Here is a 144,179-nt window from a genome sequence, read left to right on the forward strand (position 1 = left end):
AAATGAGTCTCACACGGTGCGAACAAAGACAATTATGGTAATTCCATTGAAAGTAGAAATAGACACCCCCCCTAAAGAAAGTTGGGTTAGATCAATAACTGTAAATAAAGATGGATGACGCGTCTCTACTTCTTTCTTCTTCCTCCTGTTGTACAAAGCTAAAACTACCCTGGATACAGATGCTGCCATCTTGTGCTTTGATGATCTAACATCTGCACAGTAATGCAGATGTTAGATCATCTGTTAGACAGACTAACATCGTCAAATAACTAATTAAAACCGAATGGATCAACATCAGTGTGATGACAACTAACTTAAATGACAGAAAACATCTCTATGTTCTGTTGTTTGGCTTCAGCATCTTTATTCACAGTCTGTGGGTCAGATACAGAACTTTTAAAAGGTTTAGACTCAAATAACCCACAGTTTAGCTGTGATCTTTAGAATTACAGGGTCTCAGCAGTGAGTGTGTGTTTGTGTGTGTGTGTGTGTACCTTGTACAAACGCGCAGACAAAGTCGATGAAACCACACTGGAGCTTCGGCAGGTCCTCTGATTTGTTTCTGTCCATCATCGGCTGGAGAGGAGAGAGAAAAGTGTTTGAATGAAAAACAATCACTCGTCTGATCATCAGCTCCACAGCCAGACCCTTCACTTTCAATATCTTTATCTTGTATTGTCCAGTTTAATGAAAATCCTGTTTGAGCTCAGGTAAACTTCATAAACTTACTACAGGACTCAGATACGTGATAGAAGTGCAGTAACGTAGCTGTTATACATTCCTGTCGTCCTGTAATGTGTCAGATACTTGATCAGTACATCTTTGTTGTGAAAATATCAAGTTTAAATTAAATACCAATATATCGGCAGACATATGTAAATAAAGAAATTGTCACTAACGTTGATATTTTTAACTTTATTATAAATAACTATGAATAGAAAACACCAATACGATCATAATATATAGAAACTGAATTAAGGGAATGAACAATATTCATGATCAATAATATAAACTGTATTTTGTTCAGGAGCTAGCATGTGTGTGATAAATATTTTCAAGTTATTTTGTGTTATTTGTCCTTCCTGGATATATCAAAGTAATTTAATTGTGATATTTTTCCTTTTATTTTGTAAGTTAGTGCCAGTAAACTCAAGTTTGACAGTGGGTGGGCACTGGAGTCGTGGGAATTATGGGAATCAAGACAAGACGGGGTTTTCCATCGGGTTTCAATTTAGGATGGAGACGAGACGCGAAGGAGAACAAGAGACAAACTCAAGAGACAAAAGGAAAAGACAGATTCAGTTCCCCGTGGCCGCAGTGTTGGACCATTATCTGGAGCAGTGAAACGGAGAGAGCGGTCAGTGTGGCCCTCACCCGGCCGACCGCTCCCTCCCCCGGCTCCCTCTCGTCCCTCGGTTTCAGTCCCTCACGTCCTCCGGACACAGAAGAGCGAGGAGCTCCGTGAAACACTCCCTCACCTTCCACTGCTCGGAGCTCAGCAGCGTCTGTGTCAGCGGGGAGAACTTTCTCTTTTTGGTCAGTTTGTGTTTTGCCAGCAGTCGACTCGGTGACGAGAGGAAAGAAAAGACTTCGTCGAAGGCGTTAACGCTTAACCACGTTTCATCAGGAGATGAAGGTGGACAATTAAGACCTGAAAGAACTTTCTCACAGTTCTGACTCTGCTGCTGACACGGGCGTCTTTTTAAAGGGCGATGCTACACGTTCAAGTTCAATCTGAACCCAGCTGCTTATTTTCAAGATAAAGTAGATTTACATGGTTCATTCAAAGTCTTATTTACACGTGAAACTAGGAGCGTGCAGATTGTTTTAAGGTTTTAAAGGAAACTATTTGGCTTCCGGGTTCCGATTGGATGCTTCTGAACATTTGAATTTCTTTTGTACAAATTGGGTGAAAGTAGTTTTCTCAGTCAGTGAGGATGGATCAGGGGGAGTTTGTTGCATCTGATTAAACTGAACAGAGTCAGTACTGTAGTTTCCTCACGTTTTCTACTTAGATATGGAGAAATAAAAATAGAGCCTAAATTTTAATGAGTCGATAAATGTTATTCTAGTTTGTTCCTCGTTAATAAAACTAATAAAACTCTATTTATCGCTGCTCACTATATTTCTAGTTTGCAGCGAGACAGGATGGACAAAATAAGAGCTAATAATGTGTTAACAACCATTTTGTCTATTTCCATATTCAAATCTCATCTTTCAACTTATATCTAATGACCTCCCCTGAGGTCAGAGGTCACGGAGCAGCAGCACAACTGGAGCAGATGTGGAATTCAGCTACTACATTAAAACCCCATTTCCCCCCCCCTCACTGTGTCCTTACAATGGGCTGTTGCTCCAGAACCGTCCTCTCCAGGTCTCCCTGCTCCCAGAACTCTGCAGCCACAGACAGCGCCACCTAGAGGGGGGGGTCAAAGTAAGAAGAAAGAAGTCAAATTAAAATATCATCCAGTCGACTTTGTCTAATGCTGCAGAGTAATTTTGGTAAATATAATGAAAGAGTTCATGGTCCTTGGTGGTTTGGAAATATTACATTGAGCATAAATTAACTAGTTCAGTGACTATTTGTTACGAAAATGGGGAATTAAGCAACTGTGATATTGTCTTATTATTATTATTCATTCTGATTATTCACTCTTGTTATTGTTATCATTATAATTGTTGTTGTCATTATTATTAAAAGTATATTTTTGAAGGGGGAACCCGATATCTGAGGTTAAGGTTCATACCACAAAGGCAAACACATGCCCTCAATCAGCAGGTTGTTGGTTCGACTCCCATTAATGCAAAGGGCCGGCGAAAAAATATAAATTATTGATGATATGATTAGTTTTGATTTAATATTAATTATATAGTTTATGATCATTTTCAGAGGTTCTTTATCTTTCAATTTCGTGTTTGTTTGATCAGAATTCATGGAGTAAAATTATATAAAACCGAAAAAGCAAAAAGACTTCCAGTAATGTTGTGTTAGTCGCAGGCAGTTATGAAAGATGCGGTTGAAGCACGATTCCTCTCTGGTGCTCAGGAGCCTTTTATTGAGCAGGAAAAGCTCCCGTACATGTTGTTAAAATCTCCTTGTAAAGATTTCAGTGTCCCATAAATGAGAATCTTATTCACTGCTCACCAGGCAGTTTTAGGGCTTTTTGTGCCTTGATGGGATGAAGCTCGTTTTGTCTGCCCTCACAAACCAGAAATGGAGCAAACGCGGGATCCGATGAATAATATGAGAAATTCTGCTTTCACTATAGAAAACCTCATTTTAGAAAAGGGGTTAGTCATCAAGCCAGTTAGAGGGAGAACAATCACCGCGAGGCTGTGGCAGCAGAGATTCTCTGTGCGTAGGAAGTGGAACTGAGTGAAAAATAAAACATCAGCTGTAAAAATGTCAGCGCAACACTTCATCAGGTTCGGAGCAGCTGAAGCTTTCGTCTCTCCAGAGCATCTCAGGGAGGTCCGTCCATCATCCATATAAATCTGAATTTATCTGATTTTTATACAAGAATCCAATCGTCTAATCAGTTTAAATCACAAACCAGAGATATAATAGAGGCTCGTTTTAAACTAGCAGCTTATTTTAGGTTCTAGCGTCAAGTATCTGCAAGTGTCTGATCTAGATCGTCGCAGAAGGTGGAAATCGGACGGCTTCATTCGGCAGCTGCGATATCCAGCCGCTGTGTTCAGGGAGGAATTCATCTCAGAGGAGAGGAGTTTGGTTATCAAACTACTTTTAGAAGAGAATTCACAGGAGGGCGGCCACTGCTGCTGCTGCTGCAGGTTTCCTGTCAGTGTGTGTGGGATGAAGAGCTGACTCACCAGGAGCAGACCAAGGTGAAGCCGAAGTGAAAGAAAACCCACACATGTCCAGCAAATATAAAGGTGGAATAATCCAACAGCTGCTGTTCAGGGTTTGATAAATAAAGGATCAATTGGTTATAATAAATGATACGGTCATAATTAGAGGTTATGTTGTATGTCACACTACACATGATCGTAGTGTAGTACAGAGATTTACAGTCTGACATACTTCTGTGATAGACTAATGCTGGGAGCCTGGTGGTGAGGAAATGGTTGGTAGTTTGAATCCCTCAGCTCTACGCAGCTGACGGCCTGGTCGTCTCATTGCATCACCAGCTTGCCCCACCCCCTTACAGTCGTCGCCTAGCAACAGAGCGAAGGCTGAAAAAGTTGTTTGGTTGAATAAAAAAACTTGAAATGATGTTTGTCAGCTGTTCAGTACTAACACTTGAAAATAACATTCTTCTGATGTTTTTCGCCCCTCGGTTCGTCACTGAAGCGCAATGAATCATGAGATATGTTGGGCCGGAGGTGGAGGGACGCATTTGTCGGAGCGTTCGAATTGGGAAGCAATTAGTCTTCAAATGCTGCCTCTGAAGGTTGAAGCACCTGATTTGAGAAACAGCTGACTGAAGATAAAGATGGATGACGTGTCTCCACCTCTCTGCCACTATCCAGAAGTGAAGCCGGAATATCCCAGATACGAAAGCTGCCATCTTGTGCCGGAGATGTCGAGAGACGCCCTCGATATCAGACGCAGGAGAGATTCGAGGATTGAGGTCCCGCCGACATGTTAGTCTGAGCTGTCAATCGTGACATTTTACCTTGTTTTTATATTATAAAATAAGGAATTAAAACTAACTGGACGTGTACTTTGACTTTTTAATTCCATGTCCCATCCACTAACATGGAGAAGGCTGTGTTACTGCCGCCAGCAAAACCCAAAAGGCGACTGATTAGAGCTGAGGTAAAGAATCTTGCTTCTGTTCCAAACTGGTTTGACTGATGATATCTTTACTCTAAAAAGGTTGTAGCCAAAAAGTATTTTGGTCCCGAGCAGTGAACCAAACCAACCTCCGACGTAATGAGGCTGTTTGAGGTCCATTAATTTAACAACAATATTAACGAGCCACTCTTTTAATTGGCCGATGATGCTGCAGGGCTCCCTTCACATATTATCTGAAGGCCACAGCAGAACGTTAACATCATTCTGACCCCAATTCAGATAAATACATACCGGAATTTACTAGGTGTTTATTATACTACGTGAAAATGTTGTGTAGCAGGATCGTGATTCTTGAACTGAACTGTTAACTTAACTTTCACTGCACAGCGACGTGACGAGTGTGTCACTCAACTGAGGCAGGAAGAGACTCACAATAGGAAAAACACAAATCATGCAAAGTAGGATCAGGACTCACGAAGCTGCATTTTATATGAGACACAACAAACAACACAATATTTTGAAGGGGTTCAAACTTGAATCATTGTGTTTTCTTTTAAAGGCTGAAAGTGATTGAGCGAGAAGGAGAAATTACGAAAAACACAAGACAACAGCTTCTTCAGTGATGCATGTTGAAACAGCACAGTGCTCCTGCTCATTTACCGAATTAGACGTTCAAGCATTTTCAGGTTGAGACTCTTTAGAACGAAGCCGCGTCTCCTCGTGCTCCTTCATTACACGTGGAGCATAATAAACACGGAGTCTGAATAATCCGTCAAGGCCTGAGGTGATCACATTATATATGTTTTTTGCCAAATGGAAGAAGGGATGTGATTTAAATTACCATTCCTGCTTTTTATTATGGATACAATGCGATTGAGTTTCCAGCTTATGTTTGCATAAAAGAATGTGAAGCGGGCGCAGCTGAAAAATGGCTCCTGCTCTCGGTGGATTGCAGAGAAATAAAAGGTAAAGAAATGACTCTGCAGCAGCGTTTGGAACACGACGCTTCCTGATCACAGTGATTCGCCCGTTTGCAGCCTCGATGGCGACGTGTAGATTATCCTTCCCTGAAATAATATGCTGAGCCTCGTAACGGAGGGGAATAAACAGCAGCAGGTTGCTGTTGATGCATGAGGCCATCAGGCTTCGCCGCTGAGAGGAACGGCGGCGCTGACAGGATGTCATTCTGTCGCCGAGCCGCTCCTGGAGCCCGTGTACGTGGGTGTGTCTTATTTCAACAAACAGCTGGACAACAGCTGTGCAGCGGCTTTACAAATACGACTGTGACTTATGAGGGAAACCTGGAGATCACACAGGCGTGTACCTTGCTCTGGATCTCCCACGGCTTGGCGATGGCAGACAGGTCACAGGCCGTCATCATCATGGCCCTGTGGGAACACAACGCACGTGCTGACATGAAGTGACTGTGTGTGTACGTGTGTGTACGTGTGTGTACATGTGTGTGCTCCTCCCTGTGTTCAGTGCTTGTACCTACATGACAATCTCTTTACGCGTGGTCTCCAGCATCATGTAGTTGGTCCAGTCGTTCCAGTTCTCGTAGGTCTTGGACTGGTCCACGATCTTCTGGAACATCGTCCTCTTCCTGAGACACAACACACGCGTCTTGTTGGTCCTTTTTAAAATTTGCTTTACGAGACATTACAGTCATTGAAATGTTTCTTCTAAAAAAGTAAAAGTCATTATCAAATTTTCCATTCAGTAATGAAGTGTTAACAATATGTCCTTTAATAATAACGGAGAGAGCTGCTCTTCGTACTGACTTGAAGTAGAGCGCCAGGTCAGTGGCGATGATGGCGATGTCCATGAGGTGGATGACGGTGTCGTGCTGACGTCGATTCAGGTTCTGATAAATGTTCAATGACTGAAACACAAGAGACACTTTGAAGACATTAAGAGAAAGAGATAGATAGAGAGATAGATAGATAGATAGATAGATAGATAGAGAGAGAGAGAGAGAGAGAGAGAGAGAGAGAGAGAGAGAGAGAGAGAGAGAGATAGATAGATAGAGAGAGAGAGAGAGATAGAGATAGAGAGAGAGAGAGAGAGAGAGAAGATAGATAGACAGACAGAGTAGTTGTTTGCAAAGGTTAAGGTAGGAATATGACTAAAATAAATATGAATAATGAATTATGGGAAATAAAAACATAATTTCCTTTGCCAAAGGAGGGAAACGATTCTAACTGAAGCCTTCATCTCTTTCCCAGTGAGCGCTGCATAAAAGCAACAGATACATTTACGTTGCTCTGTTTTTTGGGACTTTCTACTGCACTGGACAGAGATTCAAGGCTTTTGGGGAAATCATTTTTTATTTCATATTACGTCATCTCTTCATATTTCCTGCCAGACAGTTGTACTACATTGCGTTCCAGTGTTCAGGTGCTCAGGTGTTCGTGTGTTTGTGCTGCCACCTACTTCCTCTCTCAGCAGAGTCTTTCCAAACTCCAGATGGTGTCTTTCCATGATGGAGGAGCCATGAAGCTTCGCCAGAGGATTAGCAGACCTGGACACACACACACACACACACACACAGACACACACACAACCAGAGAGCATGATGGGAGGTTACACTGTGATGAATCATGCGTGGGGAACCCAGGGTGGGCCTGCCCCGCTGCGTCCGCGGCTAATAGCGGCGCTCATTAGCTCATCCATCAGCAGGTGGAGCAGAGCAGCTGGAGGCGTATCTGGTCAATATCTGCTCATTGATGTTCCCGGTGTTTGACGCGAGCTTCACCCAAAGAGCTGAGGTCGGCTCGTCTGCACCCGAGAGGAGTGGCTGCTGTCACTGTGAGTCAATTACACAGCGTCACCCCCACACACACACACACACACACACACACACACACAACTGTCTGATTCCCAAAACACAGGAAGCTTCTGAATGAACGCAACTGAAACTGGAGGAAATTGGGTCATAACGGCACTAATGACAGTATTTTACCTCCGTTTATTATAGTTCATATAGTTTGAACTCTGACAGGCAGCAGCACTTTGTCCTCCGACTGTAGGAGACGTCTGCTGGAGACATGAGGACAGGCCGAAGACAAATCACCGAGAGGAACTTGTCTTCACTCTGCAGGTGACTTCAAACCACTGGTTGCTCAGCAGGTCTCACGTCGCCTCAGCTTCCCTGATTCTCTTTTCTTTAACGAACCCTGAAGCTAATTATCACGACTGACTCACGTTTCCTCTGTTGGTGTCTCAGAGAGGTACAGCGGGTTGCCCACGAGCTTGAATGTCAGTGGTTCAATGCTCAGATCCTCAAGTTAAAGATCAATACCTACAGTAAGAAACTTTTCAATAATACTAATTAAATTCTATTTCAGTTTGGCTTTTCAGGAATCAAACCTGTCACCTCCCAGTTTATTAACAGACTCCTCCCCCCCCACACGCAGCTCTTACTTCAGCTGGTAGAGGTTGTTGGTTCCTCTGTGGTCGATGTCGTGGCAGAGGCCGGCGGTGACCATGGCCATACACTCCAGGTCCGTGAAGTAACGCTTCAGATCACCTGTCTGAGAACACACACACACACACACGCACACGCACATGCACACACACATATTCAGGGTTCAGTGAGTTCTACACACACAAACCAGTGCAGATATTTTCACTGGTTACAACAATAACAGGCTGCACACATAAAAACAATAACAACACTCACTGGTTTTCTTATTAACGACCAGTTCATGCAACACTGACTCATTTCATCGTTTGCAGACACACTTCATCATCTCTCGGTTACTCCTCCTTCCTCCCTCTCTCTAACACACAATCACACACAATAACACACAACAACACGGCGCAGGCTCACATGACCACATGTACAGAACATATGAAGGAAGAGGAAGATGAAAGATGAGGTGAAGAGGATTTACTGGAGGAGAGGAGGAGGAAGAGGAGCTGGAGAGCAGGAGGTGAAGGATTGATGATTCATTAGGAGGAAGAGGAGGAGGAGGAGGAAGAGGAGGGAGGACAGAGTTTCCCTGACCATCAGCAGAGTGAACATCGTCTGTCCCACGTTGAATCCGTGTCTCCAGTTGTGGTAAGTGATTCTCCTGTAGCCTTTGCTGAGCGAGTATATGAACCTCACCAGCACCTGCAGGTCACAGTTCACTGTTCAATCACATGTTCACGGGACGAGAACCATGAAGTCATGATGCAGCAGAACGTGTTCAAACTGCTTGTTTGTCTACGACAGTTGAAATTACAGATACATGTAGTTGCATATGTTCAAATATTCAACGAGTGATGCACAGACACACAACTACACACAGACGCACTCAGGTGTGACCTCATTTAATTCTGCTCATTTCCTGGCTGTGCAATTTTCATTTTCTTTTTCTTTCACTTTCTATTCACACTGTGTATGTTTACACATTTTTGTTAATTTAATTATTTATTATTGTTTTACTTTCCCCTTCGCTGCTGGAAAAGCAAAGTTTATCTTTACTGTGTAATACCAGGATCATGTTTTTGATTTCTCTCATGTTTACATTTCATTTTCATAAAATTTCCTCTTTATTGACCTCAGTACAATCACATCATGAAACTATGATCTATATTGGTAATGATTTAATTCTAATATTCTACACCTGCTTCACAACAGAAGCTCTTCTAGCTCCTTTCTTTCTTTGCCCTCATGATATTGCTGTAGTCGGACTTCCTGGAAGTAGACTCTGTATTCTGAGACTATTTCAGGAAGCTCTTCCTCCCTTTCTACTTCCTGCCTGTCAACAACCTCCGAGCTGCAACCTACACACAGAATATATCCACGTTTCATGAAGATTTGAATGTGTTTTCTCTGCAGGGAATGTTTTTTTAATGATTTTTGAATCTTTAAATGTTTCACCAAAACACGTCAGACTTCATGAATTTCATTTTGACATCGCAGCTGTTTTGAAAAGATGAAACGAGGGAACATTGTGCAGCCAAACTACAGATAGACCCAGCACCCACCTCTCTGGGAATATGAAACTTGTCCACCACCTTCAGCTCGTAGTACATCTGGATGCCGCACTTCACCAGCTCCAGTTCGCTGTGCTCAAAGTCGCAGAAGTGAAACTCTAAGATCTCCGATTTCTTAGCGTTCGGCAAAACCTCCGTCTGTGGACAGAAGACGACGGAAATAAAATCTTAATGTAGATTTCTGGAGTCGGCCATTTTGTCTGAATCATCACGAACTCCGTCCACCAGTAATGTGAAAAATGAAAAACCTTAAAACAACAAACGTTTGATTGGTGGAATCGATGAAACAATTTCACAAACTCTTTTCTTTCTGTTTCTTTCCTCCGACACAGAATCATGTTGCTTCAGGGGAAATGTCCTGATTCCAGAAATGTTCAATTTACAGAAGTTACTTTAGATTTCACTTCCTCTGCTGATTTCATGGAATTAGTGAAAGACATTCTGCGGTTTACCAGAATCTCCTGCAGCTCCTCTTCCTCGCACTCGTCGGGCTCCTTCCCCCATCTCTCCCTGGTGTTCTGGGGAAACACAAACCATCAACACTTCACCTTGAGGAAAACGCCTTTAACATCCATCACCCGGCTCCTGATGTGAGGTCACAGCAGGTCGTCGCTCTCCGCTCTTCTTCTCCCTGTCTGTCGCTCTGTATGCTGATAAATCACCTCGTACAAAAGCTGACAGCTTATTTCACTTTATAAATGATTCTCACCTCCTGTTTATATCGCATCACGCAGCGGGATGAAGCAAGGCACTAACCCTGCGGGGGTTGAGGGTTCCATTCCCCTTATCGCTAGTGTCTGCTGCTTCCCTCTTTTTTGTGTTTATTTAAAAATAACATCATGGTCCAACAGAGTTTTTTATTTAAGCCTCTAATTTCAAAGGTGCTGGAAAAATGTTTTAAAATCTATTTCATTAAATAACAAGGTAAATATACAATGGATGCTAAATGATTTTGTCATTTACAACAATTTAGAAACAGAATAAGATTTGGTCTCTGTCAAAATGTCTTATTGTCGATCATCAACATTTTCTTTTGCCTCTTTCATTCATGCACTTGAACCACAACTGGTTTTGCATCAATAGATTCATTATTTCATGACTTAGATTCATATGAGACGTGAAATATGTTCCTTGTTCCTCTGTGAATCACTGAAGACACGTTTTCAAACTAAGAAACTCAAGAAAACAACAGTGAAGAGTTAAATTGGTCTTTTCATGAAGTTATTATAATGTCTGATCATATTTGAAATAAGCTTCAGCAAACAGTCAAGCACTCTGCAGGGTGTAAAATACTAAAATCCCTTATTTTCTGAAAAATATTATCTATAAGGAAGCTTCAATTCAAAGGTTTATCTCCATATTATCATTAAAACCACAATTCGGGTAAAACCATATTGATATATGTGTTTACCAGGTGAAACCAGGTGTCTCTCTTCCACGTGTTCACTCACCAGAACGTTCTGGATTTCGTCCTTGCGACACTTGACGTGGTACATCACCATGTCCTGGAAGATGTCCTTCCTGTTCTCCAGCTTGTTCATCCGGTCGTAGGTGTCGGGGTTCAGCACCGACCAGCCCAGGAACTGGGTCAGCGACTGGACACAGCAGTGTGTGTGTGTGTGTGTGTGTGTGTGTGTGTGTGTGTGAGAGAGAGAGACAGTATTAATATCTTGTTACTGGAAACGTGTCCGAAAGAAATGTAATATTACTGTTAACAGAAATGTTCCAGCTTCAAAGAGGTTTCAACTTCTACTTAACTGGTTCAACTGTGACCTGGAAACTTATCATGCACGTCAAGTTATATCTGAATTTTCAACTAGTTTGAAAAAGTTAAGTTTACCAATCCTAGTCACGTTCACACCCACGGACAACGCCACACAGAATCGAACACCATCTCCATTTAGATAATGTCAGGACTGTAAAAACACTTTTAATTCTTTATGGAGCCTCCAGAGCTGAATAATGTTTAACTATAACATTTTAAACTCTTCCTCCACCGACACGTGTTTTTATACGTCTGTAATAATCATAATGTGCAGAGGAACCTACTGGTTCTGAAATCTAGTGGTGTTGCGTGAAATGTTTCTAATTTGCTTCAAGCAGAAAAGTTCAAGTGAAGAACAAGAACATTTTTGAACTAACGAGCTCAGAACTGTCGGGACTTTTCGCTCGACTGCACGAAATGTCTTAATAAGCGTGAGCAGCAAACTGAGCACATCGGATGGTGTGATCCTCAACTGAGAGGAAAATGTGCTCTGCAAGTTTCCATGCTTGTTCGCTGCCTGAAGTACAAGTACCTCAAAAATTCTACTCAAGTACTTTCCTGGAGTTACTATCCACCACAGTCACCACATGCTGTTTTGAGACATCAAGTCAAAACGCTTCCTGCGGTGAATCTTTGACAAATAACACATCGCATTCATAAGGAAATGTCAGAAAAGAAAATGGTTCGTGAAACTACTTTGATTTTGAAAACTGTCATGTTGTGTTTTTAACTGGATTCTGAGAGGAGAGGCAGAGAGAGAGTCAAAAAAAAAAAAAAGCCTCCAGGCCCCGTGATAAATAATGCAGATGCTCTGAATGGCCTGAGTGTATTTATAAACCAATGACTCACACACACACACACACACACACACACACACACACACACACACACACACACACACACACACACACACACACACGGAGAGCCTGTACCTCCATCAGCGTTTCGTCCATTTCATCAAAGGGTTTCCCATCCTTCCTGTTATAGAACGTGGCCACGCCCACTATCTCCTCCTTCTTGTTGACGATTGGCAGAGACAGGACGTTCTTGATGGTCCACCCAGAATCATCCAGAGGTTCTTTCTGTGCACACACGGCTCAACATCAGCATCAATCCACAACATGACTCACTGACGTTGCCGCTGCTTCAGTTAAGACAACACTGGTGTGTGTGTTTTTAAAATCCATGTCCTCTGGTGCAGAAGCAGAAACGTGACAGAAATGTAACGTGAACTCAAGAATCAATAATTCACCTGCTTCTAAAATCTGCTGCAGCGGATGTTGACGCCTCACTTATTTAAAATAGATGCTCGCTGGTGTGATGCTGCACTTTAGCTTCATCACGGAGCGGAAAGGTTTTTAAAAAGGTAAAAATAAAACCAGGATGTGTTTGGATTAGAAGTCAATACCTTTAATTTAGATGAACTATATATAGTAGTTTACTGTCTGAATGGAAATCTGCCAAAACTTAATGCAGGGAAATGTTTTCAGTCTAATGGAGTTTGAGATTAATTGTTTCATTCAAAGATCTGTGCAGGTTATTAAAGAAGAAGAAAAGCATAATGAAGCTGGAGAAGAGACAAACATAGAAGAGAAGAACGATATATAACCTTTCTTTTTAATGCACGATGGAATGAGCGTAAAATAAACATGACCATGATTAAAACCTACCTTAACATATTTAAAACCTATAACGAGATGTCTTAATGTAATGTAAGGCCACATTTCAGATTATTAATTGTTGATGAAGACGTTTGGAATCTGGCAGCAGGTTGAAATAATAATAAGTAAAACACAAGACATCACAAAATAAGTCCTGGACACAATGAAGCTGAGATTAGGATCAAACTGCATCAGAGCATAAAACAGGGTTTTGTCCTCGTTAACGTTTCGGACACTAACTGTCACCAGCGCTCGGTCACTGGCTATAACCACTTTTATTAGGAGCATGTATAATAAAGATAAGACACTGGGACAACCTTCAGGAAACCAGTTTAAACTAAGCAGAGCGGAGAAGGTGGGACGTGTCACATGTTCACTTGTGTGTTACGTGTTATTATGGTTCCTCCTGATCGGCCTCTGGTTTTTCTCTTATGGTGCGAAAAGGTCATTTTTCCATTCATTATCCTCGGCTCTATTTTACTCACGTTACTCGAGAGCAATGCAATTACTGTAATCTGACTGCAACATGTTAATGTCATTTATTTTTTAACATAAAAATCTGATTAGAGTTAATAGGAAAAAGCTGCTCTAAGTCCATCGAGGTAACAAGGAACATCAATTTACAAACGTGGAGCCGCAGCGAATTTATCATTTTCCTGAATAAATAAATGTGTGAGAACAAATAATGTGAATGAAACGAATGGGATTCTCTCTGTGGATCATCACATTCGTACAAACGCGTCTGCAAAGTGAACAAATGTGAGTGTGACCTGCAACTACTCATCATTAGTGCATTTCTCATTTACCTCCTTGATGATATTTTAATACCATTCATCAGTACAGTTTTATTAATGTAATAAACTGCAGCATCAAGCCACTAATTTGCAAAACAATTTTTTATATCCTTGTGTACAGAGGACGGAGGAATAAGTTTTAGTGGTGGAAATAAAACTCTTTCTTTACTCGACCTTTGTTTCACGAATCAATTATCCAGTGTTTTCCTCTTTAAACACAATCAACTATGGAGCCTTTGATATTAATTTGACACAGAAGACACTTTAATTTATAAAGTTCTCGTGTGGAAAATGCACAAAGAACCGAGGACAGTTGTTTACAAGCAGAAAACAAATTAAGCTGATAGATGGTTTTAAATTCATTCTGCTGAAAAACACATGATTCATGTTGTACTGGGTAATAAAAGTGTTGACTTATTGATTTTAATTTGGTAGTTTGGTAATTTTTGCTGTGTGATTTATCTCTTAAGCAGAGCTTCCCTGGAAATAAACGAGAACATCTCACCTGGAAGTTGAAGAAATCGTCTTGTCCTGCATTCATTATGTTACAGATCTGTCAGAAAGAGAGTAAAGTTCAGGGGGAGAGTTTTTACAATGTGAGTTTGGTTGATTCTGGTTTTGTGGTTTAAGAAAAATGAATTGTTGGTGTTGAGAAAGTGGGGGTTAGAGAAATAGGAGTTTTGTCTTCAGGTCTGGAAGCAACGAGACGCTGAAAATAGCAAAAATAAATATCCGCCCCTTCATTGAATCTACTCCAAAAGTTCAGGGGTTATTTATTGGCCCACGTTGCATCTTTCCACCAAGTTTCAATCAAATCTATTCAGTAGTTTTTGCATAATCCTGCTGAGACGAACAGGAACAAAACACTAACCAGAGCAACCGGTTAATAAACAGCTTGAAAATCTCTCTGAAGCTTTCTATGACTCGAGGGGCAGAACGTTCATATTTCAGACCCTGACAAAGTTTTCATGCTCGACAGCTCCACAGATCGATTTGCATCTGAAAGCATCAGTGTCACTCTGACGTGTCTCACTCAGCTCGCGCCAAAGAGAAATCCTCTGTGGAGAAATTAGGTTTTTCACCTTTAGCAGGATAAAGGAGAAGACGAGGGAGGGACAGATGATGTGAAGATGAAAAATGAGGATGAAAGGACGGAGCAGGACGAGGACGAGGAGGGATGAGCAGGAGGAGGAGGAGGAGGACGAGGAGAGGAGGGATGGAGCAGGAGGAGGACGAGGAGAGGAGGGATGGAGCAGGAGGAGGACGAGGAGAGGAGGGATGGAGCAGGAGGAGGACGAGGAGAGGAGAGGAGGGATGGAGCAGGAGGAGGGGAGGAGGAGGACGAGGAGAGGAGGGATGGAGCAGGAGGAGGACAAGGAGAGGAGGGATGGAGCAGTAGGAGGACGAGGAGAGGAGAGGAGGGATGGAGCAGGAGGAGGAGGAGGAGGGCGAGGAGAGGGATGGAGCAGGAGGAGGACGAGGAGAGGAGGGATGGAGCAGGAGGAGGACGAGGAGAGGAAGGATGGAGCAGGAGGAGGACGAGGAGAGGGAGGGATGGAGCAGGAGGAGGACAGGAGAGGAGAGGAGGGATGGAGCAGGAGGAGGACGAGGAGAGGAGGGATGGAGCAGGAGGAGGACGAGGAGAGGAGGGATGGAGCAGGAGGAGGATGGATTGACGAGCGACGGCAGAATCAGTGGTTTGGGAAAAAGCACAATGTGATTAATTGCAACGGCCACAAAGATTAATATTATACATCATGGCAGCGAGTGGCTGAGCATCGTGCACACTGACGACTGCGTAAAGACCTGATGGCGTTCTGCTTATCTTACCTTATCTTATCTTATCTTATCTTATCTTATCTTATCTTATCTTATCTTATCTTCATCGTCCTATCTGCTGCTGTTTGGCTGTTGGGGATCTGAACACTAAACGATGTTGTCGAACTCTCTGCAGGTTGTAAGTCTCAGCGTGTTGGAGATGACGGGAGCAGCACAGCTCCGAGTTTTAGATTAAAATCCATAAATTCTTCCCTCTGACGTCTAAAGTCCCAAACAGAGCCAGTGTCTGGATTTCTGCTCCACTCGCTCCATCAAATCTCCAGAAAACGAACAGAAAGGAAAGTGATGAATCTTCTGGTTTTAGAAGCGGACATGTTGTTGTTGTTGTTGTTGTTGTTGTTGTTGTCGTCGTACATCCACGTTAATCTGCTGAACAGAGGTGTCACTGTTTGTATTCTGCAAACCGGCCATTCATTCATTATTCATCTGCTGTCTAGTTCAAACATGTTTGGGCTCCGGGGCGGCCGAGCACTGGCAGAAAGGTCACATGTTCGAATCCCTCTGTGTTTCCCGGTGACCCTCCTAAGTGTCCTTCAGTAAATCACTGTAACTTAAGGATGCAAATGTGACGCCGAGATGCTTTAAATTTAAATCTGATTATACTTCCTGCCCTCATTGTGTTTGATTTAAAGCCCGAGAGAGTTAACGTTCCTCAGAAAACGTTTCAGCCGGAGAAGTGAAACTGAGGAGGGAGAGTGATGAAGGTTATATCTTCATTTTGTCTCCTACTGACAAACTACTGGATGTATTAACTTGAAACTTGGTGGAAGGAAGTGATATAGATCAGAGAAGAACACGTTAAAGTTCTCTGTGGGTGAGGATCAGGGGGCGGATACAATAAAAAGATAGGGGAGATAGGGTGTTTATGGACGTACTGACCAGTGCGTTCTCTGCCACGTAGGTTGGTAAACCACTGGCCAGAGCCCAGTGATCTGCTGCAGGACCCCTGAGGATTTACACAACATAACAATCAGTGCGTCATCGTTATCATCAGCATCGTTAAAGGAGACATATTCCTCTCATATTCAGGCTGATCATTTTAATTGTAAATGTTTTCATGGTCTAATGTTCGGAAAACACTTTCCTCAGACTGTCCATCGCTGCAGCTCCTCTTTTCAGCCTCTGTCTCCAACTCTTGGTTTGAGCTCCTGTCTCTTTAAGGCCCCCCTTAAAAGGCTCCTGTCTCTTTAAGGCCCCCCCATCAAGCCCAGTCTGCTCTGATTGGCCAGACGAACATCTTGTAACAACAACAACACCCACTGTGCAAACACCTCAAAGAGACTCACGGTATAACTTTGATGTCTTCCTTTCCGTGGAGGATGTAATCGATCACTTTGTAGAAGATGACTTCCTTCAGAGGACGAGAGGCAACATCAACGTGAGGGAGAATTTATTTTAATGTGACAACACTAGACTGTATACAAAGATGAGCGAGATAGCAGCTCCCCAAAAGTGAAATCTGTTATTTCCCCCTGGTGGCTGACTGCAGTATAGGTTATAAACCCTTCCTCCTCCATGTTAGCAGATGGGACATTTACCAAAAGAAATTATAGCGGTGGTGAAGGTCAAAAATATTGACACAAGCATTCCATCAATTTTGAACCTAACTTCTCATGGATAAGTGAGAATCAATGGGGCGTTTGACCTCATGGTGGCGCCAGAGTAGATATCAGGGTATGACAGAGTAGCAGGAGAAGAATCAGCTGTACAGTTCGTAGTTATGGTGAAATGTCCTCACCCTGCCATCAGGAGTTTTGGGTCCATCGTACGGGGGAACTTCTCCCATCAGAACAGGCCACAGGTCAAAGAACTCCTGCAGACACAGAAACATCCAGATTTACAACAGGAACAACAGATCAGAGCTTCTTCTGCTCTTTCATTATTTAGATTCACTTTCCTCATCAAACAGCATCGTTCTGTCTGGAAGTGATAAATACAACCGCCTCTAAAGAGCGTGTGATATCTCTCCTCCTCTGAGGTTCCAGAGAGATGGGCTCAGAGCTACTGAGCGACTAGTTGAGTTTATTCTCAGGAGCGATGTTCATTAAACCCAGTGTTGTTACCAGACGACCATCTGTGCAGACACACAACACGTGTCTGTTCTCACGAAGCAGGTGTTGGGAATCAAGCGGCAGCTGCTTGGAGTTGTCTGACAGCCGCGGCCGAGGAGAAGCGTTCAAGACAATTTGTAAGTTAGCACAAATATATGGGGACGAGACGATGATGATCAGAAGGTGTTTAAGTGTTGTTTCTTTTACAGACACATAAAAAAAAGCAACGGAAAAATAAACCCAGAGAAAGAAAGTGTGCAGATCAGACGAAGAAACCTCAGAGGAGTTTCTGAAAATATGTTTTCTCAAAGGACGAGAAGAAAAACACAGAAACGACTCTCATCAAAATTCATTTGGCGTGGGAATGGCTCCAGAAGCAGAAGTACATCACTGATGAGCAATATGAAGAAGTGAGTGTAACATTACTTCAGGTTTATTGTTATGTACAGTTTTTAATGTTTACTGCAGGATTTCAGGTTTACTTGTGCATTAAATATGATGTAGTTTGAGCATTTTGTGAAATCAACCACAGTTTTAAAGATAAATCTAAACCTCAAAATGTTGCTTATCCTCCTCCAATCTATATTATTTCTTTACCCTTAAGTATTTCATTTTACTCACTATTACTCACTGATGTCTACTTTTGACTCTTGCTTCTGTAATATTGCACATTTCCCCATTAGGACTAGAATAAGGATTATTATCTTATCTTATCTTACTTACACATCCACATTTATAAACATGGAAATATTGGAGTGTAAACCCGAGGCATCACATTTCTTTGGGCGATGCAGCCGTGTGATGTGTGACCTGACATCAGTGGAGCACAGGCAGGATTGCGGTGCCACTCGTTGACCCCTGTATTTGTTCGTTTTGTTGGTTTTCCTGCTGCTGCCTGACCCCGTGTGTACCGGTGCTGACCCACCTTGGTCTTGGTCATGTCCAGCAGACCCACAGAGTAGCGGTCACAGTTGAGGAACGCTCGGACCGTGTACAAGGCTTTGTGGAACTGCCTCTCGATGTCCGTCAGCTCCTCGAACACCTTGCTGGCCGACCACAGCAGCACCTGCTCCACAGGACAGAGGACGACACAACACAGCAGTTTGAGAGCTGCACTTGTTTCCAAGAAGACTTGATTTAGAGTTTGTGCTTCTACAGATTTACTGCTTTCTTTGCTATTTCACTTTTGTCTTCTTTAATATCACATTCTCATATCAGTCATATTGAAGAATGCAGCTAAAGGACATTATTATCACACAGATTCTGAAAGCACCAGGTCTCAGGAGGTAAAAGGTCAGATTCCACAACAGTTTGAGCAAAGTTTTAAAACTAGCACCTAAGTTTTTAAACTACGACCCAGTAGAGCCCGTCCGGGATCCACCAGTTTGTTCATATTCCTCCTAAAATATGAATATTCCTTCCTTGGCCCATGTCCCATCCCTCCTCCAGGTTTCATGGGAATCTGTTTGGTAGTTTTTTTGTGTAATCGTGTTTACAATCAAACAAATCAACCAAGCACAAAACAAAAGGGACGGACAGGAAAACATAACGTCCTCCACAGACGTAATAACTCCAGTGAGAGGAACAAGGCTGATGAAGGGTTATATGAATGGTTATATGAAGGGTTATATGAATGGTTATATGAAGGGTTATATGAATGGTTATATGAAGGGTTATATGAAGGGTTGCATGAAGCCCTGTGCGCTCTGTGGACTCACCTGTCCCCTCCTGGTCTCACAGTTGTGCAGGTAACTCAGGTGGAAAACTCTCAGCACCAGGTTGACAAAGTTCAGATACTTGTTCAGGATCTGAAAGGAAACGAGCGGTCGAGTGTTACATCTTCAGAACGTTACTCATTTTATTACAATATCCAGTTTTATATAAACTTTTCAAATAATTGCTTGTGTCAAACTGTCACATTTGACAAGTGACGTTAACATCGTCGGTTCTGTGTTGATGAAGAGAATGTAAACTTTATGAGATCCAACATTTCACTGGGTTCTTTCATGTCTCATACGTCTGTTCAGTAGTTTCTGCTGACAAACAAATAGACGAGTGAACATAACCTCCTCTGCAGTAAAACCTTCATTTAGTTTTATTAGACAGACTTTTATTTAGGTGGAGCTAATAAACTCTGTGGCTCATAATCCTTGAGGAATGAAACCAAAATTCTTTTCAGATGGATTAGTTGAGTTAACACAAATCGATCAGAACACTCCGACAGATTTTTCATAATTTTTTAATCGTTTCAATCAAATTAATTTAGTTTGGATGTGGCCAAATTAAATGTAATGACAGTTTGTGAAACTAATTCAGTCTGAGTGGTTTTGTAGTTTAACATTTGTCGTCACGTGAAATTATAAGATATTAGCTGATATGATGACAGGGTTCAAAGATGCAGGGAACTAAAACACCAGAGTCTGCATCTGTAGTTTATAGTTTTTACAGTTTGTGGCTTTTCTAACAGAACTCATTGACAACGATGATTCTTAAGTTCAGAGAGTTCAAATAAGTTCTGGAGAAAACACATGAAAACCGATGGAGAATGTGTTGATAGTTTCTTCACTTTGGTTTTGAAACCTGCTCTAAACATTTTCCCTGAATGCTTCAGATGTTACCTCCTCGTCTTTGGCGGTGAAGTGCGGCCCGTCCAGCTTGTTGATGGCCATCATGACGGCCACCATGTCTTTACCGTTCATGATGGGGACGGCGAGGAGGTTCTTGGTCTTGTACTCGGTCAGCTCGTCCACAAACTCACTGTAATGGGGGCTCTGTGAGCAGAGAGGGACAGGGGGGGGGGTTGTTATTCAGTATCTGTGGCCCCTGCACCCCTCTCAGCTTCCAGGGGCCGCTCTGATGAACGCACCCCTTCTATTCATGAATGCTGTTAGCAGAGGCTTCTCCATTATCCATAAACTCAAGGTCCTCGCCGCGCTCCACCTACTGCTCCTCCTGCTGCTCCTCCTGTACAGGTTATCAATTCTGTTCCTCTGGGGGTGAAACAGAGGAGGAGCGGCTCATTAACCGGCAAACAAGGAGCAGAAAGTTGCAGGGAGCGACCCTCGGGGGGGCAGAGCCGGTGACAGAACCCTGATCTGGGGAAAGGGAGGTTTTAGTTTCTGTGCAGATCTTGTTTCCTGCTTTGGATGAGGCAGAAAACAAAAGTTAGGTTGAAGTTAAACATCAATTACTATCGATTATATCCTGAATGATTTATTGATCACAGACACATCGGTATCTGTATGTTTAGTGAAATGAAAACTTTTATTTTACAGAATAAACAATGCAAAAATAATTATTTAATTCAAGCTATTTGGTTGTATTTGTGTTTTCTTTTTACTTATAGTTATAATACAGTTTGTGGTTAAACTGTAAAATATCAAGAATCAATTACATTTCTTTATCATATTGGTTTTAGAAATCATTGCCAACTTTTTAAAATAAATACGTATTAACAGTATAAGAAGTGTTTTTCAGTTATCATCAGTATCTGCATTGGTACCAAACCTCCAGATCATTTGGGCTCGAGTAATAATCCATTTTTAAATATAGATTTCATCATGCAGAGCAGCGTAGAGGGAACATTTATTATATATTATATTGCTTTAAGATCTCATCTGCCTCTTTTCCGACCTCTCGCTCATTCACCTGAGAAAACACAGAATCTGTTTGCCTCCTCCAGCCTCAGAGACTCTGACGCTGCAGCTGGAGCAAGAAAAACCTGAACATCAACTCAAATAAAGAGCTTTTTGTGAGCAGAATGTCCTTCGGTTCAAAACAAATTGTAAGAAACATTAAGTTCTGGACCCACTGACGTTCTTAGTCACCACCGACTGAATCAGAACATCCTTATTTCTTCTTATTCATCTCTAAACTCGTGCTTTTCTCTCGACATAGTCTAAAGTTTGGTAGAAGTGCAGGAGCGTGGGCTGATTCTGGATCAGCTCCATTCAGAAGCCTGACAAAGCTTTAATATAAACCAGTTCCACAGATCTGGGCAGTTTGACAGCTTGTTATCAGGTGACCTTTGACCCCCTGAAGCCCAAACAGGTCTTCATCCCACTTGTTATCCTCGACCGAAGCTTTGGCTTCACCTTCACCCAGCAGCTCTGCTTTTAATCATCCAACAACAAGTTGTATTTCGGATATAAAACTAAATGAAAATACTTTTTAATATCCAAGTCTTCCAGTTGGGGTTTTCTGGGGAAAGGTCAAGTGACCTATATAACATTTATTCCTTTATAGTCCTGAATAAGAGATTCATCAGTCAAATCTATACTTTTTAAACTAGAAATTAACTTGTTGAATGAGCAAAGAGAAGACAACCGTATTATCTCACTTACACAATGAACGTTTAATCTGTAATTAAATTATGCATGCAAATAAATCCATAAATAAATCCAAAATAAAAGCCCATTTGTACATAATAAACACAAGAATTCAATACGTAACCTCCTCGGCTAATGCAGCCGGCAGGATTATTTCACGTTAACTGGCTAAGTGGATTTCAGGGTGTTTCTGCTCCACTGAAAATAAAAAAAAATTAAAGCGACACAACTATGTAACAGGATAGATTAAAGATGTGTTATCGTGCTGAGTCTGTAGAAAAGGCTCAGCAGGGCCTGCGTGACCTCTGCCGGTAATCTGGGATCGCTCTAATTCAGGACAGATTAACCGGCTTCATCTGCAACCTCCTCCCGCTGACACTCTGCACCTCCGTCACGTGCACACGCGTCCAGAGCGACCACACCTCAATAACCACCGAGTCACTACCGTGCAGCCGGGAGTGTGTGATTATTAAATTCACTTTGAAGGAGGAACGGCTGGATGAAGTGGGAGAAATGAGGCCAGCTGTTGCTCAGTGCATAATCCCAGTGAAACATAATCCCTGCCGTATACCTACAAGGATCCTGACTGGATGAGCGGCCTGCACTGGATTGGACTGGGATGGAAATAGAGCGCAGAGACACAGCGAGTCCCAGTGGCTGCTTTTACTGCAAAGAGGCCATCCACAGTGCATTGGCATCAAAAAGTCAATTATAAGGGAACATTAGCTGCTGCATGGCCGGGACTGTGCAGATTTAAGCTTGGAGGCTTTGATATCGTTCCAGTCGCCACATTTCCCATCGTGCTTTCATGCATTTGTGTGAGACGGCGGCGTGACGGACGAAGGTTGGAAACAGCACAATGATGTTTGCTCGGCGGCGGCGGCGGCGGCAGGAGGACAGTGAAGGCGCAGCGGGCCCCGACCTGGCAGCAGAACCAAAGACAAACTGGAACAATGTGTTTGGTTGGTACATCGGGAGCTGCAGCTTTCTAATCTCCCATGAAAAGACGGGATTGAAGTGATACAGACGACGAGGCCTCGTGATCCATCAGTTATGTGGAGGGGCCCTTTGCCTTGTTAGGGTTTGAATGTCACAATAAGAGCTGCTGCAGGTGGGGGTCTGCAGGAGAGAGACACACTTGAAGTAGTGCAGTGTTTTCAAATGTCACAGATATTTGGCTGTAATGGGATTGAGCTGTTTTGGTCGGAGGGAATTAGGAGCAGCCGCACTGTGGTGTGACGTCGCCCCCTGGTGGTCAAACAGGGAGAGAGAGCAGCAGTGGATTGTGGGATTAAAATGTTTACGGAGCAATAATCCAACTTTATTTAGAAATGTGTTTTTTCTGCAGAGAGGATTTGCTCCCTGCTGAGTTGGAGATTTACAAACTGTTTTTCTGATTCTATTCATATCCACAGATCTGAGCTGGATCTGGTTCACGACTACATTTACAGTGATTGTGTCTATAGGTTGATTTCTCTTTATATTTTTAATTATTTGTATATTTTGTGTATTTGTTCATTTTGTTGTTTCTTCTTCAATAAATCAAAAAGGTTGATCACAAAAAAAGAAGGATATTTTACAAGGTCATACCATCACTGAATTTTATTATTTAACACACTTCTATATATTTCATTTGTTTTATTTTTCTCTTTCTCTTTCAACTTAATAAATTTTTCTATGTAGATTTATCCTTTTAATTTATTTCATCTCTTTAATTCTCCTCTTTAATTTTGTCTCTATGTTGTTTTTAATATCCCTGTAAATCACCTTGAATCTAACTCTGTGTATGAAACCTGCTTAATAAATAAAACTGCCTTGCTGACCTCGTTATATGTTAATTAAATGTATTAAAGAGATGTTTTTATACATATTTTAAGTAAGTTAATACAAAAGAATAACTGTGTATTATTTACCTCGGACACATCAGGAATGTTGACCATCTTCTTGGTGGAGGCCACGTGACCCACGATGCCGATGTCCAGCGGGTAAACGATCTCACTGTCCGGCTGCACCAGACAGTCCTCGAACACTGAATCTTTATTGACGTTAAATAACCTGGAAGCAAAGATGAGGACAGTAAAATGATTACGTGCTTTTGGGATTTTAATAAGTACAACAGGTCATCTGCCTGTCGGGCATCAGGTGATCTGTTCGTAACTAAATATGGTTCTTAACAGTTAGTCTGAAAACGCACAGCAGTGTCCTCCATGATGCCGAAGTTACAGAAACATTCGAGGAAACTCAAACAGGAAGAGGAAGCAGTGCGGCTTTAAAGGTTCAGTGTGTAGAATTTAGTGACATCTAGTGGTGAAGTGTCATGTTGCAGCTGAACACCCCCCCTCCTCACCCTCATCTTCCAAACATGAAAGAGAACCTGTGGTAGCTTCAGTTGTCATAGTAACTCAAAAGGTTTTACACCAGTGCATAATCCCTGTTTTCCGTGTTTCAGATGCTACTTTTTGAATTAGAATAATCCCAGTGACCTTGTTGCCAGCTCGGCCACGCCGTTCCTCTGCCGGTACATGAAGAGGCTCATGCGGTCGGCCCTCATCATGAAGCTGAGGTGTTTCATGAGGTTGAAGACGGACTTCTCCATCTGCAGGTTGTCCTGGATGTCCCTCACCAGATCGAAGACGATCTCGCTCTCCTCCAACATCGTCAGGTCGTGGAACGTGCTGATGTTCACCGCCGTCTTGCGGCTGTTGTCCAGCAGGTCTGAGATGACCTTCGGCCGGAAGTTGACGTCATAGTACTGCTTGGCGAACTGCGGGTTGGCGTCCAGGAACTGCTCGGCGGCTGCTGCATCCACCATGGCTGCTGCCGACAGGGGAAACACTCCTGCAGTTTAAATCTGTAAAGCTTTGGGCCGGAACTCCAATAGAGTTAAACTCCCAATTAAAGCTGTAATAATAGTTTTTTTTTATTAATTGTCCAATATCCACTCTTCTTTTAGCTCTGATTTGGTCTCCACCAGCTCCTCATCTTAGTTCACAGTGGTTTCTTTAATCCTTTAATAATGAGAATAACTGTGTTCTGTTTGCTCATTGTGGAAACGGTTGGGTTTCTCTATAATTTTTTTAATCTTGACATTACTTTATAAAATGCCTTGAGATTATGTTATGATTTGATGCTGTACGAATAAAACTGATGCAGATACCGATATTACGGAGTAAAACATTTCCTGATACTGATCAGCATAAATTTACATATGAAAAAAAATATTCCTACATTGTTTTTATCAAAGGGATCTGACAAACTTTATCACAAATAAATAAACATTAAAAGAAAACACAACTACATATACAGAGCTTGAATTAGGAATATAAACAAAATGGAAACATTAACGCTGATTATGAAAAGTAAAAGTTTACATGCTGGCAAAAATAAACACTGATAACGATGTGTCTGTATCAAGCTTGTATTGGCATTTTATCGGTAAACCAATATATCGGTCGGGCTCTAGTAATGATGATAACAATAATAATAATATGCGACTGACTCACAGATCTAATAGATTGATGTAAACATTAATAAATAAATACAGAAGCGCTGGTACCTGTCGAAGTCCTTGTGTTGTCTCCAGTAAAGTGTCTGATCCCTTTGTCCTGGTGACAACTCTGCAGGTGTCGGAGAAAAGAAAAGGGATTAGCAGGCCGGTTTTAAATGCTCCTGTGTGGACGTAAGCCTGCATCCAATTACTACACATGGGATTACGATACCTTCCAATGTTTATTGATTCCTCTGTGTCTCATACTACCTGTAGAGTAATGAAAACAGATACTCATGGGATACTCATGAAATGTTCTGTTCATTAGCCGCTTGTTTGTCTCCAGTGAAAACACAGCAGATTAGACACTTTTAACATGGGTGAAGTTTTTGTTGTGTACTCTGAAGAAGCAGAAATACACAAACCATGGTATTTCTGTATCTATACAAGTTTTCATATGACACAATTGTCTTAGATTCCCTTTTATAACTTCACAGTCTGTATTTATTCCTTAAATGTTTATTCCTCAATAATCAAACGAGGCCTGAAGAGGATAAAAACGTTTTTATTACTTCAACAACACTTCACCTTTTCTGCTGTTTGTTACTTTGAAGATTTACGATATACATTGATGTTGTCGTTCAACCTTATTCAGTTAATCTGTCGCTGTTGTTCTGTTACCGACACTCCTTCACTCCCTGACACTCCCTGTGTGACCTGTTACACACTCACACACCTTCAGTGTTGTTGTATTATATTAAGTCATGTTGAGAACATTGTTTAACACTCAGGTCTCCTGTGGCTCAGACTGGATCATATGTCACAGAGAATAACAGAGAGAAAGAGGAGAAGTCACATCAGTGGGGAGAAGAAAATAAACTACCTGTTTAAACATGAAACACGAACAGAAGATAATAAAAATATGCTTTGTGCCAGTTCTGTTTCCCTTTTCCTCAACAAACCTCTGTCACTCCTATAAACCTTTAACAAGCAAATTTGCAAAATGAATAAAAGTTAGCGATTTCAAAGTAAAACCTAATCGTGCCTTTCATACTTATTTAGATAATCTTCTTTTGTTTTTAATTGTGTGTTTTTATTCCTGAGGCACTTTGTTGCTTTGCGTTGAGACGTAAAGATGTTTATTAATATTAATTATGAAAAACACTTATGTATACGGAAGCGTATTGTATTCACTTGAAAATCTGCTCTTTTTTTTCTGAATTAGGGACTTAATTATCAAGTTAATTCAGAAAAACCCTAAAACAAAAATCTATTAAAAAGATGTATTCAAATAAAATAAAAGTCCTTTATTTGTCTGTTTTTCTTCTTGAAAGGAGTGAGTCATCTTCTCTCCCACACCATCTTTGTCGCGGGGGTCACGTGACGCAGCAGCACGTCGTCCGGCCCACGTCATGACGCAGCAGCAACAGGAGCGTGAAGCCGGATCCCAGTGAAGCAGCAGCTTCTCGTCAACTCTCTGGAAAGTGATCGATCCGATCTCAGGTCAGTGAATCCACTCTCTGATCAACAGGTTGGAACTTTCACTTCTTTAAGCGACTCGTGAAGTTTCGTCAGTTTCGTGAAACTCTGAGTCTCCGGCCACGTTGACACGTTGTTTACAAAGGATCCATTCATAAGTGCGGCCCGAGTCCGAGTCCGAGTCTGAGTCCGAGTCCGAGTCTGATACTGGGGTCATTCAGAACCTCGTTCACATGAACTGGGAGAGGGACTGGGAATTTACTCATTAATCAATTAACTGACTCACAACGAGACAGTTCCAGGATCAACTGTCTTCACGAGTCTGTAGAACAACACACAACTTAAACTATAAACATTCAAAGGTGCAAGTGAAGTAACAACTCTAACTGTACGGAGTGTGTGTGGATAGTTATTACACACGTGTATGTGTAGTTATTACACATGTGTATAAAGTGCAAACAGGCAGGAAAGCAGATGTGCAGATGTGCAGATGGTAGTTAGTGATGAGTTGGTGCCTGCAGCTTTTCTCCTGATGGTAACACAGTGACCAGTCTGTGTGCTCCTCAACTTTACCTCATAAATATTTAACACCAATGAAGAGTAGTGAAGTGTAAACATTTTTTTTTTTTATTTCAAAAATGTCCTTGGGGGTTTCCGGCTCTGCCTGTTCACAAGCGGCGCCTCTTCCTGGAGGCAGCAGTTTAATTTAGTCTCACACACTTCACCACAGATTCACACTCACGGGAAACAGAGAAGAGTAACTTTAACAGTAATCGTGTTTTATTCTGACAAACAGTTAAATACCACTGATTTGTCTACAGTCGCTAACAATGGCTCCAGGGCAAGAGAACAGATTAAATACCAACTCAATGTAAACTTCTTACAAAAAGACAAACTTAATAAACAAACTTTTCAACCATGAGCTTTGTTTTAACCTAAATTTATAGATTTGACTTCTTAAAAATGAGCAAATGCGAATTAAATTAAACTCAATAGTGGGTTTTGATAAACTCATTGTTCACTGAAGTAAAGCTGCGATGTGGCGTTTAGCTCAATACATCATGAGCTTAATCAGTCAAGGCTCCACAGAGGTAATAATGTAAATATCATTAAGTTGTAAATGTCATTTTCCTTCACATCTCTGCTCTATTTGCTTGGTAAATATCATTAGTTGTCAGGGGGATATTCGTCTGTATACGTGTCACTAGGAGCTGAACTGTATGAATAAGGGGAAGTGAACTGTTTGTATTGTGAAACATTTTTCGCAGCTTCAGCAAAATGTCATAAATATGTAACTGGAGCCACAGACACTGACCTGATAACGTCCTCACACCTCCACACTGCTCCTCACGTGTTCTTCACCTCATGCATCAGAGCAGATGAATCACCACAGAGATGTTTGTGTTACCCCCCCCATGCAGGGTCCGGATCATGGCCGGGGACAGTGGCTGCTGCCCGACGGAGGAAGATGGAGCAGAGAGTGACCAGCAGCAGCCTCTCGTTCTGCAGCGAGTGGAGAAACAAGCGGGGAGAAGCTGTCAAACCGTCGCGAGACATCGTCTGAAGAAACTCTGCTCGTGCTCCTCAGAGAAGCTGAAATCCAAAGCACTGGACTTCTTCCCGATCCTGAGATGGATGCCACGCTACAAGCTCAGGGACTGGCTGCTGGGCGACGCCATGTCGGGACTCATCGTCGGGATCCTGCTGGTTCCCCAGTCCATAGCTTACTCCTTATTGGCCAGCCAGGACCCTATTTATGGTCTGTACACTTCCTTCTTCTCCTCCATCATCTACGCCCTCTTGGGCACCTCCAGGCACATCTCGGTGGGGATATTCGGTGTGCTGTGCCTGCTCGTGGGCCAGGTGGTGGACAGGGAGCTGGCTCTGGCCGGATACCTCCCAGAAGGCAGCGGCATCGGTAGTAACGGCAGCGTCCTCCTGCTGGCCGGCCAGGGGAATGGCAGCGTGGGGCTGGAATGTGACAGGAGCTGCTATGCGATCACAGTCGGAGCCACGCTTACCTTTACTGCCGGGATTTACCAGGTGAGTGAGCGAGGGCGATCACATGGTAGACAGATGTGATTTAACCTCTTAGTTTGGAATCTGCCCATTTACCCAACTCTTTTCTCCCAGGTGCTCATGGGTATTTTCCAGGTGGGCTTCGTCTCCGTCTTCCTCTCGGACTCTCTCCTCAGCGGCTTCGCTACGGGAGCCTCCCTGACCATCCTCACCTCGCAGGTCAAGTACCTGCTGGGGCTGAAGATCCCCCGGCCCCAGGGCTGGTTCACTCTGTGCAAGACCTGGTTCAGCATCTTCACCTGCCTGGGGAACACAAACTTCTGTGACCTGGTGACCAGTCTGGTGTGTTTGCTGTTACTGATTCCAACCAAGGAACTCAATGATCGCTTCAAAGCCAAGTTGAAGGTACAGAGCGACTGCAGATGTGGTTATTGTGCTAGTTTTCTTGTGTAAATACTTTTTTATTTAAATCCCCATCAATCGGAAGTAGAAAGAGGTTCAAAGGTAAAGTCCCAGTGTCCTTACATTGTATAACATGTACAGCTGTGGAGGTGTTGAGATGTTCCAATATCATTTTCTCCTTCCTGGTTTCAATACCAAGTACGGATCTGATTCAGTGCTTTTAAGGATCCAGTTTCCAAACTTTGCTGCTGAGCTCCGTGAGATGATGGTTCTTCAAATGTTAGAACTAGAAACCGAAGTCTTGCATATGGTAAATGTCACAGATTTATTTGTCGGACTTTCCAGTCAGAAAGTTTGCTGAGTATTATCAAGCTTTGGCAAACGCCTCACTACCGGAAAGCCCTTCTTTTGGGATGTCTGACAACTCAGAAGCCGAACATGGGATTTAAGCCCCTCCTTCTTTTGTGTGTCTTCTCACCAGGCCCCGATCCCCTTCGAGCTCTTCGTGGTGATAATTGCGACCCTGGCGTCTCACTTCGGCCACTTCAACACCGAGTACGGGTCGAGCGTGGCCGGTGACATCCCCACTGGCTTCCTTCCCCCCCAGTTGCCCTTATGGTCTCTGATCCCCAACGTGGCTGTCGACGCCTTCTCCATCGCCATCGTGGGCTTCGCCATCACCGTCTCTCTGTCAGAAATGTTCGCCAAGAAGCACGGCTACACAGTGGACGCCAACCAGGAGATGTTCGCCATCGGCTTCTGCAACATCCTGCCGTCGTTTTTCCGCTGCTTCACCACCAGCGCCGCTCTGACCAAGACCCTCGTCAAGGAGTCGACGGGCTGCCAGACGCAGGTGTCGGGGCTCGTCAGCGCCCTCGTCCTGTTGCTGGTGCTTCTGGTCATTGCACCGCTCTTCTATTCCCTCCAGAAGTAAGTACATCGAAATCCTAATGAGTCATCAGTCGAAGGGTTTTCTTCAATTATCCCCTCGCAAATTTATCTCACAATTTATAGGCAAACAACCTTATTATGAACTAAATAACCTTGATAGTAGTATTTTCACATTCCAAACATTTCCCCTTATTGTGTTGTAGCTGAAACAACATGTAAAACATAACATTTCAGAATGTGAGTGTGAGAAGAAGAACAATCAGCTTTAGAAAAAGCAGATTAGCAATTTGTGGAGGAAATGCCTTGAATAATTTGGGCCTGCAGACGTTTCTCCTTCCTGAAAATAGTTTATTAACTTCTGAAAAGGCGGCTCACAGCTGTCACTCCGGTTTGACTCACACCTGTAATTTCCCACAGATTCTTATCTAATATCTGGTCAGTGCATACCAGTTGAAAGTAGCATTTAAATGAATACAAAAACAGTTATTGTGTTATATAACAACATATAAGTCAACACATCACCATGTCAATATTATTTTATTTAAAGTAAATCCTAATTCCTGTGTCAAACGTTGCAATGATCCTGTTTGCTTTAGGATTTAAAGGTTTATGTTCTGGTTTAGTTTGTTTGCAGCTCTTATCTTTTTCTGTTGTTTACCATAAAAGGGGGTTTCAAGCGTAGACCAGGACAAAGACCTGCTGATAACCTCTCAGCCTCAGAGTTCCTGCTGATGCTGCTGGTTCCTGCTCTGCAGGTTGTCCAAGTTTCACATATCTTCAGGCGCTTTTGAAACAAAACTCAAACATTAGAAGGAAGTATAAAGAATGTGTAGAAGCAAGAAAGAAACTCATGAATTAATAAAACAAATGATTGAATAAATAAAAGGTAGGAAGATAGAAATGATTTCTCACTGGGAAAGTGATTGTGACTGAAGCTGATGATTGATAAGGATTTGTGTCTTTACTGTGTGTTACACACGTACACGCCCAGAAACAAACACACCCTCAGACACACACTGGTTCTCTGATTATATGGAATGTGTTCATGAATAATGAGAAACATCAGATCAGCTTCTTTCCATGACTCTGAACTTTGACTCTCGGCCTCCTAAATAATCGTAGATGAAAAAGTGATTGACAAAAAGATTGAAGCATCAAATGAAACTTTAAAAAGCTGAAATTGAAGTTATGTGTGTTGTGTCTGTAAATAAAGATGGACAACATGTCTCATCTGACCTCTGTTAACGTGGAGCAGGTGACCTATACTGCAGCCAGCCACCAGGGGGCAATCACCATGATTTGGCTTCACCCCAAGCAGCCATCATTTCTTTATTTAGTCTTTATTTTATGATTAAAATAATCGACATTCTTTAAACACTACGACATGTCTCCTAACCTTGTCTCTGTCCTTCCTCTGCTCAGGTGTGTCCTCGCCGTGATCATTGTGGTCAACCTCCGCGGTGCTCTACGAAAGTTCACCGACATTCCTCGCATGTGGCGCAGCAATCGTGTGGACGCCTCCATCTGGCTGGTCACCATGGCGACGTCGTCGCTGGTCAACACAGAGCTGGGGCTCCTCGTCGGGGTTCTGGTGTCGGCGTTCTGCGTCCTCGGCCGGACTCAGCAGGTCCAGGTCCTGGAGCTGGGCCAGGCCTCGTCCAGGGAGCACTACGAGGACCTGTCGTCTTACCGCGGCCTTCACACTCATCCGGGAGTGGCGGTCTTCAGGTACGAGGCTCCCATCTATTACGCCAACCAGAGCCTGTTCAAGAAATCTCTCTACAACCGCGTGGGGCTCGATCCCGTGAAGGAGAAAGCACGACGGTTAAAGTTCATCAAGCAGCAGAAGAAGAAGAAGAGCAAACAGGAGGAGGCGGCAAACGTGAAGTCAGAAAAACAGGATGAAGCTGAAGGGACTGTGACCCTGATGCTCGACGAGGAGTCGCGTAAGAACTTGCGGAGCATAGTGATCGACTGTAGCGCCATCTTGTTCCTGGACACCGCAGGAGTGAATGCTCTGAAAGAGGTTCGCAAAGATTATGAAGAACTTGGGGTCCGGGTGGTTCTGGCCCAGTGTAACACCTCAGTGCTGGACACTCTGGAAACAGGGGGGTACTACCCCGACACAGATGATGGGGGGCAGAAGAAAAGGATCTTCTTCACTATCGCAGACGCCGTCCGCTCCGTCCAGAGCCTCTCAGCTCCCAACGGGGACTGTGACACCAGGTGCTGAAAAACTATCTGTCCAAATATCTACGTTTACATGTATGTTGTAGTTTACATGTATGTTGTAGTTTACATGTATGTTGCAGTGACCATCTCACATGATGCAAATCAAACATGCATTGTTGCCTTTGTGCCTTGTAATGCTACCGTGGTAGCAGCAGTTCTGTAGAATAGATGCAGGATAATTTAACTTAGGTTTTTTTATTTAAATACTGCAAGTTAAAATGCTAAAAACATTTTAAAGTCCTCCTTGTAAAAAAGTGCTTTACACAAGGTACTTAAAGGTACAATTTTAAACTTTATTTTGAAGCATCAGTTTCTCCCGTTTGCACACAAAACAACATAGACGGAGTTATATCCTGATTCATTTCAGAATAACGATCTTGAAACTGATAAATCAGTCGAACCTTTTTGACCAAGAAATGTAATTAAGTCTTGATATTTTTACTATTTATTTATAAGATACTATGAGTTCAAACCAAACTCAACCAAATCTATGGAACTTGAATTAAGTAAATAAACTTATATGTCTACAAGGTTCATATCAGTCGGGCTCTAATCCAGAATTTAACAGGACGACAGTTAAAAAACCTCTTCACTGAGAAATGATGCTTCAAGGGGACATTTAAAAAATCAGTTTTTAGTTGGTAATGATTTTAAAGATATTGCTGGTGGATTAAATCTGTACAATCTTTCTATTGTAGTTTCACTTGATGATATTTTTTTTAAACTTAGAAAGAGCCCGACTGTACCTGAACATGTGCCGTTACAGTTACCCATAATGCATTTCTCTCTTGTACCAATGATAATCAATTATTTCTATGGGAAAGACATGTTTACAAAGCCATGAAGAGATAAAGTAACACTTATCTTTAATGAGATAATGAGATAATAAGAGCTAAGTTTGTCTTGAACAGACGAAAACCTGCAGATTGTCTGTTACTGTCCGTTTTGCACCTTGTGTCTATGCACTAAACTTCAGTGCCTTTACTGACGCTCTGCAGAGCAGAAACTGTACGAACTGTGAATGTTTTCAAATCAGGGCCTTTCACACACGAATGTCAGCGTTTCCTTTTTCTTCCAGATCTCCAATCTGAAAACCTGTCACCAAAACGTATTTGTTTATTAAGAGCAAAGTGCACTTGTGTGTTTTGGTGTAAATGACCTTGTGAACTGAATGTGCCGCGTGGACACACTACTCTCTGATGTTTGTCTGCGTGTTCGCTGAGTGAGATGACTGAAGTCGTTACTGACGCAGCTTTAGTTTGTGTTGTTATATCTCGGTCGACACAGTCGTCGCCTGCAAAACTGTTGGGTTCTGAAAACTCTGTGACAGACTAACCCGAAATCTAATCTTGTTGAACCTCGTGATCGTTTTCTTTGTGTGGAAAACGATCAGACAAGTTCATGAATCGGCTGCAACATTGATTTGTTAAGCACTCGTGGCTCTAAAGTTAAGCTTCTGGGTCCATTACTTTGTATTTTGTGACACCAGAAATAGCTCAGGGCTGTTTTCATGTGTGTGTGTGTGTGAGAGCTAAAGTCCTTATGATGATCCAAACACGGCAGAAAGGACGAAATGTCCTGAAAACAGAAAATCCTTCTGGAGACAGAGGGACTGTTTTCTGAAGCAGGTCATCTGAGTGAAGGACAGTTCACATTGATCTTCATTCACTCAACACTTATATTAAACATGAGTGGAAAGCAAATAAAGAGTGAACTTTAATCCAGAAAACTGTCAAATGCTGTTTGTTAGAAAAGTCCTGGATCCAGTTTGACCTTGAGTGTGACCTTGTTGTTGACATGAGTGTTTATATTTGTAGTTGTTTCTGAAACCAAACATACTGTATACTACTTAGACACAGTTATGTTATCTCATACAGTGTTTAGATGACTTTGCAGTATATTGTAGTGTTTTATTTATTTAAATTTTTGCCAAAAATGTTACCGTGACAAAATCTGTGTCTGAGGTTTCGTGGCTGCACCAGCTTTGATCTGCTTTGATCCTGAAACCAAACAGAACACGTGTGTAAACTCTAGATTCAGGTCTATCTGTTGAACATGTTACTGACACTGCTGTTTACTCCAAAGTTCAATTATTCCATTATCAAAAATATTATATTGTTATATATATATTTACACATATTAAAGACATTTTAAAGATACGTTTTCTTTTCTCTTTACTGTTCAAAGACATTTCTTATATTTAGAAACAGTTCCTGTTGAACTGGGGCTCGATCTTCTATGATTTAAATAGTGAAATGTATTTTAGAATCAATGGAGAAATCTGTCAATCTTCTCGATCATCCAAATTAAAAGCATTTCAGCGGGTCCTCGTTGGTCGGATTAATGTACAGAGGTTTGACATTAGACCGACAGCACCGGGTCGATACCTTCATGTGTATCAGCAGAACTCCTCAGGCAGGAATGTGGAAACTGAAATGTTGGGACTTGCAGTTTATTTACTTTAGATTTACGCCTCCTGAGCTCCACCCTGTTAAATTACTGTGTCCACAGAGCGGCTGAAAGTGAAGCTCAGGGAAACGGCCACAACCCAACAACACATCCCACGATAACCTGTCATCGCAGGTCGAGTTTACTTTAGATTAACATGTCAACTGGAGTTCAAATGAGTAAAGTAAAACCTCTTTGATACTCAAAGATAGGATGGTCCAGACCAGCAGGAATGAAAACACAGCTTATGTAACTTTTATTACTTCATATCTTGGTGGATTAAACATAAACCTACTTTGATATAAGATGATTGTTTTCAATATTTAAGTGTTGACAGTATAGAAATCTTCAATAACAACGACTACTCAATCACAAACTTAGAGATTTAACTTGGACCGACACAGTTTCTCTGTGGAAACTCTTTGCTGCTCAGTAAAACTTCCTGGATGACAAATTACAAAGAGGCTGAAAGAATCACGGACTCCAGATAAAAGTCCAGGTGGTGTTTGGAGGTGAAGGAGAATCCTGAAGAGGCGATCGTTGAGTCCAAACAGGAAGTTACTGAGATTAAATAACCAGGACGTCTGAGTGTGGAGCGAATTAATAAAGTGTCTGTGACACGAACATGATCCTGAGAACCTCATTATCTACTGTGCTGTATTTAACTTGTTCAATCAAAGATGCATTTTATTCATGAAAGGTCCAAAATAAAGTTTCTAATTATTATATTATTTAAATTTCCTGTTTATGTTTTATCATGTGTCTCCTCTTATTAAACACTGATGCGAGTTCTTACCAGAGAATTGTCCTCCAGGGACAAATCAAGTTGTTTTGAATCAGTAGCTGAGCTGAGGTTTCTGAAGAAGGTCAAGCATCATCACTCAGAAATGTTCAGCTTGTTTTGTACGTTCAAACTTTTGTTCAGACAAAATAATTCACAGATAACAGGACGTAAACAAGGCCAAATAATAGTGAAGATGATTTTTAACACAAGGTTTATAGACTTTTCCCTGAATTAGATTCTCATCACTAAGGAAATCAAGACATTTCTCTGAGACACTGAAACAAACAAGAAACTCTGATATAAGTTCACAGGAATATTCACAGTTTGAGATTTAATTGCAAATGGATAAAAGTGCAAATGACTCTTTACTGTATAATCTGTGTAATTCTGCTCTGTGTATTTCACTGACTTCATGTTACCATCAGGGGGCAGCATTGACTAGGGAAACTGGGAGGAAGTCTGATTCCTGTTTCAATAAAAACTTCTTAATTCTTCCTATATACAAGTAGAAATACACAGGTAGAGTTTTCTTTCAATATTGAACATGAATTATTGTGAAAAATAAATGATATGATATTTCTATTAATTTTGTCCAACTCCAAATACCTTTTGATTTTAGATATGTGGAGACGTTTAAACCTTTAAAATGCTTTTAATCTGATCTGTCGCTTGGTTTGACTTTTTAATATATATTCTGTCCAGATATTGTTACCATGAACTTTATTTTAACATAAATATAAATATATGTGAGGGGTATTCAGCTGCAACATGACACTTCACCACTAGATGTCACTAAGTCCTACACGCTGAACCTTTAATGCTGAAAGTACACAAGTCTCATTTAGGACCAGACATCGACAAAGAGAGAAATCAATTTATTCGTTGAAGCTGTGTTGCATGTTTTATCGTTCGTGGGATAATAAAGACATAACTTAACGGAAATAAATAAATAAAGGACCAAATCAATTGGATCTGTTTTGCTCAGACACCTGGAGTCACCTCTGTGTCCTCTGTGTCCTCTGTGTCCACGCAGCCTGCAAATGTAATCAGGTAAAAAGACAGACTGAGGTGAACGGAGCCAATTGTCTGCAGAGAGGTGACAAAGCAGAGGAGATTATCGTCTCTTTCACGGCTTGTTGCTTCTCCCAAATTACATCTAGTGGGCACGGCAGCCGGGTTTGATTGGAACATGACGTAGAACTCGCTCGTCGGACGAGAGGCAGCAGATCTGCTCTCACTTATTATTCTCATCTCATCCACTCCCCGAGCTCACTTCCGTAATTCAAAAACGGGAAAAAAAACAACTTGTTCCACTAAAAATAGAGATGAGGGCGAATGTCTCTGACTCCGGAGGCGACGCTGAACCTTCAACCTTCCCCACAGCTTCCCTACATTTCCAAAACTTCTCTAATGAATTATATTCGTTTCTGTATTTTTGTTTGTAGTATTGTTTCAGAGGGATTTTCTTCACTGGTTCATTAAAGCTCATGAGGCCTGTGTGTGCGTTTCCAATTTAATTATTTGCGATGTGGACAAAAGCTGCTTCATGTGGTAAATGCCAGGAGTTCACCTCCTCGTCTCTGTTTGCCACAGACAGACAGACGGAGGGAGCGAGGGGGCAGGAGGCTGCAGAGAAGAAGAAGAGCTCACAGATCAACCTCTTGTCTTCCAGGGGAATATTGTTCCAAGTTGTCAGAGCCCCAATGTTCCGTGAAGGGACGTTTCTGTCTTTCACCGAGGGTTCCACCGTTTTATGTTTGCTGTCAAAACCAGGTTTTATCACCGATCTGCGGCATCAGCTCGACTTTCCCTCACAGATTCCTCCTCTGATGCAGCTGACACATCTGCAATGTCTCTATCTTTCGTTCCATTAATAAATAACAAGGCCGATCAATGTCTGTTTGACATCGGTTAAACATTTATAGATACATGAAGTCAATTCTGTCTCTTTTATGAGGACAGAGGATGGACCACTGGGAGGAGACACAGTCGTCCCCGGTGATGTGAGGCCTGGACCAGGGGGGGAGATCATCCAGGAGAAGGATGGATCACCTCCCGTATCCTCTCTAAAGGAAACTGGCTCAGTTCCTTTATTCTAACCTAATTCTCTAACCCTTAAAAACAAGTCTCTTTGAAAAACGAGGAGCAGAATGTCCCAATTTTCCCTAAATGAGTTCACTCTGTAACGATAAGTCTCCAAACGGTCCTCACGAAGATACAAACCCACACACACACATCTGCTCATTGCATTCATCGGGTCGCACACATATTTAATAAGTGATATTAAATGTGTGTAATAAAGTGGTTGAAGTTAAGGACTCATAAAAACCCAAATTAAAATTCATGAGGACCGCTGCTACAATACAGTAGAAAGGAAAACGAGAACATGTGATATTAATATAAAGACTTTTATATTAATATTGATGTTTCTGACATTAGTCTCACATGAAGAGTCCATGTTTTTATCACATCACCGAATGAACCAACAAGACTTCATCACTTCTTGTCGAGTAAATACAATTAACACAATAAACCAGTGAGTGTCCGTTGTGCACGGTATTAATTCTGAGCCATGACTGGACTCACTACAGTGGCCTACAGGGAGCCGGGGGGGACACACTGTTCTGCAGCGAGCAGATGGCGTGGAGGAGGCCGCGGGCAGCGACACACACACACACAGACAAACACACACACACACACAGACACACACACACGCACACACACATAGTGACCCCTCTGAGCTCGCCACCACGATGCCAAACACCCTGCTTCATCCACTGACTGAAAATTAACCGATCATTGGATCAGCGACGGATCACACACACACACACACACACACACACACACACACACACACACACACACACACACACACACACACACACACACACACACACACACTCTCAGTCCACCACCAGAGGCTCTGATCACACATCAGCCAAACTCTGAGCGTCAGATGGGCAGAGTGATCTCGAGCTTCGTTCACCTCCAGAGAACTTGTTGTGTTGCTTCATTAAAGCGACTCTTTAGGAGTCCTGCAGGTTTCCATGGAGACGGGACTCATTTGGACACCATGTGAACGCGAAGACGCCCACATTTGTTCCTCTGGTCTTTCTTCTGCTTTATTGTTCCTGTCGTCTCCAGGAGATCAGGCGTCATGTTCTCTGAGATATCAATTAGTTTCATTAGGATCAGAACGTTTAAATTAAAGCCAGATAGATTCATTGCTCGGTTATTAAAATCAGCTGATATGATTTGTATGGTTTGGTTTACGATAGTACATGTGAGAGAGGATACTGGTGTGTGTGAGAGCAATGTATTAATGATCTCTCATAAGAGAAGATGAGTCGTTTTATAAAAGAAACTCACATTCTGGTGTTTGTTGCATCTTTGACCGAGAACAACGACCAGTAGGGATCCAGGAGATTCATTTTAGAATCTGACAAACATACGGACATCGACTCGCTACGTTTTCCAGCAACAGAAAAATCAATGGTTTTCATAAATGCTTTTGTTTCATGTTTAACATCATTAAAATCGCTGCTTCTGTCATTCTAACAACGCTCCTGTTGAAAATAGTGGTTTCACTCTAGAAGCCGCTGTGAGCAATGTGCTGGGATAAATGGAACCAGCAGGTCTTCTCATTCTCCACCAGTAGCTGAGTGAACCGAACATTTCTCTCTTGCTCTTCTTCATCGGCAGGACATTTACATGACGTCACATTTCAGACCAAGAAAGTGAAATATAGTTTTATTTTACGAGGGGGAGCCGACTGATTCCAAACTTCTGAGCTCATCTCTTTCCTGGTAAAAGTAATGAAAGCTCATCCAGTGTGGACAGATTAACAGGGAGGACGGACGCCTGCAGGACGAGTTAAGGGTTTCACAACATGTTTCACTCTGGGAGTCTGAACCAGCGACTGTCGGCCATGTTGACACCGGTTAAAAATATAAATGTATTCAATATGAAACCTAAAGAAGCTGATTGTGCTGCAGGGATACAAGAAAACAACATCATCTCATGAATAAAATCAGAGAATTAACTAAACTCTCTCACAAACAGACGCACACACACACACACACACACACACACACACACACACACACACACACACACACACACACACACACACACACACACACACACACACACTCTCTCTTGTCAACAGGAATGACGAGGCAGTCGACTGTCAGGGTGAAAACAATGACAGCTGGACTCTGCAATTACCTGGAACATCAACAAAAGCCCATTTACCCACAAATACCAGTGGGATGACCCTTTATTCCCTCGGCTCCCAGTGACTGTCGTACTTCACAGAAACTCGTCTGCTCGCTGAAAACAAGGGGAGGCAAGAGGAGGCATTAACGATTTATACAAACCTGTTGGAGTCAGTATCGCCCCTCTGCTCTCTGACCTTTATATGTCAGACATGTTTGTTAAAAGAGTAAAAAGTGACTACTCATGATTTGTGAGTTTACAAATACGAAGCAGATAAATCCATCACAGCGTCTCCTCTGCACCGAGGCTGCAGATCCAAAAGGTTAAAGAAGACAAATCCAGCAGAGGATCAAAAGACAGATAACAGCTAAATATTATAAATAAGAAAAACTTTCAGAGAATTAAGTAAATATTAAACTTTAAGCTCAGTTTACTTTCCAAACAAGACAAACCTCCGACTGATTTCAACTTGTCCACATTACAGAAACTCTTCAAAGTGTCCGTCTTATCAAATAATCACATGATTCTTCTTCACTTTTTTGGCATCAACAAAATCACATCTGTTACTTCTATTAAAGGCAAAAACACAAATATTGCTTGTTTCGATGAAATACAAAGAATAAAGTGTGAACATGAATTCCTGCTGAGACGAAGCCAGGATGAAGCTCCTGATAATGAACAACAGTGATTTGTCAAAGTAAAGCTATAAAAGGAGTTTGGGATTTGATCAACATGGGGGACATTGTGGTGATTTATTGCAGCTGCTGATGCTGTGTTTAAGTTTTCAACATGAACACACAAGCACACACACAGACACACACACACAGACACACACAGAGACATATGGATGAAGAAACCCCTCGTGCACTTTAAGATACGCACACTAAACTGCTCACTCAGCCCCCAGTCTCCTGCTTGTTCCATCAAAGAGAAACAACGGAGATTGAAGGTTTGTGACTTTCACGAAGCAGATTCGTTCTCCGACTGTGACTAAGCTGCAGGTTGAGTCATCCAGGTTCTGCAGCCGATCACGACGTGACTCATTCCTCCACGTTAGGTCTATTTCTGCTCAATAAAAAGTCAGGATCAAAGCACCAGTCTAATCAGAGAAACCAGGTACAGAGATAAAAACGTCCACTCTGGAAATAACCTGTTGCGAGCGCAGAAGTAAAGTGGAGTTTATTCTTCTTGCGTCACGGCCTTAACGAGGGGGAGCCGGATGTTTCTCTAATTAACTCTGTGCTGACTCGCTGCCAAAGTTTAGTTTGTGCCTCGTACTTAAATAATGTATTTTTACTTGTTCTGTGCCGATTCACCTACGACTCACATTCACCGAGTTAACTGCTGGATTCCTTTTTTTTAATCAGTGATTCTGTTTTTACCCTCACGTCTTTGAGTCATCGCTCGTTTTCTCTCCTCAGAGTCTGAAGCTTCACAAGTTTGTTCCATGTTTCATTAGATCTGGTTTAATTTGGTTCCACATTGTAATTTAGGGACTAAAGAATTTAGTCTGACATACGTACGTCCTGTTGTCATGACCTACGTGGGCGGAGTCTACCTGTACACTCCATCTGGTTGCCATGGTAACATCCTGATGGCATCACTTCCCAGCAGAAGGAACGTCCCCAGTCCTCCTCTCTCCTGGTCGGACAAACCGTTCCCTCAGTTTCAGACACTTTCTGTTTTCCACACCAGCAGCAGGAGGCTGAAGGTGAAGTGCTGGTGTCAGGTGGTTCCACAGACTCAGAGTGTGTGTGTGTGTGTGTGTGTGTGTGTGTGTGTGTGTGTGTGTGTGTGTGTGTGTGGGTGTGAAGGGGAAAAGAGCCACAGATTCAAAATAAAAACCTCACGAGCTTCACACGATGGGAGTTCTCCTTTTGTCAAAATGAAAAATGACTCGGTCGGACACGAAGCTGCTGCTGCTGCTGGTGGGAGAGGACCCCCCATGCTGACAGGAAACGACCTGAGAGGCAGACTCTTATTTCTCTTTATTCTCAGGGACACAGGAGGTGAAGGAGAAGGAGGGAAATTAAATATAAATTCAAGCTGGACTGTGTTTCAGTGGATTTCTCATGTTCCATGTTGAGCTGGTGTTTTATTGTGTTTTCAGACTGTAGCTCCACGTGAGGATCTGCAGAGACTTCTGCAAACTGTTCTCCCCCGACAGAAAAGTGTGTGACTTCTTTCCTCCGTTTCATTTACCTTCTATTAGTCAGTGATCACAGGGAGGTTGGGCCTTTGTTCTCCTCGTCCGCCTGTCTCAGTGACCACACTTTAAACGTTGGACAGGGGACAATGGTGCAACCCTCTGACTCTTTAAAACTTCTGAATGCCCCCCGCCTCCTCGAACCAGGACAATTACAGGAGCGGCTGCAAATGGACATCGTGACTGAAAATCCATTTAACGTTTCGGGGCTTGAAATGAAAAGTCCTCATGCAGGATGAAGGGATAATGGCTCAGTGTCATGAGCGCAGATGAAGATCTGCTTTTAGCTCTGGTGCGAAGCTGAGGAGACGTTTCATTACGGGGATCGAACCTGTGACTCGAGGGATATTTACATCGTGTCTATAAAGCATCCAGGGGCATCTTTGGTCAAATGAAACTTTCATATTCAATTTAAAGTCAAATACTTTAAAAAGAACCAACAGATGCTGCAAATCGTTCATTCCTTCTGATATCAGGCTACTAAACTCAACCTTTCTACATGATAACACATGATGATTTATTATATGATTATCGTCTTGTTATTGCTTTTTATTTTCCTCCTTACTCTTTATCTCGATGTCCTTCACCGACTCTGTTTGTTTGTTGACCTGAGCTTTTTCACACGTTTCCTATCGGATGTTGTTTGTGTGACCGTGGACGAGATAAGCTGCTAATGAACCGTCCTCCTTGGGATCAGTCAGATCAGAGTCTGAGTCTGAGTCAGAGTCTGAGTCTGAGTCTGAGTCTGAGTCTGAGTCCGAGTCTGAATCTGAGTCTGAATCTGAAATGCATGCAGGAAAGAGAAAAGTGTCTCTTTGCAGCTCTGTCTCTTTCCAGAGTTCAATCAAACATCATAAAGAATAAAGACTTTGACAGTAATAGTCTCTTTACTCTTAAATAGGCTGATGATGACGACTGAACACAGACAGATGTGGACGTACTCTGTCAAGTATCCAGCACAACAGGAGCTCATATATATGTTCAGATTAGATAAACCATCTACAAAGAAATGTTCTACAAACTGCAATTCAAAGTTCCTGGATCCGCCTCCTTAGTCAAATCCATACCTTTTAACTAGTTTCAAGAAAATCTAATCAGTCGTTTTTGTGCAATCTTGCAAAAGAATTGCAAACTTTTCAGCTTTATTCAAGATATTAAAAGACGTATTAGGTCACATGACAGAATCTGTCGTCCAGGCTCGTCTGATGTAAACAGTTTTCCACCAAGTGCAACCCGATGAAGAGGCTCAGCCCACTCAGCAGATCATCATCCTCTCGGTGTCTCACCACCGAGCAGCTAAAGACGGACGTCAGTGTGAATCCAGACTGTGACTCCGACACTCGGCTGAACGTGTCCCTCTGACCCACGTCACTGCTCCTCCTCACCGGCATCTCCCCCACTGGCTGTTCTGCCTCCTGCCAAAATCTAATCAGACGCATCTTCAGCGGTTTAATGAATCACTGCAGGTTGTGTCTGTGTGAATCCACATCCAACACCAAGTCTCCACATGTGTAATTGATTTCATCCTCCACGAACCTGTTGAGAATAAACATCACGTTGATCCACACGGAGACGATGATCTGCTCCTGAAACTCATTTACTGCAGTTTACACAGGAACTAATCTGATGCTGTGTCTGTCTGCGTCAGTCTGTTGTCTCAACGTCTTTCCCACTGCAAAACACAAGGAGCTCTACCTTTCCTTACTTCCTTCCTTCCTTCCTTCCTTCCTTCCTTCCTTCCTTCCTTCCTTCCTTCCTTCCTTCCTTCCTTCCTTCCTTCCTTCTTTCCTTCCTTACTTTAGACGCAGATTAATTTCCATACATCAGCAAATATCTGTATTTCATGTTTTTATTTTATTTTAAAAGTTATCAATACCAGGAAGGGAACTGATCCACTGATCCAATCAGAACAGGCAGGTAACATTAGACCCCGCCTCCTTCAGGCTGCCGCTGAGACTCAGCCATCATCATAGTACTTTTACTTACCATACTTGAAGTATATTTAAAAGCATGTACTTACTTACTCAAGTAGAAAAGTTATCGTGCCACACATTTATACTCCGTCCACAACAGCATAATGTTGAGTTATCCCCTAAATAAACTCAGATATATATAAACTATAACTACAGGTAAAGACGATGATGGAAACATCACTCACTGATTCTACAGGAAAAACACACAACCAGAGATATTAGTTTTTCACCTTTATGTCGATACGTGTTGATATTTAACACCAACATTTCTTTTTGGTAAAGTTTGGCTGCAGATGTGTTAGTTGGTGAAAACAGGTTCAGCTTCACTTCCTCTCTGCTCACTCCTCTGACTCTGTCCTTTCCCTTTGGGGGACTGTCTTCACTGCTGCTCTGGACCAACTCATCTCCACGACTCTGAGTTAAAGGTCAATAAACTCTCCGTGGAAACAACAGAGCACATCAGCTTGTCAAAGGTGGAACTCGACCTGAGGGACGAATGAGAAGTTTCCACAAAGATGATAAAATAGAGACTTTTACCGCTGCTCCAACACAGAGGGACAAACCAAGGGCTGCAAATAAAGATGGACAACGCGTGTCCCCGTCCTCCCATTGTACAGAAATGATGTATTCCACAATACAGGTGCTGCGTTATCAAGCTTCTTCCTATAAATGCACTTGGACAATTAGTCTCAGCCGTCAATCATTAGTCTCAGCTGTCAATCACGACGTCTGATTCTATCAAACAAATTAAAACCAAATATTCAGACACATGAACACTTGAGCAAACATCAGTGTGATGAGAACAAAGTGAAATGACAGAAACTATCTTTGAGAAACATTTACTCAATGCGTCCGTGTCCCAGCTGCTAATATGATAATAAGGTCTGAGGATCTTTAATCAGTGAGAGAAATTAAACTTCCCGTCCGACAGTTGGATCTTTGTGTGTTGTCTCTGTTTCCTTGACAGTTTGTCGCAGCCGCAGACGAGGAGCAGCTGGAACCACATCAAACCGTCGTCAGGAAGGATTCTCTCTCTCTCTAATTGAGTTGACTGGACGTGTGGGACGACTGCAGCTCGGACTCCATTGTCTCCGTCTGTCCGTCTTCTCCTCATGTCTCCTTCGGCCGCACATCTCTTCTTCATGTGCGTTTCGTCTCTTTCTGATGAGCAGGAGCTTCCCTCTTTAAATACGAAGGTGTTTTATTGCTGTTACCTTTAGAGTTTACATTTCCAAATGTATTTTTCAAAACATTTATTTACAAATCAATTTTAAAACTTTATCTTTACAGTTAGAATATAAATATGTGAGAGTCTCCAGCGGCAGCATCTGTAATGTTGCTTCTCAGCGGTCGACTCAGATCTTCAGTTTGTCTTTTCCATAATTTATCCCTCGTCTGATGCGATTCATTAAATTCATCAGTTAAAAAATTGATGATGAGCTAATTTAGTTTGCTTTGACATTTTGAATTGACAGAAGTGTGGCAAATGTTAAGATATTTAAATGACAACAAAATACATGGGATTTACTGATAATAGTGAAATAATGGGATTTAAAGTTTGCAGTATTATTTCTTGTAGTTCAATGGAGAATGAGCTTTTGTCATCTTGTAGATATTTGGGTCATTTAGTCGACTCTCAAACCTGCAAACTCTGCACGTCTGTAAAATAATAATAAGTCGGTTACAGCTGCGTCTGCACTGATACCAAACACTTAGAAGTAAATACTGTAAAAGTTGGAATTCACAAGTCCAGAGGGAGTTTGAGACTTTAAATCTTTCACACCGGTCAGCACGTCTCTGGGACACTTTGTAGAAAGTGCTGCTCGGGATGAGGACGGTTTCTCGTTTATCCTCCAGCTATCGACGCGCTGCAGAAACGAAGGTCTGTGCAGGCGAACGGAGTCTGAATCCAGAACCGGCTGCCAGAGCAAGTTCAGTCTGAAAACTGAAGCTGAAAGTCCGTTTGTACAAATAGGAGAAAACAGCTGAATTACTGCCTGTCAAATGCTGAGTCCTCATAATTTATTCATATTATTTTTACGGTGCTGTATTATGAATGAGAGTCTGTGGGTGTGTGCATGTGTTTGCAGGAATATTTCTCAGTTTATCTGTGCAAATAAATGTGTTTTTACATGAATTACAGTGTAAATCCGTGTGTTTATTGTATGAACGTGTGCATGTTTTCTCTTATGACTCTTTTAAAACAAAATCACTTGTCATTATTTCAGTTTCCTGCTTTGCTCGGCTGCAGCATCCGTCCCTGTCGGCCTCTGGTCTGCAGCCATCCGTCGACTTGTCAGTAACGACAGGAAATCGGGAAGAAGTCCAACAGAATGAATCTCCCCGAGCTGCTGGCTGGTGCGTGTTCGCACAGTTGTCGTCTAAGTCTTCACACGTGTGTCCAAAATGCAAAGAACAGCAGCGGAAATAAATGATGTTAGTTTTGCTTTTGTCTAATTTTTTCCTCCAGCACATAAGCTCTTTGTCCGAGAATTAAATGAACACTTGTTTCTCTAAAACTCTGCAGTCCCAGTTATTTGTTATATTTAAGTGTTTTAGTGAGACTTGAAAAACACAGTAAACATAACACTGAATTTAATTTAATTAACTCACGAGCATAGAAATCAGGGCACGAAATGTTAATTGAACATAAAGCGTTTACAAATATTCTCAATAAAGCTGATTAATAATTTAATGAGGAGTTTAAACAGGTTATGAGAGCTGACTGTTTGTGGAGGAATGTTTTAATTACACTAATGAAATCTCACGTTTAAAACCGTCTCGAGCTTTCGTCAAAAAACTTGCAAATCTCATCAGTGTCCTGCTGCAGATTAACGGAAGAACACTGAGGGAAATAAAAAGATTTGTGTCGTCGTGATGAATTTGCAGGCTGTGTTGTTTTATTAGATTTATTCATTCATCATATTCCGAGCGACACACTGTCGGGGACGTTTGGAGGAAAGTTCATCAGTGAGGGACCAACACAACTATTGTGTTTATTGGGTCAAATATCTGAAGTGAGACTTTAACTCTGGAGTCCGATCAGATGTTTCTCACATGAAGAAGAAGAACTTGCTCCTCTGGTTCGGACGACGTCTACATCGTCACATCAGGTTCCAGGTTCAGACACGTGTGAATGCAAATGTGTTTAAATCTAATTTACATTCCATAAAAAGAAGCGTTTGATTAATTTTCCTTCTTTAAAGCTGTAAACTCGATGAAGAACTGGGACAGGGAGCATTTGCATATTTGAAGACTCAGGAGATTTGCTTTTTTTTATTGCTGCCAGAATCAGCGTTAAAACAAGTTTAAAGATTTATAGTTATTCTTTAATTATCAAGTGTTTTGGCCTCAGGTTTTTTTTTCTATATAACCACACATTAAACCCTCTGTACAGAAGAAGAGTGAGGATACATTAATCCCCTGAACATGACGGACGTGTTGCTTCAAGATCCATGAATTATTCCCTGGGACACTGACGAAAATGTTAAAGAAAGATAAAATAAACTTGACAAATACCAGTAAAATCATATTGTCCCCGGCCGAGGTGATGACATTAGAATATTAAATATACTTAAAGGCAAACAACTGTGATATTTAAATCAGGAAACATATTAAAAACAAAATTCAATTAACTTTAAAGCCCCCTCGACCTTTTCAAAAAGCTCTAATTTCATTGGGTTTATCTTCGTCCTGCGAGACATCGGCTCGTTTCATTTTTATTTCAGACGACCATCTTTATTGACGGCTGTGGGGACATGAGGGATTTCAACGAATAAAATAAAAGATGTTTCATAAAACAAATGACCAACTCGACCTTTAAGCTCCTTCATGTAGCATTAGAGCTACAACTCTAATAACCAACTGGAATCTGCACTACACTCAGACACATGAAGATCCACATTTGCAGCTTCCATCTTCACCGAAGCAGCTCACGATCCTCGGATGTGATTTATGAACCATTCAATTTTGACACATGTGCTGAATCTATTTTATTCCCACTTACTAATGTAAACGTTCCATGTTTAAAAACTGCAGCAGGAGAACTGTCACTCTTTTTTAAAACCACATCATATGCTTGAGCTCTATTGTCCCGGAATCAGCCGATAGCCTCTAACTGCAAACTGCACGTTGCCCGATCTGGTTCCATCAGATCCACTCGCCAAAGCTCAGTGATCACAGAGAATTAGAGGTGATAAAAAACAGGCAGTTTGAGCAGATTAAAGTCGATTTGGTCACACGACTCTCTCCCCTGGCAGATTTCTGAATCGGTCCAGATTTCTGCCTGACCGGCTGTTTGATGCCGTTTGACGCCTGAACTCTCTCAGATGAATTCTGGCAGCGCTGAGTTTAGTTTGGCTGCGAGCGGCCCGGGTCTGACTGGTTTCCCTCATGGCTGCTGTCTGGTCTCCCACTGATATAAAACATAAGCAGAACACATTGTCGGTGATGCTCAAACTTTCTTATTTTTTGTTTTACTTTTAACCATCGTGTCTTCGAGTTGTACGTCCATCCGTCCCATTCCCGTGAAGGTGATATCTAAAAAATGACAGGATTTCCTCAAATTTAGTACAAATATTCACGTTTTACGTAAGAATGAACTGGTTGGATATGTGCCTTGCCCAAGGACACTTCAGGAGGCAGACCCGAGGAGCCAGGGATCAAGTCACCAACCATCGAATTAGTTGACGACCCGCTCTACCTCCTGATCCACGGTCCCCATTTATCTTTTTAAGAATTTATTAATCAAGAATATCAATACATTGAAAGTTGTGAGAAAACATTTTGGTTGAGCTGAGCACGATTCTTTTCATCGGCTGCTCGGAGCAGAGTCATAATTCATTTCTCCTGTAAGTGATTAACTCAGAATGAGACTTTTCACCCTGACGAGGCTCAGACGCACAATCCCCTCGTCGCTCATCGCCCTCGGGTGTCTGCGCCGGGAGGAAGCTCTTTGTGTGCTTTATCTTTACGGGGGTTTTTCTTTCTGCTGACTTAATCTTCCCGAGTGCCTCCGACTCGTCAACGCTTCATTCACAGAGGAGTGAACACAGGGGGTGAGCTCAGCCAGGAAACAGGAGTCAGCGCTTCAACGAGGCTTCGGGCTGACGAGCTATCGATGACACAAAGGGAGTCGACGCCGGGATTATCAACATCTCTTTAATCTTTAATTAGCCTTCATCAGAACTGTCACATAGCAACAGGAACAAGTCCAACACACGTCAGCTCCCGGAGAGAGGAGCTGCTGAAGTTCCTTTGAAACATGAAAATACCCATTTTGTTCTGTCAAAATAAATACTGAAGAGTTTTATAAAAGTTTCTTTTGTTGTTGTCGTCGTCACCTTTAGACATTTGGTGGGATTTGTATTTATTTATATACACATTCAGGCCGAAAGCTGCAAATGCAAATTAAATAATTATAAAGTGTTGCGATGGACACAGACGTGGAATAAAAGTCAGGAAGTCGCACCAATAGCAGCAAGTGTCCAAAGTCTGTTCAAACTTAAACTATTATCATCATTTTCTTCAACGGAAACACATTCTGCTCATCAGCAGGTTGGTAATAATAATTAGTGTTATTACTTGAAAAGGTTTTCATGCTGTAATGTTCAAAGAATAAGGCTCGTTGCTGCAGCTCCTCTTCTCAGCCTCTGTCTGACACACCTGCTTTTAGCTCCTGTGCATCTTTCTGCACCGATGTTCACGTGTGAAGACTCAGACGAGAGAATCCTGCCCCTGACACCTCAGAGGAATCCGTCCCAAGGACACCTTCACTTTGCAAAAACAGGAAAAAGGCAAAGAGGCCGAGCTGAGAAGGTCACGAGCAGATTTCACCTGCGAGGTCACGAGAACGATCCAAAACCAGAAACTTTGTGATTGTGACAGAAAAACAATTTAAAAAACAAAACATCGCCGAAAGGAATAATTTATTTTCAAAGGAAATCATGAATAAATAAAAGAAATAGAAATAATGTGATAACATAGTGCATCATGGGATATTTCAGAGGCAAACGGCTTTTAAAGGCTACAGATTCTGCAAAGGGAAAAATAACCATAGAGCTTTATTCTGATTATCCTATTGAAATGACTTTCAACGACCCCCAGACGTGTGTTCAGTTTGACTTTTGATTTACTTCATTCAATTGCAACGCTGTCGTCTGCTCTCCTGCCGCCTGCTGCAATGCATTCTGGTCCTTTTGAAGCTCCGCTAAGTGTGGGAATTGGCCCGTGTTCCTGTTTCCTCAAAGCTGAACATCGAACATCACAATGAGATTCTCTCTGTAACAGCATCTAAGAGCAGAAGCGAATAAAAAGCTTCTCCTCTGGAAGGTGAGTGTGAAAAGCCAGAGAGACGTTGGATGAGAGCGGTTCTTTTTTATCTCTGGCAGAGAATTCAGCAAACTTCAGTTCAGACCTCAGCTCGCAAACATCCGGCTCAAACGCCTCTGAAGAGTTTCAACCACTGGAATTAGATTTTACAAAACCGCGTGAAAATTCCCTCCACAGGTGAACGGACGCTCTGAATGTTTCTCTTTTAGGTTTAGAGGTTTTTCTTTTGTTCCTCTCCTCCGTCTCTTTCTGCCTGAATCGGCTGCACGACCCCTCAGATGGTTTCCAACACGCACCAGAGCTCAGGTGGATTTTATTTCTTTATCTCGTGATACGTGTTTGGTTCGTGTCCAAAAGTGGTCGCCCCTTGCTTTTTCTTGGCTCATTAGATTTCATGGAACTAAGCGAGCTCGACTTTTCTGAATTCAGAGAGTTGGGGAGCTTCCCACGCAACACACACACACACACACACACACACACACACACACAAACAGATGTCATAGAAACTGCAGCTGTGGAAGTGGGCGGCTGTTGAGCAGCAATGGGCAGGATATAGAAAAACAAATGCATACACCGAGTCCGTCTCCATCTTTGGAAAAACAACAACAAACCAAAAAGTATTTAAAGAGGCTGAACACACGAGCCCTCCGGAGTCGGAGTGTCTCAGTGGAACTTTGTTGACGCCGCAGAACGCGATATTAAAAAAGAGAAGTCGACAATCTCTCGTTTTCTTAATTGGAAAAGTTAAATAATCTAAATTGAAAAGTTGCTGTTTTGAGTTTTAAAACATTTATTGACGAGGCAAATTATCAAACGTAAGTAAACCTGCAACCCTGTGTTTGCAGACGGGATAATTAATGATTCTACTTTTCATTAATTTTAAGCTAAATTCAAACACCTACTGAAAAATATAATTAAAGTTGGAAAAAGAAAATTTGAGATTAAGACTAATTCACTTTGAGGGAAATTTACTTTGAGTGAAGCGAATTGAAAAGACTTTCAATACTTTCTTCTTGTTCGTCTCTATTTTCCATCAACATCATCTAAACATTTCACAGTCGTCTTATAAAAAATAATCATCAATTCATCAATTTTGCATCCAAAACAAATTATTTTTATTTTCTAAATAAATACCACGACAACATTTTTCTTTTACGACTTTCTCTCCGTATCTGGAAAACTTAAACGTTGAACATTCACACATCAGGAGTCACGAGAGGGAAACAACTCAATTGGCAAAGACACTGAAATGTAATGTTTTTAAAGGAAATCTGTAATTTACATCTTAATAATCTGAAGAGCGCTGAGCTGATCTGAGTCCGAACACCTTCACTGAATACTGCGAATCAGATTGACTCTGCTGAATTGATCCTTAAATCACAAAGTGCATGTGCTTCAATTAGAGAAGAGGACACAGTTTGACAGGAACAAGCAAAGAAATGGAGACTTGAGAAAACTAGAGAAGATTTGAAGCGATTCCAAAAACATCAGACAACACGTCCTTCAACTTGCACTTGAGTTGGTGGATTTAGAAGAAGAACTGAATATTTTTCTAATTAATGAAATAGTTTAACTTGCCGTTTATTGAAAAACAGATTCTTCAATAATGTTTAAGTGGCTTTTTAATGATAAACCAAACTTTATTTATCTCTCGTTGGGCATTAAGGTGAAGATCATCTGAACCAACAAATAAATCTATTCAGAATGAAAAGGATGAGAAGGGGAAAGATGTTGACGTCGAATAGTTTAATAGTTCTTCAGTCCTATTCTTCCCTGTATTGACTCTAACCCGTCAGGATGTTGGAATAAATCTCCGTCCTCTCTGTCCTCCACCAAACGACTGAATCTTCATCACCAATCTGTCTTCAGAGCCTCAGATCACTTAGAGGCCGGAGAAGTGGCTGGAAAATCCGACAAATCCTCCAAACATTCATGAAACACTGATGATGAGAAACTAAAGAAACTTCTCTCAGCAGGTGAGTGATATCCAAAAGAGAAACTTTGGTTTGTAGCGTCACTTAAATAACAACGGACATATTTAACTTATGTTTCTGACAGTGGAGAGTTAAAGTGCACTGATGTGAACTGAGCTTTGATGACGTCTGAACATCGTCTCCCGTCGGAGCCGCGACATGCGAGGCTCATATTTATGGATCTGGAGTAACATGAGAGCCGCTGTCGTGTTTCCTGAAGTTTCATCGGAGGATTGGATGTTTTTTGTTTGAACTTTCCCAAACTGGGTCAATGGGCTCGTCTCTGCAAAGAACTTGTAATTACATCGTCCTCCCAGTGTTTCCAGTCAAGAGCTTTTTGACTCCGCAGCGAATCAGCTCAGCAGTGTTTCTGTCCAATTAACTTTTTCAGAGTGGGCTGCGTTTCCCTCCCGTGTGAAACCACTTCACTTCGGGGTCTGACACCATGTTCACTGTCGGACGACTTCTCACAGCTGCATCCAAAATGTCCACGACAAAGGTATTGTTTAAAGATCATTAATAAATTAACAAACGTTGAGATGATCTAACTGGTTTATTAATCGTTTTAACACCGTGAGAGGAGAAGGAGAAGTTTGTCCAATCTAACAGACGAGGAGCAACATCAGGTCACGTTTTCATCCACTTTAAGTCCAATGTGCACTCGTTTGTGCTCTAATACTGAAACATACTCAGGGTTGTTGATGATAATCCATAGTTCATATAAAAATACTGATTAAAGATGCAGCATTCAGGGTTTGTCAGCTTCCTTCCTCTGGTTCTGTGAGTTTAGTGTTAAACACGGTTTATCTATTTTACTTGCTGCATTTAAAACGTAAACACAGCAGGGCATGATGGGACAATGGTTCATACACGACAACACACGCACACACACACACACACACACACACACACACACACACACACACACACACACACACACACACACACACACACACACACACACACACACACACACACACCCTCACAGCGCCTGTAGAATGGTTCATGAGCCACGTCTCTGCTTCGCGGTCGTCTGACTTCTCGCTGTGTGGAACGTAAAGAGGAAGCGATGATTGGGACGGAGCCGTGATGAACCAGCAGCCTCTGTAATAAAGCACTTGGACAGTTTCACTCGGGGATTTAACGCGGCCTCACAACCACACTTTCCTCTCAGCTTAGCGAGGATTTAGCAAAAGCTCTGACCTGGGAGACAAAAAGGTTCTTCGGCTTCGAACAGGGGCTAAGACACGCAATGTTGAACATGTGATGTTTAGCAAAAAGAAATATTGTTCTGAGCTCGTGGAGGACACTTGTTTCAAACGCTCATTTACCAAATCGTTTCGCTCGTTTAACAAAGAACAAGCTTCTGAAGTCTATTGTTCGTCGTTCGGATTTTGAAAACAGAAAACCACAAAGAAGGGAACTTGTCAGAAATAGGTCCACTGTGTGATATCAGATAGCTTTGGCAACATGTTTCACTTCCCAGACTCCCCAACAAAGTCATTAAACACGTCTCGTGCTGTGAAATTCTCCTACACGAGCCACAGAAGCCGCCGGTTCTCCACAGGACGCGCTGGACTTTACAGGGAGCGAGCGGCGGGCCGGCTGATCCACGCACAGTCGTGTCCTGGCAGTCGCTGCAGTTTGACTGGGCCACCTACGTCTCTGAGGAACCAGCAACAAAGAGAGAACTGGTTCTGTTCCAGTTCCTGCCCCACTTTTCAAGACGAGTTTCAGCTGAGCTTCAAAACCACATGCTCCCCTGGCAAAGTCCCATTCCTCTCCTGGATCCCTGAAATCCCCTGGAGGCTCAGGTCGGGAGCTCGGCCGGGGTTTAGCGTCTGTGTTGCGTCTCAGCTCTGGATGCGTGAAGGCCGGGGTGTGTCTCCGTCAGAGCCGAGGTCGAGAGAGGAGATGTGACTGAGGAGGAGTCGTCGTTGGTCACACGCAGGACTCGCTTTGCAGACACTTCTTCTTCTGCGCCGTGTGGTTCCCGTTGTGAAGCACAGAATACCTGACAGGGGCAGAAAGAGGAAGAGTTGAGAATTTAAAACGTGACACGTATGTTTTAACATTAACTGACTGACAAGCAAACGAATAAAACCAAATACAGAAGCACCACGAGTGATACACGGTGGAAAGAAAACATTTAAATACTCTAAAAATGGTGACATAGAGGTGAAAAGTGACCAAAAATCCTTAACCAGTGATATATTTATGTCGACTTGATTCACCAAACCATCCCAGAAGTAGATTTACTCCCCTGTCGTTGTATGTGTCAGCCGAGAGGAGCAGTTTCAGTCCACTGGCTAAACCCGAAGTACTAAAAGCAACTGTTTAAAACAATCACATAAATAATGATGCTAATTATCAGTCGTGACAAAAGATAAACAGAGAACTTCACTCATGTTATTTGTGTGTTTGGGCTTTAAACATTTAGAAATCATGCCTTTACTTTGAAATCATTAGACAGAAACAGTTTGAAAACAGTGATTTCTTTGGAACATCGTGTCTTTTGAATCCAGGAGATGAAAAGTGCAGCATCTGTATTGGACGCTGATCTTAGGAGGCAGCTGGATTTCTACACAAGCGAGAATCCATCTTGATGTTTGCTTGAGAACGAAACCAGAGGTTCCATCGGTTTCCTGTGAGGATGGAACTACGAGCAGCTGTGTGACATTTACAGAAATGTAGCATCACGTTCATCAGAACTGGAAACTCTTAATTCAAAGAAGATCCAAGAATCAGTGAAGTCTTAACTCAATGGAAAAGATGTTTTGCACTAAAGATGGTGACAGACAGACAGTTCATCCAATCACCTGCCAAGTATTGTTTGGAAATGCCCGCCCCTTCTCCAAACAGTTTCCCAGATGGTTTTGTGCAACATCTGGAGCGTCACGTCACATCTGTCCTGGTCTCAGCAGAAACACACGGTGACAAGTGGTCAAACGGCCGCGGCAGAAGAATGTGAAGATCTGAGCTTCACGCGAACAGTCAAAGACAAACCACCTGAGCTGAATCAGGCTTCCACCACTTAAAGAACCAATGGAAAACTGCATCAGGCTGTTCTCTGCCAAACACTTTAGACTTTACAGGCTTTTGTAAAAGGGATAAAGAATGAATTAAAGCCCCCTGATGGAGAATGAGTCATTTCTCAACATATCCCGATCCCCTGCTTGTACTGGAAACACAGTCACAAGGTCTGAGGTGCAGGAGGGCGATCGAGAGAAGTCGTCAAAGCCGTCGACTCCCTGAAGAGACGTGAGTGGATGGAGTGATGGTAAAAACTCCAGGGAGGAGGACGAGATGGTTTAAAACGCTCAGCTCACACCACGTTCACGTAAAGTGTTCAGAACCAAAAACAGAACCACAACAAACCCCGTCGTGACTTCTCATCTAGTCATTTGTCTTTTCGCTCTCTGTCTCTGAGACTCACTTTAACTGGGTCCATGCACTCTCGCCGTCTCCAGAGCTTTTTTATCAGGTCGGCTTCCCCTCAGTGCTCGAAGTTCGCTGGTCAACATCGAGATCTGAAGGTTTTCTACGTTACGGGAACACCAACAGCTGCTAGAAAGTAAAATAACAACATAAAATAGATGCTGAACTGTTTCTTTTCCTCCCGAATTGAATGGGAACTGTACCAGGAGCAAAAGTAACGAAAAAACTATCGGTTGGCAAAATCCAAGAGCAGATGTTTGACGAATGCACAGAAGCAGCGTGAGAAGAGCTGAAGCTCGAGCGCAGGGAATCTGTGCGAGTGCAAGTGCAGGGTTTTGAGTGTCTGAACATGACATCGGTAAATCCTGCTGTCCTCAAACTGAAAGAACTCTTGAATAAATTCTCTCAAAGTCCCAGATTGATAATAGGATCAGTTCGCAGCATTTCTTATCCGGCAAAAGAAGCATGAAAACATGAACACGACACAGAAATTAATGTGAAATGTGCAGAAACTGGAAGTGTCTCACAAAAACAACAGCACAGGCATGAACAAATCTAAATATATGAGATGTAACTGCACAGCAGCAGCAAAGCTCCATCATGAAGCACTTTGCCTAAAGTGTAAAAGAAACTCATTGGTTCTCACTTGTGTCGTCTATAAGCTTCAGTGCATTTCAATGAGGACAGTTATTGCCTCTGGTGCACATGCAAGTGCTGTATACGCGGCTGCACGTGTGCACGGGGACATGCACAGTGAACGATGGGGACACATTCCGTCTGTGTATACACGTGTTCGCGCCGCGGGCTAAAACCATTACGAGCCGTTCACACAAACACCCTGACCGAAGACACTTCCTGCCGCCAAACTGGCCGTGAAATTCAGCGTCCAGATCGCCCCGAACGTTTAGAGCCGTTCAAAAGGAAACCGGCTGCAGCTTCTCGCCGGAGCGGAGCCCGGAATCGCTGCCACATTGCGGCGTTTACAGCCTCAGCCCGGCCTCTCTGTTGTGCCGCCAGTGGGACGGTTCAGCTGCTGTGGTGGAAACAAAGATGTCGGAGGGTCAGGTTTGTGTTCGGCCTGTCGGAGGTTGATGTGTCGTGTTTTCACTCGCGTACGTCTCAGTCAGATACAAGTTAATGAAACACTCGTCCACTGAGATGAACGGTTTCATGTGAGCAGCTCACTTATTGGTTTCTATCTTTATTCATGCTTGAGAGCTTTATGCTTCACAACATGGAAATCTGTCCAAATGATGTTATAAATTATTCTGTGATGTGACAGCGCTCGAACGGTGTTTCAAAGGTAAGAGGATCTGGCAGTTATATGAGGAAACATACCTGTAACTAGCATCAGCAACTGTAATCAGGTTTTATAATAAACTGGAGGAATTAATGCTCGTTTGTCGCTTCACACAGTTTCTGAAGGTGAACGCAGCTCTAAAGGCTCCGTCATATATTAAAACAAGGCTCCATGTCGACTGTCCTTCACAAGCTCTCATTCCCATCCATCATGAATGAGAGAGGAAAGGATGAACGTGTATCATGTTACAGAAAAACGTATAAAAAGCCCAAATCCACGATATCACCAGCACGTCAAATCTGCATGTTTTTCTAATAACGTGCCGCGTGTTCATTTTGAGCCTCTCTAATATTTGGAGTGAAGTGCGAATGTGGGACATGTGTCTGGAAGCATCCTGTGTTTATTTGTGGGTTTGTTTGTACACAGCCGAGCCAACGGGACGACTGGCAGAGCAGGAGACAGGATGGGGATTTGTTTAATGAGGCCGGGGCAGAGAGACACACAGAAGGCCCGGATTACAAGCAGACTAAACAATCCACATATTTCTGGGCTTCGATGTGGCGAACACACATCTCCATGATGTTCCCCCGCAGCACCAGGTCTGAGCAGAAGACTCCGACCTCTGATGATCCCGGGAGGAAACTTCACAGTGACGATCAAAATATTTCCTCCTGAAACTGCAGGATTACTTGTAATCGATCTTATAAATCAAGTCTCATTTCAAACTTCAACTACCTACGATGGAAGAAAAGGGAATAAAGCGAGATAGACTATTACTTCGTCTGACATTTTAGTTTAAATATGATTCAAGCTGCTTTCAGACCTGCACCGAAGTCCGGACATTTTCCTTTAGCTTTTCCTCCCAGTCCCATCGTGAAATATCTGAGCGAGTCCATGTGAGAATAATTTCCAGAGAATTCACAGCGAGCGAGTTGATGAGGTTTCTAACACGTGACGGACGTGAAACTGGAACAATACCAATATCTCAGGATGAAGAAGAGGAGCCGTACATGTAGAAGACCTGGATGTTACCGTCACTTTCCTGTTGTCATAAACGCCCTAAATCACAATGTTCCTGGAAATTGTCCAAACCAAACTTTTATGATTTCTCTTTTGGACTTTGTCCCGTCCTTCCACCAAGTTTCATGTGAATGTGTGCGGTAGTGTTTTGTGTAATCCTGTTAGAGGACCAGGGTGAATCGATTAAAGGTATTTTTTGAGGAGAAGTAATGTTCTGCATCCTCTTCAGTTTTAACGTGTATTAAAGCGGAACGAGATGAAACCGTCTCGTGTTTTAAACTGTATCATCACAGGCTCTCACTCAGCTGCATTAACCTGAGGATTAACCTCCTGTAAACGAGCGCTGTTCGGATGCAGTGCAGCGTTTGGCTTTGTTTGCCGACAGTAGAAAGAGGATTTTAATAGAGTGTAAGCTCCGCGCCGACAAAGGATTTACAAAGGTCAGTTTGCAGGTTAATACAGTGGAGGCAGAATAATTCTAAATATAATTTCACCGGGCAAAGATATGCACCAAATGTCCTCCAGTGAAAATTCAACCGCGTCTTCTCTCCCTCCCGATGCTTCGTCCTGATGACCACTTCAGGTCTGTAATCACACTCTCTCCTCGTCTTCTGATGATCCCACTCTCACCCTCTCTCCGTCTGAAGTGCACGAATTGATCATCACAATCAGGAAGCTGCTTTCGTTCTGTGTTCATGAGTCGGTGTCTGTCCCGGTCACCACCTGCTAAGACAACAAGTGGCCGGATTGATCCTCGCACCACTCGAGGTAAAAGGCTGAGAAGTGACATGACCCACTGTGATGCCGATGAACGGAGGAGGAGGAAGAGGAGGAGGAGGAGGAGGAGGGTGAGGTCAGGACAGGAGCGATGAGGAGAGGAAGACGCGTGATAAATATGGCATGAACACAGCAGCCTGATATTTGAATACAAAAGAGATTACACAGCGTTGAGCCAACTAGAGAGAAAGCGAGAAGAACAATTTATGCAAAATTTATTCAAAGTTTACACCCACAGGGAAAGTTTACTTGTAGCTCAGCAACAAAAAGAAAAACATGCAGTTTGGTTCCAGCAGGATGACTTTCCAGAAAAAGAAGCAAATACATCCTCGGTGTTTTCACTTCTTTAACCTTGACAGATGCTTCGTGTGGAACCTGAAGCTCCAGGAATGTGCACAGGTAAGCACGAGTCTCCACTGTAAAACGAATTACAGCAGCTAAGTGTCATCACCTCAATTACAGAAGCATCCAGGAATATTTCCTGTTCAGCAGAGGTTGGAAAGACGAAATGGAAAAAGGGCAAAGGAGGCGAAAAAAGGACACAGGAAATAATTTATCATTACGGAATCCATCTGCAGCGAGGAGACGCCAAGGAGAAGATGCAAGAACAACTAACTCAAAGTTTACTGTGCTGAGGCGACTGACACCAGGTCAGAACCCTGCCGGTTAGTTTCCCTCCTCTCCGGCTTCACGAGGCCGTTGTGACGACACGTCAGAACGAATTAGAGGAGAAAAGGAAACCCAATCTGCAGCAGCAGGCAAACAGGAGGCGAGAGGAGTGAAACGCTGGAGGAGGAATGCAGCCGCACGGATCTGTGTTGTGTCCACAGCCAACTTTTCATCAGAGAGCATCTGAGACGGGAGGTTAATGAGAATCTGGGGTGAAGTTCACAGCCATGAGTTTGGCAACTTTCTCTCAAAACTGCACAAAAGCGAAGTCTGGCAGCGACACAATCAGAGAACAGAGGGCGAACGGGCCGGATCGAAGATTCACTGGTTTCTCATTTAAAAACCTTTTGCACAACGTTTAAAGCTGCACAAATAAATGTTTCTTATCCTGGACGATACTTTAACGAACGACTGCTTCAGATCATAATGATGAAAAGAGCAGAGATGAAAAAGACGTAAGGGTTTAGTCGACTTCTCCCTGGACAGATATTTAAAAAGCACCTCGGCAACAGGCTGAATATGACGTGTTTCCTGCAGGGCACTAAACATGGTTTAAGAAAAACTAAAAAGGCGAGTGGGAATTTACAATCTCACTTCAGAGAGGACGACTCCTCTGAGCCTGACTTGAATACCTCAGCTCCGGCTGCTCAGCGTATGAAACAGTCGTCCCTATCAGCTTCCCTCGTTAGGATCTAATGACAGCTCGCTCACCTGCCAAGACGCAGTCCGATTAGATGGCTCAGCTCGCTTTGCAAAGCTTCCATCACTGCAAACAAAAACTTCCTTCCCTTTTCTGTCACTGAGATACCATCTGCAATTTCCAGCTTAGTTTCAGAAACGGAGGGAGGGAGGAGGAGGGAGGGAGGGTGTCCATCATAACGCTGGTCAGGGCTCAATCCACTGAGATGCATCGGGACGCAGAGGAATCAGGATGGACTCTTTGTTTCAGCTTGTTACTTCATGTCAGATTCCTCTTCTTCCCTCTCGATAAAGCCGCGGGGCTCGATCCGACTCGAGGCCTCGACCGAGCAGACGGAGCCGGAAAAACTGTTTAATTCGGAAATGGAGCCTTTTGCTGATAACAGATAAACCACAGAGCCAACATGATTGACACAGAGGGAACTGATGAAGACTGGGGGGCTTGTCCACATAAACCCTCCTCTTCTTCAGCTCTACACTGTCGATACAATACTGCCGCCCTCCATGTTGGATCTATACAGTATCTCTGAGCACCGAGATGTTTGTAACACAACATTAAAACACGCTATGGCCGGGATACAACCACCGAGGCTTGAGGGTGAAGTGCGCAGGCAGCCCTGTGTGTGTGTGTGTGTGTGTGTGTGCGTGCGTGCGTGCTGTACAGTGTGTGGGCACTCGAGCCAACTCAAGAACAGAAGCTGGATCTTGAAACAAACAAGAAGATGTTGCACTAACAATGTGTGTTTGTGTGTTTGTATCTTTGTGAGGAGCATTTTGAGAATAGAACCTGGAACGTATGTGTGTGTGTGTGTGTGTGTGTGTGTGTGTGTGTGTGTGTGTGTGTGTGTGTGTGACGAACACTTATTTAGATACACCAAATGGTTAAGGTCTGGTGGTGTTTTGGATCTTTTTCAGAAATCTGTTTTAAAAAAAAAAAACACAAATTCCATAAAACAACCAAACAAAACTAACTTATTGTTTTCAGTATCTGTTGCATTAGAACTCGAGCCGGACGTGCAGGAGGAAATGTGCTGCAGGGGCTTTGCGAGGGTTGTTATTATTGTGCTTGTTTATGGGATGGTTCACGACAAAATACACAAAGAAACTTAAATTATTTAAACCTACAATCCCAGAATAACAAGTGAGTAACACAAGGAGAGCTGCAACTAAATAAATTAATCCTAAACGTCGACCAGAACCCACACTGGAAACAAACTGAACCGAAGTTTACTCGGAGCAGAAACATCATTAAAACCCACAACTATAATTCTTTTGACTCTTGTGTTTACGCGACATAATGAAGCTGCTGTATGAGGTCGTATGAAATATAAAAGGTCAAAGCCAATGACTGTAAATGTTATTAGAAAAATACCAAAAGTTATGATTTCAAGGATCCTTGTGTCCCAAAGCATCACCACAGCTCGGTAACGTCTTTCCAAACACAAATCATATTTTCCCCCAAAAAACAGAGATGGAATGAAAGCGTCTTATTCTCACATGGTTGCGTTCGAGGCTCATTATCTTTCTTGTTGGACAAACACTGTTTGGTTGTCTGAGCGAATGAGATTCTCCCCCGCCGACAAACGAGTCTTTATCTGGTGGAGAACATTCCCACCGACGCTCTGTTACCAGAAGATTGCACAGAGGATTTCACCGCAGGTCGGCGAGCAGCAGGCCGGCGGCCGCAGCACGACTCGGGCACGAAGAGCAAACGAGGTCAGAGATCACGCCGGGCCACGAGCTGCTCGGTGCACAAACATCATCTCCACTGCTCACTGGGTCGTTAATGAGCAGGAGGACGTAAACAGAAATATCACTTTGTGCAACTTACTTACACAACTTATAAATAAATATCTCAGAGGTTTGTATCGTACCTTTTACTTCCCTGTGTGAAAAAGGGATTAATGCAAAAAACTGACGTGATATATATTTTGAAATGTGCCTTTAACGGTCCCGAGATTTTAAAACCAATGTTGGTTGGGAAAAAAAATCAGCTTCTTCTGGTGTCAGAACAGACGCATGAAGTGACAGTTTAAATAGACAAATGCTGGTTGGATGTGATGTCCTCTGATGACATGAGAGCATCACTAATGAGAGACAGACACACACATACACACACAGACACACACACACACACACACACACACACACACACACACTCAGAGGCAGCTGGTGTTTTCATGTCACCAGCCGGCGGCAGACTTTCTGGACATTTATGCCTCGACAGAGTTGCCGGAGCTGTCGCCCTCGACCAGCTCGCACCGAGTGAGACCTCTCGCTCATCAACTCTCCACTCAGGCTTCTGACACCGTTTTTCATTAACTTTAATCAAAGCAGCATTTTAATTTGTTTTTATGGCAACTTAAGGGCATTGGACAAATGAAACACACAAAACTGACATATCGTCTTTTTCTGGGGAAGATGTCAAATCTGTTCAAACATCACTTCTCCTTCAGAAGGTCGAGCTGGAGCCAGTCCCAGTTGACAAGGGGCTGGAGGCCGGGGACAGACTGGTCAGCCCGGTCGTGTTTAAACGTCATGTGATGTCTAACATTGTCTTTTCTCTTAGGGCTGCGTTCCTGAGGGGAATATCTAACTCTGTCCACTCGCTAGTGGCTAATTTAGTGCCTCCACAAACCAGCACAGTTTCAATCTATACAGATATTTACCTTTGACCACTGAAATCAAATCAGCTCATCTTTGAGTCCTAATGACAACTGGTCATAATTTAAAGAAGTTCCCTAAAGGCAGACTTGAGAAATCATGTCCACAACATGACCTTGACCTTTGACCCCTGACCCTCTCAAGATGTTCTTCAGGTAATGTCACTATGACTTTGACCTTTCACCACCAACTACTACGAGTTCATCTTTGAGTCCACTTCAAGTGATTCTGGAGATATCGTGTTCAGAAGTGGACAGATGGACAATCTGAAAACATTCAGCCTCCACAGCTTCAACCCTGTAACGAACATCAGGTCAAGTGCCGACTCAGGAAAAAGCCAAATCTGCCGTAAGGACTCAGGAAGCTGATGGACTGTGGTTTTATTATCAGAGCAGAGGAGTGTGATCATGATCTCTGTGGAGAGACGAGACCTGAGTGAAGGAAACTGCAGCAGCTGTTTGTTTGTGATAAACAAGCTGTTGGACCTTCAGGGACATGTGCTGTGACTCTGTGACTCTGTGACTCTGAGCTCCTGCTGTGTGACCTACAGGGACATGTGCTGTGACTCTGTGACTCTGTGACTCTGAGCTCCTGCTGTGCGCCTGGATCCTGCAGCAGCTCTCTGGGGACGTCCGGAGATGTTGAGGTGGTGAAGCCTGAGGCCGGTGATGTCGGTCAGTCTCTCCATCTGTTCAGAGACACGCTGCAGGACTCAGACTGCTGATTCTACATCGCCCTATCGGAGGATTAATCATCACTCAGAAATATTATCTATGAGATCACATGAAAAATAGATTAGTGAGGTTTAATTATGTCTTTTCCTTGAGGGTTTATCATGTGTCTTTCTAGTATTAGTTTGACTAAACAAACTCAACTGGAAAATTCCCTACCAAGCAGTTTTCTACCTTGAGGGAGGAAATGTTACACGTGTGCAGAGTTTAGTCCCGAGAGACGACGGAGAATTATCTCCATATTTATACGATGCTCAAAAAGGAATAAAACAAACAGCAGATCATGAAGTTAACCTCAGAGAGACTCAACATGTCTGTGCGCTGGAGTTTTGTTCTAGAGAATAAAAGAGGGAATCCAACCGATTCTCTTCCTGTCACATTGTGATACACAGCAGCTTCCATTAAGAAAACATTACGGAGCCTATACGCTTCACCGGAGGAGAAGCTGCTTCCCCCTCCGGTCAAGCGAGACTGCGTCAGCAACCTTGGACGCAGCGTTACCCGTGGAAACACGCGGCGCTCAACCCTGCCACCGAGACGCCTCGATGAAAAGTTTGAATCGTTTCTAACTTCAACCACGTTGCTGTTGACCTTTCGTAGCCGCTGCCTGCTGCTAACTGGCAGGTCTGTGTTGTCGGGAGAAACTCTTGTTTGCGTTGCCGAGTCCTAAAAATAATCCCTGGACAATGTGAGAAGAAAGTGCTGCAGAGCTTCGCCCACGTCACGTAAACATGCCACAGGTATTACAACATGAGCTGTGTCTCTAATCAGCGGACCTGACGTGCGCTGCATCCTCCAGCGGCCGCGTCGACGCATCGGCTGAACGGAAATGAGCCGTGAAAATGAGATGTAAACATTAAGCGCTGCTCAACTTCTTCTGTCATCAGTATTACGAAGAGATTGACAGCTCACATCGCTGTCAGTCGCTCATCTGAGTCCATTTGATTGACCACAGGAGTTGACTGACTTTGCTCTACGTGTGGCGTGAGGACCGTCTTCGATGGCGGTTCTAAAGACTTTGACGTCAGAGACACACATGTTGTCGGGTTGAGGAACCAAAGGTTATTTGTGTCCGGATGCATGTCGGCTGCACAGAACGGGGTAAATAACAATAAACGGTTTTCTGTGATCTTGTTTGTAAAAACATTTGCACGTCTGAAACAAAGTGATGCTGCTAACTTGAGTTATTAATAAACTGACTGATTTACAGACAGATGTAGCAGCTGGAGCAGGATCGTATCGTGTGTGTGTCTGTGTGTGTGTGTGTGTGTGTGCAGATGTGAGCCAGATGAACTACTGTGTATTGTTTATGGGTGTTGCCGTCTTTCATCTGCACAGAGCCGAGTTGTGTGAGACGGAGAGAGGAACAAACAGAACAGAGTTAGCGAGGCGGCCGCCCCCACACATCCAGTCTATTCAATTAGGATGTGAAAATCCTTCCTGGCCAGTTTAATGTGGTTCCTGACGGAGGACGACTCTATCTGCCCACCGCACCTTTGTTCTGTGTTCACTCCCGTCACCTGTTCTCCTGCAGCTCGAGCTGAGGGCACATCTGAGCTGCAGAACCCGAGGAAGTGATGGAGGCCAAAGCTCCACTGGAACTTCACTGTAACAGGGATTAATGTGGACTGATGTGGAGACTGTCCCATTAAACAACTTGCACAGTGTCACAGCCAGTTAATGAGGGTCAGCAGCAGCTCCTCCATCTTACATATATACAATATAATTATTTTAATATCTTAAACTTAAGTTGTGCACAGTTGTGCAACCTGAAGTAAATCTGATTATCACTTAAGTTTATTTATATTTAGAAAAAGAAAATATGCCCGGTGTTCGACGACAGTTTTAGGATTCCAGAGCCACATCACCCCCCCACACTGGCCATTCCAACTAAATACAACTAAATACAACCACTCATCAACTAAAGAAGTCTGAATATTTCTGATCTCTCTCCTTCAACCTCCTTAATGACAAGTTATTGATCCACGACGATAGAGACCAAGAGTTCAGATGAAGTAATGATGCTGGTTGATGCCTCCGTCCACCTTCGGATCCACAGAATCCTCTTCCTCCCCAGTGGGGGTGTCGCTGGACGTCAGGCGGCTGCTCAGTTGACTGCAGACAGCAGTACCATTTAAAGAGCTATGACACCTTTCACACTTATAGCTCTGAAAATGGCGCTGAGATCTGCGCCAGGCTGACGAGTCCGAATCTCACGTCACCGGCGTTTGTCAAGATGTTCTTCATTTCCACGTGGCGTCAGGGGCTCACGTCCACAGATTGATTATCGTGATTTTCTCTGACACACTGTCTGTCGGAGAATTGAAAGTGCCAGTGACTGTGCTGTGTGCAGAGGTCTGGAGTGGATGAGGATGAGACCGAATGAAAATCACAACGGAAAAAAACAACAGCAGCAGCAGAGGAAAGTATCAGGTTTGCAAACATTAGGAAACATTGAGTTCTGCATGTCAGCTGAAAATCGGTGGAAAACAAAAACTGCATTTGTGCAAACATGGTAAACACTTTGTTTCTACCACACACACACACACACACACACACACACACACACACACACACACACACACACACACACACACACACACACACACACACACACACACACACACACACACACACACAACTAGTACATACTTGTCATACCACTATGCTATGGCCTATATATCCAGCATTCTTTCTGAATCGTGTGTATGCTTTTTAATGTGCCCATTTAAACTGTGTCGACAAAATATACAAAATGTGTGTGTCCACGCACGTGTGTGTGTGTACCCAGGGATCTGGAGGATTTAAAATGCCTGTGGGAGACAAACAGTGTGGAGGAGCGATGTAATTAGACCTGAGCAGCAGAAGCAAGTGGACGAGGGAGGAGTGGAGACTCAAGTGAACGACAAATACCCCCATCAGTCTCTTTCACATCCTTCCTATCCTCCCTGCATCCTTCCTTCCTTCCTTCCTTCCCCGTCCTCCTAACCCTCTTTCTACACAAAACAATAAATTGTTGTTGCCTTTGCAGAATGACCCCTGCAATCCGAAGCGTCCATCAGCAGGACGTCTTTCCTCCAGTGGTTTAAGCTCCTCAGAGGTTACGGTCATAAATAAAAAGACATCTGTCAGTTTGAAAAAGCTGTTTCTGTCCTGCACCGGCACTGGGAGGAGATCGTTCCTCCACCAAGGCACAAAAGTCCCCTCATGTTCAATCAAGCTGCACCGAATGTCACACGCACATCATAGATATTAATCACCTAATTTATTTTCATCAAGATTTATGAATTACTGCAGGGAAAAGTGTGAAACTGTTGAAAAACACAATGTTAAATAAAATCTGCCTCCAAGCTCCTACAACATCCCTCCACCAAGTTCATGGGAAATCAATTAATCAATTTACTATTGGCTTTATTGATATGTCCATTTGACTAAAACCTTCAAAGCTGCATGTTGCTAATGTCTTCACTTATTGACTGACCAAGTCATGCATCTTTTGGTTGACGCATTCAAAGCTGTCATTAACACAGGAAACAGCATGTGACGGAGGTTTCCCTTGTTGATGGAGTTCTCAAAATCGAATGAACAAAATCAATTCTCTAACTTGAAGAGCTTTGCCATCGTTCCCTTGCGTCTGCGAGGAAGCACTTAACTTTTAACCTTGTGCCTCCTTGGACAGGAGCTGCGTCAATAACATTACACAGTCAGAGGATCAATCCATGTTTCCACGTGTTCAGTCCATCTTGAAAAGACAAAACGCTCTCTCTGTGTCTGAGTTCACCACAAGAACTGAAGACACAGACTCAGATAACACACCAGTTAAATGTGAGAGAACCCTCACGAAACATTTTGTGTGCACGTGAAAACACAAACACACACTTCAGTCAATGTTTTTCCTCTGCAGACAGAAACTGTCAGAGCCGTCTCTGTCATCATCTTCACATCACTGACCCCCCCACCGTTCTCTCTTTCCTTCTCACTGTGTAAACTGAGGTATTCACAAGCTTCTCATGAGAAGAGACGCTGACGTTTCAAAGACTCGGAAAGTCGGACTGAAAGTTGATAGTTGAAGACAGATGTAAAAGAACATGTTTGATCTGTGTTTTTTTATATTCATGCAGATGCATCGAGCAAACATCTGGATGGACGCCTCTGCTAACAGCTGTAACATCCAGACCCCAGTGTGTGTGTGTGTGTGTGTGTGTTTTCCTGTGTGTGCACACGTGTGAATGTGAGTGTGTGTGAATGGCAGCAGACTCACTTGATAGAGCCTTGAGACGCCCTAGACATACAGCAGCTAGACAGGCACTGGCCTGGTGTTGCAGAACCAGAGCAGGAGCTTGGAGGCAGAGGAGCAGCCACTGGAGAGACAGGAGGAGGAAGAGGAGGGAGGAAGAGGAGGGAGGAAGAGGAGGAAATCAGTGAGAGGAGAAAAGAACAGACGAGTGGTGGCAGGTGGCAGTGAAAGAGACGTAAGAAACGACAGAAGGATGGTGAAGGTAAAGAGAAGGAAATGGGGAGAGAGGAAGGAAATGAAAGAATAAATGATAGAAGACAAGAGAAGAGGAATAACGTAAAGACAAAGTGAAAAAGGAGAAACAAGGCACGAGGCAAAAACAAATTAGGCCAATAAAATGCACATTAAGAGAAAGAGAGGGAAGAAGAGGAAGCACAGAACGGATGAACGAGAGAAAGAAGATCAAACAGTGGAAATAAAGACGATGGAACAATACAAATAAAGAGCAATTGAGCAAATGAAAGGTGAGAGAAAGGAAAGAGGAAAATACAAGGAAGAAAGGAAGCGATCAAAGTGGAGAACAGGAAGGAAGGATAGAATTCACAGTGATAAATAAGAGGAAGAGGAACGGACCAAGAAAAAGGGAGGAAGAAGAGGAGGGATAGAAAGGAAGGAAGGAAAGGGAGAGGGAGAGTAGGAGGGACGGAGGGAGAGAAAAAGGGAAAAACAAGGTTAGTTTACACCCAGTGTGTGTGTGTGTGTGTGTGTGTGTGTGTGTGTGTGTGTGTGTCCTGTGAATTATAATTAGGGAACAAACGTGGAGCATCACCACTAATGAAAATTTGATTAAACTTCTATCATCATCATGAGCTGATCAAACAATGTGGGGCACACACACACACACACACACACACACACACACACACACACACACACACACACACACACACACACACACACACACACACACACACACACACACACACACACACACACACACACACACACACACACACACACACACACACACACACACACACACACACACACACACACGGGCCTGCAGCTGGAGGACGTGCTGAGCATTTCCACTCCTCTGGTGTAAAGTGATCGTTCATCTCGAGATGTGGTTCCAGGACTTGGTTCTTTTGGAATAAACGTCCACGTCCACAGTTTCTGCTTTGGTAGGGTTAGGGATTTGAACCTTCGTCACAAAGGTCAAATCAGATCCATTTGTGTAGCTGATTAAATGATTAAATATTAATGTGTAAAGTTTATAGTGGAAATGGTTAAATGCTCTTGATCCCTGTTGGTCGTCGTCTTTCTTGTTCAGTCTCTCACACAGGAGCTTCATGTCCACATCAAAATATTCGGCTAGTGGCCATGAAGTTTTGGACAAATCTGACATTTAGGCTAATGAGCTCGACCCAAATCTGTCGGCTGCTGACGGGGACGAGGAGCAGCCATGTGGACATAACGAGCAGCGAGACTCTCAAGACCCCCACACCCCCCCCACACCCCTGTCCCAGCTCACTTTATCAGGAACCAAGGAACTGAGTAAAACTGCTGGTGGACAGACAGGCGGACAAATTACAGACGGAGAGAAGAGGAGCTGAGAAGAGCTGCTGCGGAGGAGGAAACTAAAACAACAACTACAAGGAAGTCCACAAATTTTACAAGAACAAAGTTAAACACATTTTCTTCAAAGACATACAGGGAAAAGTATCTGCACGTTTTGTTTAGCCTCATGCAGACTAACACATATTTCTGACTTCCTCATATTGGAACGAAATTTGGCCGAACTGTAATCTGTTCAAATATAAAAATGTTCAGCTCCAGAAGACAAAGCTCTATGTTGCATTATTATTATTATCAATAAACTCTGCTAGTAAATAAAAATTGAGGACACAAACGAGGAAGTTCCTGCTGATCAGATAATTATCAAAGTGTCTGTAGTTGACACAACTGACAAGAAAACACGAAGCTGTTTGACAAAGAAGTGAAGACCAGCAGAGTTTGTGGAGAAACAAGAGGAACAAGATGTAGGAGTTGATTCAGGAGAGTTCAAATCCCCCTGATCTCCCATAGGTGAGAAATACACACATCCTTTTTTGGGTCAAGTAAAATATTTGTCTTAAGATTCTTTACAAATCTTTATTTCCTCTCAGTTCAGTCTGTGACAATCTGCTGTGTAATGTTTGGAAGTCAGATAGTAAGTCCTGTTTCTCTGTTTGACTTTGTCTATTTCAGTAAGAGGATGCAGTACACACAGACACACACACACACACAAGCGCACACGCACACTTTTGAGCACTTGTGTGTGTTGGCTGTATATGGTTATCCAGCTGGCCTGTATGATTACATTGGAAGTGATGCATGACGGTGTGTGTGTGTGTGTGTGTGTGCACTGGACGTATGCATCCTGGTATGTCTGTGTGTTGTAATGTGTGTGGCCCTTCCAGTCTCTCCACTCAGCAGCAGGGGTCTGAGCAGCAGCTGTACACTTTCAGCCTAAGTTAATCTTCCCAGCTGGAGAGAGCTCGGTGAAAAACAAAGAGACGATCACTTCTGCCACAACGAGGACGTGTTGCTCCGACTCGGAGCTCAGGGTTTCAGGGTTTCGTGGCCTCGCGGCGTTCGGGTCCTTTTTCTGTGAGTCACCGCTGTTTGAGTTTGAGGAGCTGATTCCAAAACCATACAGGGAAATTAAGTTTAAAAATTATAGACTTACGTTTAACTAACTAGTATTTCAAGATCAAGATCCGAATATTAAAATTAAATACAAATAAACACTTTAAAATCAATCACTCGACATTTTTGAATCTGAAAGTAGAAAGTGTTTATATATTTTTGACCTCTGTGCTTTCAATATTATTATTATTATTAGTAGTAGTAGTACTAGTAGTAGTAGTAGTAGTAGTGGTAGTGGTAGTAGTAGTATCTGAATGAGTTTTTCCTTTGATTCAACTTCATCTTGAATCAGATTTAAAAGTAAAGATAAATCTAAAGATACAGAACAGAACTGAGTTTTCATCAGGCTGTCATGTTGTGAATAATAATCATAATAACAAATAGATCTAAGCAAACTTAAAGTCATTAGGTTTTGTCAGTCAATAGAAATTGTTTACTTCATCATACTTATATGGATCTCTGAGCCTTGTCAATCTAAATAACGACCAGAGGGGAGAGGAGACTAATTAGCTCCACTTTTCATTCACAGGGTCAAAGAGGAATAAACTGAATTATTGTAATTGGCACAAAACTATGTTGTTTGTTGTTTTCACACTCAATGAATAAAAAATCCGTCGGACTGGGAAATAAACAGAAAACTGTGAGAGTTGATAAAGTTTGAACAACGACACAGGAGGTTTATGTTCACGGGTGAAAACCTGCAGAGAGAGAACAGGAAACTTTTCTCTGTTTCACTGCAGAACTTTTCATTTCATGTTGAAATGGTTCATTCCTTCATATTAATATCTTGTCGCTCTTCTCTGCGTCTCTCTCTCTGACTCTCGCTTCCAGCTCCACATGTGTCTTCGCTGCCACAGTTACTCAGTTTCCTGTCGGCGAGGACACATCAGGACACGTGTTCCATAGAAGAAGCTCCGATAAGGAAGTGAAACACCCTCCGCTGCACCAATCAGATCCGTTCGTCACATGGAAATAATCTTCTTCTTAACGAGATGCAGAGATATAATTAAACCGACTAATGTTCTATGTCAGAAGTTAGAATCGCTGAACTGATTCCATCGGAAAGAACAATTATCTTTTAATTGATGTACAGAGTGTTTCAGTGTTTTACTGTTTGTGTGTGTCTGTCACAGAGGTTCTGTTTGTGTGTCTGTGTTTGTGTGTCTAACCCTGTGTTTGTGTGTTGTTCATGAACATAAACAGTTATTTACAGTATTTAAAAAGGAGCAGGAGCAATAAAGTGATATAATGATGCATGATCATTGTGCATCAGTTGAAAATATGGCACATGACATCACATTAATTTATTATCATGTTCAATATTTACCCGATCGCAGCAGCACAGACTCTGATTGACGTCCTCACAGCTCAAGATGTCAGCGTTCGTATCTGGGATATTTTAGCTTGATTTCTGGATAGTGGGAGGAAGTGGAGACACGTCGTCCATCTTTATTTAAAGTCTATATAATCTTCAGCTAATATAATATAAAATTTCCATCATTTCTCATTTGGTTTTGCATTCACCAGGACAAGTGACAGGCAGCTTAACTTAGTTTCCAGGCTTTAAAGTGCACGAGACCCTTTTCCTAATTAAGTCGTCCACCACATGAGTTAACGTGTTTCCAGGCAACGCCGGCTCTCAGGTGTCACTCAACGGTTGCCATGGGAAACACCCACTAAGACGGCGTTTCCATAGAAATCTCCAAAAGCTGTTTCATCACTTAGTAAAACTATGATTCATGGTATAGTTCAGTACATCTTTAAAGTGATGTTTTAAAGTGAGTGTTCATCTCTCTGCCGCCTGCGTGATGTCACACAAGTCGTTTCAAAGACGTCGACGTGAATCCTGCTGAGTGTCATTCAAGAGAGAAACATGCACCTCAAACACTAAGTTACGAGAAGATACGATTTCATCACAGCTTCTGCTTCCTTTCATTTCCTTTCTCCTCTTTCCTGCTTCTTCTCTCTTCCTCTGTCTTCCCCTCGTCATCCTTCTTCTCTCCATCTCTTTACCTCCTTCCCTCTCACCTTCCTACCTTTATTCTCTCCTGTCTTCTCCCTCATGTCTTTCTTCTTCTGTTTATCAGCTCAAATTTCATTTCCTGTGTTTCCAGGCCAGTAACTTTTTTCTTCTTCTTGTTCAGCTTCCGTACACATTCCTTTCCTCATCTTATTTCCTTATTCATTCCCTCTGGTCTCTTCTTTCCTTCTCTATTTCCTCCCGGCATTATTTATTCTTATTACTTCTCCCCTTCTGACTTTTCTTTCCTCAGCATCACCGCTCCAGCCCTGTGTCTCCTATTCCCATTTCCTCTCCTCTTCTTCCTCTCCTTCTTCCTTTACCCTCCTCTCCTCTCCTTCTTCCTCTCATTCATCTCCTCTCCTCTTCTTCCTCCCTCTCCTTCTTCCTTTACCCTCCTCTCCTCTAATCCCCTTCTTCCTCTCCTCACTCTTTTCACCTCTCTTCATTCTTACTGTCTTCTTCTTGTTCCTATCATTTCCTCTCCTCTCCTTCTTCCTCTCATTCATCTCCTCTCCTCTCCTCTTCTTCTTACTCTCTACTCCTCCTTCCTTCTCCCATCACTCCACTCATCTCCTTCTTCCTCCTCTCCTCCTTCTTCCTTTACCCTCCTCTCCTCTCCTTCTTCCTCTCATTCATCTCCTCTCCTCTCCTCTTCTTCTTACTCTCTACTCCTCCTTCCTTCTCCCATCACTCCACTCATCTCCTTCTTCCTCCTCTCCTCTCCTTCTTTCTTTCCTCTCTTGAATACAGTCTGTTCTCTCAGCAGCGACAGGCCTCGGATATACGACTGTGATGAGACTAAACACAATCAGCAGAGTGTGTGTGTGTTTGTGTTACTGTAATAGTCTCTGGAGGATTGAAGTATTGTGTGTGTTATTGTAATAGTCTCTGGAGGATATTGTGTGTCATGCTTTGCTCGGCCTGATGCATCATATTCAAACTGTGTATGAACCAAACATCTGCTCTTCACACTCTCCTCTGATTTACAGCTGTTTTCCTGCTTCTCACTTCGGCCAAGATGAACATCAAATACCCATAATCCTTTGTCACTGTCTCCATCTTTGTTTCACTAATGTTGTTGCACTGTTCTTTGCACCACACATCCCAGAAATCACCTTTGTTTCTATTATAATACACTGCTTTTATTTTGAAAATCGGCGTGTTGAATATGCAGTGACGGCGTGGCTGTGTTTTTTATTGCGGATCCATCCTTGACCTTCTCTTACATAAAGCACTTGAGAGGTCAATGACAACAAAAGGTCGGAAGAATAAAACACAAAGTGGCAGCTAATGCTGTGCCGCTGAGAACGTAGGAGTCAAACCCGACAACAAGGTTTTGTGACGTCTAACTGAAAAGATGTGTTGTTTTCCTCACTCGACGATAAATCAGAACACAGAGAAGTGTATTGCAGCTTATTTTTCAAAACCCTTACTTGTGGTTTGTTCCAAAGTGGAGTGGACGGTCACTGCCTGAGCAAAGCAAGATGCTTAATCCTTCAAAAATCAAAAAATTACCTCATTTCAGGTGCAAATGTAGATGCAGTGATGTCCAGATGTGCACTTTGTGTTATTAAGTAATTAATTACACACACACACACGCAATATATTACTTGTTATTGTATTAATAACAGTATCTATGTATCTGAAACTCAGTTAAGCCACATATAACTAAATTGCTTTTCACGCTGCGTTTGAAATTCAAAAGTCATGGATGGAAAACCACAGCAGTTTTTTTTGTATAAATGAGTTTATCTGTTATCCGAGCTCAGATTCAATCAGATTCATTCCCTCGTCTGACACTTTTAAAATCTCGTTCTCTGATGCGATGATCGTATCTGCCAGTTTAACTGCGGCTCCGGTTTGAAACAGGAAGCTGAGGCTCCTCTGTGGTAACTGCTGATGCTCAGTGATAACTGACTCTGAACATGATGCTGTTTGACAGTGTTGTTTATTCAGGGCTCTGTTATTGGTTCATTTCCTATTTATTGCCAACGTTTTATGAACTCGGCGATCGACTCACCAGCGACAGATAAGATGTAAATTTGATTCACAGCACGTTGTAGATTATAAATCTGTTATTTTATCTTCCTGTGACATGAAGGGTGGCTCATCTTGATTCTTGCTTTTTTTGTTGCTGCACGTTAAACGTCACCACATCATCTTTTAGACTAATGTGCTTCCATCTGAACGGCTTCATATTTAATTTTATCTTTTTGTTTTCCCAGATAGCAGGCGTCTCATGTTGCCTCCAGCCACACACTGTTAGACACAGTCACAGCTGAACAACAACAATAGGCCTCATCAGCATCTGTGGGTGAACGCGTGACCGAGTCATGACCTTTTCCCCAGAGGACGGACAAACCAACGTGTCCTCAGCCGATGGTGGTCCTCTGCAACCGAGGACAGCACAGGTCAAACTGGAGCGTGGATGTTCTATAACGGGACCGTGAACCTTGGTTCTGCGTTTTCCTGCACAGCCATTGTGTTCGTTAAATTAAGAGACGTACGTGTATTTATGAGCCTGTATTCTTGTCATGTTCACGAGGACCCTGGAGGAACGAGCTCGTACCTAGACCGAGAGTTTCTTCTGTTAATGACAGAGCACAGCGAGAAGCTGGATTCAACACGTGTGTGAGTGTGTCAGGCTTGAATTAGTCCCACTTCAAATCTCAGTCCTGAGCGTCTCCTGCACGAAGCAGCCTCGTGACAAGCTGACATTTTAAAAGCCTTTACAGGAGCTGTGTGTTTTCCACCAGGGCTGAAAGCTTCCACTCTCTCTGTCAGAGCGTGGTAATGGAGGGTAACTCTCTCCAAAGGGACACAGGGCTGGCTGAGGAAGTGGGTGGAACAGAAACAGCCCCCGACCGAGGCAGCTCCAGCTCTTACAGCCTGTTTGGACGTCTTTTAGGTCGTTTTCAGACACGAAGCTGGAGGAAACTCACACATGTGCTCATCGTGATATTCTCCTGAGTTCTTACCAGCAGCCTGGCGAGAGAACCACAGACGAAAGAGGAGATACAGCCCCCTCCGGAGAATGTCAGGAGATTATCCAGAGTTCCGTGCATGTCTGAAAGCGAGGGATCAATCTTCAGGGTAAATTGAACGAAGGGTAAACCCACTTTGCCGTTCCCCATTGGTTTGTGAGCTGCCGTTTTGAAGCGTCAAGTTTTATCATCTTGGTTTTTCAAAAGTAGAAGTATCCATATTTGTAGGAGTTGGGGGTGGAGCCTGAGTGAGAGCTGGAGGATACTACACCTACACCCGTTGGACGGTTCTAGCTGTCAATCACACGGTATCCACGCCCCCAATACATACGGTGCTTTATGGTCTGTTTGACTCTAAATGATCATAATTTACTAAATGAACATCAGCTGTTTGAAGAAGACTTGAAACTAAAGATTGAGACATATAGTCGAGTCATTTCCTCATAGACTTCTATAGAAGCAACCAGTGGAGTCGCCCCCTGCTGGTCATCACACAGAAAACAGGTTTCAGGCATTTCCGCATTCTTATACAGATTAGACACGAGATGACTTTGGTTGGATTTGCTTTAGGGAACAGACAACACACCTTCTGTGCTTATAACTGCAGCACACACACACCAGATGTGGCACATAAACACAAGTGTCGGTCACGGCACAGTAGACAGGATGTGCCGATCTGTGGAGCAAATATAATAAAGCTATGGAAGGTCAACACCTCCAGATGCTACTGCATTGGCTCATCTTGACAAAGGTGTTGATCACCCTGCTGTGCTTTTGACTTTCATACCACGACGTTGCCAATAAAGATGAACTGTTTAAGACAGTTTAAGATCCCGTTCTATTGATTCTTCCCCAGGAGAAGAACAGGTGGGTTCGCTGAAAGCTCTGCACAGTGTGACGTCCTGACTTACACTACACAAACAGATATATATATATATACACTTCAAAGTAAAACAGTGAGTGAAGAACGGTGTTTGTGCAGCCGGCCTTTCCCCTGACGCACACTGACATACGCTGCAGTGAATCTCAGAAATACAAATACATGGTGATAATGCAGACGATAGGTGGAGGCATCTTTCTGTAAACATGTTTTTTGTCCGTGTGTGAATGCAGAGAACAAACACACATACAGGCTGAGCTGCACAATATTTCAAAGGAGCTGCACACCAGTGTCTAAGAGTTGTGGTCATGTGAGAATGACTCTTGTCCCAATAGAGACAGATTCAAGTAAAATGGATTTATAGCTACAAGAAATGATGATGGCAACACAGTGACAACAGCAACACAATAACTATGATGGAAAAAAATGTTTCTTTGTGTGTTATATGAGTTTTTAAGTTAAAATCCTGAACTCTGCTCCTGAAACACCTCGTCAGGTCGATACTTCTGCTTTATCGTGATGTCACTTGCATTATGCATCTCTAGCGCCCCCTAACAAAGCCAAGTGAAGTGAGGAAGAGTTGAACCAGTCACAACGGAAGGATGGCCTTAAAGAGATGGTAGGTAAAACGTGAAGTGTTTGAGACAGAGGCTGAAAAGAGGAGCTGCTTGAGGAAAGTGATAAAAAACCTTTTCACTAATTAAAATGATCAACCGGAGTCTGAGCAGAATATTTCTTTGACCATCATTTAGCTGTAATACAAAGAAATATGAGAATAACAAACTGAACCAAGTGAATCTAACGTAAACCGCCTCCAGTGAGTCCAGTGATATCAACAAACCACCAAGACCAAATCCAAAAACTAAAATTAAATTATTAAATATAATCATTTGTACACTCTTCACAATTCAACAGCTGTTAACAATTTTTCATTATCTACCGCTTCTGCTTTTCGGGGTCGAGCAAATCTGCAGAAAATCCCAAAGAAGTGAGGTTCACCGGACACCAGAGAATCACAAGGCCGACACACAGAGATAAACAACCACTCAATCTAACTTTCACCAGTCTCCAGTCGACCTAACCCCAGTCTGCATGTCTTTGGACTGTGGGAGGAAGCTGACACTGGGAGGGACCCAGGAACCATCTCGACCAATCAAAAAGAAAGCAGCGACTGGGGTTGTGTCCTGGAATGACTCTCGCTGGACAAACACGAGTCAGACGGGGTGGAGACTGATTACGACCTCGGGGGAACGCCGGGGGCTTTGTACTTGACGAGGATCCATTCAGTCATCATCAGTGTCAGGATCAATGAATCCATCTGACACCTTCATCCAGCTGCTCCGTGTCGGCATCGACCGCCTCACTGTCTTAGTGTTAATCTCAGATCACAGACGTCTGTCTCATCTTAATTTGTGTCTGTCGAGTTCAGTCCAGAATCATGGTTCATTTGTGCCACTCTTTAGTTTTTTTGTTATTTCTGGCATTGCAACATAAAATGAAATATTTTCTTTACAATCTCTGGACAAAATCTTTAATATTCTCATATCCAACAGGCCCATAACTCACTAACTGACTCAGCTCCTTCTCTTTCCATCTGCTCCAAGTCCAGCAATGAAAACATCATATCTTTTAATTCTTGGCTTTGTTCCTCTGACTTCTTGTTCCAACACTGGACACCAGTGGAACCCAACATGGCAATAATGACTTTTTAATTCTGATGTACTAAATCTACATCTTTCAAAATCTATTTTGTACCCACATCTACTCATGTTATCGTTTATCAATCTGTAACCAACGGCAACAACGACAACATAACTCATCTCCTGCCACGTGAGATCCGTTCGTCTTCACACACCAACAAGCGGCGATTTGCCCGAGTCCAGGCTGGAGATGGATAACCTGTCCAGGTGATCATTAGACCAACTGGTATCGATTAAAAAATCCCATCAGCCTCCCAGTGATGATCATTTCGTTCAGTGAGAAGCTTTTACTTTGAAACAGAAGAATGTTTTATGGTCACAGAGACACGAGGGGGGGAAGGGAAACAGAAGAAGAATCATAAATCACACGTGGGACACAGTAATACATCAACTTCAGTGTTGGAGTATCAGTGCGGCTGCTGTCACGTCCATGAAATATATATAAATATTCCTTGTAGTTGCATGTGGATATTTTTAACTGAGCCCTGAACCTCTAACCTCCGTGAAGTCAAACACTGTCCCTGTGTGATTGTGAGTCCGCAGCTCGACTCTAACTATCCCCGAGCTGATGGATGTGATGAGGTGAAAAGCTGCTGGTGCTTCAGCCCACGTGTTTCCAGCTTCTCAGAGGAATGGGTGAGTTCCAGTGGAACCACCAACCTGTGAAGTCCAGAGGTGTCAGCGCTCTGTGACGGCTTCTATCAATGAAACCACCAGGAGGTATAATGAGAGGAGAAATATGTGGGTGCGTGGTAGTCGAATGTTCCAACTACGTATTTCACAAACATTAATAAAAGCCAACACGTTAAAATAAACTCTTAACGGCTTCCATTATGCAAAGGATGGATTAGTGTTGTTGGAAATGCACAATATGCACTGAGGCTGATGTTAAATCTGTCAACAGGGATATTGATCGTCGTTAGTGCCAGATATTTTCCTTCATTGACTCTGCAGCTCCTCAGGCTGAATTCTGATTCGCTCATTTTCATTTTATATTTAGCTCAAAACCTTCTACCCCACAAGTAATTTGATCAATAAAAGCTCAACTCTTGCTTCACACTGATAAAAGAGAGTAAATAATAACTCTGATACGAATATGAAGCTGCCACATCTGTTCCTGTGCTCATCTTGTTTCTAACAGTTATGATTTTATAAATATAGAAATGTGTCACGAACACTGAATATAATCTGTACATTTTTTACACAACTTAAAATGTTCTTTACCAACTGTTACCATGATATTGTTCATTCTATCACTAAACCTTTTATTAATATACCTAACATCTGCACCGACCATCTCTGATAAAACTGGTTTCACCTTTCTTCTGCAAAGAACTATAATTTAAATAATGAGAGTATTTGACTTCCATAAGTGCCGGATGACATTAATAGCTCAGGTTCGATCTTCAGTAACAACTCTCCGCAGGTGGTCCAGCAATTTCAGAGAGGGAATGAAAATGTGGAGGAAAAACTGACTTTAATTGATCGTTTTCACAATCAGCTTCATAATGTGTCCGGACGAGTGAAAATGGAACATGACATAACGACAGAAATCGTCCCGTATGGTTTTTCTGCACCGAGTCAAATCACTCAATAGTTTCTGGAGCTCTGAGTGCAGGAGGATAGTGTTTCATGAAGTGCACACTAATGCAAGTTAAACTGGGCACACTGACAAAGTCCCATTTCAAGAATTTCATACATGTCTGTTTTCTAGTCTGAAACAGAAATATAAATATGTGTTTCAAGTTCCTGCTGAACCCAAATAATCCTGCGTGTTGTTGAGGAGTGGACATGTACGACTGGATTAGCCAACGCCCGGTGCAGACACGCTTTTCAACTCTTAACCAATATTAAAAACGTGAGACACCACAGATATGCTGACAGATTTAACCGATTTGTAATATAATCGTCAGACCACACACTTGTCATTTGTAGGAAACGATTTGACAGCGGCGATTCCAGAGACTTTCACAGAAACTCGCTCGATCAAACGTGACTTCAGGAGGAAAACAAACATGGAGGAGGATCTATGTCACCAGCGTGAAGGCGGAATAAGCTTCTGCAGTGAATAAAGAGATATCAGGGAAATCAGAGGCATTACGATTATTTTATAAACCCCTCACACTTCGCCCCTGAGATAGTTGGAAGGGGAGCATGCGGAGAAATATGCAGATTAAATATGCAACAGGCCCCTGAGGAGAACATGTTAAACGTCACGCTCTTATCGCTGTGAAACATGTGCTCTATGTTTAGAAATGCTAATAGGTCGAGAGAGTAATGAGTCAAGTCCATGCACTGGTAAGAGCGACGCCACTGGGAGGAGATAAAGTCGTCTCTGACGCGCCTGGAAACAAATCATGTTTTTATCATAATGGACTGCTGCCACTTGCCATCTGACCCTGAAGAACATTATTCAGGAAACGCTGGCGTTAATACTGCTGCAGAGATGATAACAAAGTGAGGACGAAAACACAGAGGTGACTGCAAAGAGGCTGAAACGGGTTATTTACTCACAGTCTTGTGTTCTTCATCATATGATCTCTTCTGTGTTTTGTGTGTGTTTCATGATGAGCGACTTCCCGTCAGACCCGGGGAACCTACTTGAGTACGTGTGTGGATCCGTTGATCTGCGTCGCTGTGCAGGGGGCGGCGGAGCCCAGGATGGACGGCCGGCGGTACCTCTTCCTGCCGCAGCACAGGATGATGAGGAAGGCACGGCGGAAGGACCTGTTGAGGAAGGCGTAGAGGATGGGGTTCAGCATGGAGTTGATGTAGCCCAGCCAGAGGCAGGCGGCCCACAGCTTGTCTGGCACGGTGTAGTCTATAAAGGGGTCCACCACGTTGGTGATAAAGAACGGCGCCCAGCAGAGGCAGAAACAGCCCATGATGATGCACAGGGTCTTTGCCGCCTTCGTTTCTGTTCGCATGCGGTGGTTCCGCTGATGGTCGGCAGAGTCAGAAGCACCCGCCCCCCCCGCCCGCTGCAGCATGCTGATCTGCAGGGCGTGTGCACGGGCCGTGATGTAGATCCTCTGGTAGGCCAGCACCATGAGGACCAGGGGGATGTAGAAGGCCACCACCGAGCAGGTGAGGGCGTACGGCTTGTTGACCATGAAGACGCAGGACGTGGAGTTGCTGGCATCGCTGTGGCGCCGCTCCTCAATCTGGCAACACACAGAGAATAGTGAGGTGGTTTAATACACACATTTCAATAGAAGTGAAGGATTTTGAGGATTCTTAGACAGTAAAGCGTCCTCGTGTTGAACCGCTGAACACTCGGCTCCGCTCCGCCTTTAAAACGCCTCCAGACTCCACAACAACCCACTTAAAATCCCACACTCTCCTTATCTGGGTGTGTGTAGTAGAAGGGGAGCTCATCTCCTGAGGGAGAGGGAGGCGCCGCACGTCACCATTAATCACAGTCGAGTCCCATCCCCGACTTTGCTCCGCTACCATCTCATCTCTGTGGGAAACTACAGCTCAGGGCTGCAGCATGAATAACACAGAGATCCACTCAGATCTGTGCGAGGAGGCCGCGCTGCCTTTTGTGAAAAGACCGAGTTGTTTTCGTGAATGGGCCGACTTAGCTTGAGAGTAAAATGTTCAGTATTTACATTTTCCATCTTCCACGCTGCACACGATGATAAGAGCCCAGAGTGAAAATACAAGAGAGACGCATATTTACCACAAAACTTATATAAACACAAAAGCACAGAAGGGACAGTGTCATCACCTTCAAATAGAATATATATATTATGATGATTATAGTCTGTGATATGAGCCAAGGACGAACCCATTGAATTTTGAAGCGGATTCAAACAAGGGGTCAGATCCAGGAATAATTTTTCACCTTATGAGACATAAGATATATTGTAAATTTCAGCTTGTAAGTCTTGCATAATGATTCACAAGGAATAAAAAGAAAATCCGGCATATTGGGGGAACTGGTACCTGAACTGACCTGATCCCATATTCTAAGTCTTTACTGGGGTCTATGGACACATTGCATTCACCGGTCCTGGATTAAAAGTCCACGGTCTTAAGTCCGAACTCTAGAAAGTAAAGTTACGCTGAACACAAACACACTTCTACACTTTGACATGATTCGGTGTAAAGCTCCAGACTGCGCTGCCTGACGGAGCAGAGCTGTGGTCGGGAACTTGTACAAATACAGATCCGTACGCGTGTCTCCTGAATTCCTGTTGCTTCAGTTTTTGGATCCTCAGTTTCGTGCCAGAGTCGAGTTGCTACTCAGAATATTCAACAGCTCTAATGAGACCCACAGAGAGACGCCAGTGCTAACTTTAGACTGCTGGTCTGCTGTGTGTGTGTGTGTGTGTGTGTTAGACAGAGAGGGATGATGATGATGATGATGATGAGAGTGTTTCTGCCAAAAATGAGCCGGCCTGTCGTCCCGTTGACAGTCGCCCCAAAATAAACTCTTTCTCTGGCCTTCAGATAAATGCAGACGGGGGCGAGCGAGGTCAGTATTGGCAGGGGAATCTCTCTCTCTCTCCTCACACAGTCCTGCAGTCATCCATCTTTGTCTGATCACCTGTTTCTCTCTCCTCCTCTTTCTACTTGTTCATCTCATTCAGGGAACATCGTCTTTCTTTAGCAACTGATGTCCACAAACTTATCACACTCTGTATTTATGAGTTCACACCATTATTTATATATTTGTGATCATTTGCTCCGTCTTTAAAAAGGTAAGAAAATAAGTAATGGTTTGTTTATCGAGCACTTTTCAAACAAAAGTTACAAATTCCTTCAAAATAAAAATAATTTAGGAGTTTAGCAGAAGTTATAAGTTACAAAAAGAAAAGGAAATCAACAAAAGATCAAAAACCGCTAGGTTAGAAAAGTGGAAATATTAGATTTCTGCAGGATCTTTAATCTCATGTTCAATAATCAGAGAAATCTCTGATAATCTGATATAAACTCAATGTGCCCAACTTGATCTGTCGTGTTTGTTTTCAAATTCAATGATTCCCCGATTTTGACAGTAAATCGATATTTCTCGCGACCCCTCGTTCTGAGTTCTGTCTTCACTGTGGATACGAGCTCTCCACTGAAGAGTCACTGCTCCTCAGTGGATTGTCTCAGAAGTGAAAAACTGACTCAGCTGACTCGACCTCAGACGACGACAGGAGGAGAAAACAGTTTTTCATGTTGGATCCGTTTGTATTCTATGTCTCTGAGGCCTTTTCTGTTTTCTCTCTGTCATTAAACACAACTTGTTGCACGACAAAGACTCTGACTCACCTACTTTACATTTTTAGAGTGAAGTGCCGAGACAGCTTGACCCCCACGTCTGTCTGACATGTTGATATCGTTTCCACAGAAACCCCACGAAGCAGTTCTTCCGTCTTGTAAACGATGCTCGTCGGGACCACAGCTTGTTTGTCAGTCATGTGGAGACTAATTGTTGAAGATGTTTATATACAACTTGTTCTGTTCGACTTTTGTGATCTGTCTTTTTTCTTCCCTGCAGGAAACTCTATTTTTGGGCTCGTCTCCATTTAAAAACCATCGCAGACGTTTCCCCCCGACTCACCAGGTGGTCGATGCCGATGCTGTTCCAGCCCTGCATGATGGGCAGGAAAGAGATGACGGTCGGAATCACCCAGCAGCCGCCGATCATCAGAGCCACTCGCATCGGGGTCATCTTGTTCCTGTAGACCAGCGGCTGGCAGCAGATAGCGTAGTACCTGAGGAAGGGCGGAGGACAGAGGATGAATACGAGCAAAGGGAATCCAGACGTGAATCGGTTCATCTGCTGAGTCAAGAAGTTGGAAACGTTCTCGAAAAAACAGAGTCAAGTTAGATTTGTTCTTGAGAAAAGCAAAGGTGTTAAGAGCAGATTTGTTAATGAAAATCTTCCCAAACATTGTGTATATTCTTATGTTTTCTCCTTCCCTATAATCCTGTGTTGTTTTAAAACATTACTTCCATTCATGCGATGACTAAATAATTTACTTAAACACTTAAATCACAGATGAAAGCAGCGAGTGAAGAGTGACAGGCTGTTTGTTTGTGGTCTCTTCTTCTGTCACTCTTCCCTCTTCCCTCTGCTCCGGTTCCTCATTTCCATTTTTAATCAGCTCAACAGGCAGTTTCCTGCAGGAGCATCAGCACAAATATGTAAACCACCAATAATTAAGCACAGGAATGTTTTCAGGAATCCGATGTCTTCACCTCTGCTTTCTTCTCTCTCATCGTTATTATCATTCCTCCATCTCTCCGTCCTGTCAGCTCTCTCTCTCCATCCATCTCCCACAGTTTCTCATTTGACCTCAACCTTTCAACACCCACATCTTTTTCAAATTGACAGTTCCACATCTTTTCCTCCCAAAACCTCCTCTGAAGTCAAAGTGGAGGATCAGTATCATCGAGACTAGACCCAGAACTGTGTCTGCATTATATCTGCTATGAAAACATATATATTGTAGAATAAACAATGCTGCATTAACATTGTTTAAATTGTTGTTTTCTTCATTAAAATTCTAAATATATGGTTATATTTGTGTTTTATTGGTTAAACTGTCAAATATCAAACTTATATCTTTACGTCTGTTAAGAAGAACAGATATATGTTTGTCATGTGGACTGTTCATGTTCGGTCTGATTGCTGTGTCCCTCCTTTAAACAGTTTTATAAAGACGCTTCAGTGTTTGGACAAACATTGTCCCTGCACCCGACTGGTCTGCACAGAGCGCCGACCTCATCCAACACCTTTGGCATTAACTGAAATGTCAGATCCTGTCACCTGACTCGGTGTCGACCTCATCGATGCTCGTGTGGTTGAATGGGAACAAATCTCTGCAGCCAGGGATCAGAATCTGGGGGAGATGATGAGATCTGACTAATGGAGGCTGATGCTCGTGTGTTTTTAGAATAGAACCAAGTGTGTGAGCGTCCACATACTGCCATGAGTCTTCCTCTGGCTTGGACCCAAGTCTGTCATCGTCATCCTCTCTTCCCTTCACTTTACACTCCTCCTTTACAGATTCCTCCCTTTTATACAGAAACAGGGTTTGTCTGCCTTTTGAAACAAGTGAGTTAAACTAATGTTTGCTTATGATCCTGAGCCAGAGAATTATCTGACAAGCTTCATCTCTCTCTGTGAATCTCTGTTTCATTTTATCTGCAGCTCCTTCACTGTCTAACACACACACAGGTGGCAGAGTCAGAGTGTGTGTGTGTGTGTGTGTGTGTGTGTGTGTGTGTGTGTGCGTCCATGCTATCAGCCACTACAGCAGGAATCCCCAGCATGCTGTCACACAGTGATATCGCTAAGACGACGCTGGCGCTAAACTGCATGAATGGAATCGCACGGATGACAGAGAAAAACTGTGAATGAGCAGGGAGAGAGGGAAGGGGTGAAAGAGGAGATAGAGGAAGAGAAGGAGAGAGAGAGAGAGAGAGAGAGAGAGAGAGAGAGAGAGAAGAGGAGAGAGAGAGAAGGAACAGATGGAGTGAATGGACTATTAAAAGGAAGCAAGGGAAATAGAGGAAGGAGAAAATGAGGAAACGCAGGAGGAAGCAATAGAGAAGGAGGGAGAGAGAGAGAGAGAGAGAAGAGACAGAGAGAGAGAGAGAGAGAGAGAGAGAGAGAGAGAGAGAGAGAAAGAAACTAATCCCTTTATGGAAAAATTCAAATGACAGATGCTGCATCAAATCACTTACTGCAGCAAATACTCTGCATGTGCAGTTTGCGTGGCCTGGTCACTGACTCTGTGTGTGTGTGTGTACTTGTACTTATTATATACTGGTGAGGACCATGTTGAGCATAGACCTGGTTTGAGGGTTGGAAATAGGTTTAGGTAAGAGTGAGGCATTTAGTTGTGATGGTTAAGGTTAGTTTAAGGGGTTAGGGAATGCTTTATGTGAGTGTCCTCACTATAGCGGCTGTCAGACGTACTGAACTCTGCAGTTCCACCGTTCGATGTGTGAACACAGCAGGGGATCGTCCACTGGATTCACCACGACCAATAAGAGCTGATGACGGTGTCGTGTTGATGTCGACATGATCACATGATCTCTGCAGCAGAGTTAACATGTCACTTCCTGTCTCTGTCTGCTGCCGTCATCGCCGCGAGATGGCAGCGTTCGTATTCTGGAATATTTTGGTTTAATTTCTGGAAAGTCCATCTTTATCTACAGTCTATGTTTGACTTGTGAAAGCCCTGAGCTGTGTTTAGAGTCTCGAGCTGCAGATGATGACTGATTGGTGTCGTTACGATGATGGGACTTTTCTCCCCCACCGTCTCCTACTCGATGCGTCCAGCTCCCAAACTCATCCTCTCCCCAGCGGCTGCATTTACACATTCGTCTCAGAGTCGACTGAACACTGCGCTCTGCCCCAGCAGCTCTAAACCTAATCCAGCTAAGCCACTGTGGGTACTTTGCTGCCTCCTCTGCTATGATCCCACCTCATTACCTACATGTGCTGCGTGGCATTTCATCGCCATCAGTAATTTGGAGGAGGTGTGTGTACCGTGTGTGTGTGTGTGTACTGTGTGTGTACGTGTGTGCACTGTGTGTATGTGTGTGTGGCCTGCATGTGCTGTGGCATTAAAAAAAAAGGTCAAGAGATTCTTTCTCTATTTGAATTCCCAAAATAGTCGTGTTGAAAGGTTGCAGACGGATTCTTTAAGTGTGAATGTGGTGGCCGCCCCCCCCCAACCCCCCACGGAGTCTGCGACACAAGTATGGATTCTTGCACCGCGTGAATAGCGACGGCCACACACACACACAAAGACACATGCGATACATGAAAGAACCAGCAGTGTACACAAACACACACACACAACGACACACACACACACTTGCACACATGTTAACCTGGGGCAGATTAGAAGCAGACGTGGCACGCTCGCATGGCAGCGGGTCCTGGCTCTGAGCACTTTAAATGGTCCCTGCTTCCTTTAGATCTACGAAAACCTCTCTCTCTGTTTATCTCTGACGGTTTCATTCAGACAGTATTTATACGGGAGCTGGTTTCTGAGAACGGACGGAACCCAAAACATGCTGTCGCGTTCCTGAGGACTGAGATTATGACGTCAAACCTGAGAGAGGGTTTTTCCTGAGTGAGCTTCCACTCGGCCGATCAATGGTCAAACCAAAAGGTTTCTGAAGATACACAGAACCATCGACTGGATTTAAAGATGGACGACATGACAGGAAACCAAAGCGTCATAACAGACACGATTAATGGTTCTCAGAGTCGTTCTTCTTATCTCTCTAATGCTCGTTTAAGTGTTCATTTCTCCGTCAAGTTTGGGTTCAATTAGCTTTTATATGATGATGTAAATGTCAGGATTGACTCGTGATTGGTTAAATGCCACAGCTTCATCCCTCAATCGCTGCTGCACAGACTCAGGATTCAAACAAGTTGGCAGCGTTTATGTCCTGGATACTTTGTCTTTATTAGTGCACAGGAGGAGGAAGTGGGGAATGTGTCGTGCACATCTGGAGATATGGCTCTTCAGTGTGTTCTGATTTTGCAGCCAATCAAAGGAGAGTCTCTGATATTTTGGTCCAAACTTGAAAAGTAAATGAAAATTCAAACGTACACAATTTCACCACAACAGGGAACGAATGGGTGGGATCGTCTCATTTTGACACGACAGGGAAACAAGATTATAACACAACACGTCCACATTAACTGACGTTGTTCTCCCTGAATCCCTGAACTAATTTCTAATTATAATGAAATTTCCAAAAACGATTGTTATGTAATGAACACGAGAGCTTTGAAGCCTTGAGGCAGCTCATCACTTTTTAAATTTAACTTCTGAAAATGATTTAGTTCATGAGCAGAGCAGAAGATTTGTATTAACTGCTGTTGATCATTTAATAAGTTTAGACGTTAGGTTTCTAAATCTAACATGTACGTTTAGAAAAGTGTTTTGATACTTTGATAAGTTCTATGAATCTAAAAAAGTATCTGGTCTAAAAACACGCAGTCACATTTCGGCGATTTACACCAACAGCTGTAATTATGTGGAATGAAAACAAGACGATGCAATTATGAAGTCAGTCCGTCCATATCCTCTTTATCTATTCAAGCTCATTTACATATGTTTCTGTTACTTCTGTTGTCACGTCTCTGTGCACGTCTCTGTGCACGTTCGCCTCTTTGTGTCGGAGCATCCTCCTTGTGGCAGTTCTGTTATTTTTAGTTTTAATTCATTTCCATTCAGCTCTTTTCAGCGTCTTTCAGCTCAGGCTGGATGAATGAGAAGCTGCATCCCGCAGCTGTACACTCACTTTCTATACGCTCTCTTTTTCTCACTGTCTTCTTCCCCGTTTCCTCTTCTTTTCTCCCAGCATCCCTCGCTTTTATTCCTCTTCCTCTGTCACACACACAAGCTTTTCTTGTCTGTCAGCCAAGCTCTTAAAGCAGGAAAACACCACAGGCAACAGATGTTTCTTTTTTCTGTTTTTGTCCCTGAACACAACACACAACAAGCATCTTGTACTTTCAGCTTTTATATTTTTTTGAATTCGTTTTTTTTCTGCAGTGTTTCAGGTTTGGTTTGTGACCTCTGACCTGCATCGAGCTGGAGAATCAGGATTTAATCAGAAAGCTGCGAGGAGCACAAGGTGACGGGTCTTTCTCACAGAAGTCGTTTTGTCACCGTAGGAAAAGAACGGTTGTAAATAATCAGATAAAAAACTGAATTCCATTTTAGCTGTGGTGCTTTCAGGGACCTGGTGTTGTGCATCGACACAGATGAATAGAACAGAAGCATTGTTACACTTTATTAAAGGAATGTCTGCATTCAGTACAACTATAGACACAACCTGAAGCTTCTATAGATCAGAATATTAATTATAATATAGGAAAATTACATTAATAATTACAGTATAAAAACGTTAGCCTAGCCTGATAGTAATCGACATGTTCCTATTGATGAATATAATATTGCAAAGAATCTTTATTACCTGCAGATCTAAACCCCTCTTTGCTTTTAAAGACCATAACGTGTAAAACCCTGTAGATTCTGTTTGGTTTTACTTTTTCATTTCTTCATCTCTCTCTTTGTCCTCGTGTTTGTTTCTCTCTTCCTTCTTAGTCACACTTTCCTGATCCCTTCCCTCTTTTCGGTTTCCTCCTCTCCCCCCTGTTGTTGTGATGCGTCTGTTCCCTGCTGAGGAATCTTGTGACTTATCTGTAACTCGTGTTTATGGCATGCACCGCCAGTGAAGAAGAAAGTCCTCTTGATTGAAATAAACTGGACGAGTATTGCAGCAGCCTGTTCTCTCCCTCTCTCCCTCCCTCCTCTCTCTCCCTTGTTTAAAGAGCACCTTCAGATGGAAGCTGCTGGCCTCTGTTTGCAAACTGGCCTGTTTCCCTCGATGCTGCAGAGGCACCTTCACTTAACCTGAGGTGTTGTAGTGGAGCTGCTCACTGACCCTCATCAGTGGGTTGTGGGCAGAGCAGCCTCTCTTACTGGAATCAGCACAACTGAGGCCAAACTGTGGCACTAACACACAAACTGAACAGTGGGAGGTTCTGCCTTCACATGCATATAACACATAAAACCAACGTTATATATAACTGGATCCTTTTCCATAGAATAGAGCTGTAAGAGTGAGCAACGAGCAGTTAAAAGATACTGAAATCAACAACGGACAAAACACCTAAAGAATCAGGTCGTTAAAGTAAGAGAGGAGGACGATGCCGTCAGAGGAAGATATGGGAGTATCCTGATTCACAGAGGCAGCAGGGGCTTGTGGGTAATAAAGGGTGATTGTCTGAGTCTGAACTGGTAATGGAAGTTGTGTAGTTGCCTTCAAACCCATTTCAAACTGTCAGGATGACGATTAATCCAGTCGTCCGCATGATACGATGTCTAATGTCTGGTCTGATAAATTCACCTCCCCCTCAACACAGCAGATAATAACAGAGAGGAACAGAAATATGATCATAGAAGTGTCAGAGTGTTTGTTCACAGACTCTGTTAACAAACATCTTCACAACAACATCATCTCTGAGCTTCGAGCTTCACAAACTCTGACATCCGACTCCGACATCTGATCCCGGCTGAAAACGAGCTCCCTTGAAACGTTCGGATGCTTTTGATCATTTCACGTCCTGGAACACCGAGCATCACAGATCCACAGGAAACAGGATCTCCCTTTCAAGCTCTCCACTTTCCACCGTGATGTAAGATGAAAACCTGAGTGTGACGACCTCCAGGTTCTTTTCCTCTGTGTCAATCACTGAACCTACAACTCTCTGACATCGTCTGACATGAAGCCACTGAACATAAACACGAGCACAGAGCGCTGCTGCATCACTAACATGTTATAAATATATTCATATATATGGTTATGATCTATACTCCTGAGATGCTGATGCACACAGAGGCTCACTTACATGTCTCTACCTCATTCTCTTCCTACACCTCATCTCTTCTATTTTATATCACTATTTTTAATGCATTTCAATTAATTAATTTGTTTCTGTTTTTATAAATCCAAATACCTCTTGTTTTCACATCACTTCTGTATTTATGACCTTTTATATATGAACTTTTATATAAATATATAGTTTTTATTCACCTACGAGAATATCTTTTATAATTGCATTACAAACTATCATAAGACACTGATTATCCAATCAGAAAATGTCATGAAAAACATATAATGTATAAGCTCTGGTTTGTAATCTTTCTCTCTGAATCGTCTGATACGTTGATGCCGTCGGGCTGAAACTTCTCAGGTTCTGTAAACGTCTTTTTTCTTTTCCTGCTGTTTCAGAGGCAATAAGACGAGTTTATCCCGTCTATATCCTCACTCAATCCGTGCTTTCAGTCCGGAGATCCTCTCACGGGAGTTAATATCGAAGCTGTCGAGATGAAGACATATTAAATTCTCTCCACTCACCCACCTCACAATACACTCAGACTAATGTCTCTGCCCTCGACCAACTTTCTGTGATGAGGGGAAGTTGAGGGAACTAATTCTGTCTTTTACAGGAGTGTGATGATAAAATATTAAAAGTAAAAAATTTAGTTTTAACATAATAATACAACTAAATACAAGATTTGGAAGTGGCAAAATACACCCATGGTATGTTTGTATTTGCTTTCTTGTGAAATGGGTGAACTGACACTGTGATCCTTGATCTTCTTTATGTTCTGACCTTAAACCTGAAATTACTCATCAACCAAACTGCCCAGTAATTCTCATTTAATCCCCATTTCACATCCTCAGCCCATTAGAGGACTGACGTCACTGTGTCACAGTCTGAGCCTTGCCTCTGTGTCAACTCATATATTTAGATCAGCTACATCAGCAGCAGAGACAAACACGACACATCTGGAACACCACATCCAAACCTCGGACCTGCTCAGTGAGAAACACCTGCAATATTTCATACCGGGTGTGAGTTCTCACCAAAGAGGTGATTTCACACAATATCAGTCATTTTACAGTCGAGACAAAATGTCACACTCACACAAACCAGCGCATGAAAGCTGACAGACGACAAAGAACATCTCCTCAGGAAAATAGACTGAGGGATGAACGTATAAAACAACAGGGATAAGGACTCTACCTGTCCAGGGCGATGCAGCACAGGTGCAGGATGGACGCCGTGGTCAGCAGGACGTCCAGCGACGTCCGGACCAGACAGAAAGTCTCGCCGTAGATCCAGTGTTGGTGGACGAGCTCGATGGCGCCGAACGGCATCACCAGCACCGACACGAGCAAGTCAGCAAACGCCAGAGACACGATGAAGTAATTGGTCTTGATTTTCCTGGAGAGGAGAAGATAAGAAACATTTAAAGTGTAAAGATTCTTTAAAGTGCTTTTATATGCAGCGTTTTTCTATCGCAAACCATTTATTCAATTGATAATTAAAAGGGCGAATTCTAAAGCAATTTAATTCCTTCATTATGGCCTCAAGGTTTGAGGTTTTTTATCCAGTTTGGTGAAGAAGAACTTGAACATCCTGCACCTCCGGTACTAACAGGAAAGGCAACTGCACCTCAGACCCGATCGCCCAACATCTGTTGTTCCTCACTAACACTTTTCTGACTGAATGAGAGTAAATCCTTGAAGTCGGGTTTATAAACCTTGTGAAAAGCTTTTCCAGCTCCTGTACTAAAGCCCACACTTCAGGAGGCATCTCTGCCAAACTCACTGGAACTTAAAAACCAACCTAAAGGGGAAAGTCAGAGCAGTGAAGTTCAAACATCCAAGACAAACAGAGGCAGAGGGGAAAAGAAGTTCAAGATGGAAAATCCATTTGAAATCAAATAATGGTTCCATAATGCAGAGAACAATATATTTCACGAGAAGAGCAAAACAGGGATTGAAGTGGAAAATGGAATAAGAAAGGAAAACAATCCATCTTCCACTGGAGGTAAAAGACAGGGAGAGATGTTTGAGAAGTGAAATAAAAGTCATCAAACACTCGACTCCTCACGAACCTGAGCGCAGGTGAAAGCACAGAGAGAAAGAGATCAAGGTTTTCATTCTGCAAACAGGTAAAACATCGGTGTGTGAAAGAGACTCGGGGATTGAATCCAGAGTCTCTGTGACAGAAGGTGATCGTCTTTATCTCGACCAAACAGACGAGGGTCACGCTGCTCCTGCTGCAGGATTGTTAAAGACAAACTTTACAATACGTTCATTTTGCTCTTTCATCTCCTGCAGAGTTTTTCTTTGCAGCAGGAAAGTTGGTCGGTGCATATACATCAAATAAGAAACCTGTAGTTATTACATTTCCTTTGTATTCTTTGTGTTGCAGACTGTCTGAGGCTAATTGCGTCACGTTATTTATTTTATTTCACTGCGTCTCATCATTTTTCACTCCACAGAGGAGGTTATGTTTTCACCCCCGTCGCTCTGTTAGTTTGTTCGTTGGCTGGATTGATTTGCCAGGGAATATTTCATGGATTTAGATGTTTTTCTTTTAATCAGGTACATTTAGGGAACTGACATTTATGAGTGTGTGTTATTTAAAAGGTCCAGTGTGTAACATTTAGTTGAAAGGGAGAGATTGTGTAGTGGCGCCGTGGTATCGAAGTCCTGCCGATACACAAGTTTAACCAATTACATGTAAGTCAACTTATTTGATGTCTACTTTTACCTTTACACATTTTGTATTTTGTCCCATCTGTTAACATGGAGAGGGCAAAGTTTATGAGCTACTCTGCAGCCAGCCACAAGGGGGCGATCCAGATGTTTGGGCTTCACTTTTTGGAGTCTGTCAGATCATCCAACATAAACATTAATATAAAATTAAATAAAGCTGTTGACACTATAATTCCATACATTTCATAGGAAGATCAGATATTTTGAAGGAATTTTCTGTAAAAATCTGTACTGATAAGTTCACTAACAACAAATGTGCATCTTGATAAATATATAACTAATAATCCTCATCAAGATAATAGTGCTATTTATTATTAAAGATAATAATCCAGTTCTCGATTACATTTCTAACAGAACAAATCCGTTGTGTATGTGAATGTGATTTCTGGGAGGTGGTGTTATGCAGTGAGTCAGCTGAGCAGTGAATTCATCAGTCAGGACGTCAAATTAAAGACGAAGCACCGACCGGTCAGTGCTGCATCAGGGAGAGATGTGGTTTCACTCATTTGCATTGACAGACGAAGAAAAACCAAACCACACACACACACACACACACACACACACACACACACACACACACACACACACACACACACACACACACACACACACACACACACACACACACACACACACACACACACACACACACACACACACACACACAGGCCGACCTGCTCGCGGTGAGAGAGTCGGTCGGTCAGCCGGACTGTTCTCCACGCTCGCCGCTATAAATAGCCTCAGAGAGAGAGGGGACGGCCGAGAGCGTTTTCCATCTGCCTGTCACTAACCCAAACAGCCCCTCAAGACCGGGCTGGAAACCACAGCTGTCATGTGGGGCACACGTGAATCACACTGAACACACACACACAGGTATGTTCTCAACAAAACACACACATGTAAGACAAATGCTGTTTGCACACACAATCTATAGATAGTTTACACATTATTCCACACACACACACACACACACACACACACACACACACACACACACACACACACACACACACACACACACACACACACACACACACACACACACACACACACACACACACACACACACGAAAGTTGCGTTGGCTGTGACTCACACCAGTTTAGAAACCATTAACGTGCCCAGAAGCAACGGTGTTGTGTTTAGTTAGGATGACATATTGTGTTTGGCTTCAAGTGCTGAGAATAAATTCACTTTATTAAAAAGGATTTTGTTGCTGTGTGAGGTCGGTGAACACACAAACACACTGACGCACATTGTTCTATCAAATGAACGAAAGCGAGTCAGTAACTTCACCAGTTGCTGCCGTGGCACCATCAATTTATATCAGTGGTTCTGCTTATAGAGCTGCAGCGTCCAGTTTAAACAGCACAGACTGTGTGGCAGTGTGTGTGTGTGTGTGTGTGTGTGTGTGTGTGTGTGTGTGTGTGTGTGTTACGGAACACAGCAAATCTTAACAGGGTATTAATAACATTAGCAGGTACGCAGCTGCAGTTAACGAGCAACACACACACTAATCCAACTCAATGTGTGTTTGAGTCTTTTCTGCTCAGCGTTCGATACGGAAACGGACGAAGCTTTCTGTCCATAATCTTTCGTTTTGTGCACATCTTCAGAAGTATTACTCTCCTTACTTATCGTTTAGCTTTAGGATAAAGTTTTTACTCCAGTCGAACGTTTACAGCTCGTGCAGCTTCCCTTTTGCCTGATGACACCCGACACTCCACGGCTCCGTGAGGTTCCCCAGATCCTTTGTGACCCACCAGCTACTTAACCAACCTTCACAGAATATGTAACCCAATGAAAACGTCCTTCTCCAGAGGGATTCCCCAAGGTTTGGTACTCGGCCCGCTTCTCTTTGCAATTACCTATAAACGTGATTCCCACCAGATGACCCAATGGGCTCAGCTTGTCTCTCAGACGTATAATCATGCGTGAAGGAACATCACTTTCATATGAACGTCTCAGAGTCTGAACTCTTCGTCATCGTGGCCAATCAATCACTAATACTACAATATCGGGCTCAAAATCCCCTCGAGGAAGCGGTGAAATAAACAGTTTGTCTACACTTGATGGTTTCGCTGGTTGTTGATGATGTGCTCAGTGTTCCGCACTATTTTTTTGTCAGGCACGCCGTCACCCTGGGGGACACGCCCACTGAGCAGGTGAGTGTCTGTCTCGTCTTCTGGATGACAGTTTGTGTGTCTTTGGCATTTGAATTGTGGATTTATGCATCCGGAAAATAAGGACAATGGACATCCGTGTGTGTGTGTGTGTGTGTGTGTGTGTGTGTGTGTGTTTTCCCAGTGGACATTCAGACAATGATGAAGGGAGGAACAAAGATGGCGTGTCATTGTTTTCTCCTGAGGGAGGTGAGATTTCGCAGCCTTGACTTTGTCACTCATCAGTCTCTTTAAATACACACATGCACACACACACACACTCTGCACGTACAAAAATATACACAATGAAGTCTCACTTCCGTTACTGTAATTCTCACATATAAACACACACACACCTTCCTACATAACTTTCTCTTTTGCATGCACTCGACCTCAACACACACACACACACAGACACACACAGACACACACACACACGTCTGAAGTCTGAGCTCTCAGGTGTCATGAGACAGAAACCACACAAAGACAAAGAGAGAGAGGAAGAAGAGAAAGAAGAGGGCAGGAGGAGGAGGAGAAGAAGAATGAATCATTGCTGTGACAGTGACTCCCACATGAGCAGCCGTCCTCAGGACGACCCACCGGCTCTGCGTTGCTCATGAATCTCACAGATCAAGGATGAATGGACCTTTCCTTTCTTTTGATGATATAAGTGTCAGGAGATTCTTTCCTTTTTAGCAGAATTCTCACATGTGGTTTGTTCGGTGACGTGAGAATCCACGTTTAGAAGAAGCTCACGTGATTCTTAACTCCGACTCTCTCGCTCTTCTTCTCTTACACTTTAAGTCAGACCAGAAGAGGAGTTCTGGGTCTGGATCAAACTGAACCATGGTTCTGTTGGTTTGCAGAGTGAAAACACTTTGTTGGATAGTTTGGACTTTTGGACTAATCACAGGAAGTAGAGACAGAATTAAACAGTAGAAGAAGAAGAAGAAGAAGAAGAAGCTGCAGTCTTCACCTCCGACGATATAATGTTTAAGGGACAATTCGGTGCATTTGAACCCACGTAGATGATGACGACAGGACGTACGTATGTCAGACAAAATTCTTTAGTCCCTAAATTACAATGTGAATCCAAAACTAACAGATCAGATGAAAATATGGAACAAAAACAAGAAGCTTCAGACTCTGAGTGAAAACACTTAATATCAGTCTGATTATCCAACAATGAATAAAGTCAGACAACCTTCAGGGACATTTGAAGTGTACGAGACAGAGGGAAACACTCAAAGGAAAGACGGTTCTGTCTCACCTGAGTTGTCTGTCCTTGCAGACGGCCACCATGACCAGCAGGTTTCCCAGGACGCTCATCAGCATGACCAGAGACAGGAAGCAGATCAGAGCCAACCGCTTCGGCATGCTGTCGCTATGGAGACGCCAAAAAGAGAGAACAGCCACATGAACACATCAGATCAGATCAGCAGAGTTGAGTTACAGACTTTTTATTATATTATGTCATATCATAATCTCTCTTTTCTCACTTTGTCATGTGCGGCTGCGTCAGCGAAAATGAATCCATTCCCACTTAATTGCTTAACCCAACTTTTCCACATTATGGTATCGGTAGAGTCATCGGCAGTAAAACTTTTAACGAGGGAGAGCTCCGCCCCCAGGGAAAGTGGGTTTGTACATGTGAGTTTCTGTTCATCATCAAAGTGTCACGTCTGAAATCTGATATTTCATCTCATTATCAACATACAGATCTGCCATTAGTTACATGTCGGACAGTTTTCTGAACATTTGCAAACCTTCAGGTGCCAGTGGGAATTATTTATCACCTTCATATCCAAGGAAAGAGCTGCTTCATCAGAGAACTCAGCCGAGCAGAAAAAATCCAATTTAAAATCAGCAAGATGAACACGATAGAGAGAGAAAGACGCAGAGGCTGCGACATAATACTTTATGTAATGTGAGGGAGATGTTTATCTACTTAAGAACGATTTTCTACTGACTTCTAAAAGAAAAAGTTTTCAGTCTAACTACAGCAATTTAAAATGTCAAATCCGAATATATCACTACAAATGTTTCTCTTCTAAAGTTGAGGCTCGTTCTGAAAACAACAGGTTTTATAACGTTTGAGATTCTTTCTGAAATCCATGTTTAGTGTGGACTATTGTTGTGAAACCTTTTGTTACACCTAAAATAAGAAGATGATTGTTTGTAGAGGAAGTTGGAATAATTTCCATCAGGAGTTTTTTTACAGTTTGAATTTGAAGGTTTCGTAAAACAGAGGATTTTCTGCTGCTGCTTTTCTTCCTGCAGTGGCTCGTCCCATCGTCTGCGATGTCAGAATGTGTAAATGAATAAATCTTTACATTACTGTGTGAAGTGCTGAATGAAATAATCCTCAACATCCTTATTATTCATCGTCACATTTCACGTTTCCACAGAGCAGATTATCTTCTGACTCTTTGATTCGACGCCTCTTTGTCCGATGTGAAGAAAAGTCTTCTCTCCCATGCTGCTGTGATTTAAATGGGCTGAATGTAAGGTGCTTACTCAGGATCCTCATGCACGGGGAAGGATAATATATTTGATGGTACTAAACTGCAAACTTGCATTTTCAGCCCCCCCGATACATTTAACCTTGGCATGAGTTCAGCGTCTCGAGGTGGAGGAACGTGAATCAAAGCCCCGGGAGTGAACCCTGTGAAACTTGTTTAATCTCAGACTTGTTTGACATTGGCAGAGCAACGCGGTCCTCCTCCTGAGGTTTGTGGTCTCTCGCACTCGAAGGCTTCACAGGGAGGAAGGAGCAGGAGAGAGACCTCCATCACCTCCTTCTTCTTCTTCTGAGAACAGCTCCATTACACGAGCATCCTTTTAACTCTCTGTTCCCGTGTCTTTGTCCTGCACGTCCACAGAAACTCACAAGATTGATGCCAATTTATTCCTGTTTTTTTGTGTCCAGTCCACATTATCCTGCAGTAGTCAGGAGTCACGTCTCGCCCCTCGTCTGCCAAATGATTCTACTCTCACCATCCGAGGTTCAAAGGAGGAGTGATAGTGTGCAAATGAGGCTTGTTCTTTGATCATCGGTGCCAACACACTAATCAGATCAAATGGGAACGCTGACAGATTCTCGACAGACACATCATTTCAAAAACACAAGATGGAAGGAGCCCCTTTCATCTGGAATTTGTCGACTTCGCAGTCTGACCTTTCCCCTAAATGAGGCATTAATATGCACGTTTTAGTTATTTAACACAGCTGCAGCTGCGACAGGCAGCGAACAACTTTGCTCTTTTGTGCAGGAGCGAGAGCGAGAGCCTCATTTTGGATTCGACAATGAATCAGCCTCTGGAGACTTTCTCTCTCTAAGCTTTCAAAACGCACAATTACCGATCATTACTCGCCCGTCAACCTCGGATTCTCAAGCTGCCGCCATCTGCTTCCTAATCGTTAAGGAACAGTCAACTTTTTTCACGTAAGATTTACGAGGCTCCGAGCTCTTATTCAGCAGCGTTGTTACCTGAGAGTCTCAGAGAGGATGAGTTCCTCTGATGCTCACCTGCATTATTGAGTTCTCTCACTTGACCCTGAAATCATACAGCCACACATCTTCCTTTCTTTTTAACAGGCCGTGATTTGGAAGTAAAATAACATCTAGCTTCAAACTGGCACATAGTTGTAGCCTATCAACATATTTATTACCTACATTTTGAAATGGTGTCATTGAAATGCTGTTGAAAATGGTTAAATATGAAGGTAGGAGTGCCATAATGAAAATGTTTGACTTTAATTTTCTCAGAAATTCTACAGTAAAATCTTCTGAAACTTGACATCAGCAAGTTCAATCTGCAGAGACGAGGCACAGACGGTCTCTTTACATGTATGTACTGCCACACATCACTGGGCTTCCATGATTTATATTCAAAAGGTAAAATGTCTGAGTTTTTTCTTTTTCCACACTGTACAGCAGCAGCTCCAGGCTATTTATTAACTTTAATTTGAGTAATAAAACTGTAATTTTCTGGGTGAAAAATTGTATCTGCACTGTGCCTATATTTAACTTTAGAGAGTAAAACTCCCACAATTCACCCTGAAAAGGTTTCATTCCAAATATCCAACGTGTGCAACAGGAGAACATAACGTTTGGCAGCATTTGGCAAAATACACTGACATGTAATATGAGGCATTTGTGGTAATTTCTCTCAATTTTCTATTTTTCATTCCTCATGTTTTTGCCCTCATTATTTTTTTTCACATTGATTTTCCAGGTGTAAGCTGAACTCTTTCTGCACAATATCACTTGCTCTTATATCTTTATATATCTGTGCACATCTGGAAGACATAGTTAAAAGGAAATAACTCAGAGAGACAGAACACGTGGAACTCTGCTGAGACCTGATACACATGAACTTCGACCTGCAGCTTAGACGAACCTCTGGTCGGCAATCAGCGAGCAGCCGCCTCAATTAGGCCGCTCAGGGTTGGACGAGGGGCGACTGGGAAAATACCTTCAGCAGCTGAGAAGGTTTAATGCAGCGATCCGTCACTGGACCACTGGTTTCTGTTCTTGCCTCCCATGCAGACACAATGTTTTTCATATCTTCTTGGCTTCACTTCGACCTTTTACCTGAATCACCCATGACGCAGAGGATGATGAGGCTTAGTCTTCTAACATTATCTGTGAAAGGGAAGTGAAAATGCAGATCCCAATCACCTCAGAATACCCTCTGCACCCGAGCCCTCGCAGCTATTTGCAGCCTTTAGAATGGCTCCGGATCGGGTGGCTGTTGAAAGTAGCACTGATTGGATCTAAAGAGCTGTGATGACTTGCAGTCACAGGCCTCAGTGGGCCGGGCAGAGTTAATGCAGCAGCCGGGCAGCTCCATGTGCGAGAAGTCAAATGTGCGACACTCGGTCGATTGCACAGAAGCCGCCGCGTTGGAGGCCTCTGCAAACACACAGCAGAGTTATCTGCAAAGTTTGAAGCTGCAAAAATGTTAAACTTTTGTCCCAGAGTTACAGAAGAAGTGTTTTAGTTTCACCTCGACCCAGAACTGGCTTTAGGCCCAATCCCATTTCACCCCTTAGCCCTTCCCGTGTAGGGCTGTCCTAGAGTGAGAATGCTAATTTACTTCCTTGATGGTTGGCTATTAATGTTGTTTGGAAATTGACAGTGAATCTACCACATAAAGGGAATAATATTGAGCATAAGAACAAACGGAGGACGTTAAAGCAAAGTTACAAACAAAATGTGGAAATAAAAACAGAAGTGTTGAATCATGCAGAGTTGAGAACACAGAGGACTCAAACATACATGATTTAAGTTCTTCTGTTCTCCAGATTGTCCTCGACAGCTCTTGTTCATCCGAGGACGGCGTGGGTGAGAGGACGGTCAGGGTGGGACGCGTTACACAGGGAACTTACCCCCCCGAGTTGTAACTGCTGTACCACAGTGTGATGTGGAGGCCAGAACACTTTGCACCAGAGGCGCAGTGTAAAAGTGAACCGTTGTTTGAGCCCCGCTGAAGCCTGATGATCAGTCTGGATTCTCAAATCTGTTTCATGCTCGTGTCTGTGTGGAGGGACAGTCTTATTTTTGCTCTGAGGGACGTTCCTGGAGTTACATCCTGTTGAATGAGCTAATTTCTTCTCCTTCATTTTGGGAGTCTAGACCCTGATGCTGCACCTTTTCTGCACAATGTTACGATGCACAAAACTTAAGGGCAAAAGGTAAAAGCTAAAAGTCAGTGAACAACGTGCAATAGTGAGACACTGGCGAGACGGCAAAGAGAGATTCTCAGTTTTTCTTCTCGTTCCAGACTTTGAACATAAATCACCGGAGGAGAAAAGATCAAACGCTTCTACTGGGAGTCAATCCTCTTTTTAATGGGTTCAACCCCGTTTTAAAAAAACTAATAAAACTGGTCTAATTTTAGAGTAAAAGACGTATAACACTCAGAAAAGGTACTTTAGACTAATCTGTGTCTAGAAAATAGAAACCTAACTTAAGTCCGAGAGGCCGATGATGTGGTTTCCGACTCGTCATGAAGCCAGATGCAGGATTTTATAGGTGAACGTCTACAGATCAGTTTTCTAAACCACATTTCTGAAGGTCATGAACTCCTTGGCCCTGAATGACCAGATCTCACCCCCACACCCCCTCTTGTCCGTCCTCCCTCGTAAACACCTTATCAACAGTGAGGTCATCCAACCTCCCATTGTGTCTGGTAAAAATAGATAAAAGCATTGATGCTGGGGCTGAAGGCCTCGCTGGGAATCCTTAATTGCCAACAACAGCTATCTGGACGCTGGCGTTCCCTCTCGACAGGCAAAGACAAGCCTGCCATTATGCAGACTGGTGAAAGAAGGGGTGGGTCGCTGTCCAAACTGGTATCATATCAGCGTCTTTAACTGGGGAAAATGTGTCCCAGAGGAGGACTGGGTCACGACAGATTCCTCCCACTGGGACCACGAGGGAGCAAAAGCTGGGACCAAACCAAACAGAACAATTATGCTTGAAAGCCTGGTAGTAAAACTGAATTAGGAAACCAGACAGTCCATTCAGCTGGAGGAATGTTGACAAAGGACAATAAATCAATGCTTTTATAAGAAGAGGCCTTGTTGATTAAATGTTTTCAGTGGGAACATGAAGAAAAACGAGCTTCCTCCGACTCCGAGGTCTTTCTCTCTTCACTGTTTGCAGATTTAAACTCTAATATTTGATCAAATAGTGATTTCTGACACTTCAATAAACGTTTCATCACATCTGTATCCATGTGAAACCTCTGCATTTCATTTTCCTCCTGACCGGGACAGAAAAATAAACCTTCACAAACCACCAGTCAACGTGACACCTGCACGTAATCTTTTTAAATAAACCTTAAACCAAGAATACCTCCCAGACTCCAGGATCAATAAATCAAACATCGCTTCATAACCCTGTTACAGTTCAAATCTAAAATCACACACCGTTGTCCCTGTCAGTCAGGCTTGGACGTGGTGTTTTGGTCTCGGTGACGGAGTCCACCTCTAAACTGTTGCTCTGGGATTTGCCTGTTTAAGTGAGCCGTGTTTTTTCAGTCCCGGCAGATTATTTTCTTTTGCTGTGACAAGCGCTCTTTAAGCAAACGGCCGCGGCTGCTTCTCTGCCTCTGGACGGCAGGTCTTCTGTTTCCGCACCGAGCTCCCGGGTCAAACCGGAGTTTAGCTCCAATTAGACTCTGTTATCTTTACCTCACCTCGGAAAAGGAGGGTTTCCTGCAGAAGAGAAGCAAGAAGGTATGAAACCCAATCTGGTTTTCAAAGTGTTGGCAGTCAAAGACCTCAGGAGGAGATTTAAGTGTTTGTGACGGACGGTTCCAGCAACTGGAACTGGTTGCTGCCTCCATGGCTCGTAGTGTGATGGATACTGAAAGTGACAGCAGTGTAAAAAGGAAAGAACTGGCTTTGTTTCCATTTTATTTGCCTGAGCAAAAACAATCTTTTTATGCATTGTTTCTATTTGAAATGAGAACAATGAACTTATCAGACATGTTGCTGTGATGAGGGGAAACTAAACAAGTTGTACAATTAGAGAATGAGACATGAAAACAATCAAACCTCAGGAGAAATGAAGGGAAACAGGAAAAATTACTTTTACTTTAAAAGCGTTGCAGCGACATCGTAAAGACAAAAGTTGAAATAGATAAAAGAATAATGTCTAACTAAATCAGAGACAACTTTTGCATATATTTGCTTATGTTGAAATTCTCAAAAATTCCTAACTTTTCAGAATAACTACGGATGTTATTACATATGACTGCTTCTACAAAATTCATTTTGGAAAGAATCTGAAATAAATATAATTCATTGCAGCAAAGGAAGTAAACTAATCCTGGAAAGTTGATGCAAACGTTCAAACAACCCAATCGATTACTTCTAACCTATAAAAGTCAAGATGAAGACAATAACCTTCAAACAACGGCTGAACAACAAAGTCTCCAGACTCACAAGCTGGTTTAGAAAGAACTGGACCGAAGGTGGAAGCAAAGCAACCTGCAAAAGTTAAATATTCTGACTTTAATCTACAAAATGCACAAATGCATGATGCAAAACATAGTTGAGGCTGTTTACGCTGTAATTGGACTGAATTCTGCAGGTTAAGGGAACGATGCCGATAAATAAAAGGAGATTAAACATGAAACAGACAAAATGTGATAAATTACAGAGATCTGTTTAAGAAGAAGAAGCAAACACCACCTGCACAAGATGAGCAGCAATCATCATAATCAGCAGAGCTCAGTTACAATCATTCTCACACGTTCACATGAATCTATTCAGACTCACACAAACAAGCAGAGATTCATTTAAACATCAATCAAACCCCATTCACTATTTAGTATATTTTGCCCTTTTCTCATCATTGCTTCTGAAATAATGACTCCACCTCCATCGCCCTGACTTTACATCTCTACCTCCGTAACTAAAACACTGATTTTATCTGTCAGCAAAATAATAACGCCTGAATTTGAACATTATTTTTAAACCCAGATGCATTTATGAATTCAAAATGTGGAGTCAAGTGAAGCAAGTGACAGGAAGAGGTAAGTGAAGACTGGAGTGAGTTAAAAACTGCTTCACACACCTGCACTGAGCTCTGGATAAGCTCCTGGAATGATCTGTAATCAGGTGCATTGATGACGTTTCTAACAAAACTGAAAAGAACAAAATGAATAACAAATATCTCAGGATGAAAAAGAGGATCCATACACGAAGAAGACGCCGAGGAAGACGTGAACTTGGAAAGACGACAAGACGTCTGATCGCAGAATCTCCTGCTGCGTTCTTCTTATGTGAAATATAAACTTGTGCAAACATTTCCCAGAGTTCAGGTTGCACCTGAGCAGTTTACTGATGTCGTCCTGCAGGATTTGTTGGTTAACAAACTTGAATGTTCAATCAGCTGCTTCTCATTGCAGAGCAGACACCCGTCACCCCCCCACTCATTTAGCTGAGGAGGAGGAATCGTCCGGGTCAGAGAAGCTGTCAGCGCTCAGACCTCAAAGTTACGTTTCAGGTCATTTCTAATGACAGATGACTGACAAGAGCTGAAAACATCAACTCTCCCCTGGAACTCATACCGATGAGCCGCGGGTAAAGTGTCCTGGAATATTAATTCAGGTTCTGAAGCAGGACAAGACATAAACGCTGCTTGGAGTGAATCCATTTAGGTTCTGAATCAATCTATTATATTGAATCATGCTCCCCTGGAGTAAACGTAATGAATTGAGAAATGGCAAGTTGTTGTTCTTCTGCCAAGGCCCAACACTTCCTTAAAAGTCTCCACTAAATCTGTCATAGTTCTAAAACTAACAAACATAAAGAGAAACTATTGATTCCTTACTAAATCCACATCCTCTCAGCTACACATCAGTGGTAGTTGCACATTTGCAGCTCTACATGTCACTGAATAAATCTCTGCCACCATTAAGAAACCACATTACAATCTGCTAGATCCAGATTTGTATTTGGATCAACACCAAATTTGCTTCTTGCAAAAGTGAGGAAGTGATAAAAAGTAATTCTGGGACCTGCCCCTTTGTCTAAATACACTTCACAATATAATAAATTCTTTCTTGGCTCATGATTAATCTTTTCTCAGAGCTCCATGGAAATCAGTTTGGTCTTTTCTGTGTGATCCTGCTCACAAACCAACAAACAGGCGGACGGGGGGGGGGAAAACCTCCTTGACGAAGGTAAATATAATCCCTCAGTGGTTTAACTACATCGGTCCTTCTGAAGTGTAAAGTACTGACGGACTAAGAATAGCTGAGATTCATTTCGGGTCAGAAACTCATCTGGACCCCGGAGACGAGTGCCTGAACGTGATGTGACGACCCTGAATGGGACGGTTAATGATGTGTGACCGATGGTGGAGGCAGGGCGGGACAATAAGTGTCCACTAACCGTCCTGACATTAAATACACCAGAGAGAGGACAGAATAGTAGAGGACCTCAGAGTGCGTGTGTGTGTGTGTGTGTATGTGCGTGTGCGTGTGTGTGATATCCTCAGGATACAGAGTTTGGTGCTGGAGTGGACTCGAACACAAAATGTGAACTTTGCTGCTTTTTCCAGATCTGGTGCACTGAAGTTTAAAAACGACCCAGATATGAGTGAAGCCTCGAGCTCGTTGAGAAAAGTTTCTCTGCTGTGTTGGTGAGACTTACAGGATATGAGAAACAGTCGGGATTCTCCTTGTTTGACCTTTCGCACGCTCAGACGTCCTCGGTTCAGACGTCCTCGTTCAGACGTCCTCGTTCAGACGTCCTCGTTCCTCGTTGTCCTTGTGGAAGACACTGAACCCAAAAGGTTCCCAATGGTCAGGCCACACTATGCATTGGTGGCAATGTGAGTGTGAGCACGCATGTGTACGTGTGCATGAACATGGGGAAAATTGTATAATATGAAGGCAGCCATTTGCAATTAAAGGTCTGCTGATATGGGGCCTGCTCCATCGCCGCTGTAGCCCAGAGGTGGAGTCAGACTTTTGCGGAGAAGCACGTTAGTTTCATTCTTACACAGCAACACTGTAGATGCAGTTTGAGCTTTAAGGTTAATACGTCCACGGGGAAATCAGAGTTCAACAGACGCTTCGTTTGCACGTCTGTGTGTAATGAGATTTGTGAATGTGTACATGGATCTGTAAATATGTATTTAGAATGTGTGCGTGTGTGATCAGATTAGAAAATGTGTAAAGAAAATGTCTTCAAATATGTATTGAGAATTGAAAGTGCATTTATATCTGTAGGTTTAATAAAGCGAGATGAGAAAAAGGCAAGATATAATAAATGGTGAACAGGTTTCTGCTCAGGCGGTTGTACATTGAAGCTACAGCGCTGAACACAAAGTTAGAGACCTGACTATGACTGAGTGAGAAGATTTTTGGTTCATTGAAACTAAGTAATTCATGGGAAACTGATATTACTATAAAATAAATAGAGGTTTGATAATATCCCCACACACGAGTTCATTAATCTTAATCAACACAAACTGTGCCTGAGGCTTAACATAATTATGATAACTGTGTTTCTCTACACCTGTTATTAATCAGTGAAATTTAAATGGTATGTGTTCGTTTTCTCCAACCTGCTTCCCTCCCAGTTACAGGCTGTTGTATCAGAGCAGGAGATTCTGTGGATTCTCTACATGCAGATGATGGAGGTCGGTAAAGGTCACAGATTACTTTTAAATTCTAGGAAAATAATGAGTCTCAGGCTTTCTCCTCTCACGTCGAAACCCTCCATCTCCTGTGATGCGGAGCGGGTGACAACAAACACCAGTGAGTCACAGTTCTGAAATTCAGAAATAATATTTCCCCCAGAATCACTGACTAATTTCTCATGTGATTCAAACTCAAAGTAGAGACGGAGCAGCGAGAGGCATCAGACAAGCGTTAGTGTGACTGTTCAAAAAGAAAGAAGGGCAGCGAGTCATTTGAATGTAATTGTCTCCAGAACAGTTTCCCTCGAGGGGAACAAGGCGTGATTCTGCTGCCACACACACACACACACACACACACACACACACACACACACACACACACACACACACACACACACACACACACACACACACACACACACACACACACACACACACACACACACACACACACACACACGTCTAAAGAGGTTTTCAGCGACCGCCTGGCAGCACATTTCACAATCTTAATGCACCACAGGATCATAATTTAGACGATACTGTGCTTCTCACATTTTGGAGAAACACTTGACAGTTTCAACATGAACACGTCCCTGAACACAAAGCCTGAACTCACTAATGTCTGTGTGCGAGGGAAAATGTCATTAATCATTTTCTAATATTACTCACACACAGTCAAAATACAAAAGATAGGAATAAATAGTTTTTCGCTCTGGGACAGACCTGCATATAATTTCAATTTGACATAAGCTGAGATTCATCCCCTCAAGAAGCGGCTGGTAAATAAACCAGCAGAATCCAGAACCTTCTTCCAATCAAAGTTCCAGAGCGTCGTTTGGAGGAAACACCGTCTTGTTTGCATTCTGAGAACATGACTGGGTTTAGTTCTGGTTTAAATGAAGCGACACTTCCATCTCCTGAAGACTCGGAGCTGCTGACGGCCGATCTCAAGCAACACTTTGGGTTGCCTGGCAACATCAGGTATAAATGCCTGTGCTTTTGTTCGGGGCCGTCACACCGGCAGAGAGACGCTCACACAGCAGCACGGTGATTAAAGTCTCACAGCAAACACACACACACACACCAAGAAGGAGAAGAAGTTAGTTTTTCACACAAAGGTATTGAACGTTCATAATCGTCCAGAGAATTTGTACCTTTTACCGAGTGAGTGCTGAAAATAATAATAGTTACAAACTGCAGATGTGGTATTTACACACGTTGGTCCTGCGTTGAAGCTACGAGCAAATACACAGTAGAATAAAAACAACTCAGCTTTAAACTTCAGATGTTGATGCAACTCTCTACAATTTCTGTTGAATAGAAATAGAAATATGATCGGCAACATCCTTTAAAGTCACAGTTTGACGTCTGTTGGTTTGACATCAGTTCCTGTTGCACGATATTCCTCATGAAGCTTTTCTTTCACTCTCAAGCAGCCTGATATTAGAGCTCCTCTGTTGATACTGAGCATCCTCTCACTTTAATGATGATATATAACAAAACGCAGCCGCGCTGTCAAACCCCGACGTCAGATCCACTCTGCTACGAACACATCGTCTCCGAAGGACAATTTCTCCCTCAACTCGTCCATCACTTCCTGTCTCACTCAGCTTAAAGACTCATTAGCACGTCGTAGTAGCATTTGTTCGAGGTATCGTCGCAGTTGTAATCGAACCCATAATGTTACACACGAGCCTGATTAGAGTCACTTCAGTCCTTTCATGTATGAAGTTTTGAATGAGGGTTCACTCCCCTTTCTCCTCTTGTGAAAAATAACCCCATTATTACAAACTCCATTGTTACGATGGATTTTTCAGTGGCCTCTAGTGGCCGTAGTCAGTATGACAGGTGCAAAGTAGGACGTCAGGTGACTACAGTCTGTGGATCGTGCTACTAGGAGGTCGGGTGGATGGCTCGACAGAAAATATGACTTTCACACAGATGACGGCTGTTTGCTATCACCACTCCACTCTCTGTAAATATTTAAATCCAAATGTCGTTTTTTGTGCCTAAATATGGCCAAACGATGATTAGCTTAATTCCATCTCTACTATTGTAACCATGGCGACCAACGTCTGGTATTTCCGGAGGCGCTCCTTATGAGTCGCAGAGGGCGAGGACGCAGATGTCTGATCGTCTGAGTTTACACCATTTTTCTGCTTTTTCTGCTAAATACAACAAAAGAATGAAATTGTTTGGATCATACATCCAGAAAAGACTTTAGATTCTATCCAATGCAGGATGTTTACACACCTAAGTGGTTAAGGTCTGTTTTATATTACACTTGTTTGCAACCTCGGACAGAATAGAATATCAATATTCTTGGTGTAATATGAAATGAAGCAAGTGTTATTAATGCTGATCTCTCTCCTCCTGGATTCGGTGTATTTTGGGACGTTGGGAGGTTTCTGTGTGAGTCTCCTGCCTGAAGACGGATGACCACTAAACCTCTAAGACCTGGGATGAGAGCGATATTGAGTGCATGTATAGCTAAAGGGTCTTGAACTGGATTCACTGAGCGTACGACAAAGAGTCAGAGACACTGAGAAGGTTAATAATAAATAACCCTCCCCTACGGAGAGACGCACACGGAAGAAATCCGCAGTCCGATGGTGGAAGAGAAACTCTGTGATGGAAGAGTCAAGGTCAAACGAATGTCAGCACTGTGCCTTCTGCCCTAATTGGCTGTTTTTGCCCTTTGGACCTCGAACAACAACTTGATCATTAATTGTATTGTTTCCTGAAGACGGCGGCTGAAAGTGTTTTGTCTGTTTTTCACATTCATTCATAACCAGACACTGATCCCAGAATCTCCACTATATGAAGGTGACCAGAAAGAAAATTGAAATGTACTAATTCCACGTGTGTTGCAGTGATTGTGACAAACTTCTGTGTGTAGTAATAATAATGTTAGTGAGCATGTTGAAGCCTTCCACTCTCCTGCGTTACGTTACGACCACACAGCGAAGTTGACGGATGAGGGGGAGAAGGTGATTTCTGCGGCGCTACAACACATTTCTACAACACATCTGCTCTCAGCGTGCGGCGGCGGAGATTTACCAGAGTAATCAAGCCGCTGCGCCACCTGCAGAGACGACGCACGTCTCTGCTGCTGAGCCTCGCAGCTAAAGTGTGAACTCCTCTCACCGGGAAACTCTGCAAAAAGCCAAATCGGCAAAGATATAATGCTGCAAATCTTCTGTTGTTCACTTTGTAATCATTTATCTTTGTTGGCTGTGCAGAGTCAGGCAGGTTTTCAAGGTTGGCTTTTTTTGTAATAGGCTGCAGAACGTGGGTGAAGGTTAGAATTTGGTTTTCCGACCTGAATAGAAAATGAATCCACACATCTGACAAAGAAGCAAAACACACACGTAGCAAAACCTCGCCTCCCATTCAAAGCAAATCGAGTGGGGCTAATAAAACGTCCCCTTCCTGTGGCAAAGCAAATCCATCACAGCAAGTTGTACTGGAGCGTTGGTGGGCTAGTGGTAGAAAAGATGGATCAGACTGGAAGGTCACTGGTTCGAGGCCACGGACTGACAAAAACATACCTGGATATGGACCAGAACTGGATCTGTACAAGTTCAAGAGGACTCTCCCTTATCCCACTGTCTAAGTGCCCCTGAGCAAGGCACCTTGCTCCCATGGCTGCCCACTGCTCTGTGTGTTCAGACCATTAAATAAATCCAGTGTTTTGCTTTGATGGACACTTTAAAAGGCAGATATCACAGAGAACTAACATTATCCAGATGCTCTAAATGGGATGAAATGACCCTTTAACGCTAACGAGGACCAGACAAAGTTGGTTCTTCGATTGAATTCAAACAAACACTAAGAACTAAGTGGGCGACCACTTCTGTTTTGGATTCCACAGATGAAAATGTTCTTCCTCTGCACGTCTCCAGCGTGAAACTCAGATTTATAGTTATCGTTAACTTTATCCAAACACTGAATGGTTTGTGTCTCATTCAGTGCAGCTGCTCCTCCTTCCCCCGCTGTCTTTGCTCAAGTGTGAAATTTACTGTGTTAATGGGACACATTAACATTCACATAAACACACACACGTGCACACACCCACACACACATACATACACAAGCACGTGTCAACATGAAACATTTTCCATCTGCAGTGAAATCGCACCACGGTTTTAATTACTTTGCCTCAAAGTCGTCCGGCAGGTTGTGTGAACAGCTGGACACCTGAGATCCAGGGATTCTGAATGAGTTCACACACAAACACACACAATCACACACACACACACACACACACACACACACACACACACACACACACACACACACACACACACACACACACACACACACACACACACACACACACACACACACACACACACACAGATGTGAGTGATGATGTCAGAGGCTTCACACAATGACTGCACCTTGTTAGAAAGGTTGTTTAACATCGGCACCACTTTATGAGATCTGCCTTTCAGTTTCCACCGAACTAAAGGATCCAGTTTAAGATTTAATCGTTCAAACACAAAGCTGCATCTTTCGATAACTAGACACTTAATGTTGCTGAGTTCGAGGTCATTTCATTACCTTCTTATATATAAAAACTACAGATGGACGATGCACTAGCTCCATATCTCATTTATTCCATCTTAAAAGAATTATGCCACCATAAGAAAGGTCCGGAAAACCTCACAGCAGGTTGAGAATCAGATCAGCTCATGTGTGAGGTCCTGGTAAACAAGGTTCACAAGTCAGGACTTTGGACCTTTGACCCCCAACTTCTACTGCAGCAGACGTGCGTATGAATAAACATCCAGACAAACATCCTGAAAACACGATGCGTCTGTGCCTGTGACACTAATCCACTTCTCCCCGTGCACCTCGATCTGTGCAGGAGCAACGTGACAGTAGAGCAGCTCTGAGCGGCCTGATTCCTCCTGACAACCACGAACACAGCTCCTGTCCCGCTCCGCCACAGTGGAGCTGACAGCGACACCAGCGAAGAGACGCAGACGAGAAACCAACCGTGAACATTAACACACACGACCTGTGAAAATAAGGTCAAAGAGCCGGGAAACGGTTTCCTTCTTCTGACAGATTCTTATATTTACAGTAAAACTTCAGGGTTCAGGAAAAGTTTCTGACACAGCTTCTAATAACAATAATATAATAAAAACTCAGACACTACAAGGACTGAAAAGCCACCACTGATTCTACTGATGCAGAAAGTGTTGACCTTCTCCTCCACGTGAATCCAAACAAAGCCATTAACAGATGTGTCCTGCAGAATACTCCCTGTGCATCAGTGAATTAATCCAACTGTTGTGAGGTGACAGCTCAGAAACACTTTAAAAGAGCAGGAGCTCAGCGCCTTGCTCAAGGACACTTCAGCAGATGCTTCAGAGACGGTCCCCCAGCTGAAGGACAGCCAGTCGACTCGACGTGCCGCCCTGCAGCCAGTGTTTAAGAGATTAGAAAAAAAACCTCCCTTCATTTTGGGTCAATCAGCCGCCGGCTCCTTCCTCCGTAGAAGAGATGAAATTTGACTTTCATATTTCTCACTTTGAAAACCTGACACGTGCGGATGCAGAACGATTTGAGGCAAAGGGCAACGAGATGTGACACAAACAAAAAGTGCCGCTCGTCCTCCTTCAGACCTTTGGTCCCAACACGGATCTTTATACATTGATTTGGAATCAGATATCAACCTTACTCACAGAACTTTGATAACGTGACTTTATTCAGCTGCAGGAAAATAAAGTGGTGCACACAAACTTTAAAGTCACCTTCACTGTGACATTGTGAGCTCCTTCCTCCTCCTCCTCTTCCTCCTCCTCCTCTTCCTCCTCCTCCTCCACAGATCACCATCGACAGCTGCTGACCCTGTTTCACCTTGTGCAGATATAATCAGTCACAGAGTTTTAACTTCACAGCAGAGGAATCACTGGTTTGGATGAATCCTGGCTGTGTTGCATGTTCCAGTTCCAGTGGCCTGATGGTGTGCGTGCTCTCCCAGTGACACGGTGAACTGGGACACTCGGACTCATTAATACTATTTGTTTACACCTGTGATTCTTCCTGCTGGGAGCGATGAAGACGTTTGACAGTTTGGAGACCGATGACACTGACGCTGTCCTATTTTTTACAACACATCTGTCCAAAAGTTTGAAGAAAAACTAGTTTTCTTATGATATCTTAAAGGATGATGGAGAAATTATACAAAGCAGCGAATGATGGAGTCTGAAGCCGCCTGAAGTCAGGTGGTCGAAACATGATACGTTCACGTCATGTGATTAAATACACGATGGCGCCTGACTACAGTTTCATTTCAGTTAATTTATGAAAGAACACGTTTCCTTTTTCCTGAACAGAGGAAACATGATGCCTTCATTCATAAAGTCAATAAACATAAATCTGACTTGATGCTGCAGCAAAAACACATTTCAGCTAAAAGCTCTCGTTGTTTTGACTCATGCACGAATCAGAGCTCAGATCAGTCAAACCGTCGACCTTCACATCTGAATTATAAATTATAAGATATATTATAAAGATTTAGTTGATAATGACGACTTGGACTGAAGCTGGATGATGAGATGCAAAATCTCTGCAACTAAACCTTTGGTCCGAGTCTTTGATTCAATCAAGAAAGCCAAGAATAACATTACAGCTGCAAATGACCATTATTTTCTTACTGTGTCACTGATGTGGATCCATCATCAAGGATCTATTGTTTACTGATAAAGTTCATTAATAAGTTCTGCAGTTAAGAGAAGAAAGGAAATGTTTACTCATCTTCATTTCCAAAAAACAAGACAAGAACTTAAAGCACAACGAGCAAGAAATCAAGGAATGCATCTTATCACTACTTTCTATTTTGTATAAATTGTTTTTTGTAAATCTATATTTATATATATATATATATATATACCTTCCTTCTTTTCCGCTTCATCACAGGTTGAATGTATTTAAGTGCCATCGTTAACCTTCCTTTCACAGTGTCATTTGTCTAATGGGGTTTTCACCCCAGCCTTATGAATTTCTCATAATAACTAATTCCTTTTCCTGAGAGTAAAACCTCACACATTTTCTATATTCCATCTTTAAATGATCATTTTATAGACCTCTTTGCAGTAGAGATATATATTACTTTATATTCTCTCCGGTTCCTCCCCCCCGGTCTCGTCTCTTCCACACGGAAGAAGCTGCTGAAAGTTTAATGACCAGCGCGGACACGTCGACGACCAAAACCACAACTCAGAGACCAAAAGTAAACAGCAGCGCTTCCACTTCCTCCTTCACATCGTTAAGACACACTCCCAATGGCTACTGCGTGTGTGTGTGTGTGTGTGTGTGTGTGTGTGTGTGTGTGTGTGTGTGTGTGTGTGTGTGTGTGTGTGTGTGTCTCTCAATAGGATCATAAACACTCTGCAGCAGCTCTTAAGATGTGTGTATCAAAGGGAACGACTCTGTGGGAAAACACTGGACAGACTTTAGCTCGGAGCCACTTGTCAGCACAAATTAGTTAATTGTTCTGCACTTCGTTTTGAAACATAGCATTTTTGTTTCAGTGGAGACGCTGCCAAAGAAATGCCGACACAACTTAGGCTTAGAGCTTTTGCTCTGCATCAAAAGAAGAGATGACATTTTTTAAAAGGCAGCTATTATTGTCGATTCTGCGGGGGTGTAAAAGCATGTACTGCACCTTCAGTTTAATACTTTGCACCCTCGAATAAAAGTTTGAATGTGCAGCCAGCAAAACTGATTAAAACTGCACAGGTCTGCTGCACCGTGTTTTTGATAATTGCCCAAATATCGTCACACAGATATTTCGAGGCCAAAGTAGAAAACCAGCAGCATCGGATCGGACCACGGAGACGTCAGGAACGCTACCAGCGGCAAAGTCGTCCAGTCCCAGGTGACTTTGGGGAAAAAGAGCCTGTGCAGGTGTTTAAAACCTTTTCCTGCCTTGCTCCAGAACAACCTGATCACCAGGGACCGAGTCCCGGACCGGCAACACACCATTCTTCATTAGTGCTGGTGTTATTCTACATGTAATCAATCAGGTTAATTACAGACTCTGTTTCTAAATACAAGCTAAATTAATTAGGACATACAACAGATTAATAGTTCTATATAATTGACTACAATTTTTTTTTTTTAAATCACATGCTGTGACCTCAATATAGGAAATTATGTGAATTTGCACATTATAACATGCAGGTAAAAGCAGCAGCGGGTCGTCCACCAACCAGAAGGTCAGGTGTTCGATCCCCCGGCTCCTCCAGTCGTGCACGTATGAATTTGCACAAATGGGTGAAAGTGCTTCGACTGGTGGATAAGACTAGAACAGTTCTATTTAAATGCACCCAATGTGAATTAGCCTTTTAGAACAGTCCTGTGTTTCATTAATCTCGACCAAATAAAACCCCGTAAATAAAAATAGCACGACCTCGTCCACAGCGGCAGCCACGCCCGCGGTCAGAGACTCTAGAGGAGAGAGGACGCGAGACGAGTGAATGAGCCGGATGATGGAGGATGTTTCTGAATGAAAAGGATCCGAGAGCAGGAGGAGACGCTGGAGGTTGAACCTGCACGAGCCTGAAAGTTCAGTCTGTGACGGGTGGAGAAATCACCTTGTCAGAAACACACACACACACACACACACACACCTCCTCCTCCTCCTCCCTCCCGACTCCTCTTCATCTGGGAGCACGTCAGCTTTGTTGCTGGAGATTTTGACAGCATCGTCAGCGTGTTTCGATTCAGAGATACGATCCTGTCGGAGCTGAATGGTAGAGACGTCGTCCTGCTTTCTTTTCCAAGTGTCTTATTGTGTGTGTGTGTGTGTGTGTGTGTGTGTGTGTGTGTGTGTGTGTGTGTGTGTGTGTGTGTGTGTGTGTGTGTGTGTGTGTGTGTGTGTGTGCGGGTGGGTGTGCGTGCCCTCAGCTTCATGCATCAGCAAATGCTTTTTTGTATGAATGGAGGATTTTTTATTGAGATCACATAAGTGGCTGCTGAATGAATTATTCAGAGTGTGAAAGAAAAAGTACGTGTTCTCTGCCAACTTTGCACTCTGCAGCTCAGCCACCGAGAAGAAAGAGGAAATAGAGTCACACACAGACGCAGATCGTGCGGCTGATGCCACCGCCGCTGCAGCGTGTAAAGAAAGGATCTTCAGGTGGCTCGAGGTGCCGGATGATGGATGCGTCCCTGAGAGCGAGGGAGAGAGGCAGGCGGCTGGAAGGTGAACCCTGCCACACCCTGCCTGCACACTTTTTCAAGAACTTTTGTGTATAAATACTCTCACACAACGTACGGCGACGGTTTGGTGCAAAACACAGACACCCCACTTAGGAAGTCCTACATTTTGTCCTGATTGGTGAATTCTGTTTGGATTTTAGCTTTTTCTCGTTACCTTTCTCCTCAAATTGTGCGTTCATGTGGTGTCGTAAAAATTAGCTCCTCACTGGGAGAACTGATGTGAACGACTCAGGTCAAAACAACACGAGTACACAAGTAGCTGACTAAAAGACACAAAAGTATTCAAAGAACTTTCTGAGGATCTGATGAACAGATAATGTTGAATAAAGGACAAAAGTATCCATCTATCCAAAGACAAAAATAATCTAAGTTACATTTGAGTAAGAGTTTGCATCCTGATCACGACCTGGAGGCCAGTTATCAGCTTTTATCCAGCTCCTGCTACGTCCCTGAATTGGAACATAGCAGGAGATCACACGAAAAGGAATAAACTGAATGAATGAGCCAACAACAGGCGACCTCCTCGTGCCATCTGGTTGGAATCAAACCGTCTGAGGCCGAACGTTCCCGGTGAAAACAATCATCCAGAAAAACAATCATCCAGGAAAACAATCATCCAGAAAAACAATCATCCAGGAAACAGGATCTGTCACCTGAGGTGGTGAGGAGGGAGAAAGTGAGACGGCCGAGCGAGAAGGACTCGAGGAGAGGAAAGGGAAACCCGCTGCTATCTGATCACTCTGAGTACGTCTGACTATCGACTTATGGCTCGAACACGTCGGCCTCTTCCGGGAGACGGCTGCATTAAAGGCCCTGAGATGAGCTATTGCGTTGCAGGATGTGTTTGACATGTGAAAAGTCAGGTGTTGGTTGAAGACGGCATCAGGTGACACTGCATGAGACGGTCTTCTTTCACGCAGCTTTAGCCAAGAGACTTTCAGGGTCTTGTTCAGGGGCAGCTGATGATTTCAGTGAGTTCACGTGTGGAAACGTTTGCAATGTCCGTTTTATTTTGTTACTTATTTTTGTCATCCCACCAGTGAGGGGAAGAGCTGAAGTTTCCCAAGTGTCTGACACTGCTGGTCCCAACATTTAGGAAACAGTTATTACCTCTGCCAAGGTTATGATTACATTTAAATTACATCTGCAGTTGTTTGCATGTTTGTTGGCAGGATAATAGAAAAACTAAAAAACTTGGTAGAAGGATTTTAGATAATAATAATAAGAAGAATGAATGAAGCAACCAAAGACCCAGATATTGGCCGTGCAGACACACAGACGACAATTCTCTACCAATAAGACAATTTACTGCACCGACAATAGATGCAGATTTGGATACAAGATGGAAACTGTGCAGAAAGACAGTTTTTTAAAATCTGAATATGAAACTAAAGGACTGAAGAAAGATTGATGTTACATTTGGGTTTTGCAGCTGACGTGGCATCTGCATTCAGTCACACTCACAGATCTGCAAATGTCTCGCCACCGACACCGATGCATTTAATTGAGTGAAAACTGGAGCAGCAGACAAAGTATGACACATATTCACACATGAAACCTGCAGCAGCCGATGTGTGCGGAATAACTGGATGGACAGATTATGAATACAACTGCGGTGAGGAGGTGGATCTTTGTTCCAGTTCTCTGATGCTGGGATGGAGCTGCCAAACAAAAAGGTGATAAATGTCTGTGGTGGAAAAACAAGGTCGTAAGATGAAATGACTCAGAACCATCTGCACATTCCCTCCCGACAGGATTACATAAAAAACTACGTGACAGGAAAAATCTGTTATCTCCCGACGAGGTGACGGGAAGTGTTGCAAAATCATCTCCATCAATCAAACGCTGTCAGAGGCTGTTGAAGATGTGCGTCGTGCTTTAGGACGTCGGCTCATTAAAGCCTCAGAATCACTATTTTCTATAATTTATAACGACTAAATATCACGTCATATTCTGAACTAAAGAAAAAGACTTTAAACTCACTGAAAGCTTGAAATCTACGAGAAAAAGGTTTTACGTGGCCGACACAAACTTGTGAAGCAGGATTGCAATAAACATAGAAGAACATTTAGGAATTGCACCGTTGTTAAAAAGCTATAATCTGGATCTGGATCTTTGAGCCCAACAAAAGTTTTACGAGTGATTTTAAAATGATGACAGTGAAGACAATGTTAAAGATGGGGGAGGTGAAGCTGTGCAGTGAAGCTTGTTGACGAGACGCTGGTGTTACACTGAGTGACCCACTTTCACACTGTGATGTTATGAATGGGCTTCATATCTGGTTAATGTTAGACTGCAGCAGCCTTGAGATAAAAAAAACATACTGGCTTCAACCGGTGAGAGTGACTCACGACACCAGGTCGTAGCTGCCCACACGCTGCCCTACATACGTGCTGTACATGCTGGTGTCATGTATGTGAAGGGGTAACAAGCCGTATGTGCTCCTACCATGTTGGTTTGGTCGATAGTGAAGATGACGGTCACACTCAAACACAAATACATGAATTTGTAATTATCTGGCAGCATCGTTACAAGTGGGTTCAATATTTTATGATCTAGCATCGTCGTCGTTCTTCATCGTTAAAACATTGTTTCTTAATAAAAAGCCTGCACTTGTCCTATAACACCTGCAGGTCCCGTTCCCACACAGTTAGCCTGCATGTGTTGGATTCTGCTGAAGTTGCTGCTGCACAAACAGATGTTCACCTGTTTATTCAAAGTTCAGTGAAGCTTGACTCGCAGAACCTGAACCGGAGAATCAGTCGTTTCTGTGAACGCCACAACCAGCCAGTTCCAAACAGGCAGGTTTCAAACGAGCGCTGCACGAGTTTAGTGGAACAACATCTAAATAAAAAAATGATATACAACCAACAGGAACATACAACATGTCTTTAACATGCCTGTAATCTTTTCTTCCGTCTCCGTCCTTGGTTCTATGTATCGTCTCTTTCCTCAAAAGTCTGAGGCAAAGCGAGAAACCAGAATAAATTATTCCCACTGTTCCTCCACAGTGATGATTTAAGCTAAAATCTCTCTAATCCTCCAGGCTAAAGAATATTAGCCGAGCGGAGGAAGCTATAAAATGACTCTTTACATCCCAAAGCAGCAGAATAAAGACCACCCGACAGTTTCTGCAGGATCCCTGGTTTAATCAAACCAACAAGCCCGAGGGCTAGAGGACTACAGAGGCAGCGAGCGGAGCAGGAGGAATCCCACACTGCCTATTGTTTCCTCAGCTCAGCCCGATATCTGAAGATGAGAACAGCCTTGAAGAAGCAGCCAAAGCACTCGGGTTATTTATTTGCTCGTCAGATCTTCGAGGCGGGTTTATTACACAATGCAGCAGAAAGAGAAAAGAACGTGAAAATATCCAAAACGTGACTGAACTATAATTGTCTTTCTTTCTTTGTCTCTTTCTAAGACATCACCCTCCTTCTCCTGCCACCACTGCTATTGGAGCGCACCATCACTCATAGTCACGATGCCTTAATACATCCACAGAAAATAGCAATTGTAGCTTTTGAATTACCTGGATTGAGACACAGCACCTATGTTCATTTTAACTTAAGGACCCAGTGGTTTTGAGAAAAGAAAACTGCAGGTACCGGGAATGCAATCGACCAGATAAAAGGAAACTGGAGTTTAGATGAAATCTGAAGAAAGAACAAAATCAAACTTTGCCACTTGAAGTGTAATATTCAATAAAGTGAGTGCGTAGGTGTGTCCCCAGTGGAAATTCAAGATTTATTGGGTGTGAAAACAGAGATTCTTCCACAAACAGTAGGAGTTGATTAATTCTTACCTCTCACTGACAAGTTCCTCCATCACCGGCATCTGGCCTGCAGCGCTGACATTCATGTGACCATAGGTGCAGAGAGTCCCTGCAGACAAGAAGATTGACATTAATCATTCACATCATCGTCGGCTTGACTCTAAATTAAAACATTTAAAACAATTCATGGCATTAACAGACGAGCAGATTACATTAACATAAACACATTAAAGGCGAATTAGAAATATGCAAATGCGGCAATTTCCTCTGACATTTGAAGTCTGCTGCTATTTGACCCGGGATAATAATGTGTGCACTGATTTTTTTTTTGGGGGGGGGGGGTATTTGGGGATTTTGTTGAGTTTAAAGTTTAGTTATTAAAGGTTTTAAGCACCAAACACCTGCAAAAACCCAGAACCCACTGTGAGGCTGTAAAGAGGGAGGGATAGATAGATGGATGGATGGATGGATGATTAGAGGGAGGGATGGATGGACGGATGGATGGAGGGACAGATGGACAGATGGACAGATGGACAGATGGACGGATGGATGGACTGACGGACCAACAAATGGATAAAATCCACCCGTTTAGTGAAAACAACTTAAAACGTTGCACAAACACATAAAATAGTCTGTTCCAGTCGTGGTAGTGATGTGAGGTCACATGCAGAATAAAATGCACTTAATCTTCTTACACAATATTCATTGTCTGTCTCTCACACACATGCACACACACAAACAGAGAAGACACACACACAGTCTATCGTGTAAACACTGACTCATGTTGCATCATGGTAATCTCTGGATGTTCCAGATGCTTCACATTCATCTACTGGACGAACACAAACTACTGTAGATGAAATATTCCGGAGCCATGAAGACTTGAACGTTCAATGATCATCCATAAGAAAAACTTTTATCCTGAGATATGAAACCAATACAACGACCTCCGTCTATTTGACCTTGAAGTAACAAAGGGTGCTGATTGTCATTTCTGCTCAAAAAACATTTCCATTGAAAAGTTGAAAGATGAAAAAAACGATTGTTTCCAGAGAAGCACCTTTATGATGCTTTTCTTGATTTTTGCTCTTTCAACACAAACACTCTGCCAAGCTCTTTGCAAGTAGTAAAAAATATGGGACCACAAAGATTTTCCATTTATTTGTCAGGCCGTCTCGTTGGCATCATCACCATCTGCTAACGTGGCATTCAGCAACGCAGTTCTTTCTTTGGATGATGAAAGATTATGGTGATGGGAATTACGGCTGTTTGAAGGGAGACGGATCTCATGGCTGCGTTCCTTTCGCAGAACGACTCATCGCTCTTTGTTCGGGGGGGGATGAAGGTTTGACACTAAGTCAGAGCACAAGTTCTGTCTCAGTCTGAGTTTATTTAGGCCAGGAAGTTTAAAATGTGCACAATCATTTAAAAAAACGTTTAATTCCTCTTCTTTACACACTTTCTATCCTTCCTGGTACAAAAGAGAACATGAGTTAGCATAAAACATGTGAAAGTGTCCTGAGGCATCATTACGTTTCTTTATGTGCAACTTCCCTGATTTGTTTGTATCTTCAAAGTACATGAGCTAAGACCTGTGGACGCCAACGATGCAAGGTTTGAAATGTTCCAGAAGTATTTGATGCAAACGTTTAACGACAAAGAAAATGCATCCATCGTGTTTGCTCGACCGAGGATTCACCTTCACAAGGCGCCTTTAAACTTGTAATCGTGGTTTTAGCTGGTTTAACAACTCGGGTTGGGGCTGAAGTGTGGTTGCACTTTTCAAAAGTTGACTGAGACAATGTTGTCCTATAATTTGAGAATTTGTTCATGATTAAAGACATAAAACAATATTATCACACAAGAGAAATAACAAGTCTTGGGTCAATGCTGGAAAAGTCACGTTTTCATGGTTCAACTTGCAGCCACGACAAGATGAGACCCAGAGGTTAAAGGTTATAGGTCGGCTGGATAAAGCACGAGTCTATATACGAGTCTCTATATACAGTATATGTGCCTATCAGAAGGATTTATCCTCAAAAACCAACGAAGTGAACTCAGAATAAAGGACTTGGCCTGAATCAGGTGTCACATGATTGTGTTGCGTGTACACGTCTGTGCTGGTGCACGACATCTCAAATTCACTCCCACACAGAAACAAATGTACCAACCACACAAACCTTATAGATCTGGATTCATAAGATACTAAGCACCCTCCAAATATCACATGTTCTATAAACATATCCAGCTTACACACACACACACACACTTACAACTTGCGTATGTTCTCTGATCTTGGAGGCTTACGCTCTAATATCTACATATTTGGATAAATTGAAGCCCGGCTTAAAAGTAAAACCACAGCAAAGCGTATTAAATCCACTGCATCGTATGTAAAATGTATCTTCAATTCTTGGTTTTAAAACCTGTGGGGGAGGAAGAGAGAACATCATGTACAGTAGGATGTTTATATTAAAAACTTAATGTAATAAAATGCAGAGCAGACTTTTCATCAACTTTTCTTTAAAGCAGGGAATCAGCTTAAATGAACATATGACAAAGTTTTGAATCATAGAATCAACAGTGTTCACGCATCAATAGAGTCATAATGTACTGTGGTGTTCCTCTCATCTCTGAATAATTATTATAATTGGCCTTTAGACTTTTAGTCACCATTAGAGTTGATGACCCGGTCGTTAATGACTGAACGGTGCGACAGGTCTTTCCTGAACGAGTCCTGATCTACAGACGTGGTTATTGATCTGAGAAAAGACAAAACCCAAACCAGCAGTTATCAGGGGGACTGAGATGGATCTGATGGACGTTACAAATATTCAGCTTTTTGTTTTTGACAATAATTTGTTCATCGAAGGCTAAAGAGGAAACCATTTCTAGGATGGTTCAACAATGTCTTAACTTCTGAAGAAAAGAGAATTCGGGAAACCTAAATCTGATGCACAAGAATAAGGTTGTGGCCCGCAGAGCTATTAGGAACTACAGACTTTCTCCTGAATTTATCCAGAGGGGCTGTGAGAACACAAATGTCAGATATAAATAGGAGATTTTCCTGCTGACCACTGAGTGAAGTGTTTTTCCAAACTTAGCCCACGTGAGAATACAGCAGGATCATGTCTGGAGGGTCTGTGACAATCTCCACCTGCGTATGTGAAAGTCCAGAAAATGTCTGGACCTGATTATCAGGATATTTTCCAGAGTTCATGTCTAAAAACTGTTTACGTCCACAATGTGTTAAGTAGACTTCAGATCATATTTGACTTGAAAATTCAAACTGTCCCTCGACTGTGCAGAAGCTGAACTTGCACAAATGATGCAACTATTACACTTTTTCTTGCAACTGGACTTTGTCTCCTTATATAATAATCCTATATCTTATTGGACTGTGTATTTTCTCCCTGACATCTGTCTGATTTGTTTTTAAAGTTGTTTTTATAGTGGTTTGTGTTTTTTTAACGTCTGGCTGCAACTAAATCTCCTCGGATGGGATAGTAAAATATATTTAATACATTACTGGATAGATTATGGTCCATTACTCAGAGCCGGCACATCTCCATCACTGGAACCTTTGAACAACTGCAGCACTCACAAATCAAATCTTCTTCTGAGACACAAAACTGTGACAATGAGGTTTGACGAGCAGCCCGGCCACAGTTTAGAGGAATTCACTGGCATCAGCAGCGAGCTGAGCCCCAGGTGACAGCGTGCCGCACTGCAGACGTCCCTCTGCGTTCAAACACCCTCCAACTCGGAACAAATCCAGATCATTCCCAACGCCGCAGGTTTACCAGTGACGAGCGAGACAGGGGGAAATCCAAAGACAGCAAGAAATATGTCACTGAAACATTTTCATACACAATGAAAAGAAAATTGTGGAGCGACAGAGCAGCCAACATGAATACTGAGGCAGATTTCCCAACCTTCCTCGTGTGCAGGTCACCGGCACCGGCGCCACCGAGCTTTCATCAACCCAGATCCTTATATCATCATAAGGCTGATTTGCCAGGAGCCTGAAACCTGCCTGTCTTCAGGTTGCATCAGGCCCTCAGACTCTGGTGTGTAACAGACACAGTGGGGGGGGCAAGTTGAACGCATGACAGAGCTAATGGGCCCGGCCGCTGAGAGGTTTTACTGGAGTCTGTCAGCTCTCATCCAGTCAGCGGGACGAGGGAAGGAGAAGTACAAGGGGAGTTAGGACAGAGTGAGAAAGTGATGGAGCCAAGTGAAGGAAAGAGGAAAATGGAGGAAGAGGCAGAATCAGACTCGATGCAGCAAATTGGTGCATTTTCATGCAATGACAGTTTCCTCCTCCGGTCACTCAGACAAACAGATTTTTGGGTCAATGCACGAAAACAGAACGGCAAAGTGCGAACGCTCAGGTTGAGCTCATGATCCAATAATGAGACACAAAGCTCAGAGGCCGGGTTTCTCTGGAAACAGCTGAAAGTTGGTTCCTGCACAGCATTGTGGGTAGAACGTCTTATCGAGAGAAGCCGCGGTAACAAGCGAAGCCGTGTCGGTTTACAGCTGGCAGGCTGATCAGGCTGTGGGCGGGACATCACAAGTGGACAGAAATATTCTGTTAAGAGGTTTATTCACGGCAGCGAGGAGACATTCAGCTGCAGGGGATCAAACCTGCGTGTACGGCGCAGAGTCGGGCCGGTGGTCCAGTTCATATACGGGACATTTAAACATATAAACGCAGCCAGCGCTGATATAAGAGTGTGTCAATGGTGATGAGCGTAAAAGGACTAATGGTCCTGATGGAGCTGGTGTGTTTACTCTGCGTCTCCTGCAGTTATCAGGACGTCGCTGCTTCCACAGACCGAAGCTCATCAAATATTTAAAGTCCAGCCAGCAGCTGCCCTGCGGTTCTGGGGGGAGTCGTGTCAGCGGGATGTTGATATAACATCGTCCCCCTGGATTCGCCTCCGTCCCAGACGGCTCGTCCTGTTCACTGAGGCGTTCATTGATTTTTTTTTTTAAACTTCTGATTTTGTGTTTCAAGGTTGTGTTACATCCCAACATGCTCACACGCTTCGTAGAGCGAAAAACCTCCTTAGTGAGACATCTGACCTGAACTACTCACCTTTATACTGAGTACAAATGGTTCGCCAGCGTCGACATTAGTATTTTATTCTACTGTGGTATTTCTAAACTCTGTAAAACAGAAGCTAGAAGTGAATAAACTCCTGGATGTAATAACTACATCTGTGAGGTCATCATCAGGGTGGTGCACAAAGAGAAGTCATATAAATCAGTTATCTAGGTTTAAGTACTGTCACGTCAAGTAGTATCACAAGAAACATGAATAAATATATATTAATAAAAAAACACATTTAGAACTTGAAAGAAACACAAAGTGTCTGAGAGATGAAGGAAGCCGTGATGACAGTAATTAGAGAGGAGTTTTCAGTAATGGTAGAATGTGTGAGGAGGTTATATATATATATATATATATATATAATATAAATTTCATATATGAACAATATATCATATTGCTGTGACATTTATAGTCTGTGATGTTTGTTCATATGCTGTCTCTTGTACTTCAACACGAGTATAAGGTACTTTACTATAAACATGTGCTGCAAGTGTGTATTAACCGTCAGTGTATTTACAGTCCTTACGATGTACTCTATACACACTTATAATACAAGTAAGTGAAAGTATTTAAGTACTTCCTGTGAGTGTCGTGTAAATCACCTACAGAGAAAAGCACAGACCAGGAGGAACATTACAGAGAGTGATGCACAAACACTACGACGTAAAGAAAGATGGAGACGGTGTGGACGCCGGTGGAAATATAAAAAGTACAGCGTGATGAAAAGTTGTGATCCTTTAGGAGAGGAGAGGTTTTTAATTCATCAATAATCAGAATCTGAGGAGGTGAAAGCTGCTGTGTCATGTTCACAAGACGAACTCCACAGAGACGCCAGTCGACCTTTCAGCGAGCGCCGTCCGTGCTAATGCTCGACCACATGGGAAACACGCTGGACGTGTCCACTGGCTTTAACACGGACGCTGAACTAATGGTTTGACCACAGGGAGCTGGTGGCGTCACGGCAGAGAGCAGCTGCAACTGACCACCGACGTCTGTGCCTCGTGTTTTCACTTCTGTTCGTGTGAGGACGAAACGCAACTGCAGCCGAATCAATAAGAGGAAAAATCAATGAGCAGAAAAGATCGGAAACTATTTTATCAACTGAACTCATCAGAAACTATTCATTCTCTGGTTAAAAGCTTTTCTCTGATTTATTAATAAACTGAATATCTTCTTAACAAGCCATTCAAAGACACAATGGACCAACTGGGATGATAGATGATTAAATTATACATTTATCTGAATAACTGTTCAATAATAAAAACATAACCAGATCTATTTGACAGGTCCCAGCGCTCATGACGTCCACTCTTTCGATAGAAGGATTTGTTAGTGAAATCAAAATGTGAGACAAAGGATAAATCTCTTTGTTGTAGTTTGGACGTGGACGTGATGTTTCCCTCGTCAGTTTGAGGATCATCACTGAGCCACAGAGAACAAAGGATCATCTGTGATCTATAACAGCTGATCTGTAGGTCTGAAGGTCACTTCACCCCCCAGCCTCAGAGTCACACGTTTATTCATTAACCAGAGAATCAATCAACACAATGTCAATTACTTTCCAATTAATTAGCTCAGTGTTAATCAACAATATTTACCAATTAATCAATTATATTGGTGAGGCAGATATGAGGCACATCAACTTTTCTACTTGAGTAAAGTTTAGTAATTACTTGCTTTTAAATACAAGTACATACAAGTATTTGACGGTGTACTGCATCGTTGCGGCAGAGTCGTTGCGGCGCCTCCTCGATATCCATCCTCTCTGGTTATTGACTACTTGAAAAAAATATTTTAAACAATTCGATGTGACGCAATGCTTTGTAAAAGTATTAGATAATTAGGTAAAGTACAGTTTCAAACTCCCATTTACATGGAAATAGAAATCTAAAAATAACGACTTTCTCATCCAACTTCTTCATCATCTCTTGATCCACCTCCTCGCTCCTTCTATCACTCGGGTTGTTTCTCATCTCTCCTCCAGCGACCTGCTGACCCGCCCGGGTCCTTTGAACACCTCCTCACACCGGCTGTGTCGCTCTAACACTTCAGAGCGGAGCAGCGTGAGCGAGACGCGGCACCGCTCTGCTTCTTCTGTGAGCGACGAGCGTCCAACCACGTTAATGAGATGAGTCACTTAGGTCACGGAAACGCTTCCCTGCCGTCAACCGGCCCGATGACGAGTGAGAGAGGAGCCGCGCACATAACCACCAGCTTCTCATGTCAACGTCTCTGATTGGACATGAAGTCAAAAGGTTCAGTCCATCGTGGAGTTTGAAAGACTTTACTTTATTCTCTCTTTTTATTATTTTATCTTTTTCTCATCTTCTTAGTATCTGAATTATTTCATCTTTATCGTTTAATCTTTTTCTTTTTCTCCTCTCTTTCAGTATTTTTATTATTTGATCTTTTTTCTCCTCTCTTTCAGTCACTTTATCGTTCCATCTTTACGGTTCTGTCTTTGTTTACCTGCCTTGGGTGTTTCCTCATTTCAGATTTATGAGATTTACTTTAGAGTTTTCTCACTTCCTGTTAATGTTTTTTATTGGTTTCTTTTTTGTTTGTAGGACGAGTTCTTTACAAATACAATCTAAATATTAGCATATTCACAGGTCCCGACATGAGGAACGAAGGTGTGAAGTTACATTCAAGCCATTTTATGAGGGGATCTTGTTTATCTTTCATGGAAAACCTTTTGAATATGTAATTTTGATGAAGAAAGATAAGTTAAAATGTGCATAACAAGCTCCTGGAGTCTGACGTTCACATGACAACAGCCTCCACAGTGAGCACAGCCTCTGTGGTGGTGGTTTAAACTGCATTATGAATATTTATGCTGAATTTCTTGACCATAATCAAACTACCTTCCCCGACGCAGGTCCTGTTCTTGTCATTTACATAAATCACTTTTTGCTGCGTCGTGATGCATCTTCCACGACACCAAAGAAAACGCAGCCAGGCCCTTGTGCAAGCACTTTGTAAATCTGCTGATGTGTTTGTGTCACTGCTTTTCCTCCAGCGCCTCCGCCGTGCAAATGATGATGAAACACAAACTGCATTACTCTTTGATTCAGGAAGTGCAGCTCAGCACGAGGGGTAGAAGGCCGTCGGGGTCCATTCCTACTCTGCACCTGGATACTGAAGTGAAACGCTCATTTATTACACAACTAAATAGTTCAATTGCATCGAAACTTATTTGGTGAAAGTGAAATAAGTCAGATTTCCCTCTTTCTGTTTTATATCTAGATCGACTACATCACTTCTTTTTTTCCCACGGAGTCTGAATCACGTTCATTCTGACGCAGCGTGTGAAGTTGAGGATCTTTCTGAATGAAATCTGAGGCGATCAGTCCTCAGAGGTTTCTGTGTGTTTCCATCACTCGTTGCTTTAGACGTAGACAGATTACACAAACCCTCCTCTTCCTCTCCTTCCTCTTCCTCCTCCTCTTCCTCCTCATCCCAGATCCAGGTCTTTCACCTACAAGGTTCAGTCGCACGTATCTGCTCCTTTAACGTTTTTCTTTATGAAAAAGAATCTGCTGTGTAAAGTGCAAATAGGGGAAATTTTGTGTGGATCTGGAAAATGATCCAAGTGTTTTTAGGGGGTAAAACTTCACTCAGTCAATTATATTCCTTTCAACGACATCAGAAACAGATTATTTTGCCTGTGTTTGATATAAAGAGTTTGCAGAAAACGTCTGTGTGCACGGTTTATGTATCAGATGCAATACGTTGACGCGAGTGTCCTTCTGGTTCAGTGACACATGGATCCAGAGGCACAGTTCACTGACCCAGGGCAGAGACTATGAATGGTAGAGCCTGTAGTTTATAATCCGTTCACACTGATTCCTAAACACCCGAAACCTACACATCCCATTTACAGGAGAATCATGTATCCGCCCTCCTCCACCGGCCCCAGGGAGCCTCCGTACCGCCGTATGTTCAGTTTGCTTCTGGAGGAGTAATCTGTGTAAAGTTGTTTAGATGATGCTCTCGAGAAATCTGCATGATGGATTAACGGAGGCAGAGAAATCCGGCTGCATGTGGAAACCCTGAAGGAGCACGAGACCTCTCCTGCTTCTTCACGCCCGAGAGCACAGAGCTTCACTTTGCTAATTGTCATTCAGGGTCGGGCAGTTACACGTGTGCTCCTGGTTCACGACACGCTGATTTAAATCTTTACCTCGCTGGGTCTGCTTCAGGGGAGCAACCGCTCTGTCCTTGTCAGCTCTTCACACCAGCTGTCCTCCCCCCCTCCTCTTCTTTCTTTTTCATTCACTCCAATTATCTGCCTGCTCCTCTGTTCGGAGCTTCTCTGCAACCGAACCCTCATTACTCACGACTTCACCCTCTGCTGTCGTTTAAGGAAAAACTGAATTTAGCCTTTAGACACCTGGACAGCTCTTGAGGGACGACGATGTTTGGTTTTATTTGACAGCGGTAATTAAATGTGCCGGCCTGTGGATCTCCAGGTGAGGTCGGCGTGGAGCACATGTGGCGTGACGGTGAACTTAGTCTAAGAGACGACGACAGGATGAGGACACACTCTTCTGTCCCGCTAGATGAATTTTCCAATTAAATTTAGATGCTAATTGGACTTCGATGGCAGTCGTGAGGCTTTTCTCTGTAAAAAAGCGACTTCAGTTCCCGTGTTGTATTTCTTCCTATAGATGATTCAGACTGGATTCCATAGAAAACTCTGAGAAGTGATAACAGACATGGTGCAGGTCTCTGCAAAAACACTGTGCAGCTAAAATCGTCCATTTCTCTCCACTGATGAAAGAAATTTGGCAATTTTAATTTGCATCTCCGCCCCAAACTGCTGTTCCAGGTTCATTAAAGCATCGATGGAGGAATTGGGCGCAAGACTTGAATCACTTGTGTGTGACGGAGGGAGGAGGGGGAGAAAAGAAGAGGCAGGGGGCAATGAAGAGAAGGAAAGAGGAAAATGAGGTTAGAAAAGAGATGCAGAGACAAACAGCTGGAAAAATATCAAAGAAGGATAAAAGGTTTGTAAAAGAAAGAAAGTAGAGACAAATAGAAACGTGTGGGACGATGCCAGGAGTCTTTTGAGTCGGTGTCTCATCACGTTATCGATTCCCAGTAACAGCTGCTGACTCTGGCTGGTGTTTCATGGGCTATTTGCTCTGTTAAATGTCAGCGTGGTCTTAGTTCAAGGCCCCTGACTGAGAATAAATCCACAGAGGGAAGAGAAGAAGGAAAAAGGAGCAAGTACTTAGTTTCTTTTTACCGCTTGATTTCCTCCGTCGACAACACGCACCTCGATGTCGGCCACAGTCACATGGTACTCACCGGTTTCAACACGTCCAACGTCCAGGTGAGTTTCAGACGATTCTCAGCGACTGAACCCTGCATGTGAAGTCAAACTAAAACCAGAGCGCGCCTGAGTGAACTTTGCTCTGTGAAGACGCCGCTGATACCGCGAGTCAAAGAATAAACCAGGAAGCGGCTCGGCAGAATCAGACTGAGGCCGCGGACGTTACAACGGCAGAAAAAGTCCGCCAAAGTTTCCAGTGACAAACTAAAGTTATAGAGACAAAGTCAACGCACTCTCTCAACAGGAGATGCACTAAACTAAAGGAGCAGGATGTTCTCACTGTAAAAACTTTCATTCTATATTCAGGAGGACGGAGGCGCGCTCAGTGAATTAAACACTTGCTAATGCACGAGACTTAAGGTGATTTCAGAACGAACTACATTTGCCCTGTGCAGACCGCTGGGTTCACATTGTGCAATCAGTGCCCGGCCAGAAGCTTTGTTTCTATTGGACGAGCCAGTGTTGCCAAAACGGCGCTGCCAAGAAATGTCCATTAAAAAGAACTGGTGTCACATTGTGTGTTACTTCACCGCACAGACTGCAGTTGGCAAGATGAGTCAATTAATCCATTTGCAACTCAACAGGAAAACCATCAACAACTATTTTCATAAGTGATTAATGTTTGAATCATTTGTCAAAACTGGAACGTCTGAGGATTTGCTGCTTCTCTCAGTCACATCCTTGTTCACTCAGTAACTTCGATTTTAAGACCGTGAGTGAATCCTTTTAAAACACAGGACGAGATAGTGAATCTTGAATCCTAAAGAAAGTAGAGAGTAGAAAAAAGCAGAGTGAGTGGAGGCGAAAATGTCGTCTGGTATTTTGTTCAGATATCGGCTTGAAGTGAATGTCAGAACACTCAATAACACCAGTTATCAGGAGCGGCTGCTGCGCTGCGAGTACTCATCAAAAACTGACCTTTCATACAGACTGAGTGTCTCGTCTGTCTCACTGTCTGTCTCACTGTCTGTCTCACTGTCTGTCTCACTGTCTGTGTGTCCTGAACATGTCTCAGATCAGGTCTCAGTGACTCAGAGGAGATTTCATTAGAAAAAGTCATAAAGAGCTGCTGGACTGTCCAAAGAGCACCTGGAGAGAAGGTGACTCACAACAGCACAAACACGGCGACGCACACACACATACACACACACACACACACACACAGGGATTGTAAAGTGTGCGTCCAGAGAAGCTGTCAGACGCACACACACAGAAACACAGCAGCCTTAAAACATCGGGATATAAACGTCAGGAAGAGTCGCGGCTTAAAAGCAAAGTTGGTTGGAGGTTTAACGAGGGACAGAAAAGACGAGAGCGGGACAAAGCGGCAGATGGCGAAACAAACGGGAAGAGGCCTGATGATAATTTGAAAAGAGCACTCGATGATGTAACAAGTCAATAAGTCATTACCTCACACGGGTTTATGCTCATTCTGCTCGTCTGTGTAAATGGGTTTCGCCTCTTTTCCTTCTGCCCTGAAGGTAAACAGCAAAATCAATCAAATATACTCTGCAGGTGCCGGACCTGCAGGGGGCGCTACAGATAAAACACTGGTCTGATAGTAGAAGATCTACTCAACTGCTCAGATTGAGACAATAATGAAACCAGTGCGCCCATTAAAAATGAGAAAAGACCATTGGGACTGCGACTGGAGGAGACGGGGATCAAACCCCCGACCTTCTGTCTTCTGCTCCCAACCTTTTAAAGAGAGGAGGAAGGTGGAGGAAGACGAGGATGCACACGGGACACAGAAACGAGATCTGCTCCTGAATATGTGATCACCAATCTGAGTGCTAACCGGTATTGAACCACAAAGTCAATACATCATGGTAAACATCATCAGCAGAGGATTTTCTCAGATAACGATTGTTCCAGGCACATGTTGCTTTTAGATCCATTTACATTTTGTTATGTTTGTTCATGTTTACAATGAGTCACACGTTTCTCTTAAATATAAAAAGTCCCAAAACCTGAGATGCAGCAAAATCTACGCCAAGAAAACATAGGAACAACCTCAGCAGTTCGTCACATATTAAACAGATATTAAACATTATCTCTCTCTAACCTGTGAAACACGCAGCCGCTCGTCTCACGCGTTATTTAACTCGTACCAAATTTTTTTACGACTTAACATCCTCAACAATTTACCGAGTCGTTACCGACGGCCCCGGCTGCTCGAGCTCCTGTTATCGTTAAGTCTGAGGCCGAAGCTGCTTTCATGAGCTCAGCAGTAAAATACTGGAGCTGGTGACAGAAGCTCAAACTTCAACAACCTTTCCCTCAGACACGGTCACGTCACCAGGTTGATTGCAGTGCAGAAGTTATTAATAGAGTCAATAGAGTCTGTAAAATGTCATTTTAATTATAACCAATAAAATAGAATGACCCCATGTGCAACAGACTGTTTATATAACCTGACCTTTGTGTCTTAACAGAAATATCTACAGAAGATTCGATGTGGATCAGCTGATTGATCATTTATTTGTTTTACCACTTCTTCAGTTTTTATTGGAATTCAGTTTGTTCACTGGAAACGTTTGGATTCTCCAGCTTCCCCCGACCGAGAGCTCGGCCTCTTCCACTTCGACAGTAAGTTCAATAAAGACTTTATTAATGCTGGCTATTAAAAGTGACCTCGGGTCCTATAAACACGTCGTAACGTCAGAGAGACGCAGGGGAGCAGCGGGATTCCTCCAGCAGAGCCAGCTGGAGTCCCCGGCACCATTAACCTTAATGGTGGTTTCTGTTTAAGCAGCATCGATATGAGCGGAGGGCACGTAGGTCACACACGTGCACGTACTTCACCGCAGCAGCTCAGTAATGACAGTGGAAACCGTTACCTGCATATGTTGATGGATTAAAACAGGCAGAGATAAGAACGGGACAAACACAAGCACGGCAGGGGAAACACAAATTATACACATGGACTCATTGTGCACCAGGATCAGTGCAGGTCTCTGGGACTGAGGGACATGGGATCACAGGAAGAAACGGAAAACACTGGATTAGCAAAGATCCACAGAAGAACCGTGACACGTTCTCCAAGATGCGTCCGATCAACCTACGAGACAAATACCTTGAAAAGAAGCTGTCCAGACTCCTGACGAGCTTCAGTGTTGTCTCCCTTTACTACAGACGTTTGACTTTTTAACTTTGCAGAACTTTTACGTTAAAAGAAAAAAACTTTAAAAACACACTAGAGGAGAGAAACACTACAAAATAAAACATCATGTCTCCTCTTAAGACAAAGACTAACGGCAAATATTGATCTGATTTACTGCTCTTCGTGTGAATCCAATATATAAATCCATCCAGTCATCCATCATCTGTGCCACTTATCCTCTGAGGGTCGTGGGGGGACTGGAATCAATCCCAGCAGACATTGCGGCCGGGCGCTGCCTCGACAGGTTGGCAGACCAAAGACACACATCATCCTCGCTCACATTCACGCCCATCGGCAATTTAGAGGCATCAGTCAAACCTGCAGGTCTTTGCACTCAGGCAGGAAGCCGGAGAGAATCCACACAGAAACAGAGAAGACATGCAAACTCCACACAGAGAGAGCCCGGAGGACCCGCGGGTTTGAATCCCTCCTCGCTGGGAGGCGACAGAGCGAACCGCTGCACCACAGTGATCAATACAATATATGTGCATAGTATTGGTGTGTGTGTGTCTGTGTGTGTGTGGGTGTCCACATTCCCATACCTGACAAATGCTCGAGTCTATTGTATCCACACGTGGTTATGCAACAGTCTATCAGGAGGAAATCAGGTGCATAAATCAGCTCTGTGCAGCCTGCTGGTGTGTGTGTGTGTGTGTGTGTGTGTGTGTGTGTGTGTGTGTGTACGTAGATTTATGAGTGTGAATGTTTGCATGGATATTGTCGGTATAAGCCTGGATATGTGCATATAGATTAACTCTGTTTGTGTGTGTCTTTGGAGGTTTGTTTTCTTTTTGTGTTCAGCGATTTTTGTTTGCATTTTTCTCCTGTCAGTTTAGCGAGTGTGCGTGTGCGTGCACGTGCGCGTGTCCGTGCGCGTGTCCGTGCCTTTTTATTGCAGAGCCATAATCCCGGCCGTGTTAGGAAAACAGTTCCTGGCACAGTGGCAGCGCAGAGTTGATAAACGAACTTGACCTCAGAGTCCACAGATAATATTCTAAACCATCTATCTGCAGAACTACTATCTGCTTTCTGGAGAGATTAGACGCTGGATTCTGCTGAGAGCTGGAAACTTGGAACAATAAAAAGATGAACATGTTCAGCGGCTGTCCTCGTTATCACAGACTTTGTCTTTTCATAATGAGACACGCAGCTCTCAGACTAATGAAGATAAATACATGAAATAAAATAGTTTAAAATATGAAATTAAACAGTAATTAATCATTTCAAGTTAAAAAACAGGTTTCCTTTTGTTTTTGTGCTACGTTAATAAAAACTGATTCATACTTTTACATTAACAATGGAAGTACTGACCCGCGGAGGTTCATTAACCAACTCAGCAGTTTCTCTCTACGGAGCTTCACCACTTTTCATTTCATTGTGTTGGTTCCTCAGCCTCAGCTCTGAGCTGCTGGACGCTCCTTCACATGTTTGCTCTGTGGCGCTCAGCTGGTTCAGAGCTGCCTGCAAACCAAACAGCAGATTCCTCCTTCAACAGTCACCTTCAATCTATTAAAACTGAACCAAATTCATAAGAATCATAAGTTAGGGTCTGAAGCGCTGAAACATATAAGGTAAGAAAGATGAGAACACAAATTTCTCTTGGTGACGTGGCTGAGGAAAGAAAAAGTACTTTCCCCTCGACATTTATGACTTTACAGATTTATTTTTACTCCCATATTCGATTTTTCTGCATCGAGTTGAGCGGAATTTAATCCTTATACATTAGTTTGAGTCTCTGCTCAAACAAAATGAGTCTTTTGTGCCCTAAACTGAACGGATCCAGATTTCCGAGGGAACCAGTCAGCGCAGCGGGGCCTCGCTCGGCTAAAAATAGGATTCATTACCTCAGCTCATTGCCAGTGCTCAGACTGGACCGGCAGGCGGACTCAATCCAGCGGGTCAGTAATGAGATACAACACACCGGGTGTTCAAATCAAACACACACTGGGCGACGCGGAGCTCAGACGTCAGGATCTGTTTTACAAAAGAGGCAGAAATATCAAGCACGATAATGAGAAGGATAAAACAATAAATAATAAAACGCCTGTTCCCCAAAGCACACAAACATTTCTGTTATTTTCAGGAAACACTGCAGCTCTATTTTTATCTCGTGGTCCCGTCGCTGGTTTGACTTTTATGTGCTCGCAGCGGAGCAGGATGACGGCTGGCAGATGTTGTTAGTGTCACTCACAGTGTGTGACATGTTCCCCACTCGCGCAGTGAGTGAGGAGGAAATAACATCGGTACACTCGTCTTTTCTGGAGGGGGGGGAACCTGGAAAAACGCCCTCGAAACAACGACAGAAACAGAAAACTCCTGAAACATTCAGGGTCCAAATGGAAACGTCCTGATTGGTGTGTAACTTCATCCCTAAATTAAAACCCCATCATCATTTATTCTGCATTTTAATCATTTTAAAATCAGCCGCAGACGTTTAACTCCAACAATCTGGATTCAAAACTCAGAGTTGTCGTGATTCTGCTCTTGTGTTAAGCTTTTGAAAGACTTTTGATTTGTATTGATGAGACTTTTCAGGATTTCTGATGTGTTGTGAATCTTTTGTTGAACTTTGTGTTACTGACTTTATCCTTGTTCTCTTCCTTGTGTTTGGTTTTGTGTCTTTGTTGTTTGCACTTGAGTTTATTACTTTCTGCTTTATTTTGAACTCACCTCTGGATCTTTTCTGTTTGAGGCCATGACCAAGATTTTCTACTCCTCAACTTGAACCAAACTTATAATTACATTATCTTTTATTGACAGACACATAATTCATGTCAGCGACACCCGATCAATACCTCAAAGTCCATGTGCATTTATCGAGTGTGTTTTTCCACAACCTCTGTTTTCTCCAAACACTAATCACTCAGTATTAACTGGGTTTTTTCCTTGACTGCTAAATTAACATACTCACTATAAATAATTAACCACCTTCACCTTGTGTAAGAGCTTAGAGCCGTAAAGAGCCACTTCAACACAAACAAAAGGTCATATATTCAATTTAATAATGTATTAAATGGGTTTTGTATTCAAACTGGTTGTGCATTCACAGTGATTTGTCGTCACGCAGATTTTAAATAATGAAATATCAGTGCACAGAATAAACGTTGAAGCAAAGTGCACGGCTATTTCTTCTCCTTCCTTTTACAGAAAGGGATTCAGACGACGCAGGCACTCGAGGAGCGCTTGATTTATTCCGCCAGACACTCCAACAGCAACACAAGTGTGCATCAGGTGCACTTGATCGAACTTGTCAGGTTGAACGTCTCTTCAGCCGGAGCTCGTCGGGCTAAGAGCGAAGCGCGGAGACGACGGGGTCGAGTCCCTTCATGTAGCTGAGACGTTCTGCTTCACCGAGGATATGAAATGCTGCGTTTTCCTAAAAGGTCACATTCCATGAAATTCACTTGTTCTCCGGATTATACAAATTGTATGAACCTTAGAGCTGCAGTGTTTAAAACCTATTGTTCTTAAACCCGGCAGGATGCAAAATAATCTGCTGTTTTTGGCCTTTAACAAGAAATGATTCATTATATTCAAATTTATTTAATAAATTAAATACTAACTGCGTTTTTTGTTTTCATTCTGATAAAAGCAAAGCCTGGACTCGACCTTGTTTCTGAGGCCGCTGCTTAAAAACTCCTTAAAAAATATCAAAAACACTAATAAATCAAAACAAGACTTCAAGGGCTTCGTCACTGAGGGATAATAAACTCTAATTTTAGAAAGTAAAAGCTTCACAGGATCAAAATAACAAAGGAAGTCTCCTCTGTTCGGTCCCTCGTCGATAATGATTCAAATCTCAAAACATAAAAGCCATCACGTCTGTGTTTATCACCACGGCGGCTCTCGGGTCGCAGACTGTTCAATCACAAGATTAATGCACGGTTTGCTGATGTGCGAGCGGACGACAGAAAGCTCTCCCAGGGAGCAGTGCATGATGGGAATATGGGAACCACGTCCTGGTAAATCATCTCCTATTGGAGCGCTGCTAAAAATAAGCCCTCCCACGGAGCCTCGTGTGCAGCGGGACGCAGACGGGACGGGGGGACTAACCACCGCTGAATGTTGTTATCCAAAAACCCGGCTGAAATACTGAGGCTATTAAATCTCTGTTTGCTTTGAATAAATCTACGACTTCTGACGGGAAACCGAGCGCAGAGAGAACGGAGGAGACGCCGAGCATCAATCCAGATTCGACGCGGTTGCGTTTTCGGCTCCAGGAATAAGAAACTGTGGAAGATCAGGATTTCTAAGTGGATGGGTTTTCGGTCGGTTGGTTTTATGAGCTCATGCTGAGAAAACACTTCTGTAGTTTAATGTCGTAAACGTACATTTTCCAGGCTTTTCAGAGTCAATTTGTTCCATCAGTGAAACAAAATCTGGTTTTATTGTCAAATGAGGAAAAACATTGTGTCTTCTTGCACCACAGTCTGTTAATGTCAAATTAACATCTGATCAACAAGTAATAAATCCATGTTCAGACAAATAAACAGTACTTTAATAGAATCGTAAAATGTGAGCCTCAGAAATGCTTTTATATTTGCAGATATAAAAACTTTTATTCTACAGAAGAAACAACAGACAAGATCTACTTTTCTGTGAGTATTTAAAATGTGTTTATTATCTTAATTTAACGTCTACATAAGTTTTTATGTTTTCTATCTATTTATAGTTGCTTATAGTCAAGTTTATGGTTAAACTATAAAATATCAAAACACAATTACAATTACTTATGATAAGCTTCTGATTGCAACATCTTTAGATCAAACGCAAATGTTTCCAGTTTCCTGTTCACACATTCGCTTCCTGTGGCAAAGCAAATCAGCGTCGTGGCTTCGAGCTAAGTTCAACCCCGGCTGAGCGGTTGTCCTCTGACCAAAAGGTCGGCGGTTCGATCCCAGTCTTCCCCATTCTGCATTCTGAAGTGTCCTTGGGCAAAATACCAAACCCCATAACTGCTGATATTGTAAGTGCTGCACGTAGATGCACTGTATGACTGTGTGTGTGAATGAATTTATAAATAAAGACCATAAACCTCTGTGAACTTTGACCTGGCCTGCAGTGTGTGTGTGTGTGTGGCCGTGCCCTACAGGCTGTTGTAATCCTGAGGATCTTGTGATTTGACTCCATGTGACCGAGCTGTGATTTCAGTCGGTACGTTTCCTGCAGAGAGAAACTTCCTGAGGTCTGGCTGGTGCCATCTCATCCTGCTGTTACCGGCTGCACACTCAGCCCTGCCAGGATAAACCGATGACTTCTCACCAACCTCACAACCGAAGGTAAACACTGCGAGACGGGGCGTCCGTGGCCTCGTGTTCGAGTCCAGGAATGTGCTCGCTCTCCCTCTCTCTCCAGCAGAGAGTTAGTTGTGGGTGGGAAGCGTCCACCCTCCTCTCAGATGGAGCGGAAGTCCAGCCAGTGCACCCAGGCACATGGACGACCCTCCCAGGCAAAGTGCACTGCTGCTGCACACAACTCAAAATCAAAGCATCCATCATTCCTTCCCCTCAGCTCTTAACCTTTGCTCTCTGTCCTCCTACTCTTTTCTGCGTGTCCTCGTTTTATTTCATAACAAGCTCTCTTTTCTCTGCCCCCTGCTTTTAATTTCTCTTCCTCCACATTGTCTGCAGTGAGCACCGACGCTCGTTTCCAGTTGAGCTGAACAAAGAGGTCAAAGAGAAACAAAGAGCAACAAAGGAGACGAGCAATCAGGAGAGCGATCAGGTCATCTGTGATAAAACTGCGCCCAGATTCCATGACTGAGCTGCAATAAATCGTAAAATAAAATTTTATAGGCACATAAAAAAAAGGATTTAGCAAGAAGCAAATATCCAATGTCAAACCCATAGACGGTCCATGTTCTCATTGTAAAAGATGAAATGTGTTTGAAAAACATCTGGTTCTTTGATAAAATAGTCAAAAGTAAAAGGTCAATGGACGATTGAAAGAAAAGAAGAATCTAGAGGATTACATGTAGTAAATAAAGATGGACGACACGTCTCCAGGTCGAATATCCTGGATTCAAACGGCGCCATCTTGCACGTTTTGGAGTGAAAGTCTGCACGTTAGCAACCGAGGTACAGAGTCACGGTATCGATGTATGTAATTAAAACCAAACATAGAAAAATGAATACTTCAACAAACATCAGCGTGAAAATATGACCTAAAATGACAGAAACCATCTCTGAGAAATACTTTAACTGTGTAATTTGGTCCATGTCCCATCCGCGTACATGGAGGAGGCTGCAGCGTTGTTGGGAGACAACACAGGAAGTCTCCAGGGAGTTTGTTCAGGATTCTTCAAAAAGGCGTCTGGAGTTATGAGCTGGTATCTGATGAACCACACCCACATGCACTTATCAACACAGCCCTTCAGACTGAGGTCAACACTTTCCCCCGGAGCGGAGACACTCACAGTTAAATTCGTATCCAGCAGAATGATTGTGGTCGTTTGTGTGTTGGGCTCAAACTGCTTTAAAACGACTTATTTCCAAAACACAGCCTGAGGATATTATGATGATAATGACGACTGTAATATATCTGGATTACTGCAACTCGTTATTCACCGGGCTCCAGAAATCAATCAACCAACCGATTTTGACTTTTTCCAACGAGAACGTGAAAATATTTGCTTTATAATTGATTTAAAAACCTTATTCCTCCTTAAATCACTGAAACCTCTGCTGGTACTTTTTGATCTGTTCACCAGCCGTTACTCTGGAAACACGGGGCAAGAGTGGGTCGGGCTTTTACTGTGAGAGCTCCACTGATATTTAAATTAATATTAAAAACGTTTAATTAGATGCTTTATCCTTCTTCTCCTGCATCAACTTATTCAAATGTGTTTTTTCTGTTTTTATGTCAGTGAAGCTCTTTGTTAACCTGTTTTTTGAAAAATGCTTTGTAAATAAGGTTTATTTATGAATATCGTTTAGGAAATTTCAAGTAAATCGGATTTACGTGTGAGCCGTGGCTTTTCCAAAATTGCATCCTAGTGTCTCGATGACAGCGCCACCATCAGGCCCGTTAGTCTCTTGTTTCGTGGGAAGCATTTTATTTGCTGTTTCAGGGCCAAGATTCATGTTTCTGTCTCGTTCGAGGCCTGAACACAAATATCACTATTCTGACCTCAGGTTCAAACTCACAGTTTCACAGCCAAACATGATATGAAATGATAAAAACACAAACGAGTTTAATCAGACTGTGATTAAATATCAGCGTCTTATTCAACCTGCTGCGTTTTAAGCCTCTTCTCCTGCCTCTCGCCTCTCTGCCCACCTCGCAGCCTTCTTCACACAGACACAGGAAAGCAAATGTTTGGAAAGGACCAGACCGCTGGATGCCAGGTGGCACAGGACGAGTGTCTGTCTGTGCACCGTGCCAGCTCCGCCTGCCGGCCTCTCCAAACCTGGAGTTTGGCAAATGTTCCTCCTGCATGCAGCTGGAAAGGGTTTGTATCTAAACTTCTCCTCGACAGACGGTTCGTACGACCGATTCACACATTCACAGCTGAGACGTTACGTCTGCAGTGTAAACACACGGCTCGAATTCCTCACTTTATTGTGGAATTCCACTTAATTCTGGTGGTTTAGAGCCAAAAGTGTTTTAAATGTCAAAATTTTACAAATTTACTTTTGACAAATTTGTTTTATTTCAGCCCAAAATCCAAATTCTCCATTTTATACCAAAACTGGGCATAAAATAACAATTTACTGCACCATCAGTAAATTCAAAGCAAATTATTTGCACGATATTTTTGGAATTTATGGAAAATCCAAGAGCATGACCAATTTATCAGTTGGCTGTTAGAGTTTGACCAGTATGAACCTTTCACATACGTGTGAGAACTCCTATTTAAAGTTGGTATCTGTATGGGAAATATGGAAAGGACCAAAAACTCCACATCCGTCCTTTAAAGGATAAATGACCCGGGCAATGTAAAAGTTTCTATCCGGCTTTTTGCTACATGAGGTGTAACATGAAAAATATTCAATACAATGAGGTGAAAGGCAATAAACTGTTGTGTGAAAGTGCTTTGAGTCATCAAGACTAGAAAAGTGTGAGATAAATAACAGACCATTTCACTTAAGTTTTGTTTCTTTAGTGATAGTTCAGTGATATTTCAGCGTTTGGCGAGTGGTAGTTTCCCAGATGGTCGATATAACACTTCAGTCCTGAGAACAAAGCTCTTCTCAAAACCTCACGTTCACCCACTCACACATAAACATGAATGTGCTGCTGGTGGCAAAGCACTGACCTGCACATACAGAGCAGCTCTGAGGATCCAACCAGTGCATTGAACAGTTGTTAATGGGAAAGATCTGAGCTGGAAGTGGTTTTCTGGGTGTGTGGCCACGTAAAAACAAAGATCTTTAGTGCATGTAAACATATTGATTTAGATGTTTTCATATTCATCATCTGGCTCAAAGTGGAACAGCTTGGAAAATCATTTCTTTGAATTTAGAGTGATTAAATGGTTCTGAAAACTGACTGGAACATTTTAGACTTTTCATCGTATTTAACTACTTGGATGTAAAAACAGTGAACGACAACATTGGAGCATCATTATCATTGTTCACAGGCTGGAAGGAGAATCCAACAAGTTCAGAACCTCCGGAGTGATTTCTGTTCGAGCCGACAGATCTTTACAGCGTCTCCTCCGAGCGACTCATCACCAGCTGACCAGGAGCCGCTTCAACAAAAGACCGGCTAATAAACTCACTGATGTCAAACATGCGATAAACAACTGGAACCTGCTCCTCACTGGGGAGGAGGTGGGCACACGATCAACCTCATCAACAACACGTTCTGATATTTAGAACTAATCTGAATCTTTTTTGTTAACACGCCACAGTCGTACAGATCCTGCACACACACTCGTCTCCGGCCCGTGGAGTGTGTTTACTCTGCAGAGCCTTCATATCACTCGCTCTCATGTCGTTTCCTCCACTGTGGTCAACAGATAATCCAACGCTGCATCGGCTGCATCGGAATCTGCAGCTTCTTCCTCCACAGATTCAGAACGACCGTACTGTGAGTTACGTTCAGGCTCAACACTGGGTTTTCAGTGAGAGAGAAGGACTTTCTTTATTTAGCAAATATGCTTTTACATGCACAAAAACATGTCTGACGCACTAAAGGAAAAGGAAAATCCCAGAAATCATAATATCTGCACTTTGCTTCCTAAAAGATCTAAATATTAAGCTTGAAATTCAGCATAAACTATGATTTATCTGTATATATGTTGAAAAACAATTTCTTCCATGTCACAAACCTGTAAACAGCTCATCTCCTCTAAATCTGTTTCTGGTTTCACATCAGCGTCTGTGCCGCCGGCAGATTGTGGTGTTGGATGGATGAAGCCTCCACATTCATACATTAGTGTTGATTTCACGTAACACTCGTCGATGGCGCTGGAGAAGCATCACATTTACATGTGTCCGTTACCTAAATGAGTCCAAACGATTCCTCCATCACTTCTGCTGCTGGTTTGAATCAAACACTCAGCGGCTGATGTGCGTGTTTACAACGACAACACGTGATAATCGTGGATTTACAGTTTAACACTTACATCCACTGAATTTGCTGTTTTAACAGAAGAAAGTATTGAATATTATTTTGTGCAATCAGAGCTGTGTCTCACAGATATTACATTTACAGCGTCCCAATTAGCAAACAGCAAAGATAATTACCACGGGATCCTATTTTCTATTAACGTAATGAGGAAACTCTAATTCACGTATTTGGTTTCATTACCTCTCATGTAAGACGGGGGGGGGACTTCACAATGAGTTTACTTTCATCTAATCAAAACCTCCATCTTTTCCTGACATTAACCAAAGTGCTTTTGTTGCCTCAATCACAAATGAGACAGAGGAAATTTAGTGTTTCAATCGCTGGAAAAACAAACGTTGTCTCGGAACATAATCCAGCGTCCGATTACTCCGTATTACGTTCTCTGCCACGAGAACCTAACTGGGAAAGTTTATTTCTGCACTGAACCTCCTGAAGTTATCTGTAGGTTCTGTGTGTGAGAACGCAGTCAGGAGACAGACACGAAGAAGACGCAGACGTCAAGAGCTTTTGGTGAAATAGGACAAAGTTGATGTGTTGAAAACAGAAAACACCTAATCTCTGCAGTGGAATTAACACGTCATTAATGTTTAAAGTGCCTGGAGATCTGGGGCTGTACAAATAAAAGTGGATTGAACGTGCTGCCTCCTGCTGCTCTGCCCAGACGCCAGATGAACGCTACGGGCACAAGTCTCTGTTGTTGAGAACGAGCCTGACACGGACAATCTCCTGCTGCGTCCTTCGTACGTGGAGAGAAGAAGCGACTGTCCAGACATTTCTCTGAGCTCATGTCTGAAAACGGCTTCACTGAATTTGAACAGAATTTGCAGGAGACAAGTTTGATGCAACAAGAGTTCATGAGGAAACAGTGAAGGTTGTGTGTCTCCTCCAGGGTCAGAATCACAGATGATCAGCTCATCAGGGGAAAACCTCTTAATCTATGATATATTAAGTTTAAAAATAGATGTTAGAATGAGTTCAAACTAAAGGAGGTGCATAGTTACAGCATGTGTTTTGTTCCTCGGCCTCACGCTGCCTCACTTAGAGCCTCGCCGGTCTGCGCTGGTTAAACCCGTCTGCTGTAAA

General features: G+C 42.9%; 3 protein-coding genes across 3 annotated transcripts in view; 1 reads left to right on the plus strand and 2 right to left on the minus strand.

Moving 5' to 3' along the window:
* The window catches only part of pde6a (phosphodiesterase 6A, cGMP-specific, rod, alpha), a 26,395-nt gene extending 584 nt beyond the window's left edge, over positions 1 to 25,811 (minus strand). Inside the window, exons 1-23 of the mRNA XM_047340495.1 lie at positions 25,743 to 25,811; positions 24,670 to 25,003; positions 24,100 to 24,241; positions 20,477 to 20,629; positions 19,577 to 19,666; positions 18,784 to 18,924; positions 17,546 to 17,620; positions 17,094 to 17,158; positions 16,687 to 16,753; positions 14,474 to 14,521; positions 12,446 to 12,595; positions 11,200 to 11,343; positions 10,201 to 10,266; positions 9,740 to 9,886; positions 8,772 to 8,879; positions 8,186 to 8,295; positions 7,196 to 7,283; positions 6,544 to 6,644; positions 6,258 to 6,365; positions 6,087 to 6,150; positions 2,342 to 2,416; positions 495 to 576; positions 169 to 212 (exon numbers count right to left, since the gene is read on the minus strand). Of these exons, the coding sequence (XP_047196451.1) occupies positions 169 to 212; positions 495 to 576; positions 2,342 to 2,416; positions 6,087 to 6,150; positions 6,258 to 6,365; positions 6,544 to 6,644; positions 7,196 to 7,283; positions 8,186 to 8,295; positions 8,772 to 8,879; positions 9,740 to 9,886; positions 10,201 to 10,266; positions 11,200 to 11,343; positions 12,446 to 12,595; positions 14,474 to 14,521; positions 16,687 to 16,753; positions 17,094 to 17,158; positions 17,546 to 17,620; positions 18,784 to 18,924; positions 19,577 to 19,666; positions 20,477 to 20,629; positions 24,100 to 24,241; positions 24,670 to 24,998 (2,397 nt within the window). The 5' untranslated portion in view covers positions 24,999 to 25,003; positions 25,743 to 25,811. The remainder of the gene's footprint in view (positions 1 to 168; positions 213 to 494; positions 577 to 2,341; positions 2,417 to 6,086; positions 6,151 to 6,257; positions 6,366 to 6,543; positions 6,645 to 7,195; positions 7,284 to 8,185; positions 8,296 to 8,771; positions 8,880 to 9,739; positions 9,887 to 10,200; positions 10,267 to 11,199; positions 11,344 to 12,445; positions 12,596 to 14,473; positions 14,522 to 16,686; positions 16,754 to 17,093; positions 17,159 to 17,545; positions 17,621 to 18,783; positions 18,925 to 19,576; positions 19,667 to 20,476; positions 20,630 to 24,099; positions 24,242 to 24,669; positions 25,004 to 25,742) is intronic.
* A 1,264-nt stretch (positions 25,812 to 27,075) lies between these two features.
* slc26a2 (solute carrier family 26 member 2) lies at positions 27,076 to 34,855 on the plus strand. Its single transcript, XM_035161886.2, has 5 exons — positions 27,076 to 27,176; positions 28,574 to 29,195; positions 29,286 to 29,576; positions 30,055 to 30,503; positions 31,887 to 34,855. Exons 2-5 carry the CDS (start codon positions 28,584 to 28,586, stop codon positions 32,695 to 32,697), a joined length of 2,163 nt encoding a protein of 720 aa, XP_035017777.1. The 5' UTR covers positions 27,076 to 27,176; positions 28,574 to 28,583; the 3' UTR covers positions 32,698 to 34,855.
* Positions 34,856 to 49,531: 14,676 nt separating this feature from the next.
* htr4 (5-hydroxytryptamine receptor 4) lies at positions 49,532 to 120,005 on the minus strand. Its single transcript, XM_035160517.2, has 6 exons — positions 119,931 to 120,005; positions 96,989 to 97,102; positions 92,015 to 92,215; positions 83,999 to 84,152; positions 81,043 to 81,605; positions 49,532 to 54,642 (listed from the first exon to the last, which is right to left on the minus strand). The coding sequence occupies exons 1-6, from the start codon at positions 119,984 to 119,986 to the stop codon at positions 54,570 to 54,572; spliced, it is 1,161 nt and encodes a 386-aa protein (XP_035016408.1). The 5' UTR covers positions 119,987 to 120,005; the 3' UTR covers positions 49,532 to 54,569.
* Between the last annotated feature and the right edge of the window lie 24,174 nt (positions 120,006 to 144,179).

The sequence above is a fragment of the Hippoglossus stenolepis genome, chromosome 7 (genome assembly GCF_022539355.2).
Source record: "Hippoglossus stenolepis isolate QCI-W04-F060 chromosome 7, HSTE1.2, whole genome shotgun sequence".
NCBI classification, from domain to species: domain Eukaryota; kingdom Metazoa; phylum Chordata; class Actinopteri; order Pleuronectiformes; family Pleuronectidae; genus Hippoglossus; species Hippoglossus stenolepis.

Coding starts and splice junctions, on each gene's coding strand:
- slc26a2 (XM_035161886.2), top strand. CDS start 28,584: ATGGCCGGGGACAGTGGCTGCTGCCCGACGGAGGAAGATGGAGCAGAG. Junction 29,196..29,285: donor TTACTGCCGGGATTTACCAG/GTGAGTGAGCGA, acceptor CTTTTCTCCCAG/GTGCTCATGGGTATTTTCCA. Junction 30,504..31,886: donor CTCTTCTATTCCCTCCAGAA/GTAAGTACATCG, acceptor TCCTCTGCTCAG/GTGTGTCCTCGCCGTGATCA.
- htr4 (XM_035160517.2), bottom strand. CDS start 119,986: ATGAATGTCAGCGCTGCAGGCCAGATGCCGGTGATGGAGGAACTTGTC. Junction 81,606..83,998: donor GCATCGGCATCGACCACCTG/GTGAGTCGGGGG, acceptor GTGTGTTGCCAG/ATTGAGGAGCGGCGCCACAG. Junction 54,643..81,042: donor GGATCCACACACGTACTCAA/GTAGGTTCCCCG, acceptor TGCCCCTGTCAG/GTATTCTGTGCTTCACAACG.